The sequence below is a fragment of the Neomonachus schauinslandi genome, chromosome 11 (assembly GCF_002201575.2).
Source record: "Neomonachus schauinslandi chromosome 11, ASM220157v2, whole genome shotgun sequence".
Classification (NCBI taxonomy): domain Eukaryota; kingdom Metazoa; phylum Chordata; class Mammalia; order Carnivora; family Phocidae; genus Neomonachus; species Neomonachus schauinslandi.
Window position 1 is genome coordinate 49795685 of NC_058413.1, and position 142026 is coordinate 49937710.

At 43.6% G+C, this 142026-nt stretch overlaps 7 protein-coding genes and 1 pseudogene across 12 annotated transcripts; 2 read left to right on the plus strand and 6 right to left on the minus strand.

The window, feature by feature from the left end:
* Nucleotides 1–4627: 4627 nt before the first annotated feature.
* On the minus strand, nucleotides 4628–14987 carry CCKBR (cholecystokinin B receptor). Of its 2 annotated transcripts, XM_021685699.2 has the most exons (5): nucleotides 14834–14987; nucleotides 6400–6651; nucleotides 5999–6251; nucleotides 5524–5696; nucleotides 4628–5345 (listed from the first exon to the last, which is right to left on the minus strand). In XM_021685699.2, the coding sequence occupies exons 1-5, from the start codon at nucleotides 14982–14984 to the stop codon at nucleotides 4807–4809; spliced, it is 1368 nt and encodes a 455-aa protein (XP_021541374.1). In that variant the 5' UTR covers nucleotides 14985–14987; the 3' UTR covers nucleotides 4628–4806. The 2 variants fall into 2 exon arrangements, with proteins under 2 accessions (XP_021541374.1, XP_044775517.1); XM_044919582.1 differs by lacking the exon at nucleotides 6400–6651 and having other exon boundaries at nucleotides 4807–5345; nucleotides 14834–14984.
* A 14114-nt stretch (nucleotides 14988–29101) lies between these two features.
* Nucleotides 29102–33928, minus strand: CNGA4 (cyclic nucleotide gated channel subunit alpha 4). The gene is made up of 6 exons (XM_021685698.1): nucleotides 33867–33928; nucleotides 33624–33725; nucleotides 33314–33420; nucleotides 32355–33000; nucleotides 31234–31583; nucleotides 29102–29562 (listed from the first exon to the last, which is right to left on the minus strand). Exons 1-6 carry the CDS (start codon nucleotides 33926–33928, stop codon nucleotides 29102–29104), a joined length of 1728 nt encoding a protein of 575 aa, XP_021541373.1.
* Nucleotides 33929–38188: 4260 nt separating this feature from the next.
* FHIP1B (FHF complex subunit HOOK interacting protein 1B) lies at nucleotides 38189–61058 on the plus strand. Of its 5 annotated transcripts, none has more exons than XM_044919804.1 (12): nucleotides 38189–38256; nucleotides 47145–47473; nucleotides 47606–48244; nucleotides 48613–48666; nucleotides 48944–49030; nucleotides 49238–49405; nucleotides 53243–53322; nucleotides 53525–53730; nucleotides 54348–55127; nucleotides 57505–57683; nucleotides 57841–58003; nucleotides 60481–61058. In XM_044919804.1, exons 2-12 carry the CDS (start codon nucleotides 47336–47338, stop codon nucleotides 60840–60842), a joined length of 2856 nt encoding a protein of 951 aa, XP_044775739.1. In that variant the 5' UTR covers nucleotides 38189–38256; nucleotides 47145–47335; the 3' UTR covers nucleotides 60843–61058. The 5 variants fall into 5 exon arrangements, with proteins under 5 accessions (XP_044775739.1, XP_044775738.1, XP_044775737.1 ...); XM_044919803.1 differs by having other exon boundaries at nucleotides 38190–38256; nucleotides 48613–48771; nucleotides 53525–53688; XM_044919802.1 differs by having other exon boundaries at nucleotides 38202–38256; nucleotides 48613–48771.
* Nucleotides 61059–61323: 265 nt separating this feature from the next.
* C11H11orf42 (chromosome 11 C11orf42 homolog) lies at nucleotides 61324–66051 on the minus strand. The gene is made up of 3 exons (XM_021685695.2): nucleotides 65980–66051; nucleotides 61727–62525; nucleotides 61324–61454 (listed from the first exon to the last, which is right to left on the minus strand). The coding sequence occupies exons 1-3, from the start codon at nucleotides 66049–66051 to the stop codon at nucleotides 61324–61326; spliced, it is 1002 nt and encodes a 333-aa protein (XP_021541370.1).
* Nucleotides 66052–70906: 4855 nt separating this feature from the next.
* On the minus strand, nucleotides 70907–74002 carry LOC110576448 (olfactory receptor 52W1). The gene is given in 3 exon segments (XM_021685644.2): nucleotides 70907–71547; nucleotides 71550–71905; nucleotides 73968–74002. Coding segments are annotated over 3 exon segments (1032 nt in total).
* Nucleotides 74003–108614: 34612 nt separating this feature from the next.
* Nucleotides 108615–109583, plus strand: LOC110576510 (olfactory receptor 52B2). The gene has a single exon (XM_021685694.1). It carries the CDS (start codon nucleotides 108615–108617, stop codon nucleotides 109581–109583), a length of 969 nt encoding a protein of 322 aa, XP_021541369.1.
* Nucleotides 109584–120816: 11233 nt separating this feature from the next.
* On the minus strand, nucleotides 120817–121345 carry LOC123326225 (annotated as a pseudogene).
* Nucleotides 121346–133225: 11880 nt separating this feature from the next.
* Nucleotides 133226–134191, minus strand: LOC110576509 (olfactory receptor 688-like). Its single transcript, XM_021685693.1, has one exon. It carries the CDS (start codon nucleotides 134189–134191, stop codon nucleotides 133226–133228), a length of 966 nt encoding a protein of 321 aa, XP_021541368.1.
* Between the last annotated feature and the right edge of the window lie 7835 nt (nucleotides 134192–142026).

Here is a 142026-nt window from a genome sequence, read left to right on the forward strand (position 1 = left end):
TAGTGTCAGATCCCACACATTAAGGGCTCAGTTGTACAGTGGCCCTCTTTCTTCAGATGCCAATTGCAAGTCCAAGTTGTCACCTGTGCTTCTGACTAACTGGCTATAGATTGGAGGTTCCAAAATCCCTTCCTTGGGTTCAGTTAATTTCCTAGAGCATTTACAGAACTCAAGAGAGGCATTTTGCTTACTAGATCACTAGTTTATTATAAAAGAATATAACTCAGGAACAGCCAGATAGAAGAGATGCGTAGGGCAGGGTCTGGGCAAAGCGCACAGAGCTTCCATGTCCTTTCCAAGTTTTCCATGCCATTCTCCCCAATCTCCATGTGTTCACCAACCTGGAAGCTCTCCAAAGCTTGTCCTTTTGGTTTTTATGGAGGCCTCATTATGTAGGCATAATTGGTTAAATCATTGACCATTGGTGCTGTAACTGAACTCCCAGCCCCCCCGCCTTGAAGGTCAGAGAATAGGGCTGTAAGTTCTAACCCCCAATCAACTGATTGGTTTTTTCGGCAACCAGCTCATTCTTTTTTTTTTTTTTCCTGTTTTTATTTAAATTCTAGTTAGTTAACATACATGGTAAAATTGGTTTTAGTAGAATTTAGTGATTCATCACTTACATATTCATCACTTACATACACCCAGTGCTCATCACAAGTGCCCTCTTTAATACCCATCACCCATTTAGCCCATCCCCCACCCATCTCCCTCCATCAATCCTGTTTGTTCTCTAGTTAAGGGTCTCTTATGGTTTGCTTCCCCCCTCTCTCTTTTTTTCCCCTTCCCCTATGTTCATCTGTTTTGTTTCTTAAATTCCACATATGAGTGAAATCATATGGTATTTGTCTTTATCTGACTGATTTATTTCACTTAACATAATACCCTCTAGTTCCATCTGCATCATTGCAAATGGCAAGATTTTATTCTTTTTGATGGCTGAGTAATATTCTGTTTTAACATACCACTTCTTGTTTATCCATTCATCAGTCGATGGACATTTGGGCTCTTTATATAATTTAGCTATTGTTGATAATACTGCTATAAACATCAGGGTGCATGTGCCCCTTCAAATCAGTATTTTTGAATCCTTTGGATAAATACCTAGGATGCAATTGCTGGGTCATAGGGTAGTTCTATGTTTAACTTTCTGAGGAACCTCCACACTGTTTTCCACAGTGGCTGCACCAGTTTGCATTCCCACCAACAGTGCAGGAGGGTTCCCCTTCCTCCACATCCTCACCAACATCTGTTATTTCCTGTGTTGTTGATTTTAGCTATTGTGACAGGTGTGAGGTGGTATCTCATTGTGGTTTTGATTTGTATTTCCCTGATGATTGAGTGCTATTGAGCTTCTTTTCACATGTCTGTTAGCCATGTGTATGTCTTCTTTGGAAAAATGTCTGTTCATGTGTTCTGCCCATTTCTTAACTGGATTATTTATTTTTTGGGTGTTGAGTTTGATAAGTTCTTTATAGATTTTGGATACTAAATCAGGTATGTGCTGTGAGGAGCCCTGAGATTTAAGCCTCACTAACCTCACAGATAGTACCACCTCTAACTCCGCCCACTAACTGGGCTGGACCGAGGCCAGGTGGAGTGTCATTTTTATCAGGTATGTCATTGCAACAAGCCCATTCTTAAAGTGACCTAGGGGCTTTGGGAAAGTCAGCTCATTAACATGTCAGGAGGCACTTTTTGGCTCTCATCACTTAGGAAATTCCACGGGTTTTAGGAGCTCTGTGCCAGGAAAGGGGATGAAGACTAAATGTGTATTTCTTACTATAAATCACATATCACAGAAGTTAATGTAATCATCCCTGGCTTACAGCTGAGACTCAGTCACTGAGATAACTTGTACAAAATCACACAAAAAGGCAGGTCAGGCCCATTGGAACGCAGGTCTTTAAGGCTTCAAAGACAACACAGCATGCCTGGAAAGAGCAAAGGTTTTGGAAGCAGACACCTGAGCTCAGTGTTGCCTACATTCCAACTGCAGGACCTCATGTAACTCTGCTAAGCTTTCTCAGCCTCACCTTCTTCTTCTGTCTAAGAGAACTATTCTGCAGGAGAGCTCTGAGAATGAAGTGAATTGATGTATGTAAGATGCATGTCATGTGGCACCCTCCCATCCGTCACCCTGCTTTCCAGCCCAGGCTCTGTCATCTTCCCACCACCACATCATGCTGTTCGCAGCCCAGTATTGGAAATCAGGCAGGAACACAAATCAGTGATAGAAGAGAGAAAGCAGGAAGTACCATGGGAGCAGATGAGTTTTGTGAGGATGACCAAGAAGGACTCTGTAGAGACGGAGATATCAAATCGGGACCTGAAATGTTCCACAGATTTCAAGAGATAGAAAATGGAAGGGAAGTCCCTGAGATTCCACCTCAGGTCACTAGGCAGGGCCTGGGGGGAAAGATGATGGATGTGTAAGTATTCTGTAGACCAAAGGGCCACACTGTGTGTGAAACGATGTTATTCAGGCCGTGCTTTTGTGCTAGGTTCTGGGCTAGCCCCAGGGCACAGGCTGAGGCTGGACTTGGAGCCCTACCCGGCAGAGCTTCCCACTGCCATCTGGTGGTCATCAGGAGCCCAGCTGGAGGGGCTGACCGGAGAGCAGCGTCATCAAGACAACCTCCTTCAGAGTGCTGCAAAGCCTGTGAGCAACCCCACTTCTACCCCTGGAAAAGCTGGCATGAGAGAGAAAGGCCCAATATCTTGCCTTCAGCAAGTCAGACCAGCTGGGATTCTATTTTTAACCAGCACTGTTGTCGTTGACAGCTTGGAACGCCTTCTCCCTCCTTTTCTTCCTGCGTCCTGCCTCTTGCAGCCAAGGGCCCTGTAGAAAGGATGGATGAGAGCAGCCTCAGCACTGATAAACAGAAGACCACTCTCCTGTCTCACTGTCCTTCACTCCACCTGGCCTCGGTCCCGCCCAGTTAGTGGGCGGAGTTAGAGGTGGTACTATCTGTGAGGTTAGTGAGGCTTAAATCTCAGGGCTCCTCACAGCACAGGCACCTTCCAAGGCCCTGGTCAGTGTCCTAGCAATTTTCTATTCTTTTTCATAAAAAAAAAGGGCACCCAGTTTTATAAGCTCCAGGCCTCACAAAACTTGGGTCTGCCTCCTGATGGCTTCTTTCCCATCTCCAGCTCAGTGTCTACTTCAAAGGACTTTTTTGTCTTGTTATAATTTATTGTATGACTTTGAACAGCTTTCTTTCCTGCTCTGAGTCTCAGTTTTCCCATCTGTTACCAAGACTAAGTGTCAAGAAAGCCTCCCAACATATCATACTTCTGATTATCCATGTATGTTCTTTGGTGAGGGCATCTGTTCTTCCCTGTCATCGTGTATGTGGAGGGATGATGTTGCTGTCTCTGACTCTTTCTGGGGCTGGATCAGTCTTAAAATCAAAAGGGGGCCAGGCTCTGGGATTCCTCCTGTTCAGATCCAGCATCCGCCTCCCCGCTTTGTTGCTTCCGTGGGCAGAAGCTTGGCCAGATTCTGATGCCAGAGAAGAGTGCATTAAAAAGGTCCCACTCTTTAGCTTCTGTACACCTGTCATGATCTGAACCCTGGTGTTGCAAACACACATTGAATAAACCAAGTCTTATTATACAGTGTTAACTCTTATCATTTAAATAAAATTTTAGTATCTATTAATATAGTACCTTAGCAGTGGCACGGCTTCAGGAGAATATGCTGAGGAATCATGATGTCTCATGGATATCCCACCCCCATCCCCAGCTACACTGTATGACACTGGTGTTTAGGTGAGTCCAGGATGACAACCCAGAGAGAATACCCACATCCCCTTCGAGCCGCAGACCATGGGCTTTTTGGCAGGGGTCATGCACAGGAGTGAGCAGCAGGAAGAGGGACCCGATAGGGAGGATTCTACAAAATCCTGTGCCCCTAGGGGCGCCTGGGTGGCTCAGCATTAAGCGTCTGCCTTTGGCTCAGGTCATGATCCCAGGTCCTGGGTTCAAGCCCCGCATCGGGCTCCCTGCTCAGCAGGAGGCCTGCTTCTCCCTCTCCCACTCCCCCTGCTTGTGTTCCCTCTCTCGCTGTGTCTCTCTCTGTCAAATAAATAAATAAAATCTTAAAAAAAAAAATCCTGTGCCCCTCACCTGCCCCCCGGAAAAAGTCCAGAAAGGAAGTTCAGGAGGAAGCCAAGTCATTTTTATTTCTTGAAGAGTTTGGGTGAGGGATGAGGGGCAGGGCCATAGTACTGAACTGGAAAGGAATGAAGGGACTTCAGTGCAAAACGGCCTGTTGGTCAGGGCAGTGTGAGATTAGGCTGGTTGGTATTTTCAGTGCTAAAATGGGGAAGAGCACTGTGAGGTCAAACTGGGGGCAGCCTGGAGCATCTCAGGAGTCAGTACCTTGCCAGGCTCCGGAAACCTAAAGAATCAGTGCCATTACCATGTGTGTATGAGAGGCAGGCCAGCCTCTCTGAGTTTCCCCTATGTACGGAGAGTCCATTGCTAGGGATGCTGTGTGTGTGTGTATCTCTAAGGTCAGTGCCATGTTTCTATGTGCCAGGCTCAGTTCCATATCAAGAGTGTGCCTAATTTCCTGTGTGGCATATAGGAAGTCTGGTTTGTTTCTGGTCTGGTTTGTTTCTTTTGTGTCAGGTAAGCCACTTGTGTGTGTGTGTGCGTGGGTGGGCACATTGGGATTAGTCCATGCTTTTGGGTGTCAGTCTCCTATGTCAGTGGGTGTGTGTCTCTCGTGTGTCTGGATGGGTCCCTGCTTGTAGGAATGGGTGTGTCCCGCCTCAGCCTCCACTCCGCCTCTACCCCTCAGCCAGGCCCCAGTGTGCTGATGGTGGTGTAGCTCAGTCTGGACAGCGAAGCAATGGAAGGGGTGGGAGGGTCCTCATCGGGAAGAGGCCTGGGGCGAGCTCGTGGAGGCCTGGGGCAGCAGCGGGCACACGTCTCAAGGCAGGCCTGGCGAAAGCGACGGTGCATGAAGCAGTAGACCAGGGGGTTGACACAGGCTGAGGCGTAGCTCAGCAAATGGATGAAAGAGATCGGCGCTCCTGAAAGTGCGCGGTGTGCACCAGAGCTGTCGAAGGCACGCCACGTGTTGGCACTATACAGTGGCAACCAACACAGGAAAAAAAGCACAACGATCACCAGCAACATCCGCACCACGCGCTTCTTAGCCAACAGCTTGGCCTGGTAGGGCCGGGGGCCACATCCTGGCCCAGGAGTGGGCGCGGTCAGTGCGGACAGCTCCAGGGTCTGCCGGGAGCGCGGAAGCTGCACGTAACAGCCATCACCATCCTCGCCAGCCAGCCCATTCTCGGGCAGGCAACGCCCATTGGGGTGGGCAGGACCTGGGCACAGAGAGTGGGGGGTCAGAGCAGCGGGCTGAGCCCTCTCGACTTCCGGCCCCACCCCACCAGACCCTGTTTCCTGCCTCCTTGCTGGCTCACGCTCCTTTCTGCTCCACCCACTCCAGGCCCCGCAGCTTCCCAAGACCGGGGGCGGGGTGCGAGGCTGGATTTCACGCACCTGGTGCCGCCCCACTCCGCAGCCCTCCATGGCTTGGGCCTCGGCTCTGGCTCTCCTTGTCACGGTCTTCGTCAAAGCGAAGTCCTAAGCAGAGCTCGCGGGAGATGAGCCCGTAGGCCACAGCCATGACCACACCCGGGACGAAGAACAAGAGCAGGAGCAGCAGGACCGACCTGCAGACAGAGCTATCAATCACACGGGTATCCGTCCGCCTGGACTCCTGGATGGAGAAGAGCCAGGGGGGTTGTTCCTAGGGCTGGTGACCATGTCCCTGAGGTAGAAGTAGGATTTGGGGGTGCTGCTGGGAAGGGCTAGAGAACTGTGGAGCGGCCCCAAATGGGAATCCCAGGGTGGTGGGTGCGGAAAGGGAATCGGAGGATCGGAGCAGCCGCAGGAGGATTTTGGGGACTGGTAGGAAGCAGCTGATGGAGACGGAGAAGGGAATTTCCAGGAATAGGTAATGGGCCCCCCTCACCAGGTTTGGCGGACACGCGCATTGGGCCAGCGATGCACACACTGCAGCACACGGGCCCCTCCTGCTGGCTGTACGGCGGTGTACACCGGGTAGGGCACCATGAGCAGTCCAGAGAGCATCCACGTGGCTATAATCACACGAGCCGCGTGGGAACGCGTCTGCCACACGCGTGCCTGCAGCGGTCGGCAGATGGCACTGTATCGCTCCAGGGCGATGGCCACGAGGCTTAGTGTGGACACACTCACAGACACCCCTAAACAAGGGAAGAGGAAGGGGTCACTTAGGAAACTTGTATTACACACTCAACCAGCGTGATTTTCTCAGGCCCCGAAGGGAAAGACCCCTATGTACAGCAAGGACTTTAGGAAAGGAGGGCAGGGGGCGGGGGTTGTCTCACCTACCCATGAGGTAGGAAACCGCCTTACAGACGACTGTGCCAAAGATGAACGTGCCCATGAGATTGGGCAGGAGGGTAAAGGGCATGCAAGCCACAGCCAGCAGGAGGTCGCTGACTGCCAGTGAGAGCAGGAAGGCGTTGGTGACAGTCCTCAGGCGGCGGCTCAGTCCCAGGACCACGATGATGAGCACATTTCCTCCAACGCTCATCAGAAAGATCACTGCATAAAGGGTGACTCTAATGGCCAGCTCCAGTTCTGGGGGTAGGAAAAGGGAGAGATGGCAGCAGGGAGTCTGGCTCCCACTCAGCCAGACCCTCCAAGCCCGCTTATTCCCCACCTCGGCTACCAGGCTAGATCCCTCTGCATCCCAGGAACACCTCCTCCCACGCAGTGGGTGGTGAACTTGAATCCTTCAGGCTTCTAACCCCTTGAGGCTTAGTGAGATTGGCTTGACTCCTCCTCTCCTTGAGGAAGTCTGTCTCTTCTCAAGCTTTGCTCCAAATTCTCCCTTCTCTTTAAGCTAAACTTCTTGAAAGGATTATTTGCATTTCCTCATTCACCCCTCAGTCCATCACAGTCCAATGCCCCATCTGTCTCCTCCATCACCATTTGGACACTTCTTCCCAAGATCACGAAGCTTTAACTGCCAAATCCAAAGGTCTCTTTTCACCCTATTCTACTTGACCTCTCTGTAGCATTTGGCACAGTTGACCACCCACTACTTTTTGAAACACAGGTCAGGTCATGTCCTTATTGCCTAAAAACAAAACAAACAAACAAACACAAAAAAAACACAAACTCCTTCGCCTGCTCTGTACTGTCTGCAACCCTCTGGCATGTCTTCCAGATCCTCTGAGAACTGTCTTCTTCTTCCTCTCACCTCCTCTTGCAAAGCACCCACTTAAGCCACTAGATGACTCAGTTTCTTGAAGGCATCATGCACGCTCATGACTTCCTCCCTTGCTAACATTGATTTCTCAGCCTGGAATGTTCTTTCACAATACCCTCCCTCCATCACAAACTCATTTTCTGTATCTGGTAAATTCCTATTCACCACTGCCCTTCAAGACTCAGATTAACTGCCCCCTCTTCTGTAAGGCCTTTTTAGATGCCTCATTTGGAGTTAATCTCCCCCTCTCTGACCCATGCATGTTCCTTAAATATCTATTAGAATGCTTTTTCTTTTCTGCCTTGTATTTTAATTATCTCCAAACATTCATTCTCACTCAACAAACATTTACAGAGGACTCCCTTTATGCTAGGCGCTGGGGACAAAGAGATGAACATGACAAATTCCCTGCCATGTGAGAGCCCACGGTCTAGAGGGAAACTTGGATATATGATAGATAAGTGCCACATAGCATGATAAGGAGTGAAGTTGAAGAATATACAAAGTGCTGTGGAAGCTCACAGGAGGGACACTAGTGTTGCTGGGCTAGACAGAGGGCTGACCCCATTCATTTGTGTCATTGACTACTGGGGGATGGATCCATCTTTGGGCCTCTATATCACAGCCAAGCCGACCCAAACAACATTGAATTGAATTAAACTGGACTCAGTCACTCAAATCCATGGCCTCAGCATGAGGGAGACTAGAGCTTGAAGGGAGAGGGGGCAGGGACAGAGCCTTCCAGGTTGTGGGGAAGGAAGGGTGCAGAGGGGCAGTTCCCATTCTGCAGCCCCATACATTGACTTTTGTGTTAGGCTCTGAATTAAACTGTTTTCATAACAATAACCAACTTACTAAAAAATGGCTTTTGGCATGAGTGCATGCTATTTACAAGAGATCCCTGAACAGAACCCAGCAGTAACATTACTTGCTCAGATCACACAACTAAGTAAGGTGCTGAATCAGAATGGCAGCCGAGTCTCTAGATCTCTAAAATGCTTTGCCTCCTCCTACTTCCTCACCCCTCTGTCATTCATCATGCTGCCTCCCAATCATCTGTCATTCATCATGCTTCTCCCAATCAAATCTGAATCTCAGTGCCTCTTTCCGCCTCTCTCTACTCCAGTGTGGCATTGCTCGCTGTATTACCTTTAACTCTCTATCTCCCCCACTGGACTCTGAGCTTCTTGAGGATGGGGGCAATGGCCATCTTGTTCTTCAGCATATCCCTGGCACTTAGCATAATGTCCTGCACATAGGAGGTGTGCACACATGCTGGCTAATGGATTTTGAGTGAATCTCTGTCATTTTCCACACAAATGCACCTGCTTTGTCTTTCCCCATTCATGCTTCACCTCCGTGCCTCTAAAGCTCCAGCACGCCCTCTTCTCTCTGCCTCTGTTTCTCTAGAGATGCACGTCACCCTCTCCAATGAAGGCTTATGTGTAGCAAATTTGAGGGGCGGGTGTGTGTCTGTGTGTGTAAATAAAGAACATTTATGAGGGAGAGCTCTGTCAGTGAGGTCCCTGGACCCAGAAAAAGAGCTGGTAGTCTATCCTGTACTTTTTGTGTCTCCTTGAGCCCACTGATCTTCCCGACCCGCCCCTCCTTGCCCCGTTCCTTAATCTCTCTAGTTCTATCATCTTTCTCAGATCCTCCTCTGGATGTCTCTTTTCAACTAGTTCTTTTTTTAGGATTTATTTATTTATTTGAGAGAGAGAGAGAGAGAGAGAGAGAGAGAGAATGGGGGAGGGGCAGAAGGAGAGGGAGAGAGTATCCTTAAAGAGGCTCTCTGCTGAGCAGGGAGCCCAAGCCAAAGCTGGGCTCTATCCCAGGATCCTGAGATCATGACCTGAGCCGAAATCAAGAGCCAGTTGTTTAAACAAATGAGCCACCCAGGTGCCCCTTCAACTAGTTCTTGAATCAATAACCACACCTCAAGTTGGTACAGCACTCTAAAGTATAGAAAGCACCTTTCTCATTCGTTCATCCAGCTGATGTGTCCCGTGTGTGTTTTTGAACTTGGTGGAGCAGAAAGATGAGACACCGTTATGAAGTTCCCAGTTTGCATGGGTCTCCAGAAAATAGAGTCCCAGTAAAATTGCCGCTTTGCTGTTTTGCTGGGCATTCCCAGCTATTTACCTTATTTCCAGCCACCACTATCTCTCCAAGTCTTTGCTGTTGAACAGTTAGGAGATGTGAAAAAGAAATCTTAGAGCTAGGAATCTGGGGAGAGGGAGGGAGGGATAAAAAGGTAGAGCACAGGGTTTTTAGGGCAGTGAAACTATTCATATGGTACTATGGTGGATAGATGTTATTACACATTTCACATTTGTTAAAACCAATATAAAATATAACAAAGAGAGTGAACCCTAATGTAAACTATGGAATTTAGTTAATAATATATCAATATTGGGTTATTAGTTGTGATGAATGTATTGCCTTAATGTAAGATATTAAAAATAGGGGAAATTGTGTGTGTGTGTGTGTAAGAGAGAGAGAGAGAGAGAGAGAACTTCTTGTGCTTTCCATTCAATTTTTCTGTAAACCTGAAACTACTATAAAAGTCTATTAGTAGGGCGCCTGGGTGGCTCAGTCTGTTAAGCCTCCAACTTTTGATTTCAGCTCAGGTCTTGATCTCAGGGTGGTAATTTCAAGCCCTATGTTGGGCTCCATGCTAGACATGGAACCTACTTAAGTAAATAAATAACTGTCTGTTGGTTTTCTCAAAAGTCACAAAAAAGCAATTGGAATGAAGACTTGTGTGTGTGTTTCTGCCTATATGTATGCATCCATGTGCGTTTGTGTGGTGGAATAGGAGTGATCACAGTGGCTTCAACAACTAGGAACTTACAGTAGGGGTGGGAGAATGGGAGAGGCACCTTATAGATATTAGTGCCTTGATTACCTGTGGGCATCATCCTGCTGAGCCAGAGAACTCAGAACCGTGACAGTTCATTTCTGCTTCTGGGGTCTAAAGGATCTGCATTTGTTCTGTCCAGATGATGGCAGAGAACGTATGAGCACAAAAATCCAGATAATGTGCCATAAAACAAAAATCAGGACTTTATAAGAAATAACACTGAAGCTACTGATGCCTCAAATCCTGCCTTCCACTGGTATGTTGGATTTGGTCGCCCATGAACAAAGACATCAAGGTAATACCCACATGTTTGTGGTGAGCATGGATAGCATGCAACTGATTGGGGATAATAGCTGGGCAAATGGGGATATCTGAATGTCAATAGATACTAACTGAGGGAGCAAAAATAATATGGAAGGATGTGTAGGTAATATCAGAGTGAAAATTGGGTAACACTTTAGTTTTTGTGATAGATAATACCTGGGTGGGTGAGAGTAATACGTATTTTTGTGGACAAGGTCTGAGAAAGGTAACAGTTACGGGTCTGTAGGTAATGCCTGATGGAGTGTGGGATACATGTAGGTTTAGATAATATCTGATCAAGTGTTGTAACGTTTGTTCCAATTTTATTAGAGGTGCTGCTGAAGTGAGCAAGAGCAAAAACAATTGTAACATTTGAGTGAACAGGAGTAATATCTGTAGATATGTCTGTGGATAACATCTCGTTTTGTAGATAATATCTTCGGGAAACATGGATTACATCCAGAGGTCTGAATGTGAATGGGGGAGTATCCAAGTGATGATGGTAGTAGCTGAGTAAGCAGAAGAAGTATCCAAGTTTCTGTGGGCAATATTTAAGTGGGCATGGACCTGAGATGTTAACATGTTAAGATGTTAAGTGAGATACGAATCTGACCTAGTACAATAACTGAGTGCCTGAGCGAACACAGGTAACATTTGAGTCTTTGTGGGTAATATCTGCATGTGTGAGAGTAACATCTGTGATTTTATGAGTAATATCTGGAAAAGGTTGCTTAAGTGACCACGGGCAATATCTATGTGTGGATAATAAAACAAAAGCAAGTGTGTTTGGTGGATGAGTGACATCTAAATGACTGTGAGCAATGTTAAAGTAACCATGGGTGACATCTGTTTTTCTGTGGGTAGCAGCCGTGTGAACACTAGCACTCAGGTCTGTGTGGATAACATATAAGACTAATGTAGGTGGGGCACCTGGGTGGCTTAGTCGGTTGAACGTCATGGCTCAGGTCATGATCCCAGGGTCCTGGGATCGAGCCCCGCATTGGGCTCCTTGCTCAGCAGGGAGTCTGCTTCTTCTCCCTCCCCCTCGCCCTCTGTGTGCGTGTGTGCTCTCTCACTCTCTCTCTCTCAAATAAATAAATCTTAAGGAAAAAAAAAAGGCTAATGTGGCTAAAATCCACATTTCTACTGGTAACACTGGAGTGAGCCTGGCTAACATGCATCTTTGGGGGTAATATCTGAGTGTGTGGCTAACGGTCTTCGTGGGTAACTTCTGACTGCCTGGGTAACAGCCAACTAACTCTGTGTGGGTAACAACATCCAGATGAGAAAGGCCAGTTCTTGCACCTGTGCTCTCAATCACTTCATTTTCTGCTTTCTCAGGGTCCCCTGCTCTGTTGACTATCCCTGCTCTCTGCTGTACCTTCAATCTTCCTCTTTCTTGGCCCATTCTGCATCAACATTTAAAAAAGACTCTTGCCTCTACTGCACACACACGCCCCCCCAGACAACTCCCCCACCCCACACACCATTCCTCAACCCCACGCTACTTCTAGCACTACCCTATTTTTTCTTTGCCTCTCTTTCCCTACCAAACTTCTGGAAAGTTTTGTCTACATGCCCTGGTTCACTTCTCAGAACCTCCTTCCCCACTGTCCCAAACTCAACCTACTGTAGTCGGGCTTTAACACCCATAACTCCTCCTCGTCAGGAGTTCCTCATTACTGGATCTGAAGGATGCTGTTCTGTCCTTATTCAGACTTACATCAGCAGCATTTGACATCACTTATCCCACCCTGCTTGAAATCATTTCCTTGCCTTCTTGTCTCTCTGATGGTTTCCTCATGGACTCTCCTTCCTTCACTGGCTTTTAAATATCAATCTTCTTCAGGATCCTGCCCCAGGACCTCTTTTCTTTTCATCCTACACAGGCTTTGTATGGTTTTATCTATTCCCATGGCTTCCATTACCTCCTGTAGGCAAAGACCTTTTAGGTCTGTATTTCCAGCTGGTACCTCTCCCCTAAGTTCCTGACCACCAGATTTGACAGCTCACTGGCCAACCCCACCTGGGTATCTCACCAGCATTTAAACTTAGTGGGTTCCAAATTGATTTTATAATCTTCTCCTTCAAACCTGTTTCTGTTCCTTTGTTCTCCTTCTTATGATACAGCACCAACATTCATCCAATTTTCCAAGCCAGATACCTAGACGTCATCCCTTGACCTCCTCCTCCCTCTCCGTTTCTAATGAATCATCAAGTTCTGTTGTTTCCACTTCCAGAAGTGCCTCTCAAATCCACCCACTTCTCTCCATCCCCACTGTGAATACTTTAGTGTAAGCCCACTTCATCTTTCACCAGAGTAATATAATAGCCTTCTAAAGCGTCCCCCCACCCCCCACCTTTCATGTCTTGTACTCCAATCCATTCTCTACACTATAGAACTAATCCTGCTGTACTACAGAGCCTTTCAGTAGTTGCCATTGACCTCAGGATAAAAATCCACTCTCCTGGGGGCACCTGGGTGGCTCAGTGGGTTAAGCGTCTGCCTTTGGCTCACGTCTTCATTTCAGGGTCCTGGGATCGAGCCCCTGAGTCGTCGGGCTCCCTGCTCAGCGGGGAGTCTGCTTCACCCTCTCCCTCTGCCCCGCCACCCAGCTCATGCTTGCTCTCTCAAATAAATAAATAAAATCTTAAAAAATAATCCACCCCCTTAGCCAGGTATATGAAGCTCTTCATAAACCCTCTAGGCTGGTCATCATCCTGAGTGTTCCTTTTTCCTCTCTTATGGTGTGTGTTTCAGGCTCTCAGAAACTGACATACTGAAGGAAAGTATCCCAGATTTAAACTTTGGGTGCTTAAGCATACTGTTCCTCTACTTAGAATGCTTTTTGCCATTCCTGCCCCTTCACTTGTCTAGCTCTCCCTCATCTTTTTAATATTTATTCAATTACTCCTCGGGAGGCCAGCTTTGATTCCCTAGGCTAGGGCTCCTTTTCTGTGTTCCCACAGCCTTCCTAAGGCACAATCCCACTTTGTGCTGCAGTTCCCTGCTTACTTGTCTGTCTTTCCCACTAAATTGTGAGCGCCATGAAATAGGAACTGTTCGTTTTGGTGCCTAGCACTATCTCTGGTTCAATAAATATTTCTTGAATGAAAGAATCTAAGTGAGAGTGTGTAATAACTGGTCTGAGAGAACATACATTATTTTGTGGGGTAAATACTCAAGTTAAAATGTATTCCCGTTTTCCCTTCTTGAATGTGGAATAATTTCCTTATGCTCAGCACTGCTCCCCCTCTTGGAATCCCCCTCCTTCCTTCTCTGCCTACTGAACTCCCTATTGAACTCTCAACTTCAAGGTCCAGCTCCCGGGTTCTCCTGGGACTTCTCATGCTGACTGTTATTTTCCCACTGGTTTGTCTCCCCTTTGCACTTGACTATGGACCAGTGAGGGTCTGGACTGGGTCTGTTTCATTCCTGTGTCCCCAGGACTTAGCCCAGCTACAACAATAGGTGTCCAGGAGACATTTAAGGAAAGAAAGGGTGCAGGAAGGAAAAACATATATTGTGAGCTGGGTTATCAAGAAAATGTGGCTGTTGGCCTGTGGGAGGAGTGAAAGTCATTTTGGGGACTGAGTAAGTGAAAGCAGTGGGGGTGGGGGGTGGGGATGGTACAAGGGATAGGAGACAAAGGGCAAAGCCAGGCTCTAAGAGGAAGAAACCTGAGGAGAGGCAGGTTGGAGAAGGGGCTTGGAAGGGACTTGGAGACAGAAAGAGAGAGGGGACAGTGCCTTGATTAGAATTCCGACCTTGGGAGGCCGGAAGATTTGAGGAGTGAAATAGAGACAGGCAGCTCTAGGGAGCAGCCCTCAATGTCCAGCCTAACTCAGGTGTGAGGTTCTCTTTTGGGAAGGCTCAGGGTTGGGGTGGGGGACACAGGAGATTAGAACTCTAACTTCCCATTTAAGCCTTCCATAGTGCTCCCTCCCTCAACCAGCCCTCTTCTTTTTCCCAGTCTTGCCTTCTTTTCTCTCTCCTTCCCCATTGTGGCTCTGTGAACTGGGTTTAAAAGGAAGAGAGACCCGGAGGATAGGCAAGAGGAGGTCCTTGCTTTCTGACCGTCTGTGTCTAGAAGGGGGCTCTGTGTTGGGGAGGGGGCTCTGTGTGGGGGTGACCAGTAGCTCTGGGTGCGGCCCGGAGACCGGGGTGTGAAGGGGCTGTGATCAGGTGGTGTGAAGCTGTGATGGAGTTTTTATGAGCCGTGGAGGGGGGCGGGGGCAGAAGTGTCGGGGGGAGCTGTTTGGGGACTGAGAGGGAGTACTGCGAGGGGATGGTGTAGGCGTTTGAGGAGGCAGGGGCGGCCTCTATCAGTGTGGGGTGCAGCGAGGAGGAGCTGGTGGAGGAGGTTTAGGGGGGCACCCACCTCGTGTCCCGGCTCCGCGGATGCGAGGGGGCTCGCAGCTGAGGTTGCCCGCACCGCTGCTGTTGAGGAGGGCCCCCCCCGGGCGGCACAGGGAAGCCCCCGGCCCAGGTCCGGACCCCTGCGCGCTCCGGTTCAGCTTTAGCAGCTCCATGGCCCCAGCCCAGCCACCGCCTCCCTCGGCTCGGCCGGGCCGGCTCCCGCTGCGGCTCCACCTGCTCCCGCGGCGGTTCGGGCGGAGGCTCCCGCCCCGCCTGGTCCCCGCCCCCAACCTTGGCCCCTGCCCCGCCGCTCCTCCCCTGTTCGCCCCGCCTAGGCTCGCCTCCCTCCCAGGCTCGTCCGCCTCGGTCCCGCCAGGTGACTAACCGCCCCCCTCCCACGCTCAGGACTTCCACGCTCCCCCCACCCACCCGGACTGTCCTTCAGGCTCGCCCCCTCCCTACTCTCTCTGGTCTTCTCCTAGAGATTTCCTTCCCGCCCACTCCCCTTCAGCACCGTCCCGGTTCGGCGGAATTCTTGGGAGTGTGTGTGTGTGTGTGCACGCGCGTGTGTGCGTGTGTTGGCGAGGGTAGCGGTGGGGGTTACGGGTGGTTGGAGGGGTGGCGAGGAGGGAGGTTGCGGGGTGGCGGGGAGGAGGGTCAGAGGGGTTGCGTGGGGCGCGGCTGCCGTGGGATCCAGCATTTCCCCTGGTGGGTCAGGGGACGTGGGGGTGGCATTTAACACAGTGGCATCAGCCGCGGGTTACTGTACTATGCCGCAGTGGCCCCAGTGACCGCGACACTATCGCTACATAGTCCCCCATATCTCCTCTCCAAGGGGCTGGGGTAGCCCCTGCATCTGCCCCCACACCCTCCACCTCCCACCTCGGGGCCCAACACCCAGGCTTCCACCCAAAGCTCCCAAGGAACCCTCCGCAGCGGGCAAGGACGGCGAGGGGGTTGGTGGCGGCGGGCAGCATTTGTCCTCGAGGAATCTTGGCGCGCAAAAGGGCTGCGCGGAGGAAGAGTCTGACTTGGGTGTGAGGGCAGCTTGGGTAGCAGAGAGAACTGCTTAGAATAAACGGGGGAGGGGTGGGCTGATGGTGGGGTTTGGTGCCAAAACCGGCCCAGCACTGGCACAAGAAGGAAGGAGGCGGCTGGCTCTCGTGGTCTCCAGGCAGCGCCCACCCTCAGCGACACACTGACGCTCCCTGTTTGCTCTCCCTGCAGGTGGAGCAGCCTGTGTGGGGTGTCAGGTTCCCATGAGAGGGGACCGGAAGGGGGCAAGATCACTGGAGTGCAGCGGGAGCAAAGCTAAGGGGGCATGCACAAGACTGAGGTGTGGGTTCAGTTCCTTGGGCACAACTTGCCTCCACTAATATTTCAGCCCTGCTGGCTAGCCATTCTTCTCCATTCCAAGGAAACTCCCATATGACCTTGAAATTCCACTCTCCAGCCCCCAGCAGTATCTGTTGGAGGTGGGGGCATCAGTCAAAGAGCAGATCAGACTGTGAATGAGGACTGAGTTTATGGGGGATTCAGAGAGCCCTATCCAATTTGTCTTTTGGAGAGGACCTGTTCCAGCTAGCACTGAGTTTATAGGTGCTGGGGCACTGAAGGAGGATTTAGGCCTGAGGTGGGTGGGGATGTTGTCACCTGTCTACCCCCACTCCCCTCCTCCTGGCACTGCCTGCCTTCCCCATCAGAGTGCCCTGGACCAGAAGAGCCTGATTTGCTGTTTGTTCAGCTCTAGCACAGGTGGTACCTCAGATAACCTGCTGGACTTTTCCCACATTGGATGACGGTGGGGTGTGGGGGCGGGGAGCAAAGGAAATGTAGGAGAGAGAGAGGAGTGGAAATAGGAGTAGACGGGCATTCACTTATTCAGCAAAGTATGTGCCAGCTATAGGGCTGTGTGCTAGTTGTCTGATACATTCTGTGCTCCCACTCTCCTGGGGGACAGTGACAGGTAAGCCAACGATTGCAGCATATCGTTGGACGTGCATCTGAGAAGATGCACAAGTCACAGATTTAGGAATCAGCCTGGCTGCCTTACTCCCTTGTGCTCCTTCACCTGTAATAGAGGCTGTGACAAAAAGCCCAGCGTCCTCTCCAAATACGAGGGATTTATTCTTCAGCTGCCCAGAAGCTTTGGGAAGTCAGCCCTCAACTGCCAGCCCCCTGGGGAGTTGGCTGAGCCGAGGAAAGCCTGCTCAGGCGAGGTCATGTTCCCTTCCTGAGGCATCCTGCATCCAGTGACTGCTCAGCACAGAGGTACAAAGGTTTAGCCTTCTCACCCCAACAGAGGACAACTCTGAAAGACGTGCACAGCTGTTCACGGGGTTGACTGAGGCCTTTGTGGGGACGGAATCACTGCTCCGCTTCTCCCTTCACCCTGTCCTTCTTTCATCCTTGCTCTTGCATAGGTGTTGACTTCCAAGAGCACTCCTTAGTAAACATCCTCCACAGTAATCTGTCTTAGACTCTGCTTCCTGGGGAACATAACTGCCTCCCTCCCATAGTCAATCAATCATGAAGTCCTGTTGATTTTAGCCACTGAGAGTTCCTTGACTCGGTCTGCTTATATCTGCACCAACATTATCCCACTGTTTCTTGCACTGCTCTCCTAGCTTCTTCATTGGTCCACCACCTTTTACTGATGCTTCCTTACATCCATCCTCCACCTTAAAGCCAGAGTGATATGTGCAGAACACAAATCTGATTGTGCTGCTCTTCTGACCTTTGCTTTGGGGATAGAGAAAACCTTTTCACAGAATCTTTGAAGCCTGTGTGGTCTGGCTCCCATTGACCTCTCTAACCACCTTTAGTCCCCCTGCTTTTTTTTTTTTTTTTTTTTGGATATATTCAGCCAGTAACATGGCTTTTGCACATGGTCTCTGGAAATTTTCCTTCCTTATCTAATTAACTCCTGCTCATCCTTCTCCTCTCAGCTCAAGGTATCAGCATTTCTCAGGGACGTTTTTCCTGGCCTCCCCTCCTGTGGTAGGTGGAATTATGAAATGGCACCAAAGGATTCTTGCTCTTGTACAACCTCCTTCCCTAGAGTGTGGGCAGAACCTGTAAACATGATGAGATGCTACTTTCACAATTATGTTATATGACAAAAGAGATTTTGCAGATGTAATTAATGTCACTAATCAGTTAACCTCAAGATAAAGAGATTATCCAACAAGTCCTAATCAAGTCACAAGAATTTACTCCAGTTGGCAAAAGAAGAGGAAGTCAGAGAGATTTGAAGAAGGAGAAGGATTTGACACACTGTTGCTGGCTTGAAGACGGCTGGGGCCATGGGGCAAGGAATGCAAGGGGCTGTGGCTGGCTTGAGGGAGGAGTAAGGCGCAGAGCAAGTACCTGAGAATGACCTACCTCTAGCTGAGAGCAGTCTCTGGCTGACAGCTAGTCAGAAAATAGGGACTTTACTCTTATAACCACAAGGAACTAGATTCTGCTAATGACAGGAATGAGCTTGGAAGCGGGTATTCCCCCTGCCCCCAGAGAACCCAGAAAAGAATTTCATCTGGCTGACACCTTGACCTCAGCCTGGTGACACCCTGAGCAGAGACCCCGCCATACTGTACCAGACTTCGGGCCCACATGCCTGCGACCTAATAAGCGGATGTTGTTTTAAGCGTCCAAATCCATGGTAATCTGTTGTAGTAGCAATGGGTAACTAACACACCTCTCAGTCACAGGAAGTAGCAAATACAGACCCTTGCAAGCCACGCAAGGTAGAAGTGGAAACGCTGGAAATTTGTTAAGATTTAAAAAGATTTGGAGTAACTGCTATGGCAGCTGGTGTGGAGAGCAACTTGGGCGGTGGAGGGGGGGGAACCTGTTGAGAGTCCCTGACATAACACAGGTGACAGATGATAGCGGCTTGAGTTAAAGTCATGCAGGCAGTGGAAAAGATGGATCCAGGAGCTATTCAGGAGGTAGACAGAATTTAGAGGATGCTTCCATGTGGAGGGTGAGGGAGAAGGATGAGATTAAAAGGAATTAATGTTCTGGTAACTGGATAGGAACTGTTTGGTGATCACCTACTCTGTTCAAAGCACATTACTTTTAATCCTCACCAAGAACTATACATTTCAGTCCAATATGATTGATTACTATTTTAGCTGAAAAAAATTGTGGCTCAGAGAGAGAGGGAGAGAGAGTGAGTTTAAGTAACTTGCCCAAAGCCACAAAACTACTAGGTGGAAAAGTTACAATTCAAAGCCAGGGATTTTGGACATCAGAATTCAGGTGCTTATACAATGATGCTTCCAAGAATGAGAAGAAGTTTTACTAAATTTCTCTGATCACCTTCTTTCTCTCATTTTACACAATAGTTTTCCCAATGATTTTGGACTTGCAAAATCTCTCATGTCTTCTCCACCCCACCCCCTCCCCCCGCCGCCACTCACGCATACCATTCCTCACTCACAATAAATAACCCGGCCTCCCACTCATAGAGAAAATAGTAACCATCAGACAGCAACTCCCACCAGTGAATCTGTTCCATTTTGGACATGGTAAGTTTCAGATGCTTATTAGACATCTAAGTAGGAATTCCAGTAGGAAGCTGAATATACAGGTTGCATAGGAAGTAATGCAAACCATAGAGTTAATGAGAGTGTGTTAAATAAGAAGAAATGAGAAGCCAGGTTAGAAGTCTGGGATAGACCATATTTAAAGGCTGGATAGAGAAAGGCCAGCCTGGGAAAGAGACCAAGAGGAGCAGACAGAGAGCTGGGAAGAAAACAAGGGGAGCAAGCCATCATAAAAAAAGAAAGGGAAAACTAAAGAAAAAGGAGAAGGGGAGGAGAGGGAGAGAGGGAAAGAAGGAGAGAAAGGAGAGAGGGACAGAGAGAGAGAAGTTAATTAATTTCCAATGCAAGATTCCTGAGAAGGCAGGGAGGTATGGAATCCAGAGGACGTGTGGAAGGTTCTAGCTTTTGATAGGAGTAGAGACTCAATTTTAAGAGGAAGTTAGAAGAGAATAATTATAGATGAAAATAAGTCATGGCTGACCAGCTAGCAACCATTATTTCCTAGACGACTTGGCAGCTAAATGTGGCTTTATGACCATGTTCTGGACCGTGGCTGTGGGTAGAAGTGAGATAGGAGAGGAGTGGACTGTTTCTTCCTCCTTGCCCTTTCCTGCAGGTTGAATGTGAATGTGAGGGTAAGCCACCTTCAGTCATGCCATGAGGATAACACACTAGGGATGGCAGAGTGATAAGATAGTAGGAGCCTGGGTCTCCTATACTCAAACTGTTTTACTACCCAGGTTCTCTTGTATGAAAAAGAAACTGCAATCTGAAGGCCCTACATATTTTCTCCTCTTGTCATAGCAACTTGTTTTGTATCTTAATTAACATAAGAGGTGCATAGATTTAATGGGAGCTGTTATCTTATATTTTCTATTTTCTCTGTGAAGTTGGAGATCTGGTTATCAGTGAGTGGTGTGTGTGTGTGTGTATGTGTGCGTGTGTGTGTGTGTATGAGTGGACAGGACTGAAATTTTAGTAGTCAGGATGGTTTAAGAAAACTGTATAAAATGGGAAAGGGGAAGTGGATGCTAGAGGAATGTAGTAAGATAACTAGGGAAGTGTTGAGGACCCACTTAGGAGTTGGTGACCATGAATTTCTAGCGGTATCAGTTTCTCCAGCAGAGCTCAGATAGTTGGATGCAAACATGGAGACTGTTGATTGTTCAGTTCATCCAAAGCTAAGATTTTGCCAGTTGGGTGGGAGTGAGAAACAAAGGGACAAGGGCAAAATAATGGGCCATGAAATCCTAGCTGGACATGGAGAAGACGGAGCTATGAAGTAGGTCACAAAGTCTAAAGTGAGTAGGCTTCAGAAGGTGGAACTTTCAGCAGTGAGAAAGGGAAGAGAGTAGTGCAACGATCATATCGAGGTGGGTCAAGGAGCAGGGGTGTATTGAGAGTGAAGAAGCAGCATTGGTGAGCACAGAGGACCCCAAATCTGTGCACTGAACTGTGAAAGGAAAAGGAGCCACCCCTTTCTGCAGAGGGTGTACTATCCTCACAGGACTGCTGGTTTTAGTTAACATGGGAGTTGGGAGAATGTTCAAAGAAGCTGATGTTGGGAAGGGGGTTACAGAGGGGGAAACTCCTCTGAGAAGCTTTCCTGGGTTAGGTGCCTCTCCTATGTACTTCCGTAACACCTTGTATCTCTCATGATGGTAATTCTTACAGTTACATGTTTTATAATTGTCCTTTTGCTTACCTATATTCCAGGGCTCTGACTCCTGTCATTCAGGTTCTCAAACCACTCTCCACACTATTCTCATTACTTGTTTGCTGTCTTTATGCTCAAGGAACCTTGAATTGCTTATAGTTTCACGGTGCATTCCATGTTGTTCATTGCACTTGTACCTTGCTCATACTGTCCCCTCTAACTAAATGCAGATGGGCAATGGTGAGGTGAGGGCCAGAAGGTGGTGGATATAGATTGTTTCAAGAAGATGGTTTATAAGAGGAAAAAAACTCCAAGTAATAGGTCGAGTGGAGAAGGGGGAATACTTTGGGCAGAAGAGGGTATGAAAATGAAGTGCTAAGATGATGGAAGATCATTTCTCAAAATCAGGAAATTCCATCTCTGCCAGGGATTAACTCAGCCTTTAGGGAGAATGGGATTGCTCAGGATCAGGAAACAGGGGACTTTAGATCAAAGCAAGGAGGGAACTGCAAAGTCAGTATGGGTGACCAGAGGAAAGAGACCTTGACCCTCGTCCCAGAACAAGTCAGAAACCTAAGAGGTCAAGGAAGCAAATGCAGGATGTCCTGACAGAGGGCCAAGCTCAGTTCTGAGGGAAGTTGCTGTTCTGATTCAAGCCTTGACCTGCCAAGGTTGTCACGTTTTTTGGTTTCTCTGTGTGTGTGTGTGTGTGTGTGTGTTTTGAAGGGGAGTGCTGGCCCACCTAGCTTGACTCTTATAGCTAGAATAATTTACCTTTCCCTCGGGGAAGTCTCAATCACCTAGCTACTGCCACACTGGCTCAAGTGTGGGCACATGATCCTTCTTTCAATATTCTATATCACAATTGAGATAAGAGGGGAATGTTTAAACAACACTTCAGTAAATGTTCTGGGGAAACAACTAAAGAGGGGAGAATATAGTGCCTAATGTACAGTCAGATAACCGGCTTTAGAAGGGACTGCTTCTTCTAGGGATCTTGCAGCTCCAGCAAATATCAGCGCTTTCCCCAGGAAACCCAGTATTCACACACACACACACACACACACACACACACACACACACACACAGCGGTGTGAGAGTGTGGGATAGGCTCTGCCTCCAGCACCTCTGGTTCTGACACACACGCACAGCTCGGGTCCAGCGCTAGGAGAGGAGCCAGTCACGGTGCAGTCCTTGGGGCGCCCACTCGCCCACCGGCTCAGCCCCTCCCTCTGTGGCTCATTAGGCTGTCTTCTCTCCACATCTTTCAAGGCCCTCTCTTGTCTGCATTTCTGTGATGTGCAGCTATGTGTCTGTGCTGAGCTCCTGCCCACACACTCCCTGCCCACGTAGGAGGCTCTTCTCTTGGGATAATTAAAGAGGGAGCAGGCTGAGAAGACAGACGGGCTGCAGCCAGAGCAGGCAGGGATGTTGGTCAGAGGAAAGCAACCAGGGGAAGGAGCACCTTCCAGAGCCTGGGGCTTGTGCTAGGGAGAGCTGAGCACACACACACACACACACACACACACACACACACGGGCTGGCTCTCACTGAGAGCTACACTTGGCTTCAAACATGGCCTCTGGCAGGTAGGCCAAGAGGGGCCTGGATCCCCCAGGTCAGGGCCTCATTTGAAAGCTAAAAGAGCCACAGGAAGCCTCACCCGGGAAGCCCCAGGGAGGGCTTCCACAAACACACTGGAGTTACAAGCCTGTGGGGCCCTGCGGCCCCTGTTGTGAACAGCAAGGTTAAGGACAACAAGCCAAGAGAGTGAAACTGGAGAGGGAAGGCCAGACACAGAGAGGGCCATGCATGTTGGATGGAAAGCACAGGGATTTTTCAAGCTGTAGGGGAGGGCAGTCCTGAATACTCCCGGCCATTCCATAATGCTGTCCCCAGCAGGGCTGCCTCAGGCTCTAACTTGGCACAGCTTCCTCTGTAATGGCTTTTGGCATCATCGCTGCTGCATTTTAGTCTTTGCTAAAAAATCAGGAGTTTTTACAAGCCAGTTGAGACCACGGTTCTGCCCCTAAGATTCCATTTCTCCCTGTCCCGAAGATTTTCGTTCTCCCAGCTTTACAAGGCCTGGGCAGGAGGTAGAAGGAGGGGCGGGAATGGGAGCCCTGCGCCCTCTGCTGGCCAGACCTGGCATTGCCGGGGCCGGCCGGAGGCCCGGGGCTGAGCAGGGCCACAGCCCCTGGGCCCCACGGCCTCAAAGGCACAACCTCTGCCGGAGGGGTAGGAATAACGGGCACAGCTACCATTCATTATTAAGCAGTTGCTACTTGTCAGGCACTGGCAGGCAGTTTACAGTCATTATCTCGTTTACATTTTAATTCTCCAAGCATTTCTTTCGACAACCCTGAAAGATTGTGTAGGAGGCTGAGAGTCCCCCAGCTAGTAAGAACTAAAATCTGACTCCGATTGGCTCCAAGCTCTTTCCCGTCTGTTGTGCATACTCGCCCTGACTTGGGTCTTGACTCTGACCCGCGCTCTAACCTGGCTTAACCATCCTTCTCTCATCTGAGCCTCAAGCCAAACCCTAGCTTCAGCCTCAAGCTAGAACCCACCCACCTTGCTTCCTGCTCCTGGCACCTAGTGTTTGCACTGGATCTTTCCTTGGGTTGGATGGCCCTTCTCCCTATGAATCTGATTTCTTCCCAAGCTTGATACTTAATTTCCATCTGTCTCTTGGGCGAGCAGCCAAACTCTCAGAAAGAAAAAGATGAAGTAGGGAGGCCGGAGAAGCCTCTGTATGTGTGTGTGTGTTGGGGGGGGGGGTGTAGCTAACTGGGAACATTGAGGAGGAGTGTACATCTTCAATCTTAGCCAGGCCAGGGTGTCCTGACGTTAGTGATCCCAGAAGAGACGTGGGTGAGGCCCTAGGTCCTGTGGGAGGGAGAAGAGCTAAGCTAGAAGCAGCTGGGCTCTCAGCAGCAGGGTCTTGTAGGAGAATTACAGCTCACCCCTCTAGGAATCTAGCAGCCCCTCCAAAACTTCTGCCCTCCTCCCACAGCTGTATGGGGGCAGCTCTTCTCCAGAGCACTGGGTGGTCCTTTGTCTTTGGCTGCAGCCCTGAGATGAACACTTGAGCACACTGGGCAGGCTTGCTGGTGATTCACAAGCTTTGCTCTGCACTACCAGCTTCTCCCCAGGCTACCCCCGATACTGCTTGCAACAGTCATTCTTAAGAAAGGTGGGAGCTTGCCTGGCCTCAGCCGCAGCTGAGGCAGGCCCTTTACTTATCTCCCTAAAAGAACCAGCAAGGCAGACCTAGGTTTTATTCCATGTGACTTGGGACCCCTGTGATACTGGGCAAATCATCTAGTCTCCCAGAGCCTTGGTTTCCTCATTTTAAAATGGGGTAGTAGTAGCATCTTTCTAATGTACTTGTGAGGATTGATTGAGACAATGCACTTAACCCAGGACCTGGCATAAAATAGCTTCTCAATACGTCATATCTAATATTTTTAGTTGTTCCACGGACTTCAGTTTCTGATTTGGAAAAATAAGCATAATAACAGTTTAAGCTTCCTAACGTTGTTATAAGAGATAATGAGGTAATGTATGAGATAGCAGTTATGAACGATTCCCCAACAGTAGGTGAAAAAATGGGACCTTTCCTCGATTCCCTAAATCAGACAATCGTCATCTAAGCTTTTAACCGCCCACCTTACGGAAAATTTAATCTCATTTTATGTTTGCTGGCTTTCTTTCACTCTCTTTACCCACAATTTAGCGTCTTGCAAAAAGCCTCTGTGGGTTTTATGTTGAACAGACTATCTGGGCGAGAGGAAGGCCTGGGCTTAGAGACCATGCTTGGTTATGGGATATGCACCTTGCTCAAGCCAGTGCTCCGCCTAGGTGGTACTGCTCTGAGGCTCCATTGCAGGGTCTTGTAGGAGTTTGAGCCAGGGTAATCTTTCTCCCCTTTCCAAAGACTCAATTCATAGTGGTCCCTATTCTGGGCCCCCTGTGAAAGTGGGGTCCAGGCTCTTTTCCTCCCCAGAAACCCTGTGATAGGTAGAATTTTGGCTCCCATTACCTTGCTCTCTGGTGTTACTCCTGTGATTATGGCAAAAAAAGGGACTTTGTGGAGGTAAGTAAGATTAATAATCAGCTGACCTTAAAGTAGAGAGATTATCCTGGATTATCTAGGTGGACCTAATCTAACCACAGGAGCTCTAAAACGCAGAGATCTTTCTCAGCCTTGTAATAGAAGGGGAAGTAAGAGATATGAAGAATGAGAAAGATTTCACAACAACTTCATTGGCTTGAAGATAAAGGGGACATGTGTCAAGGAAACAAGGGCCTTAGTTTTACAACTGAAAGGAATTGTATTCTTCTAATAACCTCAGTGATCCTGGAAGCAGCTTCTTCCCCAGATCCTCTAGGAAAGAGGCCAGCTCACCCAACACCTTGATTTTGGCCTTGGAGGCCCTGAACAGAGGGCCCAGTTGTGCCCACTGTGCCGGAATTTCTGCCTCACAGGATTGTGAAATTATAAACGGTTTCTGTTTTAAGCTGTTAAACCCATGTTTATATGAAACACGTTATAGCCGCAAAAGAAAACGAATATAATACTCAAAAATCCATTCTTTTTCTTAGTCTTGGGGACTCTCCTCTCCTCAGGTTCAGAAGCTCCTGCTTCTTCAACTCTAAGCCCTCCAAGACAATTGGGCACAATTCACCTAGAACCCCTTGTTGTCACAAACAAAAGTTAGGGTAGAGAGTTTCTGAAAATTTCTGGTTTTGACTGTATAATTCAAAAAGCTTTAGGGCACCTGTGTGGCTCAGTTGGCTAAGTGTCTGACTCTTGATCTCAACGCAGGTCTTGATCTCGGGGTTGTGAGTTTGAGGCCCGCGTTGGGCTCCATGCTGGGCATGGGGCCTACTTAAAAAACAAAACAAAACTGTGAGTCTAGGAGATACAAAGATTTAGCTGCTTTCTTATGATGGGAGGAGGGATGAAATGGACAAAAGCTAAATGAGTATCTCAATAAAGTTTCCTGCCACATATATAAGTACTTAGCTTAGTACTTAATACACAGTAACTAATATTAATATTAATATTCTGCCCATTCTGCCTGTCCTGACCTAACTCTGTCCAGTTTGATCCCAAATTGTCAAAACAGTGTCTGTCATGCAGGGATGGAAGTCACTCCAGCACCAGAGGACCCCAGCATGGAGTTGCTGATATTCAAGATGTCTTCTGGCAAGCTGGCTCCGCCATGAGGAAGCTTCCTCATCCTGGAACTGCAAAGGCAGAGCTAGACACACCTCTGGCCCCAGAAGAGTTTTGTTTCTGCATCCAGGACAGGGAAGATGGCCTTGCGTTGTAGACCAGGATTCTACGGGGGTAACAGGAGCCACCTCTTCTAAGAGAGCCTTCTCTTGGAATAGGTGTGCACACTGTGTCAATGGAAAGCTTATTCTCAGCTCCCTAAATCCATCGGGTACCACAAAAATGGCCTGTATAACATACCCACCCATTCTAGCTCAACACAATTTGAGGGCAGAGATGGTAGAAAAATCTCTCAAGAAATCGACACACACCTTTCTCCAACATTGGGCCTTTATCTGTTTGAACTCCCATCTCTTTGGTTGCCAAATATCTATCTGAGGACACAAGCTGTGTCAGGCATAGTTTTGGCCCTGAGGAGACAGAGATGAACAAGACAGACTGAGTGCCAGCCCTCATATTTTGTGAGGAAGAGATCGCAAATAACCACATCTTGTTAAATGAATTAATGTGTAATGATCCTCGTGGTGCCTCCTGACACTTGGGCTCCAGCCGCAGCCTCAGTTCCTGTGGCTAGCTGAGATGGTTTTGAGGACACCACCAGTTCTGAGGGACTGTCTCCATGACTACACATCAGCAGATGCTCCCACTCATCCTGCCCTGACAGCACCGAGGGCCCAACCCTTCATTCTCTTGTACTACCTGTAAGAATCATTCTTGATATTTGGTAATTGATGATTTAGCATCGTGAAATCATGGGCCAACCTGAGCGCCAGAGTTGTTTACATCTCCTCTGTGGTCTCGCTTTCATGGGTTCTTGAAAATCATATTACAAGCTCTCCAACCACAAGCTCCCAAATCTTTGCTTCCTGCCCAGTAGGGGATGTCCCCACCTAAAACCTTTCCAGCACTAGTGTAGTAAGAGTTTTTTTGCCCATGTTTTTCCCTTGCTCCTTCTCCTTTCTCACCACCATGGTGCTTCCCTGTGTGGCCCTGCATGGGGGGGTGCCCCTTCCTCTTGGGGACCGTAAGTAATAAATTCTTTTTTTTTTTTAAAGATTTTATTTATTTATTTGACAGAGAGAGACAGCGAGAGAAGGAACACAAGCAGCGGGAGTGGGAGATGGAGAAGCAGGCTTCCCGCCGAGCAGGGAGTCCAATATGGGGCTCGATCCCAGGACCCTGGGATCATGACCTGAGCCGAAGGCAGACGCTTAACGACTGAGCCACCCAGGCGCCCCAGTAATAAATTCTTCTTTCAATGGCATTGACCTCTATGTGTCATCACTCAGTCATATTGATAAATTAAATCCAAGGTACATTTTATTTTATTTTTTAAGATTTTATTTATTTGAGAGAGAGAGAATGAGAGAGAGAGAGCACATGAGAGGGGGAGGGTCAGAGGGACAAGCAGACTCCCTGCCGAGCAGGGAGCCCGATGCGGGACTCGATCCCGGGACTCCAGGATCATGACCTGAGCCGAAGGCAGTCGCTTAACCAACTGAGCCACCCAGGCGCCCCAATCCGAGGTACATTTTAAAATGCCACCTGGCACAGCTTAGACCAAAGACTGGCCAGGCCCTGGAGGAGCTAAAGTTGTGAGCAGGGTGAATGTGATTCGGAGATGATATCAGATTCCTCCCCAGAGACCCCACAATACTTTCTCTGCTCCAAGCCTGCAGGCCTCCCTCCAAGTATGCCAAAGTTACTTAAAGACTCCCCAAACACTAATCTCCAGTTGGTCCCAACCAGGATGTTCCACTCCTAGTCTCTATCTGCCACTCTGTATTTTGAAATACCATATAGAGGGAGGGCTGGATTTCTGGCAGCATCAAAGCCAGCTTGAACAACTGACAGGACAGCGCAGGCCCAGGTGAGTGGCCCTGGAAGCTCTTCTCCCCTTGAAATCAGTCCCGAACATGGGGTAGCCCGAGCCCCAGGCTCCAGGGCTGGGCCAGAGGAAGGAAGAAAGAGGAGAGGTGTCTGCTCTGGTCCACTAAGCTAGGTCAAATCACCCAGAGTTCAAAAAGTTAAGGATACACACTCTGGAATGAAATATAATTGTCAGTGTGTATATGTGAACATATCTGTGAAAGCATGTGTACTCTTAACAAGAGTGTGATGCATAACCCAGCTCTGCCTTGGCTCAGCACTGATTCTCAATTCATCATGTACTCCAGCCCCTTTGAATCAAACCTACCAGCTACTACACAGCCTGTGCCCCTCGCCCCTGTGACTCAGAATTCAGACAGAATTCATCCTGGCCCACCGTTGGCTTCGCCTTTTCCTGTCCCTACCATAAATGCTTATTGAGGAAGCAAATACTTTATTGAAGTGCAACTTGCAGGTTACATTTGTGAACTTCCCATATGGGAGGCATTTAAAGGATATCTTGGAAGAAGAGGGCTCTGGGTGTGTTTCTGTGTGTTCACAAGTGTGTGCACACCTGTGTAGGGCATCTGTGTGTCCATGGTGTGTGAGTCTCAGTATATGGGTCTTTATGAGGTGCATGAATGAATGTGTATATATTATGTGGGTTTAAGACATACCTATGTTTGTGAGAAAGCATATGTGTTCTGAAAATGGAAACTGCAGAGTATTTTATACGGAATGCAGCCTTGGGTGCAGTATGTATATATGTAACTGCGTGTGCGTGTGCGCATGCGTGCTCTCGCGGGGGGTGGGGGTAAATGGGTGCTATACTCCCATACCTCTAGGTGAGCATCTACACCCCAGTTCACTCCCATCTCTGTACCTAGCAGACGGGATGGCAGAGTTTCTGCAGGCAGGTTTTCCTACAACTCTGGATTCCCTCGGAGGAATCCTAGGGCTAGGAATGGGTCACTCTGGGTCTGGGGGTCCCTCCTGACCAGTCCTGCCCTCTCCACCCTGGGAAGTTCCCTCCCCAGACTCGCCCTCATCATCGGCTTCAGCCAGGTCCTCAGGCATTGGCCACTCTCGAGTCTGCCACTCGAGCCGTTCGATGCGGTAAGCGATCTTGAGTGCGCTGGACTCCAGCTCGGCCAGGAGGCGAGCGAACTTGGTCTGTAGATCATCGAGTTGCTCGTCAAGGCCTCGTAGCCGGGACTCTGTGGCTTCCTGGAGGGCAATCTCAGCTGCCTCGGCATTTACGTCCAGCTTGTTCATTTTGAGCAGGATCTCACGGCCCTTTTCCTCCATGACGACCTGGGCCTGGGGATACTCGCTCAGGACTTCCCGCAGGTCCTCCTTGCTCAGGCAAAACAGGTCTGAATACCCCAGACTCTTGATGTTGGCTGTGCGGCGGTTCCCAGACATGTTTCCTGTGGCCCATGGGCAGACACATGGGAGGACAGTTAGTCAGGATAGGTGTGGGGGTTTTTCAGTCCTGAAAGTCCCCATCTCCATATTTCTGCTTTTGGGCCTATTAATTCTTTCATTCAGTAATGTGACTGGGGACCAGGCCCTGTGCTGGGTGGGTAATAGTGATCTGCCTGCAAGAATTCATAGTTTAGAGGCAATAGGCATTTAACGGGTTAATTGCAAAACAGTGTAGCTGGTGCGGTGTAGACGTATGCATCCAGTGCTGTGGGAAGATAGGTAAAGAGCCCCTCACAAGCTGGCAGAAACTTTTGGAAGTGATGCCTGACTGAGCAGGAGGTCAGAGGGGAAGGGCAGGGGGAGGGGCGGGGTGGCCTCCCAGCAGAGGGATGGGGGCAGCAGCCAGTTAGGTGGCTGGAGCAAACTGTAAGCAGTCCAGAGTGGCTGAAGGACAGGGTGGGAGGAGAGTGGAAGGAGGAGGGGAGGGCGGGGCAGGCTGGGTGTGGCAAGCCACGCCAGGGAGTTCAGACCTTATGCTGAGGGCAGTGGGAAAACACTGAAATATTTTAAGTGGTGGAGCTGTATGGTATCATTCACATTTTAGGAAGATATTGGTGAGAGGCTGTGGGAAAGATCGATTAGGCTGAATGCTGCAAAGCTCAGAGCTAGAAGGACTCAGAAGGGGCATAGGAACTGAACACTTGCTATGCACCAGACACTGTCCTGAGGCCTTACCCACAGAACTCCTCTGATGCTCACAGATAACTCTTTGGGTTCTCAAAATTACCCCTGTCGGAGAGATGAGAAAACTGAGGCCTCAAAAAGGGAAATGACTTGTCCAAAATCATGTAGACAGCAGCTGACTGCATCCAGGAAGTGGAGCTTGAAGGGTCCCTGGAGGACAGATGCGAGGCCTTTGGAACAACTAGAGAGTGAGATCCCCAGGCTGACAGCCTGTGTGGCTTCTGTCAATGACAGTGCGCTCCCCCCACCCCCGCCATGTTCTTCCATCTCCTGGAGCCTCAGTGCCTTTGCTTGTGATGAGGCATGCCAACAGCGCCTACTGCAAAGGCAGATAAAGGAATCAATGAGCCAGGGTGCAGCACCTGGCCTGGCCTGGATTTGGTGGAGTGAATGGCAATGCCTTCCTTCTACCCTCCTTTCCCCTTGGCTGTGAGGAAGTTCCTTGTACTGACTCCAAGTGTGTGTCCTTATTACCTCAATGACCTTGGACAGTTTCCCAAACATCTCTGTCCCCCAATTTCCTCACCGTGAAAGTACAGATAATAGTACTGAATTACGGTGAGAATTGAGTGAGTTGGTACATGTGAAGCACTTTGAACGTGGCATGCAGTTAGTGTGCAATAAATATTATCTATTCTTATTCTCATCACCTCTGTCACTTTCCACTGATCTGTTGGTATCTCGGGTTGACACCCACAGAGCAGATCTACCTCCTCTTCCCAAGGATCCACACTGTACACTAACCTTGGCTCAGCTTCTTCTCAGGGGACAGGCCCTCCATGTCCTGCTTCTCTTGTAAGCCCTCTAGTGACTCAGGTCAAGGCCAGGTTTCTGTAGCCTGTAGGCCCTGAAGTACCATTTGGTCTCAGGAGAGGGTTCTGCTGTCCTACGCACCAGCCCTGTCCCGGAACAAACGCTGAGGTTCCTACCTTTGATGTTGATGATGCTGATCTCCCCAAAGTAGAGCCCCGCACCAAGCACAGCATACTGTGTGACGCCATCATCTGCCACCACGGCCAACTGACCCTCACGGATGATGTACATCTCCCGGCCAATGTCCCCCTTGCGGCAGACGTATTCGCCTGGCGAATAGGTCTGGGGCTGCAGCTTTAGCACCAGCTCCTCCAGCAGGCTGGCCTCACAGTTCTGGAAGATCTGCACCTGGCTCAGAGTAGACAGGTGTACGGACACGGCCACTTCTGCCCGCAACCGCTCAGGCAAGTGCTGTAAGATGGCTACCTCGTTGGTCATCTTCTTGTTGATCTGCAGGTGCTGGTACCTGGGGGCAAGGGCAACAGTAGTTCCTCACCAGCCCCCTACATGCCTGCCTCTATTCCTTCCATCAGGGTTTAGCTAAGCTTCGGCCAAGGACCCGATCACCCTGAGATCTCACAGGGGTCATGGGAACACTGGATATTTGGCTGATGAATATCTTCATTCCAGGATCACTTCACAGATATGTTTATACCTCTTCTTCCTCACCCAGGGCCTGAAAGCCTCCACCAGTTGACAATGAATAAGACACCCTTTACCTACTGTCAAGTTTCCCCCCCCACCCCCCACCATTCAGTGACGCCTCGTAGCATCCCACTGATACCTACTTCAATGACTGAACCCTGTATCTAGCGGTCCTCTGCTTTGGCTCCTAGCTTGCTGACATTTCCTTTTGTTCATCCCATCGTATGGACACCTATGACATAGTCAACCATCTTGTTGGCCATCCCCTGGGAAGTATGGCTCTTCTCCCTTTACCCCTTCCAGGGCCTTCTGAGCCCTACCAGGCAGTGGCAGTTTTTATTCCAGGTTATCCTTCCTTGGGTATGAGTTCCTCTCCCTATCAATCTCTTATCCAACCCAGCCCCCTAAGTCCAGATGCAACTAGTAGAAGACATTCTTTTCTAAGCCCCACCCAGTGACCCCCCCCACCCCGATGAATGCCATGCCCTAGTTGCCCTGCCTGGCCCGCTAGGCAATAAGGACCCAGCCACTTTCCTCAGGCTTTATCCAGAACACCTCTCCGTGTCCTGGTCTGGGGCCCCAGCATCCTCACCAGTCAATAACTCGCCGCTCCAGCTGGCGGTTGACGTTCTGCTGCTTCATGTACTTCTTCACCAGTGCGTGGTCCGGGTAGAAAGCTGCATCTGCAGTGTTCATGTTGTAGATGACAGAGCTCATGCTCCCCATGATGGTGGCAAAACCCATGACAGCCAGCAGGAAGTCGCCCACCATGAAGAGGTACTCTTCCTCCCGCGCGGGCAACGGTGTATCGCCCACGGTGGTCAGGATCAGCGTGGAGAAGTAAAAGCTGTAGAGGTACTGGCGCCGCAGACGCTCAAAGCCAGGCTGTGCGGGGTCAGGGTACACCCAGGCGTCACGCCCGAAGCCCAGGTACCGGGACAGGGCAAAGTACAGGCAGCTGTTCCAATGGATAACAACAAAAATGTAGAGCATCAGCTTGGTGATGCGAAAGACGTTTGGGTAAGCTGTGCGGGTCTCTGTGCGGTCAAAGGCCTCAAAGAGGCGGGGCACACGCAGAAAGCGGTTCAGCCTCAGCATGGGGGTGTGTGGGCCCAGCCGCACATAGGCCACATCTGTGGGCACGAGGGAAACCAGGTCCAAGAAGAAGCTCCAGGTGCGAACATAGCGACTTGAAATCCTGCCCTTGTCCTCCACCAGGATGCCTTGGTCCAAGAATCCTGGGGATGGGGGTTGGAGATAGGCCGGGGTCAACCATGAGATGGGGTCAGGCATGGGGCTGAATCAGGGCACCTACCTGCTGCTGTAATAAGGGTGAGGGTGGGCAGGCCAGGGTAGGACAGGGAGACAGACATGGGGACAGGGTGGGGGTGGGCATAACCTTGCTCCAGGGTTTCTGGGATGGGCACAGGGGTGTTGTGAAGCATGGAGACATGTGAAAGTGCTCTCAAGGAGAGGGTCACTTCCTTGTGACTAAGAGGCCCTCTTTAGGAAGGTAACATGAAACAAAGGGTCAGCCTTGGGCTCACTGACCTGTGTGGAAGCGTACCACGATATCCAGTAGGTATAGCAGGTCACTTGTGTAGTCCAGCACTAACCAGGCCACCAGATAACTGTGTTGCAAGTCAGGAAAGCAGGCTCTGTGTGGTGGGGACAGAAGAGATTGGCTCAAGAGCACCCTCTGTGTAAGGCAATCTCCCCAAGGCACTCAGCACTCTGCCCTGGGCCCTCTCTTCTGTGCTGCCCCTCCTTCCGGCCTGGCCCAAGGGCCTGCCCCTTTCCTTGGCCTGACCCTTGAGCCCTTATCTCAGCTTAAGGCCCTTCTTCCAGCGTCCTGCCAAACCTGCACACGATGATGATGAGGTTATACATTACTGGGAAGACCATTGTGTTCAGCCACCAGTAGTAGTAATCCCCAGATGGGTCTAGGACAGGCAGTGACTTCCTGTGGAAGGAAGAGGAGAAGCAGGGTTTCATTTTTTTCACCAGACATTCATTGTTGAGTTTGTTACCGGGGACATCAAGAAGAATCAGGCTCCATCCAGTTAGGTGGACAGATTGGACGCAGGGGACCAGGATCTCTCACCTGGTCTTGGATGGGGCAGAGGGGCTAGACTCTGTCGTCTTCACTTTGCTGTCCTGGCTCATGCTTCCGTGGCCTGGTGCCTGGAGGTGGGGTATCCAGGGCCTCTGCCTATAGTGCCTGCCTGCCTGCCTGCCTGGAAGAGGCTGCCCTTGGTCTCCCGCTGTGACTCCTCTGCCTCCGACTTCTGAAGCTCTTAGCAACACAACCAGGGCCAGCCCCTACTGAAGGTGCAGAGGCAGTGTGGCCCCAGCGCCCCACCCTGTCCCCCAGGGCCTGGGCTTACACCTGCCCAGCTAAACATCTCTAATGAGGTCCCTGGAGAAGGTGGGGGTGCATACCTCAGAAGTAAGCCTGGGCCTTGTTCCTTCCCCCGCCCTGCCAAGCTGCACAACTTAGGGGTCCTCTAAGTCAGGAGAGGGGCCTGCCAGTATAAGCTCAGTCATTCCGTTTTACTTTGTGCAAGTTCTCCGCTTGGGCCTCATTATTTATTCATTTAACAACTATTTACTGAATGGCTCATTTGTGTCAGGTGCTGAATTAGTCTCTAGGGACAAAGCTTGTCACATCAAATGTGAGCTCTGTTTTCATTATCTGCACACTTATCTACATCCGTGCCCACTTTACCTCATTTTTTAAAAAAAAGATTTATTTATTTTAGAGAGAGAGAGTGAGAGTGTGTCGTTTGTGTGTGTGTGTGTGTGTGTGTGTGTGTGTGTGCACGGGCCAGGGGAGGAGCAGAGGGAGAAGGAGAGAGAGAATCCCAAGCAGACTCTCTGAGCATGAAGACTGATGGGGGCTTGATCTCATGACCCCGAGATCCTGACCTTAGCCGAAATCAAGAGTCGGACTGCTTAACCGACTGAGTTACCCAGGCACCCCCACCTTACCTCATTCTTACTGGATGAGTGTGATGGGGGCCATTCTGTGGAGGTTTTGCCCCATTCCTTTCCTGTTACCTCTAGTACCTGATCCCATCAGCTATTCCATGTGTTATCTAGATCCCCAACCTCCTTCAGTTTTCCCTTTCTATGAACATGCTTAAATCTCTCCCATACCAAAACAAACAAAAAATCCTGAAAATTATCCCTCAACCTGATGTCCCTTTCACTTCTATCATCTTTTCTCAGTCAACAGGTCATAATCAGAAAAACTGCTATGAGCCAAGCCAATATTATGCTCAATATTGGGGATAAAAGATGAATGAAACACACTCGCTGCCCTCTAGAAACTCAGAGTTTGGTAGGGGAAATAGTCAGGTAGATAGGCAGTTACATATCAGTTTGATGGGTACTCTATTAGGTGGATATACATAAGGCTCTTACACTATAAGAAGGGTCCCAACTGAGCCTGGGTTCTGTAGGATGAATAGGAGTTAGGTCTAGAGATGGGAGAATAAAGAGCAGTAGAGGCAAAGTGCATAGAGTGTGCAAAGGCATAGAGACTTTAAAAAACATGGGTGACTGGGAGACATCAACTGGTTTCTGTAGAGAATGTGAGGGGCTATGGGTGTGAGAGGAAGCTGAATGGAGGACAAGAGGACAGCCCAGGGAGAGCTTTCTCAGCCATTTTATAAAGCTGGGGTTTTATCTTAAAACAATGGAGAACTTACGAAGTGTTTTGCATAGTTAAGTGGTATGGTCAGATATGTATTTTTGGAGAGTTTCATGGAAGAAATGTCTATAGTCCCCAACATTTTATTTTATTTTTTTTTTGAAATCCTCTTTTCCCATGGCTTCTGTGACACCATAATTTCTTGGTTTTCTGTTTATTTTTTCTTAGTCTTTTCATAAGCTTGTCTGTCCATCCTTTCTGTGTTGGCGTTTTTAAGACTCTGACCTAGGCCTTCCTCTCTTTCCATGCTCCTGGCTCTCTCTGGCCAATCTTGATTGCCCACAGGATCTTCTCTCCCATCTACTGACTCCCAGAAACTCTGAGCTGCAGACCCATCTATACCACTAACTGCTCGCTGGATGTCCTTACTTGGATATACCACAGTCACCTTTAGCCCATTGGGTCTATAATTGAGCTCATTATCTTCCTTCATCTGTTCTTTCTCTTATAATCCCTCTTTCTGGTCTTTCAGGCCAAACATCTAGCACTAGTATTTATTATTATTATTATCATTATTATTATTGTATGACATTGTATGACATTATGGCAGTTTGACACTCCTGCCTTGTGACTGTTTCAACCAATAGAATATAGCAGGAGTGACTTCTGAGGCTGGATCATAAAAGGCTATGCAGCTTCCTTCTGGTTCACTTGGGAATGCTCGTTGTCTGGAAGCTCCCCATCAGGATATTCCCTCTTAGAACCTAGCTGCCACATTGTGAGAAGTGCAAGCCACAAAGACTAGTCATGTCTCTGTACTGTGTTTGACAGTCCCAGCTGAGCTCAGCCTTTGAGTTGTACCACCCAGGCATCAGACATGTGAAGAAGAGTGAAGAAGCCTCAGATGACACTAGCCACCAGCCTCAAGTCACCCCCAGGCATTCGGGTATCTTATATGAGGCCCCAGGCATCATGGACTAGAGATACACCATTCTTGCTGTGTCTTGGTTGAATTCCCAGAATCTGTGAGCATAAAGAAATAGTCGTTGTTTTACACTACTAAGTTTGGGATGATTTGTTATGCAGTATGGTAGCCAGAACAAACATATATTAAAAAAGTGCACATTTCCTAAGTATACAGCTTGATGAATTTCATAAAGTGAACACACCCATGTAACCAGCACTCATAAGAACCCCACTCTGCCCCCTTCCAGTCCTTGCTTTTCCAAGCATAATCACTAGCCTGACTTCTAATACCATAGTTGAGTTTTGCCTGTGAATGAACTTATATAAACTAAGCATCAGTTTTTAATCCTTTTATTTTCCTTTCATATGCATCCAGGCATCAAGCCCTGGTGCCCTACCTTCTAATGTCCACATGTCCATTTCTCTGTAACTTTACTACTTCAGTTTGGGCCTTACCAATTTGACCATGTATAAAATTCTTTATAGTTCTCTGTTATCCCAAGGATAAAATCTAAACTCCTTCACATGGCATACAAATCTCCCATTCCTGACCTCTGTTCATGTCTTCAGCCTCATCGCTAGTGTCTCCTTTGCATGTTGCCTGGGCTCCAGACGTGCTGTACTGATTGTAGTTCCCAAAGCACCTCGCCCCTGTTGTTCATTCTTCCTTGCCTTGGTATGGGCTGATCTATTTCTTTTTCTTTTTAAATACTTTTTATTTTAAACGAACTTCAGGCTTACAGAAAGTTGCAAAAAAGGTGTAGAAAGTTCCCGTAAACTTCTTAGCCACATTCCCCTGTTATCATCTTATATAACCAGAGTACAATGATCAAAACCAGGGAATTAACATTGGGAATAGTTTGAACTAAACCACCGAACTGATCTGAAACTTTCGTTTCTCTTAGTTTACCACACTCTTGCTTGTTTCTCTGCTCAGACATCATTTACTCCTGAAGGTTTCCCTAAGCCCCTTTTGCCCTTCTTTCCCTTAAGGGCTGAGGTCTTGCAGGGCAGATATGGGTTCTAATTGATCTGGCTGGAATCCTGCCTGGCGTGGAGGTGCTTACTCCGTGTTCCTTGAGTTAATGAACAAGACGGTGTCCAAGGCGGATCACGGAGTAGCTGGTGTTGGGGAAGCTAGGAAGGGGCGGTCATCGGCCGGGTACAGTCCAAGCCGTGCGCGCAGATGGGGCAAAAACGACCTAGTCTGCAGTCAGCCCTCTCGTGGGCTCAGCTTTTCCACAGGCCCCGCGTACCTACTGACTCCTCCCCTCAGACCTACCTTTCGTGCTAGCTCCGCCCCGTCCAGCCCACTCTTCCACCCTAAGCACCGCCCAGGACCATTGGCCCCGCCCCCCACGCTAGTCTTCCAGCCTCTGTTCTCTCCTAAGCCCCGCTCTTGGCCTTTCCGTGCCTCCTAAAGTCGCGTCCCTCCTTAGGTCCCGCCTTCTGCCCTCTGGTTCGACCTTTCCTCCTCAGGCTCCGCCCCCGCCCTACGGGCCTCCGCCTCCTCAGAAGTCTTTCCCTATGACACGCTGGAGTCCTTCGGAGGGGCGGGGTTTACAGCACGAAGGGGCGGGACCCAGGGAAGAGGCGGTACTCCTCGCTCGGAATGCCGTCGGCGACCCCGCCCCGGCGCTCGGCCGTTGCCAGGAAACAAGCATCGGCGCTCCGGCTCTGGCCGGGTCCAGCCAATGAGCTGGCACGCCACTGCCCAGCGGTGCGTCGCTGGGCGGTTACGTGGGGTGAGCGGGGGCGCGGGTTGCGTGTGGCGCGGGGCGGGGCGCGGCTGGTGCGCCTGAGGAGCGATGGCGGCGGCCTGAACTCACCTAGCGGGGCTGCGGCGATCGGGCCTGGTCAGGATCGGGGTTCTGTGAGTGAACGGCAAGTATGGGCCGCAGGGCCCGGAGAGGCCCGTGAGGGGCTGAGGGACTGGGGAATGACGGCACCGGATTTGGTGACTGTACTGGTTATGAGGGTACAGGGTGAGGGGCTGGCATGTGGTAAGGGGCCGGGTGTGAGTGTCTAAGGTAGGGGAGCAGCTTAAGAGCCTAAGGGTGAGCGGGCAAGTGCGGAGCTGGGCAAGAAGAGGGGCTAGGGGTGCTTTTCGAGGAGCCAAGGGAAAGGGACTTGTGAACACGGTTTAGTGAGGGGTTTGAAGCACCTGTGGGTAGGGGTGAGGGCAACCCTGGGGCCAGAGTGGGGCCTCTGCGGGGAGGGGAGAGTAAAGGGCAAAGGCGGGAGCGTGCGGGCTGGTGGGGAATGGGTGAGGGAGTTGAGGCTAGGGCATGAGGGAAGGAATGAGGATTGTGAGGCTCGGATGAGGTTGAGGTTGGTTCTGGAGCCTACTTCGATGGACTGTCCTGCCCAGTGTCCTGCCTAGTTTCAGACCGAGTAGGACAGCTTGGATGGAAATGTTGTGCACTTGGCTTTTGGAGGACAGAAAAATGAAGGCGTCATGGGCAGTAATAATTATGATAATGAAAATTATTTTTGAGGCTTAGTTTTCAACCAGAGTAATCACTGAAACTGCCGGTTTCTCAAGTTCCTCTTTGGGACTCCAAACTTGGAGATGGTCCCTCTCATGGAGGTTTTTTTTTCTTTTTTCTTTTGCCTGCGACAGCCTATGTTTGTTTTCTCTCCACTGCTTCTGGGCAGCCTTACTCCGATGCTGCTCCTCACCTGTGCTTAGCTGTGGGGCTCTTATGGTTGTCATCTAAATTGGCCTAACCATTTTCAGTAGCTAATTCTACTTTCATGAGAGTCACGTGGTTTGTTACATACAACACTATATTTAGGCTCTCAAACAGAATGGCTTTGCTCTCAGTTTCTTACAGTTAAAAAAAATTCCACTTTATTGAGGTAAATTTATATACAATAAACTGCTCATATTTAAAATGTGCATAAGTTTCGCCATATGTTTACGTCTGTGAAACCATCACCACTTTCAAGATACTGAACATTTCTACTGCCCCCAGAAGTTTTCTCCTATCCCTTTGCAACTCATTCCTCTGTCCATGACACATTTTTGGGTTTACTTTATTAGTATTTTGCAGGTCCCTTTCTCCCTGCCAACCCACACTCACACGAACATTTTAAAAGTTCTAGACAGTTGGGTTAGCACTCAGTTGTAATGGACACTTCACTTTCCCACCACTAAATTTTCCTCTCTAGTGACAGTCGACCACAGAGCCCAGATACCTTCCCCAACCTCAGGGAGATTTAGGCCTTTCCTATCCAGACTGTTCTCTTGAGAATTAGGGGTAGCCCAAGCCCAAGTTGCCATTCTGTTCTAGAGGCTCAGCCTCTGTTCGGACCCATGGTATGTTTTCATTGCTTCTTTCTGGAGGCCAAACATTTTCATGCTAGTGGAACCCTTGACCATCTACCCTGATGGGCAGAACCCTGTAGAACCAACATGTATCATAGCAGGGTTTGGAACAGTGATTCCTAAACACTGGGCCAAGGATAGTGCCAGTTCATGATAAAGATTTCATCCATCTAAGGAGGAAGGAGAGAAAAATAACATATGAAATATGAGTTTTTCATAAAGATAAGTTCATTTTGAGATTATTCTTTTAGTGTTAAAGTGCTTTCTGACTGATGAAATAATGGTGACAGTAGATGGTGGGTTTTAAAGAAATGGTCTTATTTGCCAAAATAAATAACAAGCCTATTTTTAAAATTGTTTAGAAATTATTTTTACTAGTTCCTGAAATGGAGAAATTTAGAGTGATGAAGCGTGGCTATTGTTGTTATGGTTGAGAAAGCCTGTGTTTAGACTAATTCTAGATAACTTCTGACATTTGAACAGCATTCATTTAATCTCACATTTCACTGGGTTTACATACTTTGTGCAGTATAGATGATGAATCAAATTCATAAACCAGAGGTCACATAGTGATAAAGTGGCAAAGCTGAACCCAAACTTTGGTTTCCTGAGAGTGGGTGACTTGGGGAAAGAAGGTTTGTAGCAGAGAGTGAGAGCCATGTGGACTAAATGGCACCTTAGGTATGGGAAGAGTTGTGATGACTCGGAGGACATTATACTGGCAAAAAGCAGTTTTTATGATTTGTAGTATTAATGTGGTTCCAAAAGAGTTAAAGAGACTTTGAGGGTGACATAGAGATGAGGGTTCTGTTTAATATTGTGGCAATGACATGGGAACAGGTATACTTAATACCTGGATCACACTGTGATAGTGGTAGGATGAGTCAAGTCGTCAGAGCATTGTTAGGGACTGTCCAAATTCTTGGGTGTTCTGGAGAAAGCACTGGGTTTGGTAAGCTGTATTGAACTCTGTTGAAATAGTAGTGCAGGAAGTAAAATGGATTTTGACTTAGACATACAGCCCAGTGGTAGATCTCAGAAGAAGTAACATAAATGAGGGTAGTGATGTAGAGATAGAAACATGTTTGGAGTGCTGTATGTAACCGTTTATTCCATATCTGCTATACACCAGGCACTCTGCTAAGTGCTGGGAGAGCAAGTTCATTCATTCATATATTAATTCATTTATTCATTCAGCACATACTTTTTCAGTATGTAGTCTGTCCTTATGAAGCTTACATTTTATGAGATAACAAGATAAATAAGACACGGTCCTCTGAGGTCTCAAGGAATTCGCAGTCAGGTTGGGAGAGGTAGATACATGAGAAGATGATTTCAATTTAGAGAGAGAGAGTGAAATACAAAAGCATATCATGGGGATGTAGTCTCTCCCTGTGTCATATATAGTCCATGGTCTACCATATATCTGCACAGGTATTACAGATTTATACATCCAAAACAGCACTCAGTGTCTTTGCTCTGAGAATGTGCTGTTGTATCACATGCTCTATCTCAGTCCAGGCAAGGACTTCAGTGTCCTCTTCATTCTTTCTGCTCCTTCACCCCCTGTATTTAATCACTCACCAAAATCTTAATATGTTTCTCTCTAAATTATTTTCCTCTTCATCTCCATGGCTACATCTTGACTGTTAAGCTTTAGTTTACTTCTTCTCCTCTCTCATCTGGATACCCCCCCACCCCGCAACAGTCTCCTGCCTTCAGACTTGCTCTTTTCTAGTCTGTCCCTAGAATGGTCTTTCTAAAAATACAAATGTAATCATGGAGCTCCTTTGCTTAAAAACTTTTGGCTCTTTGTGTTCTGTAGGACAACATCCAAATTCCTTAATATGGCATCATTTGGCCTCAACTCACCTCTCCAGCCTCATCTCCTGCCACTCCCTACTTTGTGTTCTAGCTTGAATAAATTGTTCACAGTTCCCTAACGAACATGTTACTTTTTTGAGCCTTGAGGTCTTTGTAATAGCTGTTTCCCTTACTAAGAATATTTTTTTCTTCTCTGCCCAGTGAACTTTCCTTGTTCTTTAGGATCTAGTTCATTCTCTCCTCCTCTTTTTGACATCTTCTTTGTCATCATCACCCAAGAGGGGTGGAGAAAGAGCCATGTGTGACGTGGAGATTCACTGCTGTAAAGGGGAGTCACCGTGATTGAGGTTCACGTTGTGTAAAGGCTGTGCTGGAGTCAGGTGAGATTCCCTGCAAGAAGCAGAGGTTCTTGAGGAGAGGGGAGGGAGTGAGTTGGGACCACACATTGATAGCCCATTTGTCTTATATATGTAGGCTGATGGATGGACAAGCGGGGAGGATATGTGTAAGCTGAGCTCTAGGTTAGTAGGCTCCTGTGAGGTTCCCCTCCCCTCCCCCGCCCTTTCGTACTCCTGTGAGGTTTTAATCAGATCTTTCTACTTGAGTATTTAAGGTAATGGCTCATTCATGCCTCTTATGTCGGTAATCAGTCATCTTGCCTAGGAAGAACCATTGTACAATGGGAGAGAAACCTCAGGACTTTACTGACCTGTTCTTGAAAGATCATTGTGGTCTCTCCCTGTCTGCTGCAGGTGTTGCAGGTGTATCCCTGCTCTCAGCTCCCTCCCTCTCTTGCCTCTCCCAGGGCAAAGGTTCATAAGGAAGGCTGAGCCACTTCCTGCCCTGTGCCTGCTATTCTGAGGTTGGTGGATACCCTTGCTGAAAGTGCCTGTAAGGCTGTATTTTGTGCTGTAAGGTGAGTGACTGACCTTGGCTGTTTGTGGGTCTAAAGATCAGCTCTTTCTTCCCCCTTTTCCCCTGTGGCTGAGCCTGAAAGTAAATCTGGGAAGAGGGTCTACTCTTTTTTCTAGACTTTGCAATGAGAGGAAAGGGCACAGTAATAGGGTGGTGATTCCATTCTCTTTGTCTCGTTTTGAACTTTGCACAGTTAGCAGGGAATGAGAGTCTTAAGTAGGTGACAGGAACACCAAGCTATGGTCTTCTTTTGTGTTTTTGCAGTATGTGAAGGGGGCCCAGGTTAAGTGTTAGCTTTTGTGTTCTGAGACACTGATTTCAGTGTGGCTCTTCTCTTTGAGGTCTTTGAGAGTTGGAGATGGGGGGATGAAGAAAGGTCCTGGAGGCTATCCTGCTTGGGTCTGTGAGCAGTGCCCTTTGTTGGTCAAGCAGTGAAGCAGAAGTGGGCACCCCAGTTATATTGCAAGGTAGGAGTTGGTTGTTAATCTTTGGAATTGAGTTCTAGGAGCAGAAGGCAGTTTAGTTTTAGTTACTTTGCTGAGACTGGATGCTTGGCTCTTCTTCAGCTCATCAGAGTATGAGTGTGCGGTGGTAGGGATGGACATGTGAGAGCAGGTTAGATCTCTCAGTCAGAGGTGAGAGTACCTTGGTCAGATAGGATCGGGAGAGGGAAGGGAGAAAGGAAAATGTTATTTACAGAGCACCTGCTTTATATGCCTGGTGTGCTACATAGGTTATTTTATTTTTTAAAACAGTAACAGTACTTCATCAGGAATTTATAGATAAGGAAACTGAGGCTCCCATGTGTGAAGTGATTTATTTAAAGTCACACAGCTGGAAAATGGTGGACTGAGATTCAAACTGGAGCTCCTGTTTTACCTATTACTTTTTGTTACTCTTACTTGACCTTAGGTCCTCTATTTATTTTCAGTCCTCAAATGAGATATGATTGAGAAAGCATTCTCTAACCAGTAATGCTCTTGTACCAGTTAGGGTCCTTGCAGGGGGCAGGTCGCACACATTTGGTTTGGGAAGAATTTAATAAAGGGATTATATTTACAAAGGCATGGGTAGAGTTTAAGGAAACCAGCAAGGGGAGATGCAGTCTCCAGGGCTACTAGCAGTGAGAGTGCTACGAAAAGGGGACCTTTCTTACCAGTATTCTCAACTGTTGGCTTTGCTTTCCCCAGCCCATGCTTAAGGACTTGGGCAGACAGATAAGTACCTTTTCCAGTACAACCCTGCTGCTGGTAGCTACTAGAGTGTATGACTATTTGATGGTTTATAGGAAACCATGTGTGGAAAGACCGAGCATCCGTTTTGTGGCTCTACCACCTTCTCACTCTTCTTCTTTGCCACCCCCACTCTCTTGGGTGAGTGAGTGAGGGAAGGTTAGGTGGGTGGAGGGTGGTAGTAGATATTAGCGTCCCTGTTTCAGATTTCAGATTTACCTGAACTGGCACCCATCCTTTATTACTATTTTCCTCCTTCCTCAGAGAAAATGTTATACCTCTTTTTCTCAGATTAGTCCTATATCTATCTGATTTTTCTGTCAGTTATCCCCATCTTATTTATCCACAACCTGTTACTTTCTTCATACTACTTTTCCTCACTTGACAGACATACTTGAGGCTCTCCATCCTAAAATAAAATAAAACCAAAGGATAAAAACTCTTTCTTTTGACTCCTTACCTCCCACCCCTCCTAGCTTCTTTAAGCTATTGCCCTATTTTCATCCTTTCCTGTGTCACTGACTTTCCTGTATTGCATGTTACACTTTTTTGCCTTAGTCATTCTTTAACTAATTACTTTCCTAAGTTTATCTAAAACTTGATTGCTAAAACTGACTGATCATTTTTAATCTTCATTCTGCTTAGTCTCTTTGTAGATCATACATTATGGCAATCTCTACTTTCTTGAAACTTCCTTACCTTGATTTCTAGATTATCATTATTTCTTGGTTTTTCCTTCCATTTCTGGCTAGCTTCACAGTCCTCAAAGACACTCCTCCTTTGCTTTCCTAATTTCTGGTTTTCCCCAGGATGTCACCCTCAGCTCCTTTCAAGGTCTGCTCTTGTCTTTGGATGATTTCATCCATCTCCATAGCTTCATCTATCATCTATAAGCTATTGACTCCTGGATATATATCTGTAGTCTTGATTTCACTCGAGCTCAAGTGTAATATTTCTCTTTGCTTTCTAGACATCATGGATATCCTATAGGTGTCTCACAGCATAACGTGTCTCAAAGCTTAACAAAGCGTATTCATCCTCTTTTCTAAAACACCTTTGTTATGTGTTCCTCACCTATTAATGGCATTATCTTTTACTGAATCTCTTTACTTCATATTAGGGTCTTCTCTTATCCTCCATCCATTTGTCAGGTCTTGTTTGTTCAAGTTAAGTGAATGCAGATGATCTGCATTTGCATCCCAGTCTTGCTACTTACCAGTTGGCTAACTTTGACAGTTTATTTGACCTTCGTAGGTTTTGATTTTCTCATGTGTAAAAAGGAGATACTAGTACATCTAGAGTTTTAATGGAGTTTAAATGAGCTACTACATATAGTGCTTAGAGTAGAGCCTGCCATGTAGTAAGTGCTCAGTATATGTTAGCTATAATTATTTTTCATTTAGCATTTCAGTTCCACAAGCATTTTTGAATGCCAGGCACTGTTGGCACTGTAATTGCAAAGAAGAATGAATGGTATGGTCCCTTTTGAAGGAGCTTGCTATTATTGGCAGGGATATTACATGTGTAAATAATTTCATTATCCCCTGGGACATGTTAAGATAAAGGTGAATCTCATATTTATCTTTTCTAATCTTGCTCTTACCACCTTACTTTATCTGTCATCTGCCTCTCTCTATTCCACCTTAGACTGCTATCTGACATCTTTTTAAAAGCAAATTTGATCTTGTCGTTTCCTTGTCTAAAAACCTCCTTTGTTTCCAGGGTGTCAGTAGATAAAACTTAAAACTTTTTAGCATGATACTCGGTGATAATTATAACCTTCACACATGTTTACTCTTCAATTCAATAATGTTTCTTTTTTCTCTAAGTACTCTGTGATTAGGCCACCCCAAACTTGGAACTGATTTTCAGATTTGTCATGTTCTTTCACAGTGCCATATTTTTGTACATACTGTTTTTAATATGAAGGCCTTTCCCTCTGCTCTCTTTGTGGCCAGTATCTCATTGCTAAGGGCTTAAGTCAGATATCACCTCTTTTCTGGAATCCTGTTATAATCTCTCAGGCAGAATTAGTTGCTTTTTTTCATGTCCCTGTAACTCTTTTGTAAATACCTCTGTTTATAATATTCATTGGAGTTTTTTTTTTTTAAAGATTTTATTTATTTATTTGAGAGAGAGAATGAGATAGAGAGAGCATGAGAGTGGGGAGGGTCAGGGGGAGAAGCAGACTCCCTGCTGAGCAGGGAGCCCGATGTGGGACTCGATCCCAGGACTCCAGGATCATGACCTGAGCCGAAGGCAGTCGCTTAACCAACTGAGCCACCCAGGCGCCCTCATTGGAGTTTTTATTAATGCTCCCCATCCAACTGTTTTTATCTGTCTTCGTATTTCCATTGATTATTTAGCAGAGTACTCAGTACTTTATCAGTATGGATGTACTTAAGTTAATCAGTGAGTGAGCCCTGCCTGCTGTTTAGGATTGACCCTGCCCTTTATTGTAAGACTGTCTCCTGTTGTATAGGTTTCCTTAAGCCTAGTTGCTACCTTCCTTTAGTTGTGAGTTGGTAATGGTGAGAGAGAGTATCTGGGTGGAAGGGAATGGTGTTAACCCGAGGGCAAAGTGTGGGGCTGGTGCCAGGTCTCTGGGTTCCTTCTGCCTTTGTTGAGCTTAAAGAGGAAGGACAACTGAACCACACCTTTCCTCTGAAGTTTTTGTACTTGTGAGAGATAATAATGCTGAGGGGGTGAGGGGTGCGTTGGAGAAGGGGCTGTGAGTTATTGTCTAGGCCAACAGCTGTTTTGGTAGTTTTCCCCTTTCTCTAGTGAGGGTGTCCTGTCATGTCCCCAGGAGTGAGTGTTGGATATATCTGGCAGGAGTTGGGTGTACGTGTGTGTATGGGAATGTGTCCCTGTGTTCTTTGCGGGAATGAAAATTGTTCTGCTCTTTTGGTTTGCTCTAGATTTCAACCTCTTATGTGTGTATTCAGCTAGTTAAGGGTCTGTTGGGTTATTTCCTCCTGGGTAGGCTTCTAGGAAGGGACTGTGATTGGTAGAAAAAAATTTCTTCCTCAGTACTCCCAGGTGGTTGGAGTCAGATCAAGACTGTGAAGGGGGGTGGGAGGCAAGACTGGAAGCATGGAGACCAGATTGGAAGCTATTGCAATAGTAAGACATGCTTTGAGGGTATAGGTGATAGGGTTTGCTGATGAACTGGATATTGGAATTAAGGAAAAGAAGAAATAAGGATGATGCCCAAGTTTTTGGTCTGAGCATGTAGGTGAATGTTGGTATCAGTTCTTGAGATGGAGAAGGCTGGAGGAGTAACAGGTTGGGTGGTAGAAGTGAGTTCTGTTTTAAACACATTACATTTAAGATGTTATGTGTGTGCATGTGTACGTGGAATTCTCAGTGGATTGGTGGCTCTGGGTTCCTCCTGTTGGGGAGTGGAGAGAGGCAAACGCCTGTTGATCTCTTCCTTTCTCTCTCTCTTTGAATTAGATTTGCAGGTCTGGCCTGGGCAGTGACCTCTGGGCTCACTTCTCCAGCCTGGTGTATTCTTTGGCTCCATGGCCAGCTACTGGCTCCTGCAGACCGGATGAAGCAGACTAGAGACACAAGTGGAGAAAGCCTCCAGCTGGCAGACTCTCAGAGTGTGGCCCTCTGGCCGCTGGCCCTGCCCAGCCTGCCTCATGGAGAGGATGAACTGGCTGAGCAGACTGGCCTCCCGGGGCCCTGGACACCGTGTCCCTCAGGGGGCCAGTCTGCAGACCCCTGTCATGGCTGACCCTGAGACCTGCCTCATGGTCTTCAAGAATCACTGGTCCCAGGTAGGAGATTCTATGCCAAATGGCCTGATCTACTGGCTGCCTGAGTCCTTCCAACCTTCTGTGTTCTCTCACCATCCCATTTAGTCATCATATTGTCTTAGATTCCTGCTATCTTCTGTCCTGTTCCTCTAGGCGGTGCGAATCCTGGAGCGGCAAGGTCCTCGGGCAGCTCCTGGGGGTGCAGATGATCTCAGTGCTGTGCGCAACCACACTTACCAGATGTTGACACTGCTGGTAGAAGATCGTGCTGTCCCCTCAGCCCCCACGGCCCCTGGGCCCTTGCTGGAGTTTGCTCTGCGTGAGGACCTGCTAACCCGTGTGTTGGTGTGGCAGCTTCAGTGGGATGAGCTTGGGGATGGGGTTGAAGAACGGCGAGCTGAGCAGCTGAAGCTGTTTGAGATGCTAGTGAGCGAAGCTCGCCAGCCGCTGTTGCGACATGGACCGGTTCGTGAGGCTCTGCTGACCTTGCTGGATGCATGTGGCCGCCCTGTGCCCAGTAGCCCAGCACTAGATGAAGGCCTGGTGCTACTTCTCAGCCAGCTGTGTGTGTGTCTGGCCCGGGAGCCTTCATTGCTCGAGTTCTTCCTACAGCCACCTCCTGAGCCTGGAGCTGCCCCCCGTCTTCTCCTCTTTTCTCGCCTTGTTCCCTTCGTCCATCGAGAGGGCACACTGGGCCAGCAGGCTCGTGATGCCCTACTCCTGCTCATGGCTCTGTCAGCTGGGAGTCCCACTGTGGGCCGCTACATTGCAGATCACTCTTACTTCTGCCCGGTCAGCACCTCCTGGGATGGGGGGGTGGGGTCTGGTGTGTAGACATTGGACAGCACCTTGCTATCCAGAAGATGTGGAGGGGCTACGTATGGGGTCCTCCTTTAGGTAGTAGCCCCCTAGGTTTGAAAGCAGTACCTGGAGTTGGGGTGGGGATGAAACATGGCTTAGGTGGATAGCACAGGTACTAAGGCTCTTCATGGGTCAGTGTTCCCAGGGCCAGTGTTCCCAGCACATTCGGTAACTAAATATGTGCTTTGGGTATAGCTCTTTTCCCACTCCTGTCAAAACTCTGGGTTAATAACTCCCCTGCTCCCCTTTTTTTATATTGCCTGAGCTTTTGGTAACCTGTCCTTGGGGATGGCCCCCAGGTGCTGGCCACAGGGCTGAGTGCCCTGTACTCCTCACTGCCCCGAAAGATTGAGGTTCCAGGGGATGATTGGCACTGCCTGCGACGGGAGGACTGGCTGGGCGTGCCAGCCCTTGCGCTGTTCATGAGTTCCCTAGAATTCTGCAATGCAGTCATTCAGGTGGGACTCGGGTTCCCAGGAGGTCTGGTCTTTGGTCATTCTGGGGAGATGGGGGGAGGGGGCACATTCCTTGGAATTCTGCTATTCTGCCATCTTGGGGGTAGGGTATTCTGCTCCCTTCCAGGCAGTGGCCACCTCACATTCCTCCTCCCTCTCTCTTGCACCCCTACAGGTGGCTCACCCTTTGGTGCAGAAGCAGCTAGTTGATTATATCCATAATGGGTTTCTGGTGCCTGTCATGGGCCCTGCCCTGCACAAGGTGAGAGTTATGGGTGGCAAGGCAGATTAGGGTATTAGGCTGAGGGGTGGTGACCTGAATGCCAGGACCAATGTGGGAGGCAGTGGGCTGGGTACTCCTCCCTTTTTCCCTGTCTGCTCCTGTTTCCTCCTCAGAACTCAGGGAAAATGACTCCGTATAGGTGCAGGGGAGCCCTAAATCTCCAAACTTTCCCTTCCCTTCGTCCAGACCTCTGTGGAGGAGATGATCGCCAGTACCGCCTATCTGGAACTTTTCCTACGGAGTATCTCAGAGCCTGCTTTGCTCCGTACCTTCCTGCGATTCCTGCTGTTACACCGGCATGACACCCACACCATCCTTGACACCCTCGTTGCCCGTATTGGCAGCAACTCCCGGGTATGGCCCCTACCTCTGTCCTGGCTTACCTGGGTGAGCCATCTTCTCTCTCTGACCTTTGTTCTGGAAGGGTGCGCCTGCCCTTCTTTGGCCTTTGTCTCCAGCAGTCACTTCAAAGTTAGGTGGCATTTCCTTTCCAGTATTAAACTTTTGGCCATTTTGGGTACAGATTTTAGTTTACTCCCTTGCTTTTGTAATATATGAATCTAGAACACAGTTACTTTTTCTGGATAGCTGGCTGCTCATCATGACTAGAGGTTTTGCCATTGTGCTATACTTGTAGCCTTGGCCTGAGGTTCTCTAGCTGTGTATTGTTCTGTGGCCTGCTGTGGGTGACTCGGGATCACTTCTCCAGGTTTTGTGTCTGCTTTGATAGGTGGTCCTGCTGCTACTGGTATGCTTAGCTTTTCTCTGCTTTGGATTTGCTGCATTTGAACTATAACTCGGGGCACCCATCCGCCCACCTACCTACTTAAACATTCCCTTTTCCTGAGCATTTATACTGAATGTTCACTACATGCCTTACTGTTTTCTCATACTAAGGATAAATGGTAAACAGGGTAGACATGGTTGCTGACTTCATGGAGCTTCCTTTAGAGACATACAAACCCATTAATAAAATAATTAAAAATTGTGGTCATTGTTATGAAAAAACTAAACAGCATGCTTATAAAATAATAGGGTGGTCAGAAACCTCTCTGAGGAGGTGACATTGAGCTAAGACCTAAAGGTCATGAGGGAGTTTGCCTATTGAAGAACGAGTGGAAGAAGAGTCTGGGCAGGGGGAGCAACATGCAAAGGATATGAGATGGGGGTGAGCTGAATGTATTTGAGGACATGAAAGACCAGTATGAATGGAGGAGTAGTGAGCAAGGGGGAGAAGGAAATGAAATGAAAGTTGAGAGGCAGGTAAGATTCAGATCATGCATGGCCTTGTAGACCATGGTGGGAAGTTTGGATTTTAACCAGTAGAAATATATATGGCAATAGGAGTAAGTAGTTTCCAAGTAATGAAGACCCAAAGTCTGTCTAGGGGAATAAAGCATTCATTTAGTCATGGATTTTATGGCATTTATTTGGCTCTGGAACCATTTTTGTTTCCTTCTTATTACAAATAATTGAAGTTCCCTAGGTCCTTGTGTTTAAAATAGAAGTTCTTGGATTACTAAAGATTATGGAAAACTGTTCAAACAATTGAGATACCTTGAGATACCTGTAGTCAGCCTCATGGTAGGTGAGGTTTCAGGAGAGCTATGAATGACGGAAGGGTATAGAATAACTAAGGGTATCTGAAGGGTATCTGAATAACTAAGGGTATGGATGAGATATTCCACACTGGATGAGACCAGTGTTTCTGAACCAGGTGCACGCTTCAGAATTTGAAAATGGCAACAACGACAACATACTCTAGGCTCTGCCTTAGCTCTGTTGAATTGTAATACACAGGGCATATGAAACTTTACAATATTCCAAAAAGTAATTATGGTACATGCCTGGATTAATTAAGTATTATTGGTAAAAACCAATAGGGAATAGGTGTCAAAGGTTTAATCTTACAAAGATACCCAAAAAGGTTTATTTCTCACTATGCTAAAGTTAAACCATGGTCTTATATCTGTTTGGCCTGATGGAATGTTCTGTTCGTGTTTTGTGACCATTGATTTCCTTCTTGAGGTTGATTTTTTTTTTTCCGCTATGCCAGGCTCTATCTGTCTTTCTTTTGTCCTAATCTTGTCCTCACTTCTTTGATTCTCTCACATTGTTTTTAGTCTTTAGCATTTGTTTCTATTAGTCTTGCATTTGGTCCTCTGGTCTCTCAGGGGCCTTCATGTTCTTGGGCTATTCCTTCTTGGTTCCTGCTTCTTGGAGGAACCAGATTGCTTCTTATTTCAGGATGCCTGTGTTAAACATGCAATTGCTTTTCTTTCCATTGTTTGGCCTTTTTAGGCATGATTCTGTTGCCCTGACTTTGAATTTCTTTAAGCTTGTCTTTTGTGGCTTAAAGTGAATCATGCTAGTTTGTCTGCCTGCATACCTGTAATTTCCTATTGCTGTCATAACAAGTTACCACAAACATAGTGGCTTAAAACAACACAAATTTATTATCTTGTAATTCTGTACATCATACGTAGGACACAGATCTCATCGGGCTAAAATCAAAATGTTTGGTGGGGCTGTGTTCCTTTCTGGAGGCTCTAGTAGTAGATCCGTTTACTTGCTAGGTGGGGTTGTTGGTAGAATTTGTTTCCTTGCAGTTGTAGGACTGAGATTCCCATTTTCTTGCCAGCCCCCAGCAGAGGACCATTCCCAGATTCTGAGGCCAACCAAATTCCTTGGTTCGTGGCCCCCTTCCATCCTCAAAGCCATCAGTGGTGGATCAGGTTTCTCTCATGCTTCAGATTTCTTTTCCTTTTTCTTTCTGACCCAGCTGGAAAAGGTTCTCTGTTTTTAAGGACTCATGTGATTTGATTGGGCCCATCTGGGTAATCCAGGCTACTCTCCCCATCTCCGATTCCATAACCATAATCATATCTGCAAAGTACCTTTTGTCATGTAAGGTAAAATACTTACAGGTTCTGGAGATTAGGATCTGGACATCTTCGGGGGGCCATTTTTCTACCTACCACACAACCTTTCAGTGAGTGTTTAACTAGCAAGGAATGTTTTCCTTGCTAGTTAAAATGGTCAGTTAGGGTAAATCTGAACGTTTGTGCTGTCCAAAGTGTGAATTGTATCTCATCTCTTTCCCACTGCAGTTGACTTTTAATCTTCCCACAATCGTTTAGTAACTGATGAGCACCTAGACTGTGCAGCGGTGCCCTGGCCTAAGACTCAGTAGTTGGTCTTCAGGGAGCTCCAGGTATACTTGCCATGAGAGAAGTAGAGAGAAGGTGCTGTGGGGATTTAGAGGAGTGAGGGAGTGCTTACACAGGTCTCTTCTCTTCCCCTCTCTTCGCCTAGCCACAGAAGAACCACCTTCTTATTTCCTTTTTTTTTTTTTTAAGATTTTATTTATTTATTTGAGAGAGAGAGAATGAGAGAGAAAGAACACATGAGAGGGGATAGGGTCAGAGGGCGAAGCAGACTCCCTGCCGAGCAGGGAGCCCGACGCGGGACTCGATCCCGGGACTCCAGGATCATGACCTGAGCTGAAGGCAGTCGCTTAACCAACTGAGCCACCCAGGCGCCCCACCACCTTCTTATTTTCTAAAACAAATGGTTTCCTCTATTCTGGACCCACCTATTTTTTCCTTTTCCTGTCAGCTGTACTTGAGCTTCTCTTTCTTCTACCTTCAGAGATACACAGTGTTGGAGAGGTGACTCAGACTCCCTGTTCACAGCCCTGCCCACTTCCCAGCTGGGATTCTTCCAGTTTCCCTCTGGCTTCTTATTGGTAGGCATTTAGTTACTGTGCTGCTGTGGTCTCTGCTGACAGGCATTCACTCAGTTATCATATTGCTGTTGTCTCCTAGTAGTCATTCACTCAATCCGAGTATTTCTTAGAGTCTCTTTTTATGGGTACTCATTCCATTAAGTACTGCTGGAAACTCTGCTGACCAGTGTATATAGCCAGAGTGTCTGCTGACGTGTGTAGTCTGTAGAAATACAGAATCTGACACACGGTTCATTCCTATCTGTGAACAGTGAAGTCTTGCCTATAAAGATCATATGAGCCTTTATTTAATAATTGAATGATTATTATGTGCCAGGCCCTGTGTACATTGTTACTCCAGGAGTGGTTGGTTGGGCCTGGGGCTGGGGGTTCCCATTTGGTAAACATCCTGGAGGGTAGAGAGCTCTTATGGTGACTCCCTCCCTCCTCCCCCACCTCCCCAGCTCTGCATGGTCTCTCTGAGTCTCTTCAGGACCCTACTGAACCTCAGTTGTGAGGATGTCCTGCTGCAGCTGGTTCTCAGGTACCTGTGGGGGCAGGGCTGAGGGATGGCTGATCCTGAACCCTCCAGGCCTTGTGCACTGCTGGGCGATGGGTTGTATTGGGGTTGCTCATGTGTTTCCTCTTGGAGCCTGGCTTAGTCATGTAGTTCCATTGGCTTGATGTTCTCCCAGGTCCTGTCCTTCCTGATCTATCCCGTGTCCTTTTTCTGCTGTCTTTCCCAGGTATCTTGTCCCATGTAACCATGTGATGCTGAGCCAGAAGCCAGCTGTACGTGATGTGGACCTATATGGACGGGCGGCAGACAAGTTTCTCTCCCTAATCCCACGCTGTTGTCGGCATCGTGCCCCTAGCCCACCCCATCCAGAGCATGCCCCATGGGCACGAGGTGGGCCTAGCAGAGAGGCAGGGAGAAGGGAGGACACCACGGGTATGGCCTGGGTTCTGGGGAGCCTAGCAAGAAGGTGGGACTAGGGTGCGGGGAGGCAGGATGTGGCCATGAGTGGCATTCCATCTTTGGAGAGGTCGATGAGGGTCTTGCTGGGTGGATCCTTAACTCCACCAAAGAAATATAGCTTCTGAGTAAAGCTGCTCCTCTTCTTCATTCCAGTCCTGTATTGTTTCTATTTTCCATTGTTTCTTTGGTGTTGGGGGTAGTGAGAGGGGGTGGTGGATGCTGAAAAGCTTAATTAGGAGGGTGGAGAATCAGCTGCCTGAATAGGTCGCATGTCTTTGTCGCTTCATTGCCTTCTCTATTAGTCTCCGTAGGTGTCTTTTTTTTTTTTTTAAAGATTTTATTTATTTATTTGAGAGAGAGAATGAGACAGAGAGAGAGAGCACGAGATGGGGGAGGGTCAGAGGGAGAAGCAGGCTCCCCGCCGAGCAGGGAGCCCGATGTGGGACCCGATCCCGGGACTCCAGGATCATGACCTGAGCCGAAGGCAGTCGCTTAACCAACTGAGCCACCCAGGCGCCCTCCGTAGGTGTCTTATCCTTCCTCCTAGCCCTCTGTCTCTTTGATCCCTCTTATGTTTTTTCCCTCTATAGGCCCTGGAAGCCCAAGTGTTGACTCCTCTTCTGTGGTGACAGTGCCCCGGCCCTCCACACCATCTCGACTGGCCCTCTTCCTGCGACAGCAGAGTCTGGGTGGCTCGGAATCCCCAGTTCCAGCCCCTCGCTCACCAGGGCTTGCTGCATCCCCAGCCTCCAGCCCTGGCCGAAGGCCCAGCCCTGTGGAGGAGCCTGGTGAGCTGGAAGACAATTACCTGGAGTATCTGCGTGAGGCACGCCGTGGTGTGGACCGGTGTGTCCGAGCCTGCCGTACCTGGTCTGCCCCCTATGATGGCGAGCGGCCCCCTCCTGAGCCCAGTCCTGTTGGCTCCCGGACTAAGAAACGCAGCCTACTGCCTGAGGAGGACAGGGACAATGTGGGGGAAGGGGAGGAGGAAGAGCTGGGGAGTCGGGGGCTTGCTGGGGGTGCAGGGGAGGGCCCTGGCCTCCTGCCCCCTCCCCAGCTCAATGGGGTGCCTGGACCATGGCCTGAGGGGGCCAAGAAGGTTCGTCGGGTGCCTCAGGAGGGAGCTGGGGACCTGCCAGAGGGCACCTCCGAGGGCATGGCAGGACTAGAGGGCTTTGGGCAGGAGCTCCAGGAACTCGAGGTGGCATTGAGCAATGGGGGGGCTGGCTCAGGACCCCTGCTAGAGCCTCCACTACCTCTTGAGGAGGAGGAGGCCTATGAGAGCTTCACCTGTCCCCCTGAGCCCCCTGGCCCCTTCCTCAGCAGCCCTTTGCGGACTCTCAACCAGCTGCCAAGCCAGCCCTTCACTGGTAAGCTACTTAGCCTAGGCCTTCTCCTTTGTGTACTCCTTGCATGTACTCGACATGTTTGTGCTAATATCTGAGACTTCTTGGCCATGTCATTTCTGTGTACTTGCCTAGCTCCTCATCCATTTTGCTTGGGTCCATTCCAGATACATACTCTGTTGTACTTCTGTCTCTGTGTTTGTGTATACGTCTTCCATGCTTGTGCTGGTTTGAATATTGATTTATGTCTGAGCCTTATATGTCTGTCCTATGTGCATGTTCCTCCTCTTCCCTAGTCTGGCCATTTCCTGGGATTGTGATCAGGATGTTCTGTGTTTGGCGTTTCCTGGTGAATCACAGCAATATATCTGAACAATATATATGGAGTCATACATGCTATTCTGTATGTGAGGCACCTGTAAGCCATGCCGTTCCATGCTGTTCCCATGTTTGTCTTGGGTGTTGGGTCTCCTGTCAACTTTTCTGCCCAGGATCAGCTCTTCTGGTGTTTCTCCCATACTCTGCCCTGGCCTCCTTTCTTCTCCCTGTCTTCTCAGAGAAGGACTCAATTTCAGGTTTTTCCTGTTCTCTGTCCTTGTACCTTGTTGGTTGCTATGACTACCCAGTAAGACTTTCTTCAAGTCTTACGGTTAATAGTAAGGACTGAAGCAGATAGAGTGAAATACCTCTTTGAGGGCAAATGACAAAAGTGTGGCCCCGAGCTCCTGAGCTGAGTTCTTTTGGTCTTTCCAAAGACCCTGGAGCTAGACCTGACCTGAGTGGCTGGGCTAACTCCTCTTTGGTTTTTGTTTGAGAGCCAGCTCTACCAATCCTGCTCTTACCTGGTTCTTATCCTTACTCTCCTTACTCTAGGGGGCAAAAAACCACTTCTAAGAAGCAGTGTAGTGCTTTGGACTAGACATACCTTGAATTAGTGTCTGTTCACATCACTGATGCATTTAAACAACTCACCGTGATGCTGGTGCATTGGGAGAACTCAGCACATGGTAGCTTTTCACTAGGATTATCATCTCTTGAGTGCATGGCAGATATAAGTTGACCACGGTATCTACCCATCTTCTGGTTGTTTGCAGTCAAGTTTATCATGCCTTGATCAGTCCATGTCCTAATTGGGCCTGGGATATTCTGCCATCCTTCTTGTACAACACCAAAGCTTCTGCTCTAGAGTCCTGACAGCTCCCTCTTGCAGACTACAGAAAATGGCTTTCCATTTGTTTAGGCTTTGCTCCTTCCTGCTCAATACCACTAGAAGGTAGTATGCAGGTTTTACCACATTGTTGAAGTGTCCCTTTTCTTCTTTGTAAACTCATCTGAGCTTTTTGAATTTTCTCTTGGAAGAGAGTCTCAGGAAATGAGAGAAACAGAAGGACAAAGTTATGGGGTATCTTAGGGACCCTGTTAAACTAGGGTTGTATGGAGCTAAGGCTAGTCATGTGCATCTGGAGTGGAGAATGTTCTAGGATCTTTTTCAGAACTCGTTGCCTCTTTCCCTTCATTCTTCTCCTGTCTTAGTTCATAGTGCAGTTCTTAGGTATAATCCCTTTTCCTCACAGATCCCTCGTCAGACAGACTGTGATGGTTCTAGTAGATCATTCTGATCCCTTCTGTTTTTCCCAGCACTTTGCTTAATCCATTTTCTCTGGCTCTGAACTAAACTCTTTTACCTTCTTGGTTCTTAGGTTCCTGAACAGAGCTGATTTCTTCTTTGGACTTCCAGAGATTTCTCCCCTATCATGAAGTTGGCCTGTCTAGTCACCTTTGTCTTTGCTACAGTTCATTCTTGCTTTCTTCTGACCTAGATGTAGTGTTGTCCTCTGTCTTGTGTGTAACCTGATTCTTCTTTTGGTCCCATTCACTTTTCTTGCTTGTTCTTTTTCTTCTGTGCCTCTTGGGTGAAGCTTTTTAAAAAACTGAGAGATGTTATGTAGCTTATAGTTATTACTGAATACGTATAATTTGCTAGATCTTGGGCTAACTGCTTTATAAGAATATCTTTTTGATCCTTTTAGTAATACTATGAGGTGGGTATATTTCATTTTGCCAAGTAGGAAACTATGCTTGGAGAATTTTGATTCATCCAGTAACTTAACTAGTAAAAGATAAACCTGGAATTTGAAACCAGGTCTTTCTGACTCCAGAGCCTATGATCTGGCTCTTCATCTGAAGTGTGTATAAAGCTGGCATCTGGACTCCTGTGGGTCCATCTGGTGTCTGCCATTTCATCTCCAGAGTAGGTGATCGCAGGATATTTAAACATACCCAGAGACTGACCTACAAGTAATTTTCATCTAGTGGTTGGGGGGGGTCTCTTGGTTTTGGGAAGAATGAGCACGATGTGCATTGTGTTTAGGCCTTGTATCCTTGTACCCACCCCTCCCAGGCCCCTTCATGGCTGTGCTCTTTGCCAAACTCGAGAACATGCTGCAGAACTCCGTCTATGTCAACTTCCTGCTGACGGGGCTGGTGGCCCAGCTGGCCTGTCACCCCCAGCCCCTGCTCCGCTCTTTCCTGCTCAACACCAACATGGTCTTCCAGCCCAGTGTCAAGTCCCTGCTGCAGGTGTGCGATGCATGCATGCATGGGTGCGTCCAGGCTCCGTGGTGGGCCAGGCCCGCAGCTGGAGTGGCCCTGGGGGGGCTGGGAACAGGCCCAGTGGGACTAGAAAGGACTGTCAATCTAGAGCTACACAGAAATGTCATGAAGTTGTGCTTCATAGGTGCTGGGTTCTGTGAAGAATAAAATTGAGAGCTTTGCGGCCTCCCAGGAGGACTTCCCAGCACTGCTATCCAAAGCCAAGAAGTACCTCATTGCCCGTGGCAAGTTGGACTGGGCCGAGGGCCCTGCAGCAGGACCTGCCCCCCGCCGCTCCGATCCCCTAGGTGAGGCCTATCCCACCACTCCACCCCTTTCCCTGCCTTCCCTAGACAGCTATTAGTCCAGGTTAATTAGCTCTTATTAAGGGTGAAGTCTTGTGCCATGAACTGAGGAGTTGCAGAAGATGGAGTCTTGATGTCTGTAGTCTGGCTCTAGTCAGAGGGTAAAGTACAGTTATGTCCACCAAGAGCCAAATTAGCAGCACCAGCAAAAGCTGTTCTAGGAGTTGAGGATAGGCAAGGGGACAGAGTAGTCTCTAGGTTGAGGTATTATTACAGTTTGGGAAAGGACATGGTATTTGACATGGTCCTTGAGAGATAGGACTTGGGTAGGCAGAGGAGTGGGGTGGCTTTATTCTTTTGTCCAAGGGACCGCATGAACTATTTAGTTGGAGCAGGGGATTTAGAAGGTGGTGGAATAGTTGATAGTAAGCCTGGAAGGATTTGGCCAGAGCATTAGGTGCTCAGATTAGAAGTTGGGCTGGGTAGAAGTTGTGATCTTTTAGGCAGTGAGAACCCATTGGAGGTTCTTAGATATGAGAGTGGAGAGATAAGCATGTTAGTTCATGTGGACCCAGGAGAAAACAGAGTGCAACTGTGACCAGCAAGGCTTGAATTAGAATAGTGGAAACAGAAAGGAAGAATTGGATAAGGTAGAAATGGGAAGAAAGTATTGGCAGAGTTTGATGAATGGTTGTGGGGTACAAGGATGAAGGAAAAGTTAAGTATGACCATGCAGCTTTAAGTCTAGATCTTCCATCAGCAAGTGTCTGAGTACTTGCCATATTATTTGCTCTCCATTGTCTTTGGTACAGGGGACTCAGGGAGTAGTACAAGGACTCAGAGAGTAGGTACAACATGAGACCTTTGCTTTCTAAGAGCTGACAGTCAGTCTAGAGAGTGACTAGAGAAGTGTCATTAACTGAGAAAGCAAGGTCCCAAAATGTGGTGGATGTAGTGGGATCCAGTGTACCAGGACAGGATTAACTTTGGATGGGAAAGGTTTTTTTTCCCCGCTTTGAGGCAAATGAGGGATAGGTCAAAGGAGGAAGTGATATGTATCCATGGAGTTGTGAGGTGCAGAGGGGAAGGGCAGGAATTGAAGTACTTTATTTGCTAATCAAAGTAGGAGGCAAAATAATATGCTAAGAGCAAGAGAGCAGGGGTGAGATGGAGGATCTTGAGAAATGTGGGTTGGGAATACAGTACCAGAATGGTTATTATACAACTGCGAAAACCCAGCTGATGTTCCTTAGCATGATTTCCTCATGGTACAGCACTGTGAATGTATCTTACTTCCATGGTTCTGGTACTGTGTTCACTGTGGAGGTAAATAAGAGTCTGAGCCCTTGAGCTCACAGATTACTGTATGAGATAGAAGACCTATACACAAGCCATTACAATACAGTGTGATAAAGGTGGTGAAATGGGAAGTCAGTGGATGGCAAATCAGAGGAGGTTTCTCAGAGGGGTGGGGATAATGAGATTAGGCCAAGGATGAAAATAGTGGGGAGAGTAAAATTAAGGCAGAGAGGGCTACAGAAGCATAAAAAGAGCCTGGAAGGTTTCAGGAAGAACAGATAGGTATGGGTAGAAAAGCAGAGGAGGGTGTAAAGAATTTGGAAGACGGGTTGGAGGGGGCATGTGAGCCTGGTTGTGAAGGGTTTTGAATGCCATATTTAGTAGATCTGTGTAGCATATTTTTGTAGCCAATGTTCGAGATAGAGAATGGGAACTGTAGCATGATCTAGAGACTAAATCCCTAGAGTCTAGGCCCTACATATTGGGCAAAGATCCAGAACCAGTAATCTAGGAAAAAAATTAGAGGAGAGAGGGCAATATTTTAAATGGTTCATTTGAGTCTAAGCTGAGGTGAAGTTGTCTGGCCATGTGAAGTTGTCTAAGCTGAGGTGAAGTAGGCGGATGGCTTTGGTGGATATAGGAGAGGGACTGGTGGTAGGCAAAGTGGTGGCGCAGGAGAACAGATTTTGGAAGGGTAGTAGAGTATGAGACAGATGGTAAAGCCCCTGAACTGTGATTGCATATATGGCCCTGTGGGTGTGGAAGGAGCAGAGGATGTGGGTCATGTATTATAGACAGGCAGAGGGAAGCTGGAAGTGGTTGGCTCCAGTTCATGAGCATAATGTAAGGGCGTGTTACAGACTGAGGAGACATAGCTTAGAGATGGTAGAATAGCGATTGAAAAGGGAGGAGTATTAAGAGTCCCTCAGGGTGAGAGGGCGTGGAGAAGGGGTCTTGGTTGGGAATGAAGTGGCTGAAGTGTTGACTGACAGAAGACTGAGGGTAATGGTTGACTGGGTGGGGAGGCTGGATAAAGGGAAGAAGGCTAGGCAGGCAGCATTTTGGTTTTCGAGTCCTAGTTGAGATGTTCCTGAACCCAGGGAGGGGGGCATCTCTCTCAGACCGAGAGAGTGTGCCTGACCCCAGCACCTTCACGATCCCCAATACCCATTTATTCTCAGTGAAGAGCCGGAGGCCGTCCTTGGGGGAGCTGCTCCTGCGGCACGCACACAGTCCAACCAGGGCCCGGCAGGCGGCACAGTTGGTTCTTCAGCCTGGGAGAGACGGTGCAGGACTTGGCCTAGGTGGGGGCTCCCCTGGGGCTTCAACTCCGGTTCTGCCCCCTCGGGGTGGGGCCCCTGAGCGCCAAGGTGAGGCTCTGCGAGTCAAGAATGCGGTCTACTGTGCAGTCATTTTCCCTGAGTTTCTCAAGGAGTTGGCTGCCATCTCCCAGGCCCATGCTGTCACCTCGCCTTTCCTGTTGGATGCTTCAGAGGAGGGATCTGGCCCTCCTGTCTCAGGCTTCGGGCCCCTCAATCCTTAACTTTCTTCCATGGACAATCAGGGCCTCAAGTGGCCTGGGCTGGGGCCGGGATGTAGGCTCCTTTTTACGTTTGGAGGCAGTGGCAAGAGGACTTTTTAATTTATTTCCGATGAATGTTTTATGGAGAACTTGTTGCAATATGTATAAAAGGGAAATCTCTATTCTGTGCTCATTCTTCTTTCCCACCCTTTTTTAAGGGCCTGTGGTCCCAGGAAGGTTGTACATAAATGGGGAGGTCAGGGGTACTTTGTCTCTCGTGAGGACATTGGTGCCAAGGTTTCAAGGTGCTTCTCATGCCCTTAAAGGGTGAGGGGGTCATGGAGCCTAGGGAAAAAAGTAGGGACTCTCCATCAACCCCCAGAAGGAAGAAGCAGCATGGGCCAAGGATGGTTTTGGGGAGCAGCAGCTGATGTTTTATTGGGGACCAGTATCCCTATTCCAGATCTTGGGGGCCTCGCCCCCTGCATCTCTTGCTCCAGCTTCATTCGTCGCTGTCGAACTCTGAGGACAGACCCTGCAGCAGGGGCAGGGACATGGAGTGCCGGTCGGGGTCCCCGGGGCCCCCACCCTGGACTCCTGGTGGGGGGCTGCGGGGGCTGAAGAGCCAGTTCTCTGCCAGGGTTGGGGATAGTCACAGCTTGACTCATGCCCTGATCTTTCTGCCTCCCTGGTCCCTCCCTGGCCCTCTGTGCTGTGCCCACCCCCTCACCAGGACCATGCTTCCCCCTCGTTACCCCTGGCTCCCTCACTCCATCCCCCTCACTGGGATCCAGTGTGGAGTAAGGGGTGCCCCACACATTCCTGGGCACACACTCCTATATTCCCCATGCCCTCTCCCCTCTACCCGATCTCATCCCTCTCAGCTTCATATCCCCTAGCAGTACCTGACAACATCTGGGGCCCCCTGCGGAAGGGGTTTCGGCCCCTGTAGGAGAATCTGGTGGGTCTGCCCTCTGGCCCTTCTTGAGGAGGTGGTGTAGGTGGGGCTGGGACAGGCGGGGGTACATCAGCAGCTTCAAGGGTATCGGCAGCGACTGATGTGGGGGCCAGAGGTGGCATGATGCCGAGGTTGGGTCTGACCCAGTTGGCACCATGGGGCAGTGGATCTCTGGTCAGAGGCTTCTGTGGTCCCAGCACTCCTTTGGGGTGCAGTGAAAACTTGAGGCAGGAGAAGGCAACAGGCAGTGACCGTTGTAACCAGAGCAGCTGGGGCTCACGGGCTGTAGGCAACAGCCCCAGCTGCAGCCAGGAACAGGAGAAGACCTGGTAGATGACATAGATGCTGTGGGTGCTTCGGAGCCAGGGAAGGTTTTGCTGTAGGCTTACCTGCCCTGGCGGCAGCAGCAGGAAGGCCACCTTCTTGCGCAGGCCACCCATGTGCAGGCGGATCCGGCAGGGCTGCCCATCCAACAGTCGCATTTCTTCATAGGCTGTCTCTGCTCGGCCGTTTGGTGAGTATTCCCGAGTGCAGTGGGCAAAGGCACCCTCAGACCCTGCCTGCTCCAGGAGGTTTGGTAGTGGCCCCACTGGTTGTAGTGCCCGCCGACCCTGCCGACCTGGTAGAGCCAGGCGGGTGTGGGCTGGGCGGGACTGCTTCACTAGCACACCCAGTAGGTCATAGCACGCTGCATCCGACAGGAAAGGTACCGCCACTACATTGGGCCCAAAGCGCTCTTCGATAACCTGCAGATGGCCAATTTACAGGTCAGGGACTGAGTTAGGGTCAGGAGTTACCTGGTAGCCTATTCTAGATTGACCCTCCCATTGTTCACTGTGCAATTACATCTCCACAACGTGCTCAGGCTGTTATGCTTCCTGCTTATTTTATAGTTCTGTCCTGTAGCAAAACCTTGAATGTCTACTATGTGTCAGACCCTGCTGGATACTGGGAGTACATAAAAGCATGAAGCTTTGACCATGCCTTATTATAGCTCAGTCTAATGGAGGAGACGAAGATGTAGACAGTAGTAGTCAGCTAAGTAATAATAGCAAGGTTAAATCACCAGAAGTGATTTAGTAGCCTTTGTCTTTGATAGAAGAGGATCAGAAGATGTCTAGTTTCTAGGTGGTAATACTTGAGTTTTGAAGGAATTAGGTAGGAGGATGGTCAATCCAGGGAGAGGCTACAGCCAGTTAAAAAACCTGAACTTATAAACTAAGAAGGGCACATTCAGGAACACATAATTTCATAGTACTTAAACATAGGGTCTGAAGAGCGACAGGCACACAGGAACTAGACAATGAAAGATCTAAAGTGTGCTGACAGGAATTTAATCCTGAGGACAATGGAAAGCCATTTGAAGAGCTCTGGGTGAGAGGGACGGGATCAGAAAGGTGCTTTAGAAAGCTAATTTTGAATAGCAAGACAAAATGAGAAAAGTATAACTGCAAGCAAAACATGGTGAGGCCTTCAACTAAAATAATGGGGGAAGATCGTTAGGTTATAGAATTAGTAGAACTTGGTCAGTTAAGGAGTATGGGAAAAGGAATCATGAAGGATTAGTCTTAGATGATTGGTTAGATGGGAGATGTCGTTCACTACAATGGGTACACAGAGATAGGTTTGGAATGACCTTCCTTCAACATCTTCTGCCCTGGCTACAGGGAGTAGTTCTTTTAGGGATTTGAGGCCTCATCTTTGTAATGCTGTCCCAATATGCTTTTAGGGATTCTAGTTCCTCTTGGTTTTGTCCTTCTTGTCTTGGCTTTTTTTGGTTTGATAATCCAGTTCTGCAAAGTTTAACTTCATGACCAACTGGGAAACCTTGTAAGATCCTCTCTAGTGATTGTACGTAGGTATGATCTCGACTCATCAAAGATATTGCTGGCCGAGACTTCTGGCTCTGTGTTCTGCTAGGGAGTACATAAAATTCCCTCTTTGGGTCCCTTTCCTGTTTGAGACCTATTCTGAAAATACTCTGTTCTACTCCCCTTCCTCAGCCCTGAATTCCCACATGTCTGTCTGCCTACTGCTGGCATTGCCCACTTTGCTGGTCTTCTGGTAGAATTCATCAATGATCCCTTAAGGCCAATCTGTTTTTTTGCTACATAGAGCTGTTTTAGAAGTGCTGCCCCATAGCATAAGAGGAGGATAGCTAACTGATGGAGTTGTGTCTGCACTTTGTCACCTAGCCAAGGAAATAAATGGTGCTCTTTCTTAATGTGCATGGAAGAATTTCCCATCATTCCTGTGCTTTATTCAGACATGGAATACTTTCTTTCTGGTGGGGGCATCAGGCTGAAGAACAGGGCTCTGAGAAGGTCCATTTGGGTTTCCCAGGGGTGACAACAGAGCACTGGTGGATTGACATTTTTGTATAGAATGCTCTGTCCCATGACAAAAAAGAGGGTAGTCACCAAGTATAACTTCAGAATCCTACCCTAGCTGCTCCTTTGGTCCCTAGGATCCTATACAAATAAGACAAATAGGAGTGTCCCCAGGAGGTATCTCTCTAATAGGATTTTGAGAAATACCTGGTTCTTATGGTCTAAGTGTCTGTTAAAAGGTGAATCCCTAGTTTAGCTGGAGGCTTTTTCCCAGAATATAGACATGAATTTGCCTTGGGGGTGGGGGAGGGTTATTAGGCCCTCTTTCTTACCCTTGAGGCTCCCAGTAGTTATCCTAAAATAGGGAAAATAAGATTTCTATGCTATGGTGACTATTGTTGGTAGAGTCATCATTTGAGACCATTACCTATCGTTCCCGCTGCAGTTTTATTTCTGGGTGAAAGTTCTATGGAACATAGAGGCCTGCAAATACAGATCTCTCAGGGACAGCCCGGGAAAATGAAGGTGGAAGACTATCTTCCTGGATGTATCTTGGCTGGTTTGAATTCTGAATGAGGAGCTCTTGAGCCACATTCTTGTTAGCTATATGTTCTACAAAGTGCTCAGTAAACTCTCAGCAGTTCTGGAGAGAGGAAACCAGGTCACTCAGAGGTGTCCTGCTCCTTGAATTTGCCACATACCACAGTGATTTATTCTGAATCTCTACCTTGCCTTTCCTGACAATTTTCCATTTAAATAGGGAATTTTTCTGATGCTGAGAGATAGTGTAGCTTTCTACTAGTTGATGATCACGTTTACTTTCAGCCTAATGAAATGCTTGATCTTGTCCGGACCAACCTTTTACACTGCTGAATCCAGGTACTTTGATACTTGGGAGGGCCTTGACTCTCCTGTTTCTGCTTCCCTGGGAAGCTGACCTTCGTGGTGAGCTGCTGCTCCATTTCAAATGGGAGCCACATGAGCCACATGCTGTTAAGGCTGCTTTGAGTCTGGTCGGCACTACTTTAAGATGGTGGTTTTAAACTTGGTGGGCTGCCTTCCACAAGTGCTTGAAATTCACTGTCCTTGAGGTTACATAACTGGAACCTGATCCCCAAATTCTCCAAGTTCAGAAATTGTAGCCATCTAGATTTGGTGGGATTTGTTGGGTACCTGCAACTCAGATACAGCTGACATATGCCTGCTCCTAAAAATCTACATATTTTGCTCAAAACCCAAATTTCCCATTCTGTGGAAGTTAAAGGTGGAGGAGGTATCTGTGAAGAGGTCGAAGGTCCTTTAGAAAGTTTAAAGGGCCCTTCGTGATCAGCCCCTGTACCCTTTTGACCTCCTTTTCACTACCCATTTGAACTCTGTTCTAGAGGACTATTTGCCGTTCACAAATATGCATTTTTCTTTTTCCTCTCCTGGCTTTTGCATATGCTCTACCTTTAATTAGGACACCATTCACTTACCCACCCACCCACCTGCTCATTAACTGATTTAGGTGTTTAGTAAGCACCATTTATGAGTCAGGAATTCCTTTACCCTCTACGTGAGAATAATTTCTATTTGCTTAGCTAGAATATCACTCTCCAGGAAACCTTCCTGCCCTCCTAAGCCCTACCCTGACTTAGCACTTGTTTCAGTTCTCCTCGATTCCAATTGCCTTTCTAGGAACCTCTTACCGTTTTTCCAATTGTGATGAAATTGGACACTATGCAAAGCACTTAGTGCAGTGTCTGGCATGTGAGCAAGCCCTGAGTAAATATTAGTTGTTACTATCTTCAGGCTTCCCACCCCTTCCTACTCATAAGTTGCTCAGACCCATCTAGGTCACACTTTGTTACTTTCTTTTTGGCCCTCTTACTTTATCCTTGATGAGGGTCCAGGTGGCATCAGCTTCATCCAGTGTTAGCAGGTGGGGGGTACCAACCAACATGGTAGGGTGTGGGAGGGGTTAGGCAGGGCAGTGGCTGCTGCAGGAACCCCAAGTTGCCCAGGGAGGTAAGGCCCCAGGCAAGCCTACTACAGCATGAGGTCATAGAGGTCCTGTGGATAATGGGGCCTTGGGTGGGGAGAGCGCAGTTACTTTACTAGCTTCACTATGCCCACAGCCCGAGTCCATATCCATAATCTTTTTAAGAACAGAAGTCCTTATCCATTCTCCTCCTTAGGGGAGAAGAATGCAGGTCTCTCTGGGTGCATTTGTATATGTCTGTGTGTGCTTGCAGGAGTGCATGTGTGCATGTGTATGTGTTTTTTTCTTGGTCTGAGTTCTTTAAGGAAGCAGAATCAGGCTTCCCCCTTCAGCAGCCTCCTGAGGCAATTTACTGTGTTATTTTATCAGCTGCAGATGACTTCTTTGTGAGGTTAGATAGGGGTCTTGAAGACTTAGGGACTCAGGACTTAGACTGAGAACCAAGCAGTAGTTCTCAACCTTGGTCATATTTTGGAATTACCTGGGAGCTTTAAAAACTATAGATACCTGGATCCTACCCCCCGGGGATTCTGATTTAATTGGTTTGGAGTGTGCCTAGGCATCAGGATTTCTAAAAGCTCCTCAGGCAATTCTGATGTGCAGCCTAGCTTGAAACCCATTATTAATGAGTGGGTTACAATTGCAATGAAAACCAGGTGTGTGTGTAGGAGGGTGCCATATGAGTGGTGACAATGTGGAGGATAAGAATCTAATTGGGATAATGTTGCCTTAGTAACTGGAGAGGACTTTCAGGAAGCCAGAATTACCCAGGTAAATTTGAGGAAATTTTTTTTCATGTGCCACTCCCTGTCCTAGGCTGATCTGTGTCTACCTGGCACTCTCCTACTACAGCCCTAATCTGTGTGTGATTTCCCCTTGTGTCTCCGTCCAGAGATCTCAGCCTGGTGTTTGCTGGAAAAAAGTAGTTTTTCCTTGGAGAACCACCGCTCTGGAGAGCCTTTCTAGTAGCTACTCTCCCACTCTGCCTCTTACCTGTCCAAAGAGTCTTCTCTTGAGTCCCTATGGAGAGTCTCCTGCGTGCTCAGGAAGACTACTTCTGTATGGGGAGCATCCTTTCCTATCCTGGCCCAGCATGTAGGGCTGTCCCATGAAGTTGGCCATCATTTGAGCTAGCTGAAGTGGTATGAGAATAAGGCATGGGGAATGGTCCTACATGATGTAAGTGGCCTCAGGGGAGGGTAGGCCTCTGTAGACAGAACTATAACTGTGTGGGTGCTAGGTGTTTACGCAAAGATTTGACAGTGGGCATGGGACTGTGCTCCAGGAGAGGAATTGATATCAAATATTTGTTGAAGTTGTGTATGTTAGGGGCTGTGCCAAACGCTTTGAATCCATTATCCTGGTTATTCCTTTTAGTAACCTCTTGAAGTATTTCCTCATTTTACAAGTGAATTAACAGGCTCAGAGAGGTTAAGTAGATTAGTGCAAGGAATACAGTGAGTTAATGGAGGATCTGGGATTCAAATCCAAGTCGGCCTGATTCCAGCTTTTAAGTTAAAATTTGAATGGTAGTTCTTTTTGGAGAAGGAAGAAATTGCTGTATCCCTTCTGTTCTCCTGAGTGTATGGTGGGAGGGCGCCTGCTCAGTGGATATGCAAAGTCGTGTAGTGAAAAGGAAGTGGGCAGGATGAGAAAAATGCTGCAATAGGCCAAACCAGAAACCCCAAGCATTCTTGTCAGGGCAGGCAAAACCAAATTTCTTCCTCTAGTGCCCTCCTAGCCCTACACCAGGAGAGGTCATCTGGTGTAGTATAGTTGGCATTTCTGTTCCCTCCAGAAAGGAATCCTGAGTGAGGTAAACAGCAGTGGGGGAGAGAGACATATACCAGGACAAGGGACACAGATGTGGGGCAAAACAGACAGTGCAAGGAGGCAGAGACGCAGAGGTACAGAGACGAGAGTTACTGATAAACACTGGCAGAGAATGATGTACATCCATATCCTAAGGAGATTCCAGAATGAGAAGGGGGTGAATAGGGGAGGGACGGGGATGATGGGCTATTGGTGAAATGTGAGGAGGATCTCTTTCAGATTTTCATAGAGGGGCTAAGGGGGAAATTGGGTATAGATGAACTCCTCAGTCAGAAGCCCATATCTTCATCTCTTCTGCTGCTGCTGATTCTTTAAGCTCCCTGCATTCCACACTGCCCTAAATGAGACTGTCTTTCCCTTTGGCTCATAGAGTCAGATTGAAAGTTGCTGAAGGGAAACAAATGACAACTGAGTTCTGGATGGAGTTGAGCCTAAAGGCTGGGCTGTTTGGGCCACAGCCTGCTCATGGGGTTGCCTCCAGTGTGGCACGTTCTGGGGTTTCCCTGGACACAAATGATCTGCAACATATCTGAGTGGTGACTGGACTGGAGAGCATGAGAGGAACAAACAGGCAGGGGCTGGTTATTTAGGGAACATGGGGTTCTCTGCAAAAACCTCCAGAGTAGTATAGAATAGTGTTGATAGCAGAGCTTTTGGAGGGATACAGAGCCCTGACCAGTCTCTTCACTTCTCTCAGGCTACAGGGATAACTGTACAAGTCCCTCATCCCTTATTTGAAACCTTTAGGGATAGATGTGTTTTGGACTTCAGATTTTTCCAGATTTTAGAAAGGGAATATAGTGCCTTTATCATATATAAAGGAATACCCCAGTGAGGTTTAGGGCAGTGCCCTATAATCAAACACATCAATATTTCTGAAGCTAAATGTATGAATATTCACACCAAGTAAGATAAATAAATACTATAAATACCATCCTGACGTTTCAGGTCAGGTTTTGGACCAAAGTTATAAAAAAAAACTATTGTTTCTTCAGAGATTTTTTTTATTTTGGAATTGTGGATAAGGGATTATTCTCAGGTTGTTGTAAGGAGTAAGGGAGTGCTGGTAGTCTTCTAAGCATATCACATGGTAGGTGTGTATCTCAATCCAAAACAAAATACTAATGTCCAAGGGGGTGGATTTTTGGCTTGAAGAAAGAAGGTTCTTGCAATGAACAATGCACAACTTTGGAATCAGCTGCCTTGAGGAGCTGTGCACAACCAGGGAATGAAGGTGCCTTAGACAAGAGGTTTCCTGTGGTGGGAAGGTGACAGAATTCATTGCTTATCAACATTGACTGCCTAGGATTTCCCTTTTCATGTACCAGAGGGGAAAGGCAAAAAATGTGTGTGTGTGTATGTGTGACACAGGACGTCACATATACATTTCTTTATAATAATGTAATAAATATCTTACTGCATACATCTTTGTTTACATCTCTAATTATTTTGTCAGGATAGATTTATTGAAGAGGAATCCCTGAGAGAAGGATATGGACGTCTTAAAGACTCATGACCAATTAGGATTAGGATTTTGTCACAGTTATCCACAAAATCATTGCCTGAGGAGTTTTTTAACTCAGAACCTCATGAAAAAGATTAGTCTTGAGAATGACTAAGCCCACACTCGAGGACAACTGTAGATCTCAGAGTGACAACACCTCTGAAAATCATGTAAAGTTTCTGCACTGTCTCTTCAGCTCCCCGTTAATGAGGACCTGGTAAGACCCCATGTGGCCCTGGAGAGGATATCACCTGCTTTTTCAGATCTGCAGCCTCCTCTTCTGTGTGGTATCCCATGGTGTTTGGTCCAGCTATCTGTGCTGAGTGGTCAGCACTGCACTTGCCTTTAGATCTTCATGGCTGACTGCAGTACCTGTGGTTATGATAGTTTTCCCAGAGAGCTTGGGTCTGCCTGTGCAGCCTGCAGCTTTCTCCGACCTTATAATGGTGAATCCCTGGGTTTTGCCTGAGATTATATTTATTCTCGGCTCCATGCTGGTGTGAAAGATCTTTTGCGCAATGTCCCTTCCAGTGTAGAGTCTTAGCTGAAAGTCAATCCCCTGTTGGGCAACACCATGACACTTATTGTGTAATATCTCTATTTTCTGTTAGCCACAATGGAGCAAAATATTCCTATTTAATCATGTTGCACCAACATCATGTGCTTCTAGTGATGTTGACCAGGACAAATGGGGGTGCTGATGTGGATTTTATTTGGGAATTCAGCGTTCTTGGCTGAGGATGCAGAGAAGAGCAAACTGGTAAGAGACCACAGTGACTGGACCTCAGGCAAGCAGGTGAAGTGGTTATGATTTCCTGGGATATCAAAATTTCTTTCAGTTGGACCTCTGACCCCTATGGCTGTAGGCCCAGGAAGAGAAGTTCTAGCAATTAATTCTTGAGATATTGACAGGAGAGTGGGGGTAGGGGAAATAGTAATTACACATGAGACCAAGAGGATTCTCTGGACTGGGAATGGCAAAGGTCAGTGTGCTGGCCAAATTTGGGACCCCAGTCTGGGCACATTATCCAGAATAAGCCTGTGACTCTTTCCTTAAGGACAGGCTGAAAATAGAATCTGGCTGTAGAAACAGAGAGGGCTGTGATCCCAGACAAGTACACAAACACTTGCCTCCTGAGGCAGCGTCACTCTTCCCAGACCCCCAGGTCTAGCATCTGTAGAGGAGCTTTTGTGTGGCACCACCATGGGGAGACTTAGGTTAAAATGATGGAGGAGGGGAGGAGAGTTTTCTTTAAGTTAAATCTTGTGTACTATGAACCATGGTAATTCCTGATCTTATTTTCCTGCATGGTAACGTGTAGCCCCCTGCCTTCTGCCTCCCGAGCAAGATACGTGGATAGGCCAAAGCCTGCAGATGCTAGTGATAATGTAGAGACTTCACAGCAAATATTTGTTGAGTGGTTATCACAGTCATATGTTTACAGTAGGTAAAGATGATATAATCCACACCTCCAGGCCCTAGACTCTTCTGTATGTCCCCTCACCTCCACCAGCAGGCTCCATTGTTCTCTGCCCATTAGAACTGGCTTTTTCTGACTTGAAGGTTTCCAGGAGCCGGTCCCTGATTTGCTTGGTGCGGACCCCATAGATGAGTGGGTTGAGGGCAGGGGGCGGCAGCAAGTAGATGTTAGAGAGAAGAATGTGCACAGGCTTTGGGACGGTGTGACGACCAAAGCGGTGTGTGAGGTAGGAGAAGAGACCAGGTACATAGAAGGCCAAGATGACGCAGATGTGAGAACTACATGTGCCAAAGGCCTTGGCCCGGGCCTCCCGGGTAGGCAGCTGCAGTACGGCGTGGGCAGTGAGCCAGTAAGAGGCAGGGATGCCCAGGAGATCTATACCTGACACGGCCAGTGGAAGTGCCAGCCCATACAAATGGTTGGCCTGCGAGGTGCCCACCACCAGCTCTACCACTGCCACGTGTGCCCAGTAGGCATGACCGATGGTCTTGGCTTGGAAGTGCTCAAATCGCGCCACCAGCAGAGGGAAAGGCACAACGAAAGCCACGGCTTTCAGTGCCAGTGCCAGTGCTGCAGAGCCTACACGGGCTTTGGTGACCAGGAGAGGGTAATGCAGGGGACGCCCCACCGCCACAGCACGGTCCCAGATTCCACAGCAGTCAGCACATGCACGAAGAACATCTGGGCCAGGCAGGCAGCGTGTGGCACAGGCCGGGGCCTGAGCCACAGCACAGCAAGCAACCCCGGGGCTATAGATGTAGCTAAGCCCAGGTCTGTGGCTGCCAGTGTGGCCAGGAGGAGAAACATGGGCTGCTGCAGTGTGGAATCTATCTGCACCAATGCCAGTAGCGTTCCCTTGCCCAGCAGGGCCAGCAGATCCATGGGCCCGAAGACCAGTGTCAGCCAGGCCTGGGTACCCCCTGGCCCTGGAATGCCAGTCAGTATGAAGAAGGTTGGGCGTGGGAAGGTGCAGTTGGGATGTGGACCTTCTGCCGTCCTGTGGGGGGCGAAGCTCTAAGGCTCATGGGGGCATGACTTCTGAGAGGGGAGGGAGGGGGAGAGATTTTGGAGGGTGTCACAGTGGCACAGGCCCATCCATGGGGTATGTGTAGGGGTAGTGCAGGGTTGGGGGATCACAGGGTTGTAACGTTTGGTTGGGGTTTTGGATGGATAATCAAGGCCACTACCCCAGCTTGGATGGGAGAATCCTTTGTGCCTGAAAGCGCACGAGTGTTGTAGGGGGAGAAATGGGGAGACACCGGCATTGAGAGAAAGGAGGGCCTCCCTGTTGCAGTGGCTGCTATAGCTGGAGGTCACCTGAGAGTTGGGGCTGAGATGAATGTTTTTCTTCCTCAGGATCCAAAGTAGAGTCCGCCTCAGTCTCTGTAAGGTGGGGAGAAAGCCAGAGCTGGTTGGGGATCAGGCCCCAGGCTGCACTGCCCTTGACTTATATCCTTAGGTAGAGCTCCTGGCCTCAGCTTCCTCAGCTCCACACTGCGGGGTGGACACAACGATTGTAGCGTTGTCCAGCTTGAACATTCTGGGCATCAGCCCTCGGAGAAGAAGAGTAGAGAGGAAAGGAGAAACAGGAGGAGGAAGATTGGACCTGGAGTGAAGCTGGAAGCCTGCTGTGACAGGAGGAAACCTGCTGCATTTTTGGGCTGCTTACATTATTCTTAACTTGATGCTGAAGGAGTGAACTTGAACACTGGCTGGAGAGTTGAAGTTGGGAACAGAGAAAGAGATGGCAGCAAAAAAGGGAGCTTCGATGTCTCCCTTCCTTCTTCACGATCCAGAAAGGGGTCCCACTAAAGTCTTATTCCTGGGGTGCCAGAGGGAGTGGAGGTGCCAGTGGGGGAGGAAATGGCACTCAACCCAGAGTAACAGCCATCTGTGGAAGAAGCGTCTCTGATGTTGGAGGAGGCAGGGTGAGTAGAACCAATTCCACCCAGAATCTAGCTCACGGCAGAAGATTAATAAACATTGAATGGATAGTTGAACAAGGAGGAAAGCACCAGCAGAAGACTTGACTGGAGAAAGATCCTGAGCACTGTGTGTTGGCAGCTTCTCTTCACCTTGGCCGATGCCTCTGGGGCCCTTTATGAGGCTGTTCCGCCTGCTTCCCTCACGGCCCTTACCCCTCCCACCTGTGCCGCATTAACTCTTCCCTGTGCTGCCTCCTTGCTCAGTGTGATGGCACGGTAACTCAGGAAGTAGAGATGGGGACGAGGAAAGAGACTGATTAATGGGAGTGGAGAGATCTGGGAAAGAAGAACACTTCCTCGGGGAGGTCCTTGCCGACTCCCTGAAGTCTAGAGAGAAGACCTTGCTGTATTCTTGGATAGCATCGGTCCCCCTCTATTGTAATTACTTCCCTGCTGTCTCTCTCTGGCAGTGCTTCCTATTAGCCAGCATCTCCACAGCTCAGTGCCTGGTATGTCGTTGTCTATGAATAAATACTCACTGCTTTTAATTGTGTGACAGTCCTGATGGCCAGGCAGCATTCGCTGACTAACAGCAGCTCCTACAGTTTCAGGAGCCTTCGGGACCCATGGAGATGAGAAAGGAAGCTATTCACCATCAACCACTGGGTACGATTCTGCTCCAACGACACATATCCTAAAAATCACCACACTATGCAAGATAATGTAATAAAAAATGGGGCTTGCGGGAAAGGTGGCATCAGGGTACAACATTCAAAAACTTCGTCAGTGACACATTTAAAAAAAGGATAGGACCCTAATAAAAATGGTGGCACCGCTTTACACATATTAACTGGTTAGAAAGCGCATAAATACACCAATAAATAGGACACTCTACCTTGAAAAAGACCTGGAGTTTTCCTTGTAGAAGTGTTAGAGGCAGCAGGTGAATAATGGAGAAGCGGTGGAAGGGGAGACTACGGTAGTCCCCCTTATCTGTGGTTTCGCTTCTGCAGTTTCAGTTGCCCGCTGCCCTCAACCACTGTCGGGGAAGCAGACGACCCTCCTTCTGACGAATCGTCAGAAGGTCAGTCCGTAGCCTAACGCTACGTCACAATGCTGCATCATTCCTCTCACTTCACGTCCTCACTAGGCATTTTATCCTCTCGCATCATCACAGGAAGAAGGGTGAGTACAATGCAGTAGGATATTTTGAGAGAGGGAGACCACGTTCACATAACTTTTATTACAGCATACTGTTACCATTATTCTTATTACCAGTCACCGTGAGTCTCTTGCTATGCCTGATTTATGAATTACACTTTATCACAGGCACGTATGTATAGGAAGACCCCGGTACAGGCATAGCTCATTTGATTGCGCTTCACAGATAATGTGTTTTTTACAAATTGGAGATTCATGGCAACCCTGCCTCTAGCAAGCCTATCGGTGCCACTTCCCCAACAGCACTTGTTCACTTCGTGTCTGTGTCACATTTTGGTAAATCTCAAAGTATTTCAAACTTTTTCATTATTATTATATTTGTTTTGTTGCTCTGTGATCAGTGATCACAACTCACTGAAAGCTCAGATGATGGTTAGCCTTTTTTAGCAATAAGGTTTTCAAAGATTTATTTATTTATTTTAGAGACAGATTGAGCTGGGGGAGGGATGGAGGGAGAGGGAGAGAATCTCAAGCAGATTCCCGGCTGGGCGCAGAGCCTGACATGGGGGCTTCATGACCCTGAGATCATAACCTGAGTCAAAATCAAGAGTCAGATGCTTAACCGACTGAACCACCCAGGCGCCCCTAGCAACAGTTTTTAAATTAAGGTACTCACATGTTTTTTTTTTTTTTTAAAGACCAAATGCTATTGCACACTTAATAGGCTACAGTAGTGTGTAAACATAACCTTTATATGCACTGAGAAACAAAAATTCATTTGACTTGCTTTATTGCTATATTTGCATTATTGCAGTGGTCCGGAACTGAATCAGCAGTATCTCTGAGGTATGCTTGTATATATAGGGTTTGGTACTATCCAAGGTTTCAGTCATCCACTGGGGTCTTGGAATGTATAACCGGCAGATAGCTGGGGACTACTGTAATCTGAAGTTGGGTGAAATGTTGTAACACCAGATATGGATGATGTGGTTCATAACCTAAGTGGTGATAGATGTTTCAGGTGTGTGCATGTTGGATTTTCCTTTGCTGCTGTGTTCAGCAGTTTTGAATGCAGTTTTGTGCATTCACCTAGCTCCTGGCAGAGGGAATCACACATAAGAGAACATGAAATTCACATAATACTCAGTTCCCCAATGTGTCAATTGGTTGGAACAAATTTGCTTTTCAAAACCAACTTTATAGCGATCTGATTGAATCTCTGTTGTACCTGGCCCTGTACCATATGGTGAGGATACAATGGCAATAACAAGACCCTGCTGCCCTCAAGGAGCTCACTGTCTAGTGGACACAGTGATGCAAACAGTTATTGGAAGGCTATAATTGCATTAATTCAGGTTAGTACAGATATGGTGGGAGCACAGAGAAAGGAGCCTTTCTCTCTTCCTGGGGAGTCAGGGAATTCTCTGAATTATAGTAATGGCTACATCCTATGGAGTTTCCTATGTGCAGGCACTGCTCTAAGTCCTATTCCTACCACATGCATTTGCGGTAAGTACAATGATTTACCCCATTTTACAGATAAAGAACTAAGGCACAAACTTGTCCAAGGTCACACAGTTCGTAAATAGCAGTTAAATACTAACTGGATCTGGCCCTAGCATTCTTGCTCTTAGCCACTGCTTTAAACATTTCTGCTGATATTTAGTACATGAATAGGAGTTTTCTAGGATATTTGGGCCAAAAGGATCTGTACCTGGGAGGAAAAGTTCAGGTTGTCCTAGGATTACTGAAGAAGGAGAGGAGCACTTGGGAGCTGGGGGGCAGTGGGTGGAGAGCTGTGAAGGGGATGATTGGGAAAAAATGCCCTTGACTGCCATTACATTCAAACTAATGGGATTTTTGGCTGACATATGCCTGTCCTGGGCACCAACTGTAAAAAAGATTGTTCATAAGATAAATCACAGATCCTTTAAGCTCAACACAATTGAAGTCATTAAGTTCCTGCAAATCTTCTGTATTCTGTGTTGCTCACTGTCTATTAATCCAGGATGTACTGGGGGATATCATTGACTTATCTCTAGAAAAGTTCCTTTGTTGGTCTCCTAGGCCCCAATCCAACATTATAGAAGCTTTCTGAACACATTTGGGGTCACCTGGCTGGTCTTTCCCTGAGACATTGGGAGGAGTGGATCTGACATTACACCTGTGACCTTGTGGAACTGTATGCGAGAGCCTGCCCCCCAGGGGTGGGATGCCAGCCCTGTAGGGAGGCGAAGGTAGAGTGGGAGGAGGAGGGGGGCTCACTGGACCTCTCAGTTGCTTCTTGACTGGTATGGGAAATAGGGTAAGAGGGCTCTGTTTGGGAATTGACCCTGAATTTCTCACTTCTTTGACTAATGCAGCTACCACCACCATTTGCTATCGAATAGGGTTTCCAGAGATCAGCTTGTGTCCAGGTAGGCTTGTTCTGATTTTCTGCTTACGGTGATCAGTGAGCAACAACATGTAGCTGTAAATTACCCATTTATACAATAGATTACAGATCAGAAAATCTTGGGTCCTCGTGGTGCCACTCAACACTGGATCCTCTTCTAGAAACCTCTTAAGGCAAACTCTCAGTTGGTCAAGTCTCAATTCCCAGTTGAGTATGAGACCCCTCTCTGACCACTAGTACCACAATAGCCCAGGCTTTACTTTCCCTCAGTTTCTGAAGGGATAGAGAGATTCTATAAGCCCAAGGTAAGATCAGGTGGCACTCCATATCCTGTGGAGATGTGGATGACATGAAACCACCACACCACTCTGTTTTCTAGGTCTTCTAGCTTCACATCCCTCCTCCATCCAGTCCTTCCATGAGAATATCTTTAATAATCCATAAAGCTCTGGGGGTACTTGGGGACCCCAATACTAGGATAGTGGATATTCTGGCACTAAGGTTGTAAACTTGTGAGGGGAACTGTTCTCCCTATTATAATAGGATCTGGTAGAAATCAGGTTCTGGTAGGGGTATGGAATAGCTCAGATCTACTTTTTATCAGTTCTCCTGTAATATTATCTGCTGTCCTTATCCATTTTCCCTTCCTCTGCAGTGGGGTCAGTCCTTTGGGTTGACTCTATCTTTGACCATAGATAGTGGTGACTCTAGTGTTCCCTTGCATGCTGAGGTCACAGTCCTTGTCTCCCAGGTGACACTGTAAGACAGAAAAATTGGGTTATGATGCTGAACACCCCCCCACCGCATGCCTTAACTTGTCCAATCATTCTTTTCCTTCAATGTGAGCCATGGAAGAGGCATTTTCTGACTAAGTCTCTCTGACCAATAGTGGCTAAGGAGACCATTGCTGGGTAGTCTTCCAAAGACTTTCCTTGCAGAAGATGAGTATTTCCCTCCAAAGGTTCTCTAGCATTTAGGAGGGGACTTTGGAACTGACTGCGTTTGTTGGGGCCATCTTTGGAGAAATTAATTCCCTAAAGTTCTATTCTGAGGTAATAGGTAGCGCCTTTATCTTTTCCACCATTACCTCCCTTCCTCTAAGCTCACATTGCATGGCTGAAACTCTTACAACCAAGAAAGTACTAACGTCATCCACGGAATCCAGCAAACATTATTAAGAACTCATTACATGCCAAACATAGTATTATGAATGGGGAAACAGCCTCTCTTATCATTACATTCACACAGCCACCGAGGCCCACTTCCTTAAGAGCTCATGTATCTGTTTCCTTTCATCCCCACTGGCAGATGTCCCACTGTATACCCCACAACCTTATTTTAGAATATTGCAGCAGTCTCACAACTGATACCCTTGTTTCTAATATACTTCATTGTGTTTTCTTTTTTCGTCATACCTTTATTTGAGAAGTGGGTAATATATATAAAAGTACAAAGAATAACAAATGCACATGTTATCAAGACATCCAGAACTGATCATTATTACCGTTTTGTCCCACTTGCTTTCAGTTCCTTTTTAATCAAGGCAATAAAAGTTAAAGATAAAATTAAAGTCTCTTTTATCTCCTATAATGTTTCATTCTCACCTTAGGGACAGTAATTATCATGAATTTGGTGTATCTTTCTAATTCAGTTTTTACTGCTTTTGCTGGTTGGTGCTTTTATTTTTTATTTTATTTTTTAAAGACTTTATTTATTTATTTGAGAGAGGGAATGAGATAGAGAGAGCATGAGAGGAGGGAGGGTCAGAGGGAGAAGCAGACTCCCTGCTGAGCAGGGAGCCCGATGCGGGACTCGATCCCAGGACTCCAGGATCATGACCTGAGCCGAAGGCAGTTGCTTAACTAACTGAGCCACCCAGGCGCCCATGGTTGGTGCTTTTAAACATTTACATAAATTATTTTGTACTGTATACAGGAAATTATGTTTGAGTTCTGTTTAAGCAGATATACAGATCTTTATCATTCCTTTACATTTCTACATAGTTTTATAGCATATGGTTATGCCAAATATTATTTATTTATTTATTGGTGGACTTACTGTTTCTGGCTATTTTGCTATATATACTGCTATTTAATATTTTTGTACATGCCTCCTTTTTCACGTGTATAAAGATTTCTCTATACATCTAGAAGTGGAATTTCTGGGTCATGAGATATGCATATTTTCATCTTTAGCAGATTAGTTCTTCAAAATGGTTGTTCCACCTTGTATTCCCACTAGCAATTTATGAAAGATCCTGTCTTTTTAACATCCTTGACAACACTTTATATTATCAGACTCTTACCTTTTTGTGAATCTGGTTAATTAGAAATATTAGCTCATTATTTTAATTTATATTTTTAATATATTTATTGGTCATTTATATTTCTTCTTCTATAAATTGATCATTTCTTTTGCCCATTTTTCTGTTCAGTTGTCTTCCCCCCATATATTATTTTGTACACTTTCTCTGTGTATTCTAGATACTAATCCTTTGTTTTACATTGGAAATATAACCTTCTAGTCTGTTAATTACCTTTTAATTTTGTTTATGGTGTCACTTGTCTTACAGAAAATTTGAGTTTTAATAAAAAGCACATATAGGCCATGTACTTTTGTGTATTATTTAATAAGTTCTTTCCTATTCTGAGATTGTAAAGATATTATACATTTTATGGTGTTTAGATATTTTTATGTTTAATTCTTTTAATCTATCTGAAATTTATTTTTGTGTGTATGACATGAGACCAGGATCTAGTTTTATTTGTTTTTCTTAAAAGGAAATGTAGTTCTTCCAGTACTTTTCTGCAATGATATACAATTATTACACACTAAGTTCCTGTATATAATAGATTTAATCTAGGCTATGTCTTTATTACATTAATGTTATTTGCTAATTCCTCACCAGTATTAATTACTGTAATTGTCTTTATATCTGGCAGGGAAGTCACTCTTTCTTATTCTTCTGTGTGTGTGTTTCTAGACACATCTTGGCTTTTTTTGTGCCTTTATTCTTTTACATGATTATTAAAATCACTTTGCTAAGTTCCATGAAAAATCCTATGGGATCTTAGTTGGGAATGAATTTAGTTTTTAGATTAACCTAATTAATATCCTTCCAATATGGAATCTTTCCATTCATAATATGTTATATCTTATCATTTATTCAAGTCTCCTTGTATTTTATTCAATAAAAGTTAAAGGTTTCTCCATGATGATAATGCACATCTTTTGAAAATTTATTTTCAGTTTCTTATAGTTTTAAAAATCAATTTATTGGGGTAAATGCCCCCATATTAAGGGTATAATTTGATGAGTTTAGACAAATGTCTACACTCATATAAGCACCATCCAATCAAGAAATATAACATTTTTATCATCCCAAAATGTCCCTTGCAACTCTTTGCAGTTAATTCCCTATACCCCTGGCTCTAGCCCCAGCCTCAGGCAGCTAATGGTGTACTTTCTGTTCTTATAATTTAGTTTTACTTTCTCTAGAATTTTTATAAATGGAATTGTGTAGTATGTACTATTTTTTATATGGTTTCTGTCACTTAACATGTTTTCGGGAGTCATCCATTTTGTTGCAGGTATCATTAACTCATTCCTTTTTATAGGTGAATAGTGTTCCATTGTATGAATATTCCACAATTATTTATCCATTATTCCTTTGACAGACATTTCAGTTGTCTTTATTTTTTAACTATTATTAATAAAGCTATAGTGAACACTTGCATACAAATCTTTGTGTAGAAATATTTTCATTTCTCTTGGGTAATGAAACTTAGGAATGGTATTGGTATGTCATGTGGTATGTGTATGTTTAACTTTATAAGAAACTAACAAATGCTTTTCCAAAGCAGTTGTACTATTTTGCACTCCCAACAACATTGTACGAGGTTTCTAGTTATTCTACACCCTTGCCAACTTTTGGTATTGTCTCTCAAGTTGTGATTTATTGAACACTTACTGTGAGTCAGGCACTGGACTGAGCACTCTCCATGTGTCATCTCACTCAATATAACATCCCTCTGAGGTAGGTACTATCATTATTTCCATTTTACAAATAAACTAACTGAGACATGGATAGTTGACTTCTGATCACAAAACTTCAAATGAGTCCGGATTTGGAAGGGGGCGGAGCAATATTGCGGAGGAGTAGGAGACCTGGATTTCGTCTGGTCCCAGGAATCCAGCTGGATAGGGATCAAACCATTCTGAACACCTACGAACTCAACAGGAGATCGAAGAAAAGAATAGCAGCAACTCTCTGAACAGAAAAGCAACCACCTTCTGGAAGGTAGGACGTGCGGAGAAGTGAATCCGAGGCGATATTCGGGAGGATAGACGGTGGGGGAGGGGACTCCGTCAGCTGCTTCTGGCAAGTGATAGAGCCGCGGAGCACAAAATCGGAACTTTTAAAAGTCTGCTCCGCTGAGGGACGTCGCTCCAGTGGCTAAGCGGGGGGCGGAAACCTCGCAGGACAGTGTGGTCTCAGGACCCTCGGGGTCACAGAAAGACCGGGGGTGCCTGAGTGCAGCAGATCTCCCAGGTAACGGAGCAGGGAAGCCAGCTGCAGAGGCGGAGCCCAGGCGCGGGCTCTCAGCTCGGGGTTGCCATAAACTGTGATCTGCGGCACAGTCGGGCCACTGCTCCTCCAGCAGGGACCCAACAAGTGGCAGATCCGGGGAGACTCACCTTCCTCCCCCAGGAGGAGCGGCGCGGGAGAGCACCCCAGAGATCTGCTGGATTTGGAGACTCCGCACGGGGTCATGTGCCAGAGATAGAAACGCTCAGTCACAGGCCAGGTGAGCATGGAGTGCGGCCAGAGACTAGGGAGATGGGAGTGATTGACTGCTTTTCTCTGGGGCTCACTGAGGAGCGGGGCCCCGAGTTCTCGGCTCCTCCGGGGCAGAGATTGGGAGGCCGCCATTTTCACTCTCCGCCTCCAAAGCTGTACGGAAAGCTTGCAGGGAACAAAAGCTCCCGAGAGCAAACCCGAGCTGATTACTTAGCTGGGACTGGAAGGGTGGGGCAATTCCGCCTCCGGCAAAGACATTTGGGAACCATGGCAACAGACCCCTCCCCCAGAAGGTCAGCAAAAACAGCCAGCCAAGACCAAGTTTACCGATCAATGAGAATGGCAGAACTCCAGCGCTAGGGGAATACTGCACATAGAATCCATGGCTTTTTCCCCATGATTCTTTAGTCTTTCAAAGTTAATTTTTTTAACTGTTTTTTTTTTTTTTTTAATTTTTCTTTTTTCCCTTTTTCAACCAACATCTTATCAATCCCTTTTTTAAAAAACATTTTTATTTTTCATTTTTAGAGTCATATTCTATCCCTTCATAGTAGTTACCCTTATTTTTGGCATATATATATAAATTGTTCTCTCTTTAAAATTTTGAGGTACAGTTTCTTCTAACAGATCAAAATATACCCTAAATCTCTAGTGTATGGCTTTGTTCTACTCTCCTGCCTGATCATATTCTCTCCCTTTTTTTTCTCTCTCTTTTTAAAATCCTCTTCTTTCTTTTTTCAAACAACTTCTTATCAATTCCTTTTATAAAATTTTTTATAATTTTCATCTTTATAGTCATATTCCATCCCTTCATCATACCAACCCTTATTTTTGTACATATATAAGTTTTTCTTTCTTTAAAATTTTGGGAGGCAGTTTCTTCTAACAGACCAAAGTACACCCAAAATCTAGTGTGTGGCACTGATCTATGCACCAGCCTGATCATATTTGATCATATTCTGTTTTTTTTTCTTTGTTTTGTTCTGTTTTTGTTTGTTTTTATCTTTTTCTTTTTCTTTTTTCTTTCTTTCCATTTCTTTTCCCCCAGCTTCAAGTCTTTTCTGATTTGTTTAGAGTATATTTTCTGGGGACATTGTTACCCTGTTAGCATTTTGTTCTCTCATTCATCTATTCTCTCTGGACAAAATGACAAGATGGAAAAATTCACCTCAACAAAAAGAACAAGAGGTAGTACTGACTGCCAGGGACCTACTCAATACAGACATTAGTACGATGTCGGATCTAGAGTTCAGAATCATGACTTTAAAGATACTAGCTGGGCTTGAAAAAAGCATGGAAGTTATTAGAGAAACCCTTTCTGGAGAAGTAAAAGAACTAAAAATCTAACCAAGTCGAAATCAAAAAGGCTATTAATGAGGTGCAATCAAAAATGGGGGCTCTAACTGCTAGGATAAATGAGGCAGAAGAGAAAATTAGCATTATAAAAGACGAAATGATGGAAAATAAAGAAGCTGAGAAAAAGAGAGATAAACAACTACTGGATCACGAGGGCAGAATTCGAGAGATAAGCGATACCATAAGACGAAACAACATTAGAATAATTGGGATCCCAGAAGAAGAAGAAAGAGAGAGGGGGGCAGAAGGTATATTGGAGCAAATTATAGCAGAGAACTTCCCTCATTTGGGGAAGGAAACAGGCATAAAATCCAGGATGCACAGAGAACCCCTCTCAAAATCAATAAAAATAGGTCAACACCCTGACATCTAATAGTAAAACTTATGAGTCTCAGAGACAAAGACAAAATCCTGAAAGCAGCTCAGGAGAAGAGATATGTAACCTACAATATTAGAAACTTTAGATTGGCAACAGACCTATCCACAGAGACGTGGCAGGCCAGAAAGGACTGGCATGATATCTTCAGAGCACTAAATGAGAAAAATATGCAGCCAAGAATACTATATCCAGCTAAGCTGTCATTGAAAATAGAAGGAGAGATAAAAAGCTTCCAGGACAAACAAAAACTAAAGGAATTTGCAAAAACAAAACCAGCCCTACAAGAAATATTGAAAGGGGTCCTCTAAGCAAAGAGAGAGCCTAAAAGCAATATAGACCAGAAAGCAACACAGGCAATATACAGTAACAGTCACCCTACAGGCAATACAATGGCACTAAATTCCTATCTTTCAATAGTTACCCTGAATGTAAATGAGCTAAATGCCCCAATCAAAAGACACAGGGTATCAGATTGGATAAAAAAACAAGACCCATCAATATGCTGTCTGCAAGAGACTCATTTTAGACCCAAAGACACCCCCAGATTGAAGGTGAGGGGGTGGAAAACCATTTACCATGCTAATGGACACCAAAAGAAAGCTAGGGTGGCAATCCTTATATCAGACAAACTAGATTTTAAACCAAAGACTGTAATAAGAGATGAGGAAGGACACTGTATCCTACTTAAAGGGTCTATTCAACAAGAAGATCTAACAATTGTAAATAGCTATGCCCCTAACATGAGAGCAGCCAATTATATAAGCCAATTAATAACAAAAGCAAAGAAACACATCGACAACAATACAATAATAGTGGGGGACTTTAACACCCCCCTCACTGAAATGGACAGATCATCTAAGCAAAAGATCAACAAGGAAATAAAGACTTTAAATGACACTCTGGACCAAATGGACTTCACAGATATATTCAGAACATTCCATCCCAAGGCAACAGAATACACATTCTTCTCTAGTGCCCATGGAACATTCTCCAGAATAGATCACATCCTAGGTCACAAATCAGGTCTCAACTGGTACCAAAAGATTGGGACCATTCCCTGCCTATTTTCAGACCACAATGCTTTGAAACTAGAACTCAATCACAAGAGGAAAGTTGGAAAGAACTCAAATACATGGAGGCTAGAGAGCATCCTACTAAAGAATGAATGGGTCAACCAGGAAATTAAAGAAGAATTAGAAAAATTCATGGAAACAAATAAAAATGAAAACACAACTATTCAAAATCTTTGGGATACAGCAAAGGCGGTCCTAAGAGGAAAGTATATAGCAATACAAGCCTTTCTCAAGAAACAAGAAAGGTCTCAAGTACACAACCTAACCCAGCACTTAAAGGAGCTGGAGAAAGAACAGCAAAAAAAGCCTAAACCCAGCAGGAGAAGAGAAATACAGATCAGAGCAAAAATCAATGAAATAGAAACCAAAAGAACAGTAGAACAGATCAATGAAACTAGGAGCTGGTTATTTGAAAGAATTAAGAAGATTGATAAACCCCTGGCCAGACTTATAAAAAAGAAGGGAGAAATGACCCAAATAAATAAAATCATGAATGAAAGAGGAGAGATCCCAACCAACACCAAAGAAATATAAACAATGATAAGAACATATTATGACTAACTCTATGCCAGCAAATTAGATAACCTGGAAGAAATGGATGCATTCCTAGAGATGTATCAACTACCAAACCTGAACCAGGAAGAAATAGAAAACCTGAACAGACCTATAACCACTAAGGAAATTGAAGCAGGCATCAAAAATCTCCCAACAAACAAGAGCCCAGGGCCAGATGGCTTCCCAGGGGAATTCTACCAAACATTTCAAGAAGAATTAATATCTATTCTTCTGAAACTGTTCCAAAAAATAGAAATGGAAGGAAAACTTCCAAACTCATTTTATGAGGCCACCATTACCTTGATCCCCAAACCAGGCCAAGACCCCATCAAAAAGAATTACAGACCAATATCCTTGATGAACATGGATGCAAAAATTCTCACCAAATACTAGCCAATAGGATCCAACAGTACATTACAAGGATTATTCACCACGACCAAGTGGGATTTATTCCTGGGCTGCAAGTTCGGTTCAACATCCGCAAATTAATCAACGTGATACAATACATTAGCAAAAGAAAGAACAAGAATCATATGATCCTCTCAATCAATGCAGAAAAAGCATTTGACAAAGTACAATATCCTTTCTTGATCAAAACTCTTCAGAGTGTAGGGATAGACAGTACATACCTCAATATCATAAAAGCCATTTATGAAAACCCACAGCGAATATCATTCTCAATGGGGAAAAACTGAGAGCTTTCTCCCTAAGGTCAGGAACGCGGCAGGGATGTCCACTATCACCACTGCTATTCAACATAGTATTAGAAGTTCTAGCCACAGCAATCAGACAACAAAAAGAAAGAAAAGGCTTCCAAATCAGCAAAGAAGAAGTCAAACTCTCAGTGTTTGCAGATGATATGCTACTTTATGTGGAAAATCCAAAAGACTCCACTCCAAAACTGCTAGAACTCATACAGGAATTCAGTAAAGTGGCAGGATATAAAATCAATGCACAGAGGTCAGTGGCATTCCTATACACCCACAACAAGACAGAAGAAAGAGAAATTAAGGAGTGGATCCCCTTTACAATTGCACCCAAAACCATAAGATATGTAGGAATAAATCGAACCAAAGAGGCAAAGGATCTGTACTCAGAAAACTATAAAATACTCATGAAAGAAATTGAGGAAGACACAAAGAAATGGAAAAACGTTCCATGCTCGTGGATTGGAAGAACAAATATTGTGAAGATGTCAATGCTACCTAGAGCAATCTATACATTCAATGCAATCCCCATCAAAATACCATCCACTTTTTTCAAAGAAATGGAACAAATAATACTACAATTTGTATGGAACCAGAAAGACCTCGAATAGCCAGATGAATGTTGAAAAAGAAAAGCAAAGCTGGCGGCATCACAATTCCAGACTTCCAGCTCTATTACAAAGCTGTCATCTTCAAGACAGTATGGTACTGGCACAAAAACAGACACATAGATCAATGGAACAGAATAGACAGTCCAGATATGGACCCTCAACTCTATGGTCAACTCATCTTCGACAAAGCAGGAAAGAATGTCCAATGGAGAAAAGGCAGTCCCTTCAACAAATCGTGTTGGGAAAATTGGATAGCCACATGCAGAAGAATGAAACTGGACCATTTCCTTACACCACACACAAAAATAGACTCCAAATGGTTGAAAGACCTCAATGTGAGACAGGAGTCCATCAACATCCTAAAGGAGAACACAGGCAGCACCTCTTCGACCTCAGCTGCAGCAATTTCTTCCTAGAAACATCGCCAAAGGCAAGGGAAGCAAGGGCAAAAATGAACTATTGGGACTTCACCAAGATAAAAAGCTTTTGCACAGCAAAAGAAACAGTCAACAAAACCAAAAGACAACCAACAGAATGGGAGAAGATATTTGCAAATGGCATATCAGATAAAGGGCTAGTATCCAAAATCTATAAAGAACTTATCAGACTCAACACCCAAAGAACACATGATCCAATGAAGAAATGGGCAGAAGACATGAACAGACATTTTTCCAAAGAAGACATCCAAATGGCCAACAGACACATGAAAAAGTGCTCAACACCGCTTGGCATCAGGGAAATCCAAATCAAAACCTCAATGAGATACCACCTCACCCCAGTCAAAATGGCTAAAATTAACAAGTCAGGAAACGACAGATGTTGGCGGGGATGCGGAGAAAGGGGAACCCTCCTACACTGTTGGTGGGAATGCAAGCTGGTGCAGCCACTCTGGAAAACAGTATGGAGGTCCCTCAAAAAGTTGAAGATAGAGCTACCAAAGGATCCAGTAATTGAACTACTGGGTATTTACCCCAAAGATACAAATGTAGGGATCCAAAGGGGTATTCGCACCCCGATGTTTATAGCAGCAATGTCCACAATAGCCAAACTGTGGAAAGAGCCAAGATGTCCATCGACAGATGAATGGATAAAGAAGATGTGGTATATATATATATATATATATATATACAATGGAATATTACACAGCCATCAAAAGGAATGAGATCTTGCCATTTGCAATGAGGCGGATGGAACTGGAGGGTGTTATGCTGAGGTAAATAAGTCAATCAGAGGAAGACATGTATCATATGACCTCACTGATATGAGGAATTCTTAATCTCAGGAAACAAACTGAGGGTTGCTGGAGTGGTGGGGGATGGGAGAGATGGGGTAGCTGGGTGATAGACATTGGGGAGGGTATGTGCTATGGTGAGCACTGTGAATTGTGCAAGACTGTTGAATCACAGACCTGTACCTCTGAAACAAATAATACAATATATGTTAAAAGAAAAAAAAAGGGGAAGATAGCAGGAGGGGAAGAATGAAGGGGGCGAAATCGGAGGGGGAGACGAACCATGAGAGATGATGGACTCTGAAAAACAAACTGAGGGTTCTAGAGGGGAGGGGGGTGGGAGGATGGGTTAGCCTGGTGATGGGTTTTAAAGAGGGCACGTTCTGCATGGAGCACTGGGTGTTATGTACAAACAATGAATCATGGAACACTACATCAAAAACTAATGTATGGTGATTAACATAACAGTAAAAAACTTAAAACAAAAAAAGAATATTCAGAGAAAAAAAAAATGAGTCCAGATTTGAATGTAGGTCAGTATGAGTCCAAAATGGATTCTTTTAATGGCTGTATAGTATCAGGGTTATGTTGGCTTCATAAAACTAAATCTGGTTGGCTTCCATTTTCTTGTCATAGGTAATTCCATATCTCCTTAGCCTGCATTTCTCCTTCCTTCCCTAGACTAATGCACCAGTTCAAGTTGAAGGACCAGACACCTTGCTTTGCCTAAAATCTGTAGGTAAGATAGCTTTTCTCCTAACCTCTAAGTTTACTTGAATATTCTTGCATTTACCCCAATCAATGCCTTCTTTCTCTTCATTACAGCTTTTGTGCATGATGCTGTTTCTGCCCCTCCTCTGTAGTTGCCATTGTGAACTTTATGTCACACAGTTCTTTCCCCAAAGACCTGCAGCTGTGCCCTCCAGCTTCCCTAAAGACACACTCAATGTTCCCTAACTCCCTGGCCTGCATCCCTTCTTGTCTTCCTTCCCTTGCTCACTGAAAGCATGTAACCCCCCCCCTAGAAGTTGCTACACTCTAAGTGTGTCACTGATCTGGGCTGAGGATTCATTGCAAATGTCAGTTTTGTCTCAGTTTTCACATCACTCAAATCTGTCTCCTCTGCAATGTGAACCATGCTGGTGCCCCTTTCTGTATTTGATAGTCATTTTGTGTTTGTGTTCCTGACCCATCTTTCTCCTTTTCTGTGTGGAGGGCGCAATGCTGTAGAATTGTCTGGTAGTCTAGGGAGTCTGGGTATGGACTGTCTCTTGAGTCTGGTGAATATGTTGTCAGAGTTCTCTTCCTCATTCTTATTGCTTCTTGTGCTTAGTCTGTCATCACTGAACCTCTGGCTTTCTTCTCACCTTGGGGTCTCGCCACCACTTCCTTGCAGATAAGAGCTGCATTTGCCTCATTTTGCAAACTTTGTACCATTTGAATATCAGTGTGCTAAAAGCATCCTACAGTCATATTCATACATTCATATTCTTTGACTTTCATTGTATTGGGTTGTTTGCTTTTTTCCAAAAATCTAAAAATATTTTTAAAATATTTTTTCTTAATTGTCTCTTTCCTAAATCTTCAAATTTCACAGGTGCTTACTGTAACCAGAATTATAAAGACATATAAAGAAAAAATTTAATAATCTCTCTCCATCTTGTCCTCTTTCCAACCCCTGCTCTACTCCTAAGTAATTTTTGTTAACATCCTGCGTTCTTTTATACTTTTCTCCATGCTCATATGTACTTACACAAACACTTAGATTTTTAGTTTTTAATTTTTATAATTTTGGGATCAAATAGTATATTTTATGTAATTTTCTTTTGTTCATTTGACAGATATTTATTGGAGCATTTACTTTTATCAAGTACTACCCTTAGGTGCTATTACTATTACTATTATTAACTACTATTAATACATAGTATAATAAATTATTACTATTAATAGTAATATATTGTATATTTTTCAGGTCAATAGATACAGTGCTAATATATTCTTTTTAAATAGCTGTATATGCGGGGCGCCTGAGTGGCTCAGTCAGTTAAGCGTCAGCCTTCAGCTCAGGTCATGATCCCAGGGTCCTGGGATCGAGCCCCACATTGGGTTCCCTGCTCAGCGGGGAGCCTGCTTCTCCCTCTCTCTCTGCTGCTTCCCCTGCTTGTGCTCTCCCTCTCTCTCTCTGTCAAATAAATGAATAAAATCTTTAAAAAAATAGCTGTATATGCACATATACAAACACACAACACATTTTTGATTTTGAGATAATTATGTATGCATATGCAGGTGTAAGAAACTATACTGAGAAATCCTGTGTAACATTTATTCAGTTTCCCTCAGTAATAACAAATTGCAAAACTATAATGCAATATCACAAAAGGAAGTTGACATTAATACAGTCAAGATGCATAACAATTTCATTACCACTAAGATCCCTTTTTTTTGCCCTTTTACAATCACTACTTCCTTCCCTCCTTCCTACATCCCTTTCTTATAACTCCTAGCAACTGATTACCTCTTCTCCATTTTCTATGCTTTGTCATCTAAACAATGTTATATAAATGGCATCATATAGTATAGTACCTTTTGGGATTGCTTTTTTGACCCAGCATAATTCCCTCGAGATTGTTGTATGAATCAGTAGTCCATTCCTATTTGTTGCTTGAATGATATTTCATGGTATGGATGTACCAAAGTTTGTTGAACCAATCATTGTTGAAGGACATCTGGGATGTTTCTAGTTTTTGGCTATTACTGATAAAGTTTCTATGAACAATCATGTGTGAGTTTTTGTGTAAACATAAATTTTTATTTGTCTGGGATAAATGCCCAAGAGTTCAATTGCTGGGTCATATGGTAGTTGCATTTCTAGTTCTATAAGAAACTGCCAGACTGTTTTCCAGAGAGGATGTTCCATTTATATTCCTACCACCAATGTATGAGTGATTCAGTTTTTCTCGTTTTTGTCAGCATTTGGTGTTGTCACTATTTTGTATTTTTAGCTGTTCTAAGAGGTGGGTATTGAATATCTCATCATGGTCTTATTTTGTATTTCCTTCATGGCTACTGATGTTAGACATGATTTTTGTGCTTAATGTGCCATCTGTATATCCTTTTCAGTGAAATATCTCTTCCTGTCTTTTGCCAATTTTGAATTGGATTGTTATTTTTACTCTTGAGTTTTGAGAGTTCTTCGTATATTCTAGATAGCAGTCTTTTGTTAAACATGTGGTTGCAAATATTTTTCTCCCAGTCTGTAGCTTGTCTTTTTATCTTTTTTCACATGGTCTTTTGCAGAGCAAATTTTAAATTTTGACGAAGTCCAACTTATTTTTTCCCCTTTTATGGACTGAGCTTTTGATGTCAACTCTAGTAACTCTGCCTAGACCTAGATCCCTAAGATTTTCTCCCATGTTTTTTCCTAAAAGTTCTTATAGTTTTATGTTTTTTACTTGCCTGTGATCCATTTTGAGTTAAATTTTGTATAAGGTGTGAAATTTAGGTGGAGTTACTTTTTTTTTTTGCATATGGATATACAATTACTCCAGCATCATTTGGTAAAAAGGCTATTCCACTGAATTGCTTTTTCACTTTTGTGAAAACTCAGCTGGGCATATTTGTGTGGGTCTGTTTCTGGTTCACTCTTCTGGTCTATTGATCTATGTGTCTATTCCTCTGCCAATACCACCCTGTTTGGTTACTACTGTACTATAGTAGGCCTTAATAATGACTAGAGTAATTTTTCCTACTTTATTTCTCCTTTTTGTCAAGACTGTTTTAACTATTCTAGATTCTGTATCTTTCCATATAAATTTTAGAATAAGTTGTTTATGTCTACAAAGAAATCCTGGATAAGATTTTGATAGGAATTTCATTAAAATTTTAGACCAATTTGGGGAGAGAATTGTCAGCTTTAATGTATTCTGTCTTCCAATTCATGAACACAGTATGTCTCTCCATTTATTTATGTCTTCTTTTATTTTTAAACAAGCATTTTGTAATATTCTGCACATAGATCTTACACATGCTTTAAGTTTACCTAAGTATTTCATTTTCTTTGGAGTGATTGTAAATTGTATTTTTTAAACCAGTTTTTTGAGGTATGGTTGACATATAAAAAGCGGTGCATATTTAATGTATACAACTTGATGAGTTTGGGTGTAAGTATATACCAATGAAACCATCACCACCATCAAGGTCATAGACATATCAATTTCCTCCCATAGTGTTCTCTTGTCCCCTTTATTATTATTTGTGTGCGTGGTAAGAACACTTAACATAAGATCTACACTCTTAGCAAATTTTAGGTACATAGGACAGGATTGTTAGCTATAGGCACTGTGCTGAATAATAGATATATAGAAATTATTTGTGCTGGATAGTAGATATATAGAAATTATTTATCTGCATGACTGAAACTTTGTATCCTTTGACCATCACCTCCCCATTTCCCCCACCCCAGCCATTCATAACCACCATTTTATACTCTGAATCTATGAGTTTGACTACTCTAGATTCCACATATGAGTGAGAGCACACGGTGTTTGTCTTTCTGTATCTGGCTTATTTCACATAGCATAATATCCATTCATGTTGTTGCAAATGGCGGGATTCCCTTCCTTTTTAAGGCTGAATAATATTCCATTATATGTTTATACTACATTTTCTTTATCAATTCATCCATTGATGAACATTTAGGTTATTTCCACATCTTGGCTATTGTGAATAATGTTGTAACAAATATGGGAGTATAGCTATCTCTTGAAGATCCTGGTTTTAATTTCTCTGGTTAAGTATCTAGAAGTGGGATTGCTGGATCACATGGTAGTTCTATTTTTTATTTTATTTGGAGCCTCCATATAGTTTTCATAATGACTATACCAGTTTATATTGCAACCAACAGTGTACCATGGTTCTCTTCAAATTGTTGCCAACACTAGTTAGTTATTGTTTTTAAAATGCTATCCATCTTAACAGGTGTGAAGCGATATCTCATTGTGATTTTGATTTGCATTTCTCTGATGATTAGTGATGTTGAAAACCTTTTCACACACCCATTAGCTGTTTGTGTGTCTTCTTTTGTGTTTTGTCTGTGTGTGTCTTCTTTTCTTTTTTAAAGATTTTCTTTTTTATTTATTTGAGAGAGAGAGAGAAAGAAATCAGGAATGGGGGAGTGGGGCAGAGGGAGAGGGAAAAGCAGATGCCCTGCTGAGCAGGGAGTCCGATGAGGGGCTCCATCCCAGAACCCGGAGATTATGACCTGGCAGGTGCTCAGCTGACTGAGTCACCCACGTACCTCTGTGTATGTCTTCTTTAGAGACATGTCTATTCAAGTCCATTGCCCATTTGTTACTTAAGTTGATTCTTTTCTTGCTATTGACTGTATGAGTTCCTTATGTATTTTGAATACTAACCTTTCATCAGCTATATGATTTGCAAATATTTTCTCCCATTCCATAGATTGCTTTTTCATTGTTTTGATTGTTTGCTGTTCAGAAGCTTTTTAATTTGATGTAATCCAGTTTATTAATTTTTGCATTTGTTGACTGTTTTTGGTGTTATATCCAAAAAGTCATTGCTAAGACCAATATCAAGGAGATTTTCCCCTATGTTTTCTTCTAGTAGCTTGTGGTTTCAAGTCTTACATTTAAATCTTTAATCCACATTGAGTTGACTTTGTTTATTATGTAAGATAAAGGTCCAAGTTCATTCTTTTGCATCTGGATAACTAGTTTTCCCAATACCAGTCACTGAAGTTCTTTTCTCAATTTGGATTTTTGGCATCTTTGTGGAAGATTAGTTGAGTATATATTTATGGGTTTATTTCTAGGGTCTCTATTCTATTCCATTGGTATATGTGTCTGTTTTTATGTCAGTACCATACTGTTTGATTACTATAGCTTTATAATATAATTTGAAACAATTGCAACACCTCCAGCATTGTTCTTGCTCAAGATTGCTTTGGCTCTTTATAGTTTTTTATGGTTCCATATGAATTTTAGAATTGTTTGTTCTATTTCTGTGAAAAATGCCATTGGAATTTTGATTGGGATTGCACTGACTCTGTAGATTGCTCTGGATAGTATGGATATTTTAAAATATTAATTCTTCCAATCCATGAAGATGGGATATCTTTCCATTTATTTGTGTCTTCTTCAATTTTTTTTATCAGTGTTTAATGGTTTTTAGTGTACAGATTTTTTACCTCCTTAGTTAAATTTATTATTAAGTAGTTAATTTTTTTTAAAGATTTTATTTATTTATTTGACAGAGAGAGAAACAGTGAAAGAGGGAACACAAGCAGGGGGAGTGGGAGAGGGAGAAGCAGGCTTCCTGTGGAGCAGGGAGCCCGATGAGGGGCTCCATCCCAGGACCCTGGGATCATGACCTGAGCTGAAGGCAGATGCTTAACGACTGAGCCACCCAGGCACCCAAAGTAGTTAATTCTTTTTGATGCAATTATAAATAGTATTTTTTTCTTAATTTCTTTTCTGGATAGTTCACTGTTAGCATATAGAAATGCAACTGATTTTTTTTAAAAGATTTTATTTATTTGAGAGAGAGAATGAGAGAGAGAGAGCATGTGGGGGGAGGGTCAGAGGGAGAAGCAAACTCCCTGCTGAGTAGGGAGCCTGATGTGGGACTCAATTCCGGGACTCCAGGATCATGACCTGAGCCGAAGGCAGTCGCTTAACCAACTGAGCCACTCCGGTGCCCAAAACGCAACTGATTTTTGTATGTTGATTTTGTATACTGAAACTTTACTGAATGCATTTATTATTTTTATCAGGTTTTTTTTTTTTTTGGTGGAGTCTTTAGAATTTTCTGTCTATAATATCATGCCATCTGCAAACAGGCCATTTTACTTCTTCCTTTCTGATTTGGATGCCTTTTATTCTTTTACCTGACTGATTGCTCCAGTGAGGATTTCTAGTACTATGTTGATTAGAAGTGGTTAGAGTGTGCACCTTGTCTTTTTCCTGATCTTCGAGGAAAAACTTTCAGCTTTTCACTGTTGAGCGTGATGTTACCTGTGCCTAACATATATGGCCTTTATTATGTTGAGATATATTCCATCTATATGTAATTTATTGAGAGTTTTTAAAAAATCATGAATGGATGTTGAATTTTGTCAAATGCTTTTTCTGCAACTATTGAGATGATCATGATTTTTATCCTTCATTCATGTGGTGTATCACATTTATGGATTTGCATATGTTGAAACATCCTTGCATCCCAGGAATAGATCCCACTTCATCATAGTGTATCATTCTTTTAATGTGCTGTTGAATTCGGTTTGCTAGCATTTTGTTAAGGACTTTTGGTATCTATCTTCATCAGGGATATTGGCCTGTACTTCTTTTTTCTTATAATGTCCTTATGTGGTTTTGGTATCAGGATCATGTTGGGCTGGTAAATGAGTTTGGAAGTGTTCCCTTCTCTTCAATTTTTGTGGAAGAGTTTGAGAAGGATTGGTATTCTTCTATAAATGTTTGGTAGAATTCACCAGTGAAGCTATCTGATCCTGGGCTTTTCTTTGCTGGGAAGTTTTTGTTACTGATTCAACCTCCTTACTCATCATTGGTCTGTTCAAATTTTCTATTTCTTCATGATTCAGTCTTGGTAGGTTGAATGTTTCTAGGAATTTATCCATTTCTTGTAGGTTATCCAGTTTGTTGGCATATAATTATTCATCACCCTTTGTATTTCTGTGGCATCAGTTGTAATAGATCCTCTTTTCCCCCTTATTTTGTAGGTTCCTCTTTCATTTCTGATTTTATTATTGAGTCTTCTCTCTTTTTTTCTTAATGTACCTAAGGGTGTGTTAGTTTTGTTCATCTTTTCTAAAAATAAACCCTAAGTTTTGTTGATCTTTTTAAATAGTTTTTCTGGTCTTTATTTCATTAATTTTTGCTCTAATCTTTATTATTTCTGCTAACTTTGAACTTAGTTCTTTTTCTAGTTCTTTGAGGTATAAATTTAGGTTGAGATTTTTTTTTCTTGATGTAGGGGTTTATTGCTATAAAATTCCCTCCTAGGACTGAGCATCCCATAAATTTTGCTATGTTGTGTTTTCATTTAATTTGTCCTAAGCCTTGAGTTTCTATCTTCATATTTGAAGAAGCAGTCACCTTCTCCAGTCTTTGCTGACTGGCTTCAGGAAGATCTTCACCAGTCGGCCTGGTCAGAGATTCTAAGGGTCTCTAAGACCTTTCTAAGGATGTGTCTGCTCCATTTTTCTTGTTCTCTGTTGAGGAGAAATCCTTAGGATTGTGTGTCTTCTCTTGATCCTGCCAAGCCAGGCTGGGTGCTGAGAGTCTCCCATTTATTTTTCTTAGGGTTGTCCCCTGAAGTATTGTGTAACTTCTTCCATGCCAGGAGAATCTAGTTGACTGCTGATACCTGTGTGCCGTCTGTGGAGGCTCATACATACCATCTGCAGAAGAATGCAGGGTGCTGGCTATGGGGGGACTCATGGAATGCTGGGGCACACACTGGCTACTGTGGGGGAGTCCACAGGTGAAGTGTCCTTCAGGGTTCATGGATGGGCTGTTGGTGGAGACTGCAAGCCAGTTAGTAGGAATATTGGCTGAGATTGTTGAATTGGTGGTTAAGAGCCCCTTTCCCTTTCCTGTGCTCATAGCTGTCCCCAGACTATTCATCCAAGCTGATCTCCTTATGTTCTGGATGGGGCAAGGCAGAGGTGGGCCTTTTGGGCACTGTCCTACAAGGCTGGGGAAACTGTGTGCTGACTTCAACTCTCTCTTTTCTTGTGGGAGAGATTGTGAACTGAGGGGGTCTCTCTTGGCAGTGAGCTGTACTGTCTTGGGGAAGGAATGATGTAGTTAAAGTGAAACTATTATTCTTACCCTCTTTAATGCCTTTATTCTTTTTCTTTTTCTTTTTCTTTTTTTTTCCCTCCAACAGGGTGCTGGAACCTTTCAGCTGGATTCCTGGGCTCCCACAAAGGTATTTTTGTCTATGAGTGGCTGTTAAAATTGGTGTTTGTATGGGGTTTGAGGGTTGAAATCTATTCTAGCATCTCAATGGTATTGTATCTTTAATTTGGGTTTTCCCATGTTTTTTTGTTAGCATATAGAAATATGATTGATTTCGGTGTGTTAATATTGTATTTTAAAACTGTTGAATTCACTTATTCATTCTAGGAGTATACATATTTTTGCAGATTCCTTGGGATTTTGTATGTATACGATAATGCCATCTGCAAATAGGAACAGTTTTATTTCTTCCTTTCCCATCTGCATTATTATTGTTATTATTATTATTATTATTATTATTATAGTTATTTTGGTCTTATTACAGTGGCTGGAACTTCAAGTATGATGTGAATAAAATTGGTGAGAGTAGATATCTTTGCCATGTTCCTGACCTACAGGGAAAGCATTCAGTCTTTTAGCTTTGATATGATGTTAGTTGTCAGTTTTTGTAGATATCCTTTATTTAGTTGAGGCTGTTTCCCTCTATTCATTCCTAAGTTGCTGAAAGTTTTTATCATGAATGGATATTGAATTTTGTGAAATACTTTTTCCTGCTTCAGTTAATATGATTATTTGATTTTTCTTTTTTAGCCTTTTGGTTTGATGAATTATACTGAATGATCATTGAATGTTGAACTAACCTTGTATATCTGGAAAAAATGTTACTTGGTTGTGGTGTATGATTTTTTAAAATATATTATTGGATTTGATTTGCTAGTATTTTGTTGAGGAATTTTAAGAGATACTGATCTGCAGTCTTCTTTTCTCCACTGTCTTCATCTGTCTTTGATTCAGGGTAAAACCAGCCTTATAATGAGTTAGGAAGCGTCCTCTCCTTTTTTATTTTCTGGGAAGGATTTTGTAAACATTGGTGTTAATTCTTCTTTAAAGTCGGTAGAAATTTGCAGTGAAACCATCTGGGCCTGAAGATTTCTTTTTCAAAAGATTTTTAATTAAAAAATAAATTTTCTCTATTGTTAAGAGTCTCTTACGGTTTGTTTCTCTATCTTCTTTTTTTTTTTCTCCCTCCTGGGCTAGATGGGTGATGGATATTAAGGAAGGCACTTGTCATGTTGAGTACTGGGTGTTGTATGTAACTGATGAATCACTGAATTCTACTCCTGAAACCAATATAGCGTTGCATATTAGCTAACTAAAATTTAAATAAAGATTAAAAAATTCAATTTTAAAAAGAGTTATAGAGGAATTGGTCAGTTTCTTCTAAATAATCAAATTTATGAGCATAAAGTTGTTCATAATACTTATTATCTGTAGTAATAATAGAATTTATAGTGACATATTCTCCATTTCATTCCTGATACTGGTGATTTGTATTTTTCAGTTTGTATCTTTGTCAATTTTGCTAGAGATTTATTAATTCTATGGATTGTTTTTGAAGAACCAGCTTTTAATTTCATTGGTTTTTCTCTACTTTTCTCATTTTCCATTTAATTAATTTCTGCTCTAAACTTAGTTATTTTCTTCATTCTGTTTGCTTTGGGTTAATTTTTCTTTTCCTCCTCTAGTTTCTTGAGATAGAAACTTAGATTCTTGATTTTGAGATCTTCCCTTTTTTTTTTTTAAATGTAGGCATTTGATGCTATAGAAGTCCCTCTCATCCGTTGGTGGATGAATGGATTGAAAATGTGATACACACACACACTGGAATAATATTCAGTGTAAAAAAAGAAGGAAATCCTGCCATTTGTGACAGGATGGATGGATCTTGAGGGCATTATGCTAAGTGAAATAAGTCAGACAGAGAACGACAAATACCTTATGATCTCAGTGATATGTGGAATTCAAAAGCAAAACAAGACAAAAACAAAACAATAAAACTGAACTCATAGATACAGAGAACAGATTGGCGGTTGCCAAAGGTGGAGAGTAGGGGATGGGTGAAATGGGTGAAGGTGGTTAAAAGTGACAAACTTCCAGTTCTAAAATAAATGAGTATTGGGGATGTAATGTACAGCATGGAGACTATAGTTTACACTACTGTATTATATATTTGAATGTTGCTAAGAGAGTAGACATGTCAATTATATCTGAATAAAAATGCAAAAAATAGCCTCTCTCAGCCTTGGTTTAGTAATATTCCACAAATTCTGATATTTTATATTTTCATTTCCATTCAGTTCTACGTTTTTAAAAAATTTCTTTGATGACTTCCTCTTTGACCCATGGTTTACTTAGGAGTGTGTTGTTTAATTTCAACTGCTTAGAGATTTTTCTGTTTTCTCTGTTATTGCCTTTCAGTTTGATCCCATTATGGTCAGAGAACATAATCTGTGTGATTTCATTTCTTTTAATTTGATAGAGTTGTGGCCCCAATTTGTCTAATTTAATCTGGCTTTATTTTCTGCCTCTACTGAAGCTTACAATATTCCTTGATCATGATGAATATATCCTTATTCAGGGAGTATGTCATGTTCTATAATGCCTCTCTCGCACATTTTTCTTCCTTTGTCTGATATTTATCTTGAATGTCTTCCAGGTTTACCCTCACACACATGCCAGAAATAATTTTTTTAAAGATTTTATTATTTATTTATTTATCTATTTATCTATCTATTTATTTATTTATTTGAGAGAGGGAGAGAGCACACAAGCAGGGAGAGGAGCAGAGGAAGAGGTTCAAGCAGACTTTGCACTGAGCTTGGAGCCCTAGGTGGGACTCGATCTCATGACCCATGAGATCATGACCAAAGCTGAAATCAAGAGGTGGCTGCTTAACCAACTGAACCACCCAGGTGCTCTCAGAAATAATGTTTTACAAACTCTCTGGGCATCTCTTAGCCCAGTCACATTGACATATAAAATTGAACATCACACTTTTTTTTTTTTTAAAGATTTACTTATTTATTTTATAGAGAGAGAGAGGGAGCATGAGTGGGAGGGGCAGAGGGAGAGGAAAGAGAATCCCAAGCAGACTCCCCACCGAGTGTGGAGCGCAACATGGGGCTCTATCTCAGGACCCTGAGCTCATTACCTGAGCCAAAACAAAGAGTCAGGTGCTTAACTGACTGAGCCACCCCAATGCCCCTAAACATCACACTTTTTAATAATTTTTCCATATTATTTTAGAAATGTATATTTTAAGTTTTTTAGGGAATGCTTAGAAGTATACAAAATTTTAATAAGGTGAAAATAGAGGCACCATAATCTCAACAAAAGAAAATACAATCATTACTAATTTATAGTGTTTTATCTCCCCTCCTTTTTATGTAAACCAATAGATTCCAATGATTTAAGAATGCTTCTTTTTGGTATTTGAATGTGATAATGTTTTGTTATGTGATAGCTAATTAAAAAAAATATTAATGGCCCTGCAGCAAGTTCCATTTTCCTTAAAAAATAAAATTGAGTCCTCCAAAATGTAGTATATTTTATAACTTTTATCCTTAATATTTTTCATGTTTGTGACCCAGGGAACATTTTCTAGTTTCCACAATAAATAACAATATTAAGTGGGTAAAGTACCCATTCCAATAGCATTGTTTTATTTTATTTTTTTTTTAAAGATTTTATTTGAGAGAGAGAAAGAGAGACAGACTGCATGCCCAAGTGGGGGGAAGGGCAGAGGGAGAAGGAGAAGCAGGCTCCCCGCTGAGATGACCTGAGCAGAAGGCAGATGCTTAACCAACTGAGTGATGGAAGCAACTCAAATAATGTGAACAAGTCAGTCGTCAATATTATTAGGCTACCACACATCCTTTGACTTAACAAATGGCTCACCACACACATTAAAGAGAACTTAAAAAAAAATAGCCTGGATTAACACTAAAGTTCAGTTGAATATACATATGTTTCTAAAACATAAGCTTCAAAATTTTTATAATACAACTCATGTACTCTTGTAGAAAAATTAGAATGTAGGAATAAACAAAAAAGAAAAATAAACAGCACTCCTAATATCACCTTTTAAAGAACTTACTCATTGTTCATATTTTGGTATGCATATTTCCATGCTTCTACTATATGTCAGATATCTATCTATCTATATCTATCTATCTATATCTATCTATCTATATCTATCTATATCTATCTATCTATCTATCTATCTATCTATCTATCTATCTATCTAATCTAATCTATCTATATAGACCAAACTATACACTTTGTTTTTTTTAAGCATTTGTCCTAACTATATATGTATAATTGTATACATATCTGAAATGATAAATATTAGATATCTGACTCAATATATTAGAGATCTGACTCAAAAAATTTTGCTGAGGTTTGTTTTATGGCTCAGGATAAGTAAGGTCTATCTTGATAAAATGTCCAGGGTTGCTTGAAAAAAAAATATATGTTCTATTGTTGTTGGGTGGAGTGTTCTATATATTTCAATCAGATCCTGTTGCCTGATTGTGTTGGTCAGTTTCCTTTCTCCTTGTTGATAGTCTTATCTAGTAGTTCTATCAGTTGTTGAGATAGAACTTTAACACTGAGAGGGCTGTTGAAATTCTAAATTATAATGGTGAGTTGTCTATTTTTCCATTCAGTTCTTTCTGTTTTTGCTTCACGTGTTTTGAGGCTCTGTTGTTTGGTGTGTACATATTTAGGATCATTGTATCTTCCTGGTGAATTGATCCTTTTATCACTATGTAATGTGTCTCTTTGTTACTATTAATTTCTTTGAAGTCCACTTTATCTGATATTAATATAGCTACTCCTACTTTTTTTGATGTTTACATGATATATATATTCTTCAGCATGTAGTTGAGTTGTGTTTTTTTTATTATTTTTTTAAGATTTTATTTATTTATTTGACAGAGAGAGACACAGTGAGAGAGGGAACACAATCAGGGGGAGCGGGAGAGGGAGAAGCAGGCTTCCCACTGAGCAGGCAGCCCGATGTGGGGCTCGATCCCAGGACCCTGGGATCGTGACCTGAGCCGAAGGCAGATGCCCAACCACTGAGCCACCCAGGCGCGCCTGAGTTGTGTTTTTTTAAAATTCAGTCTCTGTTTTTTAATTGGTATATCGAAACCATTTACAGTTAAGGTAATTGTTAATACGTTAAGGGCTTAAGTCTGCCATCTTATTGTTTTCTGTTTGTTTCTTCTGTGTCTCTTTCTTCTGTTTCTCTTTTCTTTCCTTTCTGCGGGTTATTTGAACATTTTAAGGATTCCTTCTTGATTTATTTATAGGGTTTTGAGTGTATGATTTTGTACAGTTTTCTTTGTGGTTGTTTCGTTAAAATGTATATATGTATATACCTGTCCCTCTGAAACAAATAATACATTATAGGTTAAAAAAAAGAAGAGAGCAGGAAGGGAAAAATGAAGGGGGGAAATCAGAGGGGGAGCTGAACCATGAGAGACGATGGACTCTGAGAAACAAACTGAGGGTTCTAGAGGGGAGGGGGGTGGGAGGCTGGGTTAGCCTGGTGGTGGGTATTGAGGAGGGCACGTTCTGCATGGAGCACTGGGTGTTATGCACAAACAATGAATCATGGAACACTACATCAAAAACTAATGATGTAATGTATGGTGATTAACATAACATAATAAAATAAAAAAAATGTATATATGTGACTCATAGTCCGCTGGTATCAACTTTTTACCACTTTTAGTAAAGTGTGTAAAACAGTTCCATTTAGATGTCCCTTTGCTCTTCCCAGTTTTAAATATCATTGTCTTGAGTATCAGCTGGTATTATAATTTTTGTTTTAATGATTGCATGTGAAATGAAAAACTCATGAGAAGAATTTACCCATATTTCTGCTCCTTTCATTGTTCGTTGTTTCTGATGCTTCAAAAAAATCCTTCTTTTTTTTTTTTTAAGATTTTATTTATTTATTTGACAGGGAGAGACACAGCGAGAGAGGGAACACAAGCAGGGGGAGCAGGAGAGGGAGAAGCAGGCTTCCCGCCGAGCGGGGAGCCCGATGCGGGGCTTGATCCCAGGACCCTGGGATCATGACCTGAGCTGAAGGCAGACGCTTAATGACTGAGCCACCCAGGTGCCCCCAAAAATCCTTCTTTTGATAAATATGGACACACATGAAACTCACACGTCTCCATATGTAGAATATTTTCATCAAAGAAACTCTCTGCTTCCTCCCACCCCAGAGGCAATCATTCTGATTTATGTCACCACAGACTAGTTGTTGTCTGTTGTAGAACCTCCTGTAAATGGAATCATACAGTATGTAGCCTTTGTGTCTGGCTTCTTTCACTCAACATAATGATCTTGAGTTTAATTTGTGTTGATGCATGTTTTAGTAGTTTGTTCATTTTAATTGCTGAACAGGATTCCATTGTATAAATATATCACAATTTGCTTATCCATTCTTCTGTTGATGGGCGTTTGGGTTGTTTCTAGTTTTTGGCTGCTATGAATAAAGCTGCTATGAACATTTGTGTACAAAGCTTTTGTGAACTTATGATTTATTTCTCTTGGGTAAATACCTGAAAGTGGGATTGCTGGGTTGATGTCATTTTCTTTTTTCCTTATTGGGTTCCTAGCAACTTTTTGCTTCAAAAGTTACAAGATGAGTTGGGAAGAATTACTCTCCTCCCAACTTTAATTAAGGGCTCACACAAAATAAAATTTACTTTTAATGGTATAAACATTTTAATCAATCTTTAATTTATTCTGTGTCTCTTTTCTTGAACTTACCTTGAGTGATTGATCTTGCAGGGTTGCTTCAAAATTATCTCTCTTAGATCTCTCTTTTTTTTTTAAGATTTTATTTCTTTATTTGACAGAGAGACTGAGAGAGAGAGAGAGAGAGAGGGCACAAGCAGGGGGAGTGGGAGAGGGAGAAGCAGGCTTCCCGTGGAGCAGGGAGCCGGATGTGGGGCTCCATCCCAGGACCCTGGGATCAAGACCTGAGCCAAAGGCAGATGCTTCACCATGGAGCCACCCAGCCACCCCTCTCTTAGATCTCTTAATTAGAGTTTCTAGACTGAGTCTCACCTGGGGCTTTTGTTTTCTCTTCTTATCAGCTACTTGGTCTCTCTAAACCTTTATCTTTTTGTCTGCCAAATGTATATAATAATAGTCCTTATCTTATTGGATTGCTCTGAGAATTAAATGAGATAATTTATGTTTACCCCTAACACAGTTACAGGGATGTAGTAAGGGCTCACCAGATGTTAACTGTTATTATGTTATTGTTTTATTGCTGAGATTTCTGTCACGGCTCTTATGCTATGTCTTCAAATACTTTCTGTGCATTTTGTCTGGAGTTACTAATTATCAGAGTTAATGCTCCCTGTTGGCATTAGGGGAAGAATTTTCTTTTCTCCTTTGGTTCATTGACCCCATGCTTAATGATCCCAGGGGTGACTCTGACACCTGCCTGCAGAAGAAGGAAGCATGTGTCTTCTCAGTCTAAATATAAGCACCCTGAACAGAGCGGGAATAGTGACACACCCTCATGCCAACATGATCAGTCTCCAGCTTTCTCTTTTCTTCTCATTCCTCTTCTCTCAGAACAAGCAATGTTTTGAGCTCTGCTCTACCACTTTCTCAGTACTTCAGCTGATACTGTGATATAGTAGGTGAGTTTAAGAGCATCAGGGGTGGCAGGGGGAAGGATTGGTAGGAGTGTGAGTATGAGTGTGTATTTAGGAGTATCTGTGAAGGACAGAGACTAGAGCTGGGAGAGAGGAAGTAGACATGTGGGAATGAGACAAAGGATGAGAGGGATTGCAGCATGGCAGAATACAGGGTGGGGAGGGTGGGCACAGGGGGAAATGTCAGTTGGAGTAGGAGACGGCACTGGTTGGGAATGGGAACGCAGAATAGGGCCAGAAAAAGCACCGGAGAATGTGGGGGAAGAGACTTTTCTTGATAAATTTTTACGTAGGCTCTACACCCAATATAGGGCTTAACTCACAACCCTGAAGTCAGGTCACATGTTCTACCCACTGAGCCAGTCAGGTGCCCCTGGTAAATGTTTGAGGGCAGTCAGAATCAGACTGTGCCAAGACAGGGTTTATCAGTGGGGGCTATTCATGAAAATGGCTCGGATTTTGATCAATATGTTGGTGAAACAGGCAAAGCTATGGGTAAAAGATTAATTCACTAATTCCATGGTTCATTTGTTCAAATATTTCCTAAGTACCTATGACGTGCCAGACTTTGTGCTTAGTGCTGTGAACTCCCAGTCCCAAACAGAGGAGGACTCTTGAGGAAACTTTTCTTGGTAATCTGGGTGTCCGGTGTGTATAAGCCAGGAAAGTCCTTATTCAGTCTCCTGTCCCGTACTTTGCAGAACAGGTATAGAGACTGGGACAAGAGATTGTGCCTTGGAGCTGGGTTCTCTATGTTTTTGCCATCACAACATAAGAATATGGTGGATGATCTTTATACATGATACACCACCATATGCTTACTTGGAGTTTTAAAAAATCTTCACAATGCTTATTAAGAGTGAAACAAATGGGTAGGTGGAAATTTTTCTTGAGATGTTTATTTATTAAAAACCTGAGTTGCTATGTCAGTGAATTAAGGGTATATCAGTACCTTCGCAGTATAGAGAACACTGGCTTTAGATTATGAAAACATTTTATATGCTGGTTTTAAGTGCCTGTGAGCAAGAGTGAGGTTATTAGAGATATAAATCTGCATTTGCTCCAATTTATTAAAAAGATAAACATTCACAGCTTTTTGTACCTTATGTACTGAAAATAATTCCTTGTGACACTTCTCATAACCTTTCCAATATATTGTGCTGCAAAGAGAGGCCACCCTTATAACGTGGGGTGAGGGGCAGGCTGTTTTATCCATTAGGGACATGGCTTCAGTGTGGAGATCCTGTACCTTTTAAAGAAACTGAGTGGTAAAAAACACTTGAGATCTGAAACCTATGTACAAAGAAAATGGCAAAATAAAATTACTACTTGTTTAAATAAATAAATATCTACATAATACAACTAGGCCAAAAAGTAATGCACTCAACTCCTCTATAGTTATCTAACAATTGTACCTAATGTGGTTTGCGAGTGTGCATTTTAACATGTTGTTCTGATGTCAGGAGAGTCTTCCAATGTTAAGACTGCATGAAGACATAAAAGACTTTTACCTAACCCCCTAAAGAGAGAAGGGGCATAACCAAAAAAATAGAGTTGGTTGGGACTTGCAGGAAGAAAAGAAGACACTAGGGGGCAAAGGAGACAGTAAAGTCTGCTCAGGGGTGGCAGGAAAGAAAAGGCTCCATTTCTCCTTAGCCTGGGTTGAATCTTACCTCTGATGCTCACTCCTGGCTCTCCTTGGTTCTAGAGCTGAAGCTCTGACTCCCATCACTCCGCTCTGCCCCCCGGCATTCTATAAATGATGGAGACAGTCTCTGTTTCTGCTGAGACAGATGGGTGTTTTTCAAAGCACTCAAGGAGAGCCTGCCAGCTAGCTGTGACCCAAGCTAAGTCCGTCAGTGGTGGACCTGCTTGGTGCACCACCCAGCCCTCAGGTCTTGGTTCTGAGACACCAGGTCCTTTGGAGAAATCTGTTCTCAGGCTGTTTTTCTCATCCCTTTCACTCTTCTTTTTCCTGGGAAAGGAATTTCCTTTGGTCGTATTTGGATGGGGAATAGACTTTAATGTTGCTGAATATTCATTAAGGTGTTTTGTCTATTGAAAAAAACAATGGGATGATAGCCAAAGAGAGTTATAAATAATAATAACAGGACTAATAACCTAGTCTTTGGAGTACTTTATCTGAACTAACTCATTTAATCCTCCTGATTATCTCATGCAGTTCATTGTTACCCACATGTTACAAATGAAAAGATGGAGGTGTAGCAGGAGTAAAGTAACTTGCCCAAGATCATGCAGCTAGTCAGGAAAGAACTGGGAAATTAACACAGGAAGTCTGGCCCTAGAACTCGGTGTCCTCACCGACTACACCTGTTCCTTCCCACTTAGTATGGCTCCCTGCCCCTTCTCCACCATTCTGAATCTTTTTTGCTCGCTCATCTAGATATTCTCTTAGGGTTCTGGGAGGTACTTTCTGTGAGACTTTGGATGAGCCCCTTTGTACCTGTGACTTTCCTCTCTTCTCATCCCTCTTCCTAAATGAGCCTAGAACTCTCCTGCTGAGAACCCTCAGCGCGGCTGAGATGGGGCCCTCAGAAGCCATTGAATGAAATTAAAGTCCTTCTTCACACACAGTAACCTCCTTTCTGGAACTTCAATTACAATCATCCAGGTCTTGCTGCCCTTCTCCCTGCCCTGCCTTTGCTGTGTCACTGTTGAGGATTTAAAACATCATTAGAATTATAGCAGAGAGCCAGAGGTGTTTTTATGAGGACTTATATCAAGTATCTTTTATTGAGAAGGGATGCATTAACAACCAATGGGGTTGGGAGAAGTGATGAGGAAAATTTTCAGTAAATTTTCTTCTAAGGAAAACGAATTTGTTTTTTGGTGGGGTTTTTATTTATATAAATTCGGGGCCTGTGCTTTAGAATAGAGGCAGAGCAATGCTACCAGTGGCCTTTCTCTGTGCTTATCCCAGCAAAGCTCAGCCTCTCCCCCAATAGAAGTTGAATGAATATTTAAAATATACTGCCTTGAAAGATGCTGTATTACTAGCTCACCTGGGGGCCATACTTCTCTGAATCTGGCCCTATTCCCTTTTCTGTACCCACCTGTAGTCCCATTGCTCCCTCCACACAGCCCATCATGCCTGAGCAAGTGCGTCTGCATAGGGGCAGGGGGGATAGACTCATAAGTTGTGGCTTTCGTTCCTTTGGGTGCCTTCCTCCCTGGCCCCTCTGATCATCAGTAGATCCATCTAGTATTTATTTGGTAAATATTTGGTAAGTATTTATTTATACTCCTGATTCTTATTCTCTTTATGGTCCCTTTTCTCCATGTTCCCTTCCAGAGTTTTTTTATATATATATATATATTTTTTTATTCTTATGTTAATCCCCATACATTACATCATTAGTTTTAGATGAAGTGTTCCATGATCATTGTTTGTGCATAACACCCAGTGCTCCATGCAGAACGTGCCCTCCTCAATAGCCACCACCAGGCTAACCCATCCTCCCACCCCCCTCCCCTCTAGAACCCTCAGTTTGTTTTTCAGAGTCCATCGTCTCTCATGGTTCGTCTACCCCTCCGATTCCCCCCTCTTCATTCTTCTCCTCCCGCTACCTTCTTCTTCTTCTTCTTCTTTTTTTTTTTCTTAACATATATTGCATTATCTGTTTCAGAGGTACAGATCTGAGATTCAACAGTCTTGCACAATTCACAGCACTTACCAGAGCACATACCCTCCCCAGTGTCTATCACCCAGTCACCCCATCCCTCCCACCCCACCCCCCACTCCAGCAACCCTCAGTTTGTTTCCTGAGATTAAGAATTCCTCATATCAGTGAGATCATATGGTACATGTCTTTCTCTGATTGACTTATTTCGCTCAACATAATACCCTCCAGTTCCATCCACGTCGTTGCAAATGGCAAGATCTCATTCCTAATCATCCTGTCTCTAGTCCTAATAGCTAACAGATGGTCCAGAGATTCAGCAGGAAACCAATCTTACCTGAGTATTGGGCAAAGCTAAGGAGAGAGGACTTTATGTTTAACCCTTCTTAGCAGAAGGGAGATCTGAATCTTTTTGAGGGTAAGAAACAAGTGGGGCAGGAGGAGGGCTATATTAATGGAGCCACAGGGAAGTGTATTGATTCCTTGTACTCAGAATAGTTTTCCTGGGGGGACTCTTAAGGATAAGGAGATCTAGACTAGACACACATTTATGGAACCGTTTGGGGAGGAGCGTGAGAAGTCACAAGGAGCAGGCAGTGAATATGGTCCTTCTCAATTTCATTGGTTGCTCCATTCCTTGCTGCCTTTAGGGAAGATCTGAATTTGGACTCCTTCTGGATATCTGCTTGGTGCTCTATTTTCATGAAGAGGAAGCCACAAGTGCCAAGATATTAGGCTAGTATCATGTGAAATGTTCAAAGTAATAGCCAGATAAATTTAATGTGATTAAATATAATCAAGTTAGAACATAGTTGAGCTAATAGGTCTCCAGGAAGGAGACACATTGTTATGAACATAGGCCACTACAAATTGGTATATTTTAAGGAGGTAATTTAAAGTTAAAATTTGTGTAAGTAGAAGTGGAAGGGAAGGGAAATTTAAGTAAACAGAGAAGGAGCAAAATCTTGGGGGGGGGGATAAATATAAAACAGGTGAGTGTGCAAATGCCACTTGTGTGGAAATGGTAGAATGAGGTCAGGAAAGTATAGTGGGGCCAGACTTTGGGAATAGGGTGACTGGAGGCAGGGGAAGCCTCTGTTAGTTCTTGAAGCATGATTGGCATAGAAGCTCTACATGCTAATGAGGCACCATGGGTCAGAAGTCATTCTTACACCCAAATGAGCATTCCCTGGGAGAACTTGCCTGGAGAGTCCCACAGTTCAGAACCTGATGCTATCTTTTATGATCTCCGCACACACTCAGGGGTCCTTTCTGTTCCTGTCACTTTCAACAGACTCTTCAGCTTCTGAGTTGTTATAGAGAGGACCCTAAAGTGCATCATGACTCACACCAACCTTACCATCTTCCATCCTGCAGTTTTTGTTCTACTGGGCATCCCTGGGTGGGAGGCTTACCACATTTGGCTATCAATACCCCTCTGCCTCTTGTATATCACTGCTGTCCTGGGGAACACCATCCTGATAGTGGTCATCATCACAGAACATAATCTTCATGAGCCCATGTACTTCTTCCTCTCTATGCTGGCCATCACAGACATCCTGCTGTCTACCACTACTGTACCCAAAGCTCTAGCCATCTTTTGGCTCCATGCCCATGACATTGCCTTTGATGCCTGTGTCACCCAAGTTTTCTTTGTCCATATGATGTTTGTGGGGGAGTCAGCCATCCTATTAGCCATGGCCTTTGACCGCTTTGTGGCCATCTGTGCCCCCTTGCATTATACAACAATGCTAACATGGCGTGTTGTGGGAAGGATTGTTCTGGCCATTGTCACCAGAAGCTTCTGCATCATCTTCCCAGTGATCTTCTTATTGAAGCAGCTGCCCTTTTGCCGGACCAACATCGTCCCCCATTCCTACTGTGAGCATATTGGAGTGGCCCGCTTGGCTTGTGCTGACATCACCATTAACATCTGGTATGGCTTCTCAGTGCCCATTGTCATGGTCACCTTGGACGTGATCCTCATTGCTGTGTCTTACTCACTGATCCTCCGAGCAGTGTTTCGTTTGCCCTCCCAAGATGCCCGGCACAAGGCCCTCGGCACTTGCGGCTCCCACCTGTGTGTCATCCTCATGTTTTATGTTCCATCCTTCTTTACGTTATTGACCCACCGCTTTGGACGTAACATTCCTCGACATGTCCATATCCTGCTGGCCAATCTTTATGTGGTGGTGCCACCAATGCTCAACCCCATCGTCTATGGTGTGAAGACTAAGCAGATCCGGGAGGGTGTAGCCCACCGGTTCTTTGACATCAAGACTTGGTGCTGTGCTTCCCCTCTGGGCTAATGGCTCCCCATGAATTTGCACTCCAAGCTTTATCAAAGAAACTAGGCATGAAATACAGAGATTTTCTGGACTGAGAGTGCTTTTACTTCTCTTCCTCTTTCTCTTCCTTCTTCGTTGTCGTCATCCCCCTCCAACTTTTCTTTTTTCCTCTTCCGGCTTCTCATCTTTGCCTCCTTCTCCTGTTTCTTTGTTTGCTTTATCTTCTTCTCTTCTCATATCCTTTCTCCAAAACTCAGAGATAATAACTAAGTGTTACATGCCTCTGATGTGAACATTTGGTGTCTTCAGTAGACCAGACGTACTCCAGAAACACAGAGAACTGAACACAACATGAAGTGGGTTATAAGCACATGGATGAAAATAATTTTATATTTAACATCTGAAGGGGGTTCCAGTTTTTTTTTTTAATCTCTAAATGTGCATTGATTCTTTGTACAGACTCAAGTAGCTCTCTCCTCACTTTTACAATGGCAGGTGTTTTTGAAAAACAGTCATGCATGCCCTTCAGTCATCTGGAAAACTGTTCATTCTTCAAATTTCAGATAAAGAACTACCTTCCCTGAAAACTCTTTCCTGACTTTCCAAGCAATACAAGGCTCCTATATTGGTATATTGATTGCATCTTGTATAAATCTCAAAATGTATGTAGTGAATTGTAATAGGTTGTTTATTTATTTGTACCCCTAATTGACTGTAAACTCCTTGAAATCAGAAGCGTGTGTGTCATTCATATTTGTACTCCAGTGCCTTATAAAATGCCTGGCACATAATAAATGTTCGAAAACTGAACGAGAGCACAATTACCTCCTGATGTTAGAACATGCATTTCTATTATGCACTCAAATGGTCAGCTAAATAGTCCACAAACCAGTGATGAGTAAACCAGCTCCTCACAAAGTCAGTTTGGCGTCAGGGAGGTAAATAAGCTGTAGATTGCAGAGCTTCTTACTTCTTACACCTTTGCTGTAACACAGGGACCAAGGAATAGACTAGAGTAGGAGGAAACAGGACACGCTTGATTTTCTCTTCTAACCTGGCCTCTGACCCTTCTCAGTGTTAGGAATTATAGCACATTGTTCCTGGCCAGGTTAGCAACTTTGGAGTAGTCTCTTGGAGTTTAAAGTCTTGCCCCTCATTTTTTTCATGCTTTTTCAAAAGAGATCATATACACTCATTTCTTCAACCACCATTGACACAAATGAGTCCAACATCCCTCTCTCCATCCTAGAACTCTATTTTTGAGTTTTAGATGCATAAATATACCTATCAACTGGATTTCTCCTCCAAGATATAGAGCTCCCATTCAGGCTAGCTTTTTTTCCCTGTTCCATTCCTTTTCTTATGAACTAGATTATGATGACTCCATCAATTTCACTGAGCTGGAAGCCCTGGGGAGTTTCTCAACTTCTTCCTCTCTGTCTTGTTCCTCAAGAAGTTAATGATTGTTACCAATATTGATTGTACCACTAAATAATTATGTGGATAATATTTGCAGTCCTGTCAGGATTAAGGCCCTATCCCTATTACTTTCTAGCTGTGTGAATGTGTGAAACATATTTAATATTTTTAGTCCTCATTTTTTTTCATCTGTAAAATGGGGATAGCAATAATACCTCATAGGGTTGTTGAGAAGATTACATGAAATAAACCATATATATACTATTTGAGAAGATGAAATGAAATAAACCATATGTATAGTACCTAATACAATCCTTGGCTCATAGTATCTGGGAAATATTTCATTAATGCTAAGTTCTTAGTATTGTTAATTTTCTTTTTAATGTTGCTCTACTAATTACTTATGTCTGTTATCATCTTTCACCTCAGATAATGCATTAGCTTCTTAATTGATTTCATTGCTTTCAGTCATTTACACTGTAACCTAAACTATAAATTGACTCAAAGTTAAACATTCTAAAAGGCAGAGTTTCTGTCACATACTTTCAAGTAATCTTCATTGCTTATAGAAGTGTTTTCCATAGAATATTCTGCAGAAATAGCAGATATCATAATAAATGTTTTATAAAAATGTTCCATGGTCAAATAAGTGAAAAATGCTGACACTCTGTGGGTTGTGCACATGGCTATCCAAGGGAAGGCTAGAGTATGCAGCATATCCCACAGTAATGTGACCATAGATATTTGTATCATTTTTTTGATAGCACATCAAATGTACATTTCTAAAATAACCTAGTGTTCCATTAGCCACTGTTCAGAAATCATAGGACTACAGGGTAATTTCTAAGCCAAGCATTAACTTAATAATGTAGTCCTAACTTACTTTTCCATTTCTATCTCAAAACATACCACCGTATAGCAATCTATTAGTATATAATAATATTAATAATTATAACTTAAAACAATAGCTAATGTTTATTAAGGGATTAATCTATGCTGGGAACCATGTTAAGTGCTCTGCTGCATTAACTTATTTAATCCTTACACAACCTTATGAGATAGTACCTTTGCTATCTGTTTTATACACAGGAGCACCCAAGTTTCAGAGAGGATGAATAATGAAGGCCACTCAGCTGGCAAATGGTAGAGTATTGACGTCAATTCCTTTTTGAAGTCTTCACCAATCCCCCAAGTCAGAGGTGATTACCTTGTCCTCTGGCTCTCCACAGCAATGACATTTATGTTTCAATTGAATGTTAATTACTCCATGAAACCATCAGAGCTTGGGTTCTGCGAGAGCAGAGAATATATCTTACTCATCGTTATAGTTCCAACATCTAGCATAGAATTCACTATGTATATTTATGGATTGATTAATTTGAAATGTCGGTGAAGTGGTTGACTCTGGACCCTTCACTGTTAAATATTATCTAATTTTATGACTGAAAATCATTTGGACACACACATACACACCACTTAGTTCCTTCTGATCTATTTCTTCTACATCTCCACAGGTTTCTATATACATTGAGGTCTAGCAGGTATAGGCAGGGTTTCAGTGTTCTATGTATTGACTAGCAGCAACTCAAATCTGCTCAGTCCATATCTTAGCCAGAGACATGGAGTTTTTAACAGATACAGTATGTTCAGACTTTTGTAGGTAGGGCATAGTTAGATTGCCCACCCTCTCTGGTTCCTGAGTGAGTGATCTCTGGAGATTGGTCCTGCTGGGGTCTGCCTCTTTCTAATTAAACCAGATGCTCCCTAAAGACCTAGTGGAGTAGAAGCTCTCTCCTTGCCCAAGGGATTCCTGTGGTTGAGGTTCAAATACTGCCCTATTTCCCTCCTGAGTCTGCATCTGTCAGCTTCTTTCCCATGTTGAGGAAGAACTTTCTCTTGAACTGGGGTAAGTTTCTGGGAAGGGGATAAATATTTTGTTCCTAGGAATTTTAGGTTTTCTTGGAATAAACTTAATAAACTATGGATTCAGATGAGATCCTCTGGGTAGTGTAGAATAAGCACATACTATCCAGTGTGTACATCTTGACATCTTGAGCTGCTGCAGACATTTTTTACTCTGCAGGGCTGGGAGTATGACTAATATTTTTCCAGAATTAAAGTGGTTTAAAAAATATTGAACACAGGGGGCGCCTGGATGGTGCAGTCGGTTAAGCGTCTGACTCTAGGTTTTGGCCCAGGTCTTAAGATCAAGCCCCATGTTGGGCTCCGCACTCAGCAGAGTTTCCTTGAAGATTCTCTTCCTCTGCCCTTCCCTGCACTCATGAGAGCGCACACACACTCTCTCTCTCAAATAAATAAATAAATCTTTTTAAAAAAGTAAAAAAAAAAAAAAGAATACTGGAAAGTAAGTATATTAAAACCCACAACATTAAGTTTACATATACTGTTTATATAAAATTAGAATTTATTATAATTCTACTGGCTTTAATGGGAGAAACTCATAAATAATGCTTTCAAAATAAAATTAGGGAAAAAATTAGCCATTGAAAGCACATAAAAACATATATATAGGTGCTCCCATTTTCCCTTTTGCCTTGGGCTCCGATGTGGCTCAGTACAGCATGGGCAATCCTATCTTTATTTAAAATTTTGATATCTTGTTCATCATGGATATTTTGACATTTTGTACTGAGGTAAGTTCTTACTCATTTCACCTTAGTCCTGGCCTTAGGAGACTCAGCACCTGGAGGGCAGACCAGAGTCACAAAGGCTCTCAATACGTGTGGTTCCCACATTGGATTCATTCTCCTCTTTTTCATCCCATCCTTTTTAACTTTCTTGACCCACTGATTTGGCAAGAATATCCCCCATCATGTCCACATCCTTCTGGCAAATCTCGATGTGTTAATTCCTTGCATGCTTAGTCCCATCATCTATGGAGCAAAACCCAAGCAAATCAGGGATAGTATGGCTCACATGTTATCTGTTGTGGGGAAGTCTTGAGAAAGTTTATGTTTCTTTCACAGTTTTCTCTTATCAGCAGGAGAAAAAAGAACTTAGCAACCGAGTTCTCAAGTTTAGGCACTTTAGTGTACTGAAGCAGAAAGTACATAGGCTTTGGAATAAAATGTATCTAGATTCAAATCCTGGTTCATTTACTTCCTGATTTTTGACTATGATTAGGTTCCTACCTTTTGGAAATTTAGCCCTAACATATAAAATAGAACCAATCATACCCATGCTGTAAGAGTTTTGTAAGGATTAAAATTTATAAACTACTTGGTACATTGCTCAGCACTTAGTGGGCTCTCAATGTTAGCTATAATTCTAACTCGAAATTTGTTACCCAAGGAAGACGGTTTAGATTTGATGTATGTGAGATTTCCAATATTTCCAGAGGCTGCTCTGCCTTCTGCTTACCTCCCAAGACTGTATTATAGCCATCATCATCTCCAAAGTATTGCCATCATAACTACAAGTTTGCTGTATGAATCCATTTAGGTAATAGATATAAAAGAATGCTCTAAAAAATTAAACTGTTGAAAAATACTAAGGTTGGTATTGATTACATTTTATATGTAAAGAACTATCACCATTATTATATTAAAGAAATTTCTTAATTCCTGCAGGAAATGGGTTGAGTGACACAGACACAGGCATTGCCCTTAGAGCGTTAGTTGTCTGAGTTGGACACATGAATGAAGAGCAAGTTATGGGGGTCCACACTGATAATAGAAGAATACGATACAGCAGACAAATATTCAGATGTTAAAAAGAACAAGTAAGCTAATACTCTATGATTCTATGTCTTCTTCTATATCCATACATTTCCCCTGAATTAGAGACAGTTATATGGCTTTAAATTCTATTCCGTTCCATTTGGAGTGATTTCCAAATTGATATCTCCAGGCTTGACTTTTTCTTTGAAATCCACATTCCTATATTCAACTGTTTCTTGACATCTCCAGTTATATGTCTTGTAGGCATCTCAAAATAAACATGTCTGTATCAGGATAGCTTAAGGTATGCTTTATTTCAGTTAATTAACAAAACGAAGTTCATTTCGCTCTTATTTAATGTATAGTGTGTATCAACAGAATCTATTCTCCATCAGGTAGCCAGGAATCCTGGATCCCTCTGTCTTGTGAAGTGTTGTCATATCACCATGCATTTCTCTAAGTTGCAAAAGCAGGGAAAGAGAGGGAAAGGTGAGACACTCCAGTTATTAATTGCCTTGGTCTTGAAGTGATTTGTCATTTTTGCTCACATTTTCCTTGGTGCGTATGTTGTTTTAACAAGGCCACAACTCAACTGCAAGGGAAGGTGAGAAATGTAGGGGAGCTCATGGATTTGCAGTGAATGCTCATTGTCTGTACACTTGATCCATCCGTGCCTTTGATGAACATGAGGCACACAATGGTCAGTAATTCATAGCAATTTTGAAGTCGCCATTGGGCAGACACTTGGAAGGCTCTATGCCCTGGGTTTGGGAGAAGTTTCTCTTTTTGGGGGGGGATTGGTGGGTGGGAGAAATTTTTTGGTAGACTCTCTAACAGAAACTCTTGTGTCCATTCGTCACTGTGATCCATGGAAGCATCTCTCTGGAAGCTTCTTTCTTTTCTATTATCTTCTTAGGTCATATCTAAAATGGAAATTGGGGAATATATCCTTCTTGGGGACAACAGAGTTTTCTAAGTCCATTTTCTGGTGCTGAAAAGTTGGGCCCCAAGAGTTAGGTTAACTCCTAAATAGTTAAGGGATTTCTCAGCTGAGCTCTTGGTTTTTTTGCAATATATGTTGATTAAAAACCTAGTATGTTTCTTATCTATTTGGTTTCACTTATGTGTCACTAAACACATCCCAAATCTTATAAACACATAATTCTCCAATTTTCTCTATTTTTCCTTTTATCACTTCCATGTATGTCTCTGAACAAAATGGAGGCTAATTTGGGATTCTGATGACTTTGTTGGAAGGTGCCACCTTTAATTTGACCTTTGCTCAGCCGCTTTATTCATCTGAGATGTTTATTGGAGAGCACACTCATAACATGATCTTTATCTTTAGGCAATTTAATTTACTGAGAAATTTTGCTTGAAGCTTTAAAAAGCCATTTCTTACTGTTTAGAAGCAGTTATATTAGGATATGTGGCAAAGAGGGATTAAGGTTGCTAATCAGCAGATATTTTCTGAATTATGTGTGGGGGGCAATGTCATCACAAGGGCCCTCATAAATGAAAAAGGCAGGCAGAAGGGTAAAGCATCACTGAAACAAGTCAGACAGAGAAAGACAAATACTGTATGACATCATTTATATGTGGAATCTAAAAAAGCCAAACTCATAGAAACAGTACAATAGTGGTTACCAGGCATGGGGATGGGGGCTGGTTAATGGGGAGATGTTGGTCAAAGGGTACAAACTTCTAGTTATAAGGAAGTAAGTTCTGGGGATCTAATGCACAACATGGCAATTACAGTTCATAATACTGTATTATATCCTTGAAAGTTGCTAATAGAGTAGATCTTAAGTGTTCTCACCACTAAAAAGAAACGATAATTATGTGATGTGATGGAGGTGTTAGCTGACTCTATGGTTGGCAATCATTCTGTAATATATAAATACATCAAATCAACACATTGTACACCTCAAACTTCCACAGTGTTATATGTCAATTATATCTGAATAAAGCTGGGGAAAATAATGCTTGGAGGAGAGCCATTAGTAGTCTTTTTCAATCTGCAATATCATCATTTTTTTCATTTCTGTATAAATAGCAAATAATGTTTTATTGTGTTAAATATGTGAAAATTTGAAGTATTATTAATACAGTCACTGAATTAGTCTGATTCTTGGAATTTTTGGATGTCAAGAAGCATATCTAACTAACAATTTTATGAAGATTAAATGAGATTGTGTTTGTGGCAATTTTTAAGCTGCCAAATACTCTGTATAGGGCATCGCTATTATTCTTATGCTCCTGCCAGGTGGAGACATGAAAGATTGGGTTAATCGCAAGGCTTTTTCCATGACTGCCTCTCTCCTCTTCCTACACTCTGGAGTCTAAAACTGCTGATCTTCGGTTGAAGCATCACCCTGACCTGCTGAAAAAGGATGCAGCTTCTCTTCTTACAGCTGCTTCTCATGTTTACCCATCCCAGTTTAAGGGCTGATTACTTGTGGCTCTGCTGTGGGTTTTCAGCGTCCATGTCCTGCCCTGCATTGAACCACTCTGGCTGATCACCTCATGGTTCCCACCACTGCTCCACATCCATCCAGAATCTGTCCTCTAAGGAGCTGATGCCCAAGTGTGAATTCATCCATAAGCTTCCTGAAGGCTCCCCTCAGTGAATGGTCCAGAACATTTTTTTTTTTTGATGCACTGGAAAAGATTACATTTACTACTGTCCTATGACACACAGATTTTGTTAGGCAGCTGTGGAGTGCCGAATCCTGTGCTAGATACACTGTTTTGTTTACAGTTTCATTACAGAGGTAAAAACAGAAAACAGTTATCTAATCTCTATGCAAAGAGTATGTGGAATCATTTGTCCAGGTTTTGCGTTTTATTGCAAAATAACTTTACATACCTCTATGTGGATTGTACATTCAAGGCACATTGTCTGCTATTATCTTTTAATTTTATCAATATCCTAGTTACATAGGGAAACAGGGACCATTCCCAATGTACAAATGAGAAAAAAATAGGGAAGTTACATAAGTCACAAAGGACACTGTTCTGTCTTTTGGGTTGCAGTTGACCAAAATAGAACACAGGTTGTAAGCAAAATTGGAACCTATGAGCTTGAAGGAAAGATTTAAAAACTAGACTGTAGGAAGGTCAAAGACGTTAAACCATAGGAAGGACTGGAACTAGCCCTGTTCAACTATCATCTCTATTTTCTCAGTGTAGTAGTTATGTATCATACTATAGGTTGGTTTTCTCTATAGCCTGCAAATACAGTTTCTGTGGGTTACATTTAAAAATTTTGTCTACTGGAGAGTGACTGCGTAAAAATTTTGGAGAAGGATCTCCTTGGCACAGTTGAAGTCAGATGCCTACTCCTAGACTAAAATGTTGTGAGGAAGGAGTGGTGGCTCCTTGTCAACCATATGAGTAGGGAGGACATTTTTCAGAAAAGCAGTTACTGAAAGCTAACTGTCAGCTACAGTTATGTGGCAGATCAGAGGCAGAAAGGCAAAGGATCTGTATCTTTTGATTTTTAGAGACTTTGTTATATAAGTGTATTTATGTGTTTACTGTCTATAGTCCCTTTCAGACTGTAAACAGTATGGGGGTGAGGTCATGTCTTCCTTGTTTATTACTTCATCTCCAGTATCTCACACTCAATCAAAAAGGCTCTGTCATTCTTCTTCTTCTTTTTTTTTAAGTGAACACTATACCCAACATGGGGCTCAAACTCACAACCTCAAGATCAAGAGTCACATGCTCTAACAACAGAGCCAGCCAGGCACCCCAAAAGCTCTATCATTCTTTCACCAAAGCATATGAAATAGTAACTAGGGGAGAAAGAGAGAAGAGAGGAGAGAGAGATACTTACTGAAGGTAGTTTATAGTTTTCTTTTGAAATTAATATTATTTCATGAGAATTTCCCCTTGTAGTTATAAAGTCTTTTTTTTAAAAGATGTGTTTATTTATGAGAGAGAGAGAGAGAGAGAGAGTGCAAATGAGTGTGTGTGGGGGGAAGGGCAGAGGGAGAGAATATCCAAACAGACTCCGCTGAGCCCGGAGCCTGACCCGGGGTTTAATCCCAGGACCCATGTATCCTTTTTGCTTTCTATGTGTCTCAGGTTCCTCTGGTTTTTGTTCCTCTTTTACTCTTCTACTACCATTTTACTTATTTTGAATGAAGTAAATATTTTTAATATACCATTTTAATCCTTTGATTCTTAAACTATGTTTCAGTTATTTTCTTAGATACTGTTTTATGAATACACCTCTTTTTTATCACAATTTTTATGAATAAAAACTTGATTCTGATAAAACATAAGAATTTTGTTCTAATATATCTACATTATCTTCTCCTTTGTTCTCACTGTTGTATAAATATTATATCTATATGTGTTGCAAACCCACCAAAACAGTGTTATTATTATTGCTCTATATAGTCTTATGTCTTTTAAAGAACTTTTGAGAGGAAAAAAATATATTTATACAGTCATTATATTTACCTACATATTTAACATTTTCATTTTCTTCATTTCTTCCTATGGATTCAACATATGTCTGGTGTTACTTCCTTTCCTCAGTGATTTTCTTTAGTGTTTCCTATAAGGCAAGTCTGCTGTCAGTGAATTTTCTCAGCCTTTTTTTTTTTTCTATCTCTGAGAGTTTTTATTTTGCCTTTATTTTTGAGGGATAATTTTACTGGATATAGAATTCTTGGTTGACACCAAGAACTTTCAGAACTTGGGATATGTCATTTTATTCTCTTCTGGCCTCTAGGAGTCATTATTAATTGTATATGTGTTTGTTTGTGATGAGTTACTTTACTCTTGCTGCTTTCAAGATTTTTCTCTTTGTCTTTAGTAGGTTGACTCTTACGTTGTGTAGATGTAGATCACTTTGTTTTTATCATAGTTGGGACTCTGATGTTGATATGTAGATTATTGTGTTCTCATAAATTTTTTTTTAAAGATTTTATTTATTTATTTGAGAGAGAGAGAGAGAGCTCATAAGCAGGGGGAGAGGCAGAGGGAGAGAGAGAAGCAGGCTTCCCGCTGAGCAGGGAGCCGGACTCAGGGCTCGATCCCAGGACCTTGGGATCATGACCTGAGCCGAAGGCAGGCGCTTAGCCAACTGAGCCACCCAGGCGCCGCACTATAGAACATTTTCAAGTTATTTTAACAGCAAGGGAAAATAGGCAGTATACCTTGAGTGAATTAGAAAATCATCTTCAATTCAGAATTTTGATTATTATTCTCATTATGTTTTTTTCCCCCTGGTTCTTAATAGTTCATTACAAAAAATGTAACTCATTTATCTTCAATAGATTTTGATCTACAGTGGGAAGAATATATTTGTATTGTTTTATTTTTCTTCAAATAGTAAAACAATAGTTTTAGTTTCTTTTCCCATTGACTACTGATGCCTCCTTTTGTGTGCATAAGTTTTTATATGCACTAGGTCTGTCTATTCTGTTCCATTTTTCTATCTGTGCATTGTGGTATTACCCTAGTGAGCAAAACTTCTCGAGATTTCTAAGAGATTTTGATGTGGAAATGCTGGGGTTTGGAGTGAACCATCAAGAAAGAATTTTTGAGATGTCTTTGGTGCAAAAGTGTTGTTTTTTTAAAGCATGGGGACAGGACCCGTGGGCAGCTGCATTGGAGTTGGGAAGGGTAGCATATTATATACTTTCAAGTTGGGAGGGGTTTAGGGATAATGTAAGTCTCTGAATTTTAGGAACAAGGTTTCTAGGACCTTGAGGGGCTAGCTACTGTTAGGAAAAGGTCATTTATTAGTGTCTAATAAAACCTTAGTTATGAGGAGCGCCTGGGTGGCTCATTCATTAAGCGTCTGCCTTCGGCTCAGGTCATGATCCTGGTGTCCTGGGATCAAGCCCCCCATCAGGCTCCCTGCTCGGCAGGAAGCCTGCTTCTCCCTCTCCCACTCCCCCTGCTTGTGTTCCCTCTTTCGCTGTGTCTCTCTCTGTCAAATCAATAAATAAAATCTTAAAAAAAAAAATAAAACAGTTATGAGACTCTTCAGATGTATATCAGTGGGCCATATGCTTGGAGGATGATTACTAACCTATATCTTGGGGGATAGAAATAAAGGAGGTTTCTAAAGGAATTTTTTTTCTGGTTGTCAAATAATCCTTTATTGAAATATTTTCCTTTGTAGTTCTTAACTAGTGGGGCATTGCACCACTATTAATGCCATCTATGATGTCATGAGGGTGGTGGCCATCAACATTGCAGCCCACAGACTGGGCAGTTCTCAGGATCTCTTTAATGGTTCCAGAGAGTTCTCTGGCTAAAAATCAGTGCTGCATCTGTCAAGCAATATTGACAATCTCATCAAAAGTGACATTTTCACTGTGCTTAATGTTTTTCTGCTTCATTCTGTCTCTTGGTGGTTCTTGAGGGCTTTGATAATTAGGACCAAGGCAGATGGTACCGCTTCAACCTGGACCTGTCTGTTCTGAATGGTCAGTTTCACTGTCATCCTCAGACCCTTCCAATCCCCAGTTGCCTTGGTGATGTCATCACCAACCTTGTTTGGAGACAGACCCAGTGGGCCAGGGCAGACGTGGCACCAACTTTGCCACTGGTGCACCTCAGGAATATGACTTTAATCTCATTGGAGTCGAACTTGGGTGGCATGGTAGAGGCGGCTGGTGTCTGATGAACCTGGATTCAGGACGACTGAAGACAGTTGCACTTTTGCCTCCTCTGAGCCAAAAGACCAAAGCCCAAAGGAATTTTTATATGTAATAGTAGACTTACAGGATCCTGGAGGTCAGGATAATGTTAAGCTAAGATTATCTTTTGCCCTTGGCAAAGTATTAACATCAAGGCGGTTGAGTTCCTAGACAAAGGTCACTCTGCCCATCCGAAGGACTTGTCAATGGGCTGTAAGTTGTAAGGAAATTTAAATTTTTTCTTTTGCCTTTGTTCCCCACATCAATTTGACATATAATAGATCTTTTTTCCACTTAATATTTTACGTTTAAAATTTTAAAACTCTTATGTTTAGATTGCCAGCAACACCTTAAATTCCTTCGTTGATTTCAAAAATATCCAAATTTAATTTGGATCCTATGAAATATGAAAATTAATTTATAAAAATTAACACATTCCATATCTTGGCTATTGTAAATAATGTTGAAATAAACATGGGGTTATATATGTATTTTTGAATTGGTGTTTTTATTTTCTTGGATAAATACCCAAAGTGGAATTGATAGATCATATGGTAGTTCTATTTTTTAAAAAAATTTTATTTATTTGACAGAGAGAGACACAGCGAGAGAGGGAACACAAGCAGGGGGAGTGGGAGAGGGAGAAGCAGGCCTCCCGCAGAGCAGGGAGCCCGAGGCGGGGCTCGATCCCAGGACCCCAGGATCATGACCTGAGCTGAAGGCAGACGCTTAACGACTGAGCCACCCAGGTGCCCCTGGTAGTTCTATTTTTAGTTAAAGTTTTTTCCCTTTTTATTCAGCAATGTGATTTGTCTCTTACTTTACTTAAATTTTCATTTACATCTGTCACTAAAGGCTATCATTTATATGTCTCAACATTTCAAACTTATTTATTTATTTATTTTAAAGATTTTATTTCTTTGTCAGAGAGAGCACAAGCAGAGGGAGAAGCAGGCTTCCTGCCAAGCCAGGAGCCCGATGTGGGACTTTATCCCAGGACCCTGGGATCAGGACCTGAGCCGAAGGCAGACGCTTAACTGACTGAGCCACCCAGGCATCCCAACATTTCAAACTTTAAAAAAAATACCCTATATTTGAAGTTTTATTAGTGGAATTTTTTTCCCTAGAGTTTCTTTTATTTATTTATTTATTTGAGAGAGATTGAGAGAGAGTGAGCGAGTCGGGGGAGAGATAAGGGGAGAGGGAGCATCTCAAGCAGACTCCCTACTGTGCAGGGAGCCTGATGCAGGGCTCCATGCAACGACCTATGAGATCATGACCTGAGCTGAAATCAAGAGTTGGACATGCAACAGACTGAGCCACCTAGGTGCCCCTCTAGAGTTTATTTTCTAATTAATTGTTGCTAATACATATGAAACTTGCTGATTTCTGTTATTTTGCTTTGGATTAACTTCACTATTTTATTGTTCACTGTAAATACTTTTTAGTTCATTTTTTTCTCTTTGATTTTCTAGTAAGACCTCATTAGTGTTATAAAAATGTTAATTTGGAGCTCTCTTTTCCAAATACAGCTCTCATTTATGTTTTTCTGCTTTGTTTTAATCAGAACAACATAAAACAACAGTGCTAGCAGCCAATCTCATTTCCCCCCACTGGTTGATTTAATAAAATATTTTACATTGAGAATGATGTTGGCTTTTGTGTTTTACAAATAAAACCAATTAAGAATGTATTTTATGGGGCACCTGGGTGTCTCAGTCGTTAAGCGTCTGCCTTCAGCTCAGGTCATGATCCCAGGGTCCTGGGATCGAGCCCCACATCGGGCTCCCTGCTCAGTGGGAAGCCTGCTTCTCCCTCTTCCACTCCCCCTGCTTGTGTTCCCTCTCTCGCTCTCTGTCAAATAAATAAACAAAATCATTAAAAAAAAATGTATTTTATGACCTGCAAAAGTTCCAAATCATTGAAGAATTGAGACTCATGATTCATTATATCCTTATATTTTGAGAATCTTTGCCTTAAAATTTATTATTCAAGAATCACTTAGCTTGGTCATTTACTCACCAAAGTTTTACTGAGAGCCTCCTGCGTGCCTGACACTGTGGCAGCCAAGGGGTTTTCTTTGCACAGTCACCTGGCTGGAGAGCCCCGCTGTCTGCAGTATGGCCATATCAGAGCTCAGCCACAACTCTTTGCCTTCATTCCCAGATTAAAGCTCTTAACCCCTGCCCGGGTGAAGAGATCGGTGGAAGGTAAAGAAAGGCAAGTTGAGAAATCCAAGGACAGTGAGCCAGATTCATAGGCAGGGACAGAATCCTTGGAGGGGGACTGCCTCCATTGATTCTCCTCCCAGTATCCATGAAAGTGGCTGATTTACTTACTACTGCAGGAGGGGCCATGAAGATGCCCCCAGCCTGGTTCTTCCTTCTGGACTGCTTCCCCTCTCCTGGCTGTTTCTGTCTATGGTGGGCCTTTTGTTGCTTAGAGCTGACGTGTCCCTTTCCTACCACTCCTGGGGTTTTGGATGTGAATCACAGCTCTGAAATCACCTGGTCTTGGTCTGACCCATCGCCCACGTCCCTGGGCCCGTGGCATGGCACTCCTCAGTACCACCCAACTGCCCCAGGGGCAGGTTGTCTCACCGCAGCAGAAGGGCCCCCAGGGACTTTGGAGGCCTGTCTTGGCCGCTCTGGGAGCAAACCTAGTCCCAGGACATGGGCCCAGCAGGTGGACAGCTCTGCCAGGTTGAACTGTCAGAAGAAAGCGTGTTTGCCTTTCTTGTCTAAGCTTGGTTTCCTCCCCACTCACTCTGGCAAGTAGTCAGTTCTATTGTAACGGGACGCAGGAGTTCTTCAGAATCACTGTGATATGCACAACTCCACATGAGAACCACAAGATTTATGGAAAAATGGAGTTAGGAACATAGTACTCAAAAATGTTATCAGTGACACATAGAAAAGAGAAAACTAGGATAGACCTAGCAGAGTTTGACACATGTTAGATGGTTAAGGAAATACAAATACTGCAATGAAGACAGTACTTGACTTTGAGAAGGACATGAAGTTTGCTTGTGGAAGTGGATGGAAGGGCTGCAGCTTGTGAGCTATGCTGAAGTGACAAAAAGAGCTTTGAACTCAGACAGAAAGTTGTGATTGAGGGAAGGTAGCTGGTTGGCGTTAGGAGTGTGTGTGTGTGTGTGTGTGTGTGTGTTTGTGTGTGTGGTATATCCTAGGATGCTCACTCTCAGCTTGATGCAATTTTCTGTGTTTGGATTGCACTAAGGCAAAGGTGAAATCCGTTATCCTCCAACTGTTTTGTAATGTATCAAGGTGTTGGAGCATGTTTGTAGATTCAAACCAAGTGATAGAGCAGAAGGGACTGTATCCTCCTTATCCTGTGTCCACAGTCTTCCACTCTCCTGAATCTTCCACCTCAATATTTGAAGATTCCAAGGACTGAGAACTTCACAAAATCTCTCTACTGCACACACTTGAGCCTGGGTCTTTCCATGTACTTCCCAGTTGCACCCTGTATCCCCAGGATCTGTCTTTCACTGACTCAGCCTCTTGTAAGAGTCATCTTTGTGTATTGCTCTCACTTCCTCACCTTTATACCTATGACTGTAAAAATCTGTCCTATTGCTATATTGAAACTGCTTTTGCTAATGACTTCCATATTGCCTAATTGAATGAGCATTGCAATAGATAGAGTACTGATGGGGAACAGATGGCCCACTCAAATTAGAATAATTTAAAAAACTTTTTAATTGAAGTATAATTGACATATAACATTATATTAGTTTCAGGTGTATAGCATAATGATTCAACATTTGTATGTATTGGGAAATGATCACCAAAATAAATCCAGTTACCATCCATCACTATACATAGTTACAATTTTTTTTTCTTGTGATGACTTTCCTTTTTTTTTTAAAGACTTTATTTATTTATTTGGGAGAGAGAGAGAGCCAGAGAGAGCACAAGCACAGGGAGCAGCAGAGGGAGAGGGAGAAACAGGCCCCACGCTGAGCAGGGAGCCATATGTGGGGCTTGATCCCAGGACCCTGGGACCATGACCCCAGCCGAAGGCAGAAGTTTAACCAACTGAGCCACCTAGGCGCTCCAAACTAAACACTATTTTACTTATTTTAGGGTATTATAAAAACAATGCCATATTTTACATAGTCTTCTAAAACTCAGTTCTTAACTTAAACTACTTCTAGTTTCACCCATATAGATGAACTTTTATTTTGACTCCCTTCCTGCACATTTTGCCACCCCATTCCTGCCTCTGGCAAGTACTGCCTCTGCCTGTTCTCTGTATCAGTGAGCTTGTTTTTTGTTTAAATCCTACATATAAGTGAGATTATATAGTATTTGTTTTTCTCTGTCTGACCTAATTTCACTCAGCGTAATGCCCTCAAAGTCCATCATGTGGTAAATTGCAAGATTTCAGTTTTTATGGCTGAATAGTATTTCACTGTGTGCGTGTGTGTATGTGTTTGTATGTGTGTGTGTTGCATCTTCTTTATCCATTCATCCAGTGATGGACATTTAAGTTGTTTCCATATCTTTGCTATTGCAAATAATGCTGAAATGAATATGGCGGTGCATATACGTTTTTGAATTAGTGTTTTCATTTTCTTTGGGTAAATACAAAGAAATGGAATTAATGAATTATATAGTAGTTCTGTTTTTAATTTTTTGAGGAATCTCCATACTGTTTTTGATAGTGGCTGTACCAATTTACACTCTCACTAACTGTGCCCAAGTCACATTCCCACCAACAGTGCACAAGTGTTCCCTTTTCTCCACATTCTTGCCAGCACTAATTATTTCTCAAATTAGAACAATTTGAATAAAATAATTCAAATTAATTGGATTAGAATAATTTGAGAAGGCTTTACTTACAAAGGGACTAGTATAAGGACGTCACTAGTAAGATCCTAAGTGATAGTGTAGTTACCTAGGGCTAGTAACAGCACTTGTCACCACCTCTGGATGTGAAAGCATGGGTCCCTGGAATTCTGAAGCAGAGATCTGGCACAGAGAAATGTACCTTGAGAGGAGCTTTTCTGATTGATGATGTTGAATTTATCCTATCTCTTTAGGTGTGAGTTTTGTTTATTGACTTTAATGCCACTCTTTTGTGTTGATTTTGCTCAAGAGTCTGGTTGTATTTAGTGTTAAATAAAATTGCACTGGACATGATGAGCAAGTGAAAGTTGATATTATTCTTATATGATTGCCAGCAGTGGGGAAGAGAGTACAGATCGTCTGGATATGCAGTTCCATTAACACAAAGGCAGGGTTGAGGTGTCAGGTGGAAAGAGTTTAAGCCCTGGGGTGAGCAAGTGAAAATGTACTGGAGTACTTCAGGGAGGTTGATCAATGGGATGTGTCAAGTACATTGAATTATTCCTGAGATTGCCAATGTTTTTGTCTGTGATTAGGCCATCTGTGTTTGCCAAATGGCACCCTTCGAAGTTAGGCTGGTACCCTCTACAGGGACTGGGAAATGGGGTGCTATCTTTTTCAATGTTTACACCTCAGGAGATAGTTCCCAGGTTCTTGAGAAAGACATTTCCTAGATTGCAAAACTGGCAAGAGTTTAGAAGACTTATATACACGACAAAGGGGCAAAGAAAGAATTTACAAGTTTTCTGAAGCAAATGCCCAAAGAAAAGGGAGACCATGGACTTATAGCCAGGAAGAAACCTGTGTAAAATTTAGACCAAGCCATTTTTGTCTCTGGTTCGTTTTCTTTCTGGTAGGCAATCTTGGGATGTTGCTGCTGTATTTGTTTCATGAAACCTGTTTTAAGAGAGATGTGAGGTATGCTAATATCTTGATTTATGCTTGAGCTCATTTCCCATGCTTCATGGGGCATGGTCATTTGTGGTCATGTGGGTCACTGTTATGTTTTATGACCCAATCTCCAATGTTCTGGAACACCCACCACTGTTTCTTGACTTTTGGCCTATTTCTTGGTTCAGGAGTATATGTGCAGGAGGAGAGACCTGCCTGGCTACTTCTACTGTGCTACTCATTCATCACTGAGTTGGTTTTCTCATGGTCCCCTGCTTCTCTTAGTCAGGCATTTCTCAGTCTGAATCTATCATGCACAATTTGGGCTTTCATTTTTCCACAATTCCATCACAATTGCCTTTCATCTTTGGAGTTTCCCCATTTTTGTGTGTATGTGTGTGTGTTTCCTCAGTGGCTCTCCATTTGTTTTGTGTTATTAGTTGATGCTATTAATTGATATATTATTGCATATATTCTTAGTGATTGCTAGGTTTTGGAGTGTGAGTAGGAAGCTGTAGTAAGTGCTGAGTTTGTCATATTATTCAGAGATCTTTGGAACTTATTCACTCTTTGGAATTTTTGAGACTTTCTTCATGGCCCAATACTTTATCAGTTTTTGAAAATATTGCATAAAAAGAATGTGATGTGTGTTATGTTTTTACTGGGAGTTAGTTTATTCAGAACCCATTCAAACCCACCTTTGCATAACTTTCCACTATCATAGAGCCTGGGAATCTAAAAGACTTGACTTTTGAGTCTTTCTTGCAACTAGAGATGAACATCAGACTCACTTCTGACCAGTCAGATGTGAGTAAAAGTCTACTGAGACTTCCTTTTGAATTTCTTTCTTCTTCTCTGGAATATGGAGTTGAATTTGGAGTATAGTAGCATAATTTAGAATGGCAGAGCAGAAAGTAGAAAGAGCCTGGTTACTTGATGGCACAGTAGAGCTCTCTTAATATCTCTGAACTGCCTGATTCCTTGTGTGTGTGTGTGCATGTGTGTGCACATGTATGTCATGAGATAAATAAACTCCCAATTTGGCTAACTGCTATACTCTATTGTCCTTTATATACAGCTAAACACAATCCTAATTGACAGCTTTTTTACTAACAGTAAGGAAGCATGTTTTCCCTTTTTAATGTTTTGTGCCATTGTGCTGGCCAGTCCATGGTCATGACTTCTGGTTTCTGTTTACTTTTTACTCACTCTCCAGGGTATGGAGTGTCTTAATCTGAGCAGGTAATGTGAAAAAGAACAACAACAAAAAAGGTCTAGTGAGAAACTGTTAGCATTTAGTTAATTGACAGAGCATACTGAGGAAGAGGGTATAAAAATCTATAACCTGGGCATCCAAAATACATGTCTTGGTGGTTAAACTTTTTTTTTTTTTCTTTTCCTACTTAGAGCCAATGCAGGCTTTTGGAAAGAAGTCACTCTGAGCTTAAGAAGTGAGGAATTATGCTCCACCTACTTGAGGGTGGTGTAGTTACATAAACTATTTGGAAATTTTCTGCATGAGAGGTGTTTATTCTCCCCTATGTACTTATTTATTAGATCACTTATTTGTATGAGTATGTACTCATGGGTACTTATTCTGTACTTCAGTTGTAATCTAATATGAGAACTTCTGACATGTAAAGAGCTTTGAATAATCACTCCTGTCCTTAAAATAAAAAAGGCTGAAAAAAAAAAGGAAATTCAATGACTTTTCATAGACCCATCAAAGAAGTGACATTACGGGGCAACTGCCACCCCTAATTTGGAGACACAGGTGAATACAGAGAATCTGGCTAGTTGGAGCAGAAGGTGCTGAAGGCATAGATTGGTAGGTACTTCAAAGGTAATTTTGACAAATCCTGAGTATGAGTGTGGTCTAGCATGAGAATGAGAAATATTTGGGGGTTCAGTCTTAGGCAGGTCCCACACTTTAAATCCAGCAATCCCAGCAGATTCTCACAGTAAAGATCCAAAAGAGGTCCCCTGGCTCTGGCAGGGGGAGGGGAAAAGTTAACATTGTGAAATAATCCCAGAGCATTCTCCATTATAAAGTTCTCATCTCCAGGAGAAGAGATGTTATTAGAGTCATATCCCACCTAGACGAAGGGTATTCCTCTAACTCCAGGAAGTCAATTAGCCTTGTGACCTCAGTTCTCTGATGGGTCCAGGTAAAGTGATTGTTTTCCCAGCTATTTCTTGATGTAAGGATGGGAGTGACACTTTTAAACTTTCTTTATAAGTTGGAGCTGAAAGGAAGGCTCACATAATTTTTACTAATTTGTTAGTTTTCCAATCTCTCTCTACCCATTTAAAGATGTTTTGTCTATCATTTCTACATGTTCTCACCAGGAGTCTTTGTCTGAATTATCCTATTAGCCATTAGTGGAAGTGGAAATCCAGTCTCTTGGATGGCCAGAATAGGAGATTAGTATCTTTCTCTTGGGACTTATTTTTTTCTCCCTGAAATGTCAAAGGATCCAAACTACTGGGTGGAAAGAATAACAGACAATTTGACCCATCAAATAGTGCACTACTGTTTATCAGCAGTCAATGCTTCTGTTCTTCATATATTGGATTGTTGTGGGGTAGTCGAATGCAAGGGTCAAGAAAGAATCCTTGAGACTTTGGTGCAAATTCTGAGTTTGAGTAGCACAGGGACAAGACCTGTGGGCAGAAAGAGCTGCACTTTTTGCTATATGAAGCTGGTGGTTATATCCTTAGTGCTCAAGAGGGAGGGGACATGCAAGGTGTATTAGATCACAAATGTTTCTTAGAATTTCTAGTTGTAAAATTACTTCCATGAGATTTCTCTGGTGCTTATCATTCAGTTTGCTATTAACTATTGATGAATATATATGCAATCATGAGACCCTTTAAGAATGTAGCAACTAGTGCATATTTAGTCCCTATCAGGACTATGCAGGCTCTCAGTCAGCCTTCTAGTCTAAAGGTGACCATTTTTCTGCTTCTATCCCTCATCAAGACTGTGGTCTAAATGGGGTGTCTGTGCCTATTGGATCAGGGCCCCCAAATGTTGGGTGATGATTGGGAGGAAGCCAGTGGCAAGGTGGTTAAAGATTTCAGCTGAGGCAGAACAAAGGAGATAGAAGTTTATTGAACACACTGCAAGGGAGCAGGGGATAGGACAGCTGTGGAGAGGCTGTCTGCAATGAGGCAGTGGATGGGGGCTGTTTTTAAAGGGGTTAGATGAGGAGGTATGGTGATGTATGGAATTCTCCCCTTTTTGGTAATTGTGCTTGACTGTAAATAGCCCATTGGTCAGTTAGGGTCTATGGATATTTTGAGGTGGGTGGCCTGATAGATCTGTCTGTATCAGCCAGGTGGTCGCTGTGGGCCCTTTCTACATTCCATTGCTCAAGCCTGTTTGCCTAAAAGCAGCCTCTACAAAGATCACTGTTAAAAACAGGTAAAGCACATGGTCCAGTTCTGCCTTGTCTATAGATAAAACAGAGGCCTGCTATCTTACTCACTCTGGTTTTTTTTTTTTTTTAAAGATTTTATTTATTTGACAGAGAGAGACACAGTGAGAGAGGGAACACAAGCAGGGGGAGTGGGACACAAACAGGTGGAGTGGGAGAGGGAGAAGCAGGCCTCCCACGGAGGAGGGAGCCCGATGTGGGGCTCGATCCCAGGACCCTGGGATCATGACCTGAGCTGAAGGGAGATGCTTAACGACTGAGCCACCCAGGCGCCCCTCTAACTCACTCTGTTAAAAGAAAGATAATTCCTTGAATTTTAATGGCCTAAATTTCTCAGTCTTGGGCTCTGTGATTTTGTGATTTGTAAGAAATATATATTTTGGTCACTCAGGTGACCAATATATATTTTTCTTATGTATTTGGTCTTCATCCATGGTTCCCAGCTCACAGCTCCTAAAACCCTTGGAATTTCCTGTGATAAGGGAGATAAAGGTCTCTTTTGTTATGTTAATGAGGTAACTTTTGGAAAGCCCTTATGTAATCTGAGGATTGGGGGCTGTTTGCCTGGAGAACCAACCCTATGATTTGAGGGTTAGAACTTTCAGACCCCCCCCACCCCCACCTCTGGGGAGGGGAGAGGGACTGGAGGCTGAGTCAGCAAATGGCCAATGACTTAGTCAGTCATGACTATGTAATGAAATCCCCATAAAAAAGGACTGGGTTCAAATCTCTTCCCAGTTGGTGATCACATGTTGTTGTGGGGAGAGTGTTGTACCTGGAGAGGGCATGGAAGCTCTGTGCCCTAATGATGTGAAAAGCTGGGGTTCAGGAGTGAATGGTCAAGAAAATATTCTTGAGATGTTTTTGGTGCAAAAAAGGTGGTTTTCTTAAAGCATGGGGACAGGACCTGTGGGCAGAAAGAGCTGCATTGGGGTTGTATGGAGTGGCTGATTATATAGTTTCAAGTTGGGAGGGGATTGAGGAGTAGCATAAGTCTCTAGGGAATTTGGAAGCAAGGTTTCCAGGACTTTGAGGAGCTAGCTGTTGTTAGGAAAAGTCATTTACTACTGTCTAGTAAAACTTTAGTAATGAGACCCTTCAGATGTGTATCATTGGGCCATATGCTTGGAAGAAGATTGCTAACATACATCCTGGGGCATAGAGAGAAAGGAGGTTTCCAAAGGCATTTTATATGTTAAAGAAGACTTACAGGATCCTGGAGATCTGGGCTAATGTCAAGCTAAAGTTGCCTTTGCCTCTAGCAAAGTATTAACATCAAGGCAGCTAAGGTCCTGGAGGAAGGTCACTCTGCCTGTCCCAAGTACTTGTCAATGGGCTGTAAGTTATAAGGAAGCTTAATGTTTTTTCTTTTGCCTTTTTTGTCCACATCGCTGACCACATACATTGCCGCTTTCCCCACTGCGTCTTGTCAGAAGTACAGGTAACAACCTGGACTTGTGACTGGTATCTGAAACCCAAGGAAGGGTCATTGGAACCTCCAGTCTGTATCTGGTTGGTCAGGAGCACAGGTTGGACAGTCTAGGCCTTGCAATAGGCATCTGCAGCAGGGGGTAAAGGCAGTCTTGTAGGACTGAACCCTTAATCTGTGGAATCTGATGCTGTTTCCCTGTAGATAGTGTTAGAATTGGGTTGAATTCTCAGACATGCTGCTGGGTGTGTGTGTGGGGGGAACCCTCTCTCCTCCACCTCTGTGTTGGAATTGGGTCTGGGAACCCTAGAAGAGGCTTCTAAGTTTATTGGCACATGTTAGGCTTTTCTTTCCAAAGTCAGCAATAATGCCATGTGATTAGGTCAGGGGAATTTCCCAAACTCATTCGCATGTCACTTGGGAGCTAAAATTCCACCCTTGCTGGTTTATATTCCGGCATTAAAATAAATAAAAAATAATTTTACCAACTTTCTCTTCTCTCTGTTCACAAACTTGTATCATTTCTCTTATGGGGAAAGATCTACTCTAGAGAAATTGCTGACCTTTATACTACCAGTGAACTGCAGCACCTTCCTGGGATTTTCTTAATTCACTTGAGAAGTTCAAGTAATGTTGAATGTTAACAAAAAGCGATTGGGATATGCTTCTTAGTGTTTAATGCAAATTAACTCAAGAGTTGTTAAAGAGTTTGTAAAGTGACAAAATAATTCCTATCAAACTCTTGACTTATAGACAGGAAAATTGCTGCCAACTTTTAAATGGAATTTTCTTTTGTTAATGGAGAAGTGATATATAATTTCATTTAGTTAGGTATCATCCCCCCGCCCCTTTTTTTTGGTCATCTTAATTTCTGTTTTTAAAAGTTAGTAACAAGGTTGAATAGAGAGAAAAGTGTTAAGAGCAGGGACTTTGGAGCCTGACTGCTTGTGTTCTAACCTCACTCTGCAACTTCCTTCCCATTTGACCTTGGGCAAGTTTCTCAACTCTCTTGCCTCATCTGCAAAAATATAAGTAACAATTGTACTTGTTTCATAAGGTTGTTATGCAATTATATGAGTTAATATTTGTGGAATGTTTACAACGCCTGACATATAGTATATGCTGTACAAAACAGGTGAATTAATTTGAATTGTTGTTCCTAGCAATTGGGAGACATGGAATTTTAACCCAGGGCTGTTGCGCTCCAAAGCCTGTGCTCTTTCTGTAATGCCAGTTATAAAACCCTGCCCTTTAAAGTTGGCTCACTTCCTGGACACATTGTCACCCAAACCAAGCACCTTCTGGAAGCCCACTCTCAGCTCCTGGGTCCGGAGGGCATACACCATGGGGTTAAAGGCTGGGGGCGTGACACTGTGTAGCACATTGAAGAGAGCAGGGATGATGGGGACTTTTCTTCCTGGCAGCTGGGTGACAGACACAACAATAACAGCTGTGTAGAAAAAGAGAATGAGGATGAGATGGGAGCTGCAGGTGCTCAGGGCCTTCCATGTTGCTTCAGCAGAGTTCAGCCTCAGCACTGAGCAAATAATCAAAGCATAGGAAGCAAACACCAGAGCCATGTCACTGCCAATCAGGATCCAAGCTAAGATCAGTTGGTAAAATCTGTTCACAGTGATGTCATCACAGGCCAGACTGGTGACCCCCAAGTTAGAGCACAGGCAGTGGTCAGTTTCATTCCTGGAGCAGTGGTGTCGCTGGGCAGCCAGGACAGGCACTGGGATGATCAGCAGGCCATTCCTGAGCACCATGGACAATGTGGCTTTGATCACAAAAGCCTCGGTGACTATGGAGGGGTACCGAAGGGGGTGACAGATGGCCACATATCTATCGACAGCCATGCAGAGGAAGATGCCTGACTCCATGCCCATAAAAGAGTGGATGGCATAGATCTGAGCAAAGCACTCAGGGAGGCTGATGGCCTTGGCATCAAACCAGAGAATGGCCAGGATCTTGGGCATGATGGTGGTAGCCAGGCCAATGTCCACTATAGCCAAGATACCAAGGAGCCGATACATGGGCTGGTGCAGGGAAGGCTCATGTTGGATGGTGATTAAGATGAGGATGTTGGCACCGAGAGCTAAGAGGTAGAGCAGAGCCAGGGGCAGGGAGAGCCAGTGCTGCCAGGTGTGAATGCCTGGGAGCCCCATGAGGATGAACTCAGACACCTGGAACCTGGAGCTATTGCTTATAGTCAGGGTGGTATCCATATCATGGGATGTCTTCTTCTCAGCATCTATCTGTGAATTAAGGGGAAATAAGAATAGGCTGTGGTAAGCTCAGCTGAGGCTCAAAATTTGTGTATCCTCAGCCCACTTGGACCCTTGAAAGAAGTTTGGTTAAGAACAACAGAAGAGCCAAAATAGATTCTAAGATAAAGATTTTAGCAGAATAAAAGTGAAGATTTACTGGCTTTGTTTTTTGGAAATTCTGGGTAGATTTGTGTGTGTGTGTGTGTGTGTGTGTGTGTGTGAGGAATGCAGACACACAGCATAAGACTTGTACATTATAAAGAACCCAAAGTTAGAGGGCAGAAGTGTTTTCTCCACTGTTGGGGATCTTTAGGAGGAGACCATGCAGCCACAGGGAGAACCCTGATCGAGTTTTTCTTTTAAACAGTGCCTGTGGTTGACAAATGATTTCTGACAAAAATCATGTCATTTAATCTTCACCCAACAGGGGTTGTTATTTACATATAAGGATACAGAGGTTGAATGATTTGTCAGATAAGAATCATATGTTGAAAACACTAATAAGTGAGAAAGCTTTAGCAAAATTTTAATCTCTGCCATACTCTAGGAATATCACTTGTTTTCTCTTCTGATTATGAAAGTAATGTTAAAGACTTGCATAAAGCTGTATTTTAAAATCATCAATTTTATTTTATTTTATTTTATTTATTTATTTTTAAAGATTTTATTTATTTATTTGACAGAGAGAGACAGCGAGAGCAGGAACACAAGCAGGGGGAGTGGGAGAGGGAGAAGTGGGCTTCCTGCCGAGCAGGGAGCCCCATGTGGGACTCGATCCCAGGACCCTGGGATCATGACCTGAGCCTAAGGCAGATGCTTAACGACTGAGCCACCCAGGTGCCCTAAAATCATCAATTTTAGTAATAGATTTAAGGAGAGAAAATTACCACCAGACTTCCACCACTTGCAGAGTTTTGTGTGGTTGAGAGCTGTAGGCATTTGTCACACACATTTAGACTGTTTCATTTAAGTAATTTCACAGCTCATTTTTGGTCCTTTAAATACTTGGTCCTTCTCATCATCACATTCTCAGTTTTGTTCACTTTTGAACTGTTGCAGACTGTTTTCAAGAGTTGGTATCAAAAAGCATACAGGCTTTATGGTTTTGGAAACCTTCAATACCTGAGAATTCTTTTTTATTTTTAACCTTTATTTGTGAATAATACCTTCCCTTCTGAAATATTTAGGTATCAATATTGCTTTTCCAAATCTCTACCTTTGCTCCATTTGATGATGTTAAGTGTAAGATCAAGGCCAATGAATGACCATGCCATTTATAATTATAATAAACATATAGTACTCATGAAATTGAAAAAGAAAAATAAGAAAAAATAAAACAATAGCACTTTTAGAAAACAAAAAGCAGAAGTTAAGAAAAATAACCATAAATCAAAATCCCAACAAGCAAAGGTAATGGTTTTAACATTTTAGAATATTTCATTTTCAGCGTTTTTCTTTTCTGAAAGAAAATTTTTTATGAAGTTTCATGTAAGTGGAATTCTTCATCCCGTGCTTTTTCTTAGCCTAGTACATATAAATTTCCTGATGCATTGGGAAACTTTATAAACATTTTTTTCAATGGCCACTAAATGATGTCATATGGCTTTTATAACATTTTCCCCAATTTTTGTTTGGTTTTACATACTGCTTACAAATTTTAAAATACATATTATGTATATATTTGGATATATGTATATTGTATCTTACACAATTTTTAAATGTTTTCTTTCTAGGACTTATAAACTTAAATAGAACTCTTTAATGAAGAATTTATGGGTAGTCTCCATGGGAATCTGAATTTCTTAAATTTATATGGAAAAATTTGTCTATCTTTACATTATTCTGGGGAGAGGAACTGTTTAGCTTTCATGAAATTCTCAAAATATTCCATTATTCAATCAAAAAACAGTAACAGAAGACCATTCTTCACATAAAATTTTGATCAAGTTTCACTTCCCTTTGACTTTTAATTTTTAATGGTTGACCTTCTGGTTTTGTGATGCAACTTATTTACATGGACTTAGTTTTTCTCCTAAAGAGAGATATGTAAATAAAGTGATTTTGCATGATTAAACAATGGTTTCTACATGTCTTACCAAGCAATTATTATGCCTCTTTGGTAACATAATAAATTTTTATATTTATAAGTTCTATGGAGGGCACTCAATTGTTTCTATTTTTTTTCTGGTTAATTTTATGCCAATATCAAACTGAGTTAAAAATTTTAGTTTATAATAAATTTAATACGCAAGAGGACTATATTCCCTTATTACTTATTCTCTTTAATTTTAAAGTCCTTTTCATGTGTTTATTTTCCAGATTAAACTTGGATTTCCTATATTGAGTTCTAAAATAACAATTTTGTTTGGGATTGTGCTAAATTTGTAGCTTAATTTTGGAAAAAAAAAGTTGACATCCTTATACTATCAAGTCTTCTCATTCATCAAATGTGGATTCTCTCTGCCCTTGTTTAAATCTTTAAAAAATTTTTACTAAAATTTTGTACTTCTGCACTGTTCTTATTATGATTATTAGTATTTTGAGATATTTTGAATGCATATGAGTTTTTTCATTATGTATTCGAGTGTGTATTTATGACCTATGGAAATCCAGTGAATTTACCTTTTTTAGTGTTATTATATTGGTTTTTGGTATTTCCTTTTGCCTTCATTCATTTTGCTAAACTTGTGCTACTTTTAAACATTTGGTGAGTTTTTTCTGTATTATCTCAACCAATTAATGGTTGCTGGTAAACCAAATATTTTGGGTTTATTATTTTATAAATTGCAGTTTTATTGTTTTGTTATTTCTGTCTTGTGCATCATCCATTTTGCTAAACTGTTGTCAATTTTTAAATTTTTTCCATTAATGCTCTTTTTCTGATTTTCTAGGTATAGCAAAAAGTTGCTTGCTGGGCATCTGGCTGGCTTCGTCCATAGAGGAGGCAACCCTATTTTTTTTTTTTAAAGATTTTACTTATTTGACAGAGAGAGAGATAGCAAGAGCAGGAACACAAGCAAGGGGAGTGGGAGAGGGAGAAACAGGCTTCCCACGGAGTAGGGAGCCTGATGCGGGGCTCTATCTCAGGACCCTGGGATCATGACCTGAGCCGAAGGGAAAAAACTTAACGACTGAGCCACCCAGGCGCCCCAAGCAGGAAACTCTTGATCTCAAGGTTGCAAGTTAGAGTCCCATGTTGGGTGTAGAGATTACTTAAAAATAAAATCTTAAAAAAAAAAGCGCAACAAATACCTTTTTAAAAAAGTTGCTTGCAAGCAATGCTATTTTCCCTCTTTACAAATATTAATATATCTTAATCTTTGTTTCATATCTCACTGAAACAGTTGGAAATTCATGATCAATGTAAAATAAGTATGATGGCAAACATTTTCAGTTTGGTTGATTTAATGGGAACTCAGCTTCAGTTTATATTAAATATGAGGTCTTTTAAAAACAATCATATGTCTTTTTATTGAGTGTAATAAAGCAGTGTTTTGTTTAAAGTTGCTTTTGTTCTAGGAATCTCGGATATAGAATTTATTATTCTAGGCCCGTCGATTTATCATTGATTTACTGACAATCCTGGAACTCAGTCTCACTTCTTTCCTGTTTCCTAGTCACAGAACTTAGTCTCTACAAAAGTCAAGAGCCTGAGAGAAGGAGGTACAAATCAAATAAGGAAAGCCATAGAAGGCAAGGATAAGGCATATACTAATCAAATTCGGAGATGAGGAACAGTTTCTTACAGGATGGTGGGAAACGTCCATCCCCTCACCTCTCAGGGTGCAGGTCACTGACTGGTTTACTTACGACTTCAAGAAGGTCTTGGAAGAGACCTGCAATGCCTTCTGTAGCTGCGTCTGCTCTCCTGGCTTCAGCTGCCTGTGTTCAGCTTTTTGTTGTTCAGAACAGATTCCTGTCCTTGCTTGCCACCCCTGGAGTCTGGGGTTTTTGTATATATTAGATCTGTGAGATGCCTGATCCTGGTGTGGTGCTCTCTAGGCCCTCCCTACTTTATAACAAGCATCCTGCAGGGGCTTTTTTGGCATTGCAATGGGAATACAACCCAAACGCTCTTAGGGGTTAGTTCACAAGATGTTTGGGTCCATTCAACTCTAGTCCCAGGGTGGCCCACCAGATGGACGGCTTTTCACTCCAGGTTCCTCGAGGATTAATTCACTCTTGTCTGATGAATAGTGCTCCTCATTCTAGGAAGGTTTTGAAGTCTCCCTATCTCAAAATATATCTTTATTCTATATCGTTTCCAGAGATTGCCCCTATCTATTTCCTGCATCACAAACATTATGAGTAACCTCTTTATGTTGCTTCCTCATCCTTACCTCCTATAGATTTCTTGTCTCACTTCAATTTAACTTTTGTTTTAGCATCACATAGAAATTGCTCTTGCTAATGACCTCAAGTGCCAAAAATATTGGATATTTTTTAGAATGTAATCTTACCTGAACCCTCTCTACTATTTGTCTGTGTTGATCAGTTCCTTTTTTAGGACCACTTGCCTCTCTTGTCTTTCATGATGTTGTAATTTTAGTGTTAATTAAACTGGAATAAAAGAGTGATATAGAATTTGTATTCAGATCAAATGTTGCTTAATCAGAGATGCATTCTCTGGTCATTTTATCTAAAATAGGAGTCCTGACTCTAAAACTCTCTGCTCTATTTATCTCTATGGCACATATCACAACATGTCATATTATCAAGGCATTTATTTGTATCTCTTTTCTTTTTCACATTAAAATGTAAGCTCCCCCAAAGCATGCTCTTTGTAATTTTTGTTCACTGCTCTGTCCCTGGTACCTAGACCAGTCCCTGGCATATAGTAGATATTTTATGAATATTTGTCAAATAGATGAATGAATATTGAGAAGAGTGAATAGAGAAGCAGTCTAGAGGAATTTCCAAGTGTGATGCTTATGTTTATATACAGTGACATCTTACCCTTTTCCATTTAATAATACATGTATTCTAACTACATATACTATTATTAAATAAAACTTTAATTTTTATTTTAATTTTTTCAAATTAGCTTAAGAAACTTCCATTTACTTCTTTGTTGCTTAAAGACTGCTGTCAGAGATTCTAACAGTTAAAAATTACTTGAAACATAGTAACATTGTGATGGAATGGAATCAATATATATTTAAGTTTTTATTTTAATTCCAGTTAGTTAACATACAGTGTTATATTAATTTCAGGTGTACAATATAGTAAGCCAACACTTCCATATATTGCTTTGTGCTCATCAAGATAAGTGTACCTCTTAATCCCTACTGCCTACTCAACCCATCCCCCTACCCACCTCCCCTCTGGTAACCATCAGTTTATTCTCTATAAATAAGAGTCTATTTCTTGATTTCTCTCTCTCTTATTTTTCCCCCCTTTGCTTGTTTCTTTTGTTTCTTAAATTCCACATATGAGTGAAATTATATGGTATTTGTTTGTCTCTGACGGACTTACTTTGCTTAGCATAATACACTGTAGCTCCATCCATGTCAGTGCAAATGGCAAGATTTCATTCTCTTTTATGGCTGAATAATATTCCATTGTGTGTGTATGTATATATATATATATATATATATACATACACAATGCATCTTCTTTATCCGTTCATCAATTGGTGGACACTTGGGTTGCTTCCATATCTTGGCTATTGTAAATAATGCTGCTATAAACATAGGGCTTCATGTATCCCTTTGAATTATTGTTCTTGTATTCTTTGGGTAAATACCCAGTAGTGTGATTGCTGGATCATAAGGTAGTTCTATTTTTAACTTTTTGAGGAACGTCCATACTGTTTTCTATAGTGGCTGTATCAGTTTGCATTCCCACCAAAAGGACACTAGTGTTCCTTTTTCTCCACATCCTCACCAGCATTTGTTGTTTCTTGTGTTGTTGATTTTAGCCTTCTGACAGGTGAGACGTGATATCTCATTGTAGTTTTGATTTGTATTTCCCTGATGATGAGTGATGCTGAGCATCTTTTCATGTGTCTGTTGGCCATTTTATGTCTTCTTTGGAAAAATGTCTGTTCATTCTTCTGCCTATTTTTAATTGTATTGTGTTTTGGATATTGAGTTTTATAAGTTCTTTATGTATTTTGGGTACTAACCCTTTATTGGATATGTCATTTGCAAATATCTTCTTCCATTCTGTAGGTTGCCTTTTAGTTTTGTTGATTGTTTCCTTTGCTGTGCAAAAGCTTTTTCTTTTTATGTAGTCCCTATCGTTTATTTTTGCTTTTGTTTCCTTTGTTTCAGGAGATATATCTAGAAAGACGTTGCTAGGGCCTATGTCAAACAAGTTACTGTCTGTGCTGTCTTCTAGGATTTTTATGGTTTCAGTCTCACATTTAGGTCTTTAATCCACTTTGAATTTATTTTTGTGTATGATATAAGAAAGTGGTCTAGATTCATTCTTTTGCATGTTGCTACCCAGTTTTGGAATGGATCAATATTTTGATCCATGTGTGAAATTCATTTTTTTTGCTATAATCAAAGATATGTAATGTTTTAGCAATTTTGTTTAATAGAATATTACATTGTTTGGGTTTTGTAATACATTGCAGAGTGAGGTGTAGCTTGCTAAAATTAAGGTATTCCAAGTCATAAATTATTATTGTCAAGCTATAGCCAAAGAAAGTCACAGATTTGTCAGAACATTAGGGAAATTTGTTTCTGGACTGTAAAAAAGCATGGGTCAGGAGAGTAAGCAATTCTGGTGGAACAGCAATTATTTATATTCCTAATTTTGGTAACAATAAATTTGTATACTGATTAAAAAATATGAAGTTGCACCCAAGAAGGACTTGGGAATGACTATGTGTTGTTCAGGATACTGTGGAAAATGCTATGGAGAGAAATGGTATAGATTTCCAAAGGAAGAACATTGATAAGCATTTCTTAGGTTTATTCTCTACCCTGAAATCACAAGGTATTTCAGAAAATCTACAAATATCTAAAATTACCTTCTCTAATAGAATGCCAGTTGCTCTGGGAATGACTGCTGTCTGATAGTTTTCACTAATGAACTTGCCCAAAGGAAAGGTAAATATGCTCAGTGGGTTTCTTCACAGTATCAGAGGGATTAAGTGATAACGACAATAGAATAGGATGGAATTATGCATATTTTCAATCACAGACAATGAATTGGCAATGTGGTCTGAACTGGACCTTTGATAACAGAACAGTAAGACGAATCTCAGTATGGTGTGCAAGATTATGGAACACTATGAACTTGGAAAAAGAGAATGTAAAGATGGGCATATGATGCTCATTAGCAAAACCCTTTTGTGAACTCAGAAGTGGCCTAGCATCAACAAGCAAATGTTTTAATCCACTTCCTGGAGGAGTCTTCTTGGGTTACCTGAGATGAGTGGTCATGAGATTATTCTAGTGATGCTATGATGGGCAGTAAATAAATAAATCAGGCTAATCCACTGACTCCTTCTAAAGCTCAAAATTGTTCTGTTTGTTAACAGGGACAACCAGAAACTCAAGACCACTATGGGTCACTATCAGACCGACATGTAGCTAGCAAGCGGAGGGTATTGATGGTTCCTGACTGCGATAGGGACATATTCTGGATTTCAATTTGCATATCTGGTCATGGAAACAAATGCTTCAAATATTGTCAGAGGATTAGAACAGGACGTATTTTAATTTGGATCCTCTGTTTATATATCCTTATATCAAGGAACCATCTTCCAACAGATTAGTGAAAAGATGCTCAGCATCCCTCATCATCAGGGAAATACAAATCAAAACTATAATGAGATA

What these genes read in the sequence shown, in the direction of transcription:
- CCKBR (XM_021685699.2), bottom strand. Translation starts at nt 14,984, where the DNA reads ATGGAGCTGCTAAAGCTGAACCGGAGCGCGCAGGGGTCCGGACCTGGG. An exon ending in GGCGGTTTCCTACCTCATGG is followed by an intron (nt 6,252 to 6,399) that starts GTAGGTGAGACA and finishes TCCCTTGTTTAG; the next exon opens with GGGTGTCTGTGAGTGTGTCC. An exon ending in GCGCGTGTCCGCCAAACCTG is followed by an intron (nt 5,697 to 5,998) that starts GTGAGGGGGGCC and finishes CTCTGTCTGCAG; the next exon opens with GTCGGTCCTGCTGCTCCTGC.
- CNGA4 (XM_021685698.1), bottom strand. Translation starts at nt 33,928, where the DNA reads ATGAGCCAGGACAGCAAAGTGAAGACGACAGAGTCTAGCCCCTCTGCC. An exon ending in CTCATCATCATCGTGTGCAG is followed by an intron (nt 33,421 to 33,623) that starts GTTTGGCAGGAC and finishes CCCACCACACAG; the next exon opens with AGCCTGCTTTCCTGACTTGC. An exon ending in GAGCGGCGAGTTATTGACTG is followed by an intron (nt 31,584 to 32,354) that starts GTGAGGATGCTG and finishes CCTTGCCCCCAG; the next exon opens with GTACCAGCACCTGCAGATCA.
- FHIP1B (XM_044919802.1), top strand. Translation starts at nt 47,336, where the DNA reads ATGGAGAGGATGAACTGGCTGAGCAGACTGGCCTCCCGGGGCCCTGGA. An exon ending in TCAAGAATCACTGGTCCCAG is followed by an intron (nt 47,474 to 47,605) that starts GTAGGAGATTCT and finishes CTGTTCCTCTAG; the next exon opens with GCGGTGCGAATCCTGGAGCG. An exon ending in ATCACTCTTACTTCTGCCCG is followed by an intron (nt 48,245 to 48,612) that starts GTCAGCACCTCC and finishes GATGGCCCCCAG; the next exon opens with GTGCTGGCCACAGGGCTGAG.
- C11H11orf42 (XM_021685695.2), bottom strand. Translation starts at nt 66,051, where the DNA reads ATGTTGGTTGGTACCCCCCACCTGCTAACACTGGATGAAGCTGATGCC. An exon ending in GGACCCTCATCAAGGATAAA is followed by an intron (nt 62,526 to 65,979) that starts GTAAGAGGGCCA and finishes GGCCATCTGCAG; the next exon opens with GTTATCGAAGAGCGCTTTGG. An exon ending in GGGGCCCCAGATGTTGTCAG is followed by an intron (nt 61,455 to 61,726) that starts GTACTGCTAGGG and finishes CAACCCTGGCAG; the next exon opens with AGAACTGGCTCTTCAGCCCC.
- LOC110576510 (XM_021685694.1), top strand. Translation starts at nt 108,615, where the DNA reads ATGACTCACACCAACCTTACCATCTTCCATCCTGCAGTTTTTGTTCTA.
- LOC110576509 (XM_021685693.1), bottom strand. Translation starts at nt 134,191, where the DNA reads ATGGATACCACCCTGACTATAAGCAATAGCTCCAGGTTCCAGGTGTCT.